Source organism: Leucoraja erinacea, chromosome 28 (assembly GCF_028641065.1).
Source record: "Leucoraja erinacea ecotype New England chromosome 28, Leri_hhj_1, whole genome shotgun sequence".
NCBI lineage: Eukaryota > Metazoa > Chordata > Chondrichthyes > Rajiformes > Rajidae > Leucoraja > Leucoraja erinaceus.
The window spans coordinates 14,345,611-14,468,806 of NC_073404.1; the positions used below are offsets into that span (position 1 = coordinate 14,345,611).

Genomic DNA, 123,196 nt, shown 5'->3' on the forward strand with positions numbered 1-123,196 from the left:
AGTGCTGCAGCAACTCGGTTGTTTCCACATTTCGTTCAATTCATCAAGATCATGGCGCATGTTCTATCATGGCTCAAATTTTCAGCTCGGTTTCCATTACTATTTACTACCTAGATAATCCAGTGGTTTTGAATCAACTGGTTGTGAGCCAATAATATGATAATTTGGACAATATTACAATAATAATATTGTTGGTTGATGGCGTCAATCAGAGATGCTTCCTCACACATCACAAGACAACATCTGTTCTTGACCATTCCCATTTCTCATCCACATGCACAGCAATGTTATCAGAAATCTAAGTTAATTTCCCCTTGCACCTGTTGACTATTAAAGTGTCAGATTGCATTTGATAAGGTCCCACAGGAGATTAGTGGGCAAAATTAGGGCACATGGTATTGGGGGTAGAGTGCTGACATGGATAAAGAAGTGGTTGGCAGACAGGAAACATAGAGTAGGGATTTAAGGGTCCCTTTCGGAATGGCAGGCAGTGACTAGTCGGGTATCGCAAGGCTCGGTGCAGGGACCGCAGCTATTTACAATATACATCAATGATTTGGATGAAGGGATTCAAAGTAACATTAGCAAATTTGCAGATGACACAAAATTGGGTGGCAGTGTGAACTATGAGGAAAATGCTATGAGAATGCACGGTGACTTGGACAGGTTGGGGGAGTGGGCAGATGCATGGCAGATTAAGTTTAACGCGGATAAATGTGAGGTTATCCGCTTTGGTAGCAAAAACAGAACACTATTTAAATTGCATCAAGTTGGGAAAAGGGGAAGTACAACGGGATCTGGGGGTCCTTGTTCATCAGTCTATGAAATTAAGCATTTAAGAAGGAACTGCAGATGCTGGAAAATCGAAGGTACACAAAAATGCTGGAGAAACTCAGCGGGAGCAGCAGCATCTATGGAGCGAAGGAAATAGGCAACGTTTCGGGCGGAAACACTTCTTCAGACTGAAAGTAAGCATGCAGGTACAGCAGGCAGTGAAGAAAGCGAATGGCATGTTGGACTTTATAACAAGAGGAATCGAATATTGGAGCAAAGAGGGTCTTCTGCATTTGTACAGAGCCTAATGAGACCACACCTGGAGTATTGTGTGCAGTTTTGGTCCCCTAATTTGCGGAAAGACATTCTTGCTATTGAGGGAGTGCAGCGTAGGTTTACAAGTTTAATTCCCGGGATGGCGGGACTGTCATATGCTGAGAGAATGGAGCAGCTGGGCTTGTATACTCTGGAGTTTAGAAGGATGAGAGGAATATCTCATTGAAACATATAAGATTGTTAAGGGTTTGGACACACTAGAGGCAGGAAACATGCTCCTGATGTTGGGGGAGTCCAGAACCAGGGGCCACAGTTTAAGAATGAGTAAGCCATTTAGAACGGAGACGAGGAAACACTTTTTCCTCACAGAGAGTGGCGAGTGTGGAATTCTCTGCCTCGGAGGGCGGTGGAGGCAGGTTCTCTGGATGCTTTCAAGAGCTAGATAGGGCTCTTAAAAAAAATCGGAATCAGGGGATAAGGGGATAAGGCAGGAATGGGGTACTGATTGTGGATGACAGCTGGGTCCATATACCTCTTAGGCATGATATCAGCAAGACGCGTCTCTCGTGTTCGAAGATCCATGAAGTTGAGGTGCATCCAAAATTGCTGCATGTCCTATTGAAAATTCCAATCAATTCTTTGCTTGCTAGCCTACATCATTCCTCAGTTAAAGCATCTTGAGACTTGGCCCATGACTAGTGGTGTACCTCAGGGGTCAGTGTTGGCCCCATTGTTGTTTGTCAGTTATATTAATGATTTGGATGAGAATGTACAAGGCCTGGTTAGTAAATTTGCAGATGATGCTAAAATAAGTGATATTGTAGACAGTAAATAGTCAAGAATAATAACAGGATATTGATCAGCTGAGAAGTGTGCAGAAGAACAGCAAATGCAGTTTGATTCAAATGATGAGGTTGCTTTTTGGGAAGTCAAACCAAAGTAGGACATTCTCAATGAACGCTGGCCTTCATCAGTCAGGGGATTGAGTATAGAAGTTAGGACATTGTATCAGAGAGTAAAACACAAAGTGCTAGAGTAACCCAGCGGGCCAGGTAGCCTCCCTGGAGGACATGGATAGTCAATATTGAGTCGGGACACATCTCCAAACTCAAAATAAAATTAATACCCGTTTCTACACTTCCTCCCTCACATCCATCATGGACCCTATCAGCCCTTCTCAGCGAGAGTGATTGATATCCACCTCCTCTAACCTCAAAAAAACATGCAACACTATGTTACACCTAAACACAATGTCAGTGATGCTCCACTTGGAGGACTGCATTGGTGGTTGGCTCCATTCACAGCACAGCGAACATCCAAGGCACAAATTTAAGGTGTGTTGTGAAAAAGACTGCCTACATAAGGAGAAATAAACCTTGGCCAATGTGAGGCTTGGAATTGACATTTTTCAGATAGCAGATGAAATAACATGTATAACAATATTGGTTGATTGGGGAAAATGTGTGGGCTCTGGGGAAATGCTGCAGGAATGGAAGTATCTGGATAACTTTTGAAAGTTATGATGGCCCAAATGAATACTAACAGTACTTTTCCCCCCATTCTTGTTGGGTTCATGTGATTGGAGCAGAATTAGGCCATTAAGCCATTCTCCTGCCTTCTCTCCATAACCCCTGACACTGTTCTAATCAAGAATCTCTGCCTTAAATATATCCATTGACTTGGCCTGCAGTCTTCAGTGGTAATGAATTCCACAGATTCAAGATCCGCTGACTAAAGAAATATCTCCTCATCTTCCTAAAGAATGTCCTTAAATTCTGAGGCTATGACCTGTGGTCCTAGACTCTCCCATTAGTGGAAACATCCTCTCCACATCCACTCTTTCTAGTCCTTTCACTATACAGTAATTTTCAATGAGGTCCACCCTCATCCTTCTAAATTCCAGCGGGTAGAGGCCCAGTGCTGTCAAATGCTCATCATATGTTAACTCACTCATTCCTGGGATCATTCTCATACATCTTCTCTGGACCCTCTCCAAGGCCAGCACATCCTTCCTCACATATGTTATTCTGACTCGGAGGATAACATTCATATTGATTTTAAAGCATAGATCATTATTCAACAGTTTATTCATTATTTGATTAGTTTGTCAAGGAGCTTCCTGTTGGTCAATGGTAAGGGGAAGATCATTTTTAATTTGACCTCAGGTCCAGGAATGCTCTCACATTCTGGTCCGCATCATGCCTCAGTGGAGATACCAAAGAGCATCACTATTGCATCAAGAGTTCTTTCCCAAACCAGCTGTCCTTTGGGCAACTCGAGTTTTTTAGTTTTAGAGATACAGCGTGGTAACAGGGCCTTCAGCCCACCAAGTCCACGCCAATAATCAATTACCCGTACAAGTATTCATATGCTACACATTAGGGGTAATTTTAGAGAAGCCAATTAACCTACAAACCTGCACTTATTTGGTACGCGGGAGTAAACCGGAGCACCCGCAGAAATCCCATGCAATCACAGGGAGATGGTACAAATTAGTGGACATTGACAGGTAGATCAAAGATATTGACCACCCCACCATCAGAGATCTGTTGGAAGTGCTACCTCACCACAGCAGGTATCATTCATGAAGGGCCCATACCAACCTAGCCACACTCTCACATCAGTGTTATCATTGGGAATGTGGTGCAGGAGCCAGAGAATCATTAGCACCATTTTTCTACACACACTCTATAACGTTAGTTTAATTTAGTTTAGTTTAGTTTAGATACAGTGTGGAAACAGGCCCTTCAGCCCACTGGGTCCACGCCGACCAGCGATCCCCGCACATTAACACCATCCTACACACACTAGGGACAATTTACACTTTAAACAAGCCAATTAACCAACCGGGCGAGGAACCGGAAGATCTCAGAGAAAACCCATGCAGGTCACGGGGAAAACGTACAAACTCCGTACAGACAGCACTTAGTCGGGATCGCACCCGGGTCTCCGGTGCTGCAAGCGCTGTAAGGCAGCAACTCCACCGCTGTACCACCGTGCTGCCTAACTACTGACAAATCGTCTGAAGAAAGTTCCCAACATGAAACATTGATTGAGCATTTCCCTCCATGGATGCTGCCTGGCCTGCTGAGTTCTTTCCGCAGTTTTTGCGTCTTAAATTCCAGATTCCCTTAAAATCCAAACATTTCACAAATAAACTTGGTTTCTAATCCTCCAGAGCCATCTTGAAGAAATTTCTAATTTCAGTCCTGAGATTACCCGTTTGACACTGACTTGTGATTCAGACGCATCAGAAGAAACATCTCTATACCTACCGTGTCAAGCCTGTGAAATGTTTACGCAGATCACCTATTCTTCTAATCTCAAAATTAGTCATCTTAAATTCCACCCCTCCCAGGTTCAACCTGGAAAGCTTCACTGCACGCACTCTAACAACTATTTCAGTCATACAGCGTGGAAACGGGCCATCCGGCCCAACTTGCTCACATGTCCCGTCTGCACTAGTCCCACCTGCCTGTGTTTGGCCCATATCCCTCTAAATCTGTGCAATCCATGTATCCACATTCTTAAACATTCCGATAGTAGCTCTTTGCTGAAAGTACTTCCTATGCTTTCCATGCAAAAAACAAACAGCAGCTGGAAATTAAAAAACAGAAACATTTTCAATCCTAATAACCGTTGAGAAATCAATGAAGTCCTCAAACCCAAATGTACCAAAGTAGACACAAACCAAAACTAATTTATCTAAATTCACAAACAAGATAATCTGATATACCACATAAAAAATATTTATTCAGACACAAACGTTTGTGCAGTGTACAAAAATTGCATCTCAATTTACTACTTGAAAAATCTCAGTCATTTGCTTGCATAGTTTGGGTTGTAAGCTTCTTTTTTTATAAAGTGGAGGGGGGGGGGGGGGGGTGGGGCGACATTTTAGCTCCATGGGAAAGTAAAATAGAACATGTAAATCTACTGTTGGACATGATCCACATATTACTGACACTATTTTTTTGCAAGGCATTTTATAGGACTGAGGCCAAATATTTACATCAAGTTTCATCCATCCAAAATGTGAATTCACTTTCAATAAATCAACTTAAAAGCAGTGAGGTACAAAAATAAATAGGAGAGTACACAAATTGGCAGACTCATTTGCAAGAGCTTCTGAAACATTTTAAACATTTAAAGGCCTTTCCTTAGATGACTGTATAAAAAAACAATCCAGATTGGACAACTTATCAGGTGAAATATTATCCTCCTTTGCTAAAGTTCAAGCCTGCGATGCAAGCCTGGATTTATGGCCACTGCACTCATGCCGAGACAGATTGAAGCAACGACAGTATGAGCAGAAGGCCCTTTCTGAACATCACTGGCAGTGGCAGAGAACATTCATTGATCACTCCAGGCCAAACAACTTACACAGATAGTGACGTAGCTCCAGTTCAATGCTGACCTCCAGTGCTGTCTGAGTGGAGCTTGTACATTCTCTGTGACCGAGTGAGTTTCCGCCCACATCATAAAGGCTGGGAGATTAATTGGCAAATTGTCCATGATTTGTGGTACGAGCATCAGGTTGGAGTTAATGGACATAAGAGAGAATAAATTACAGGGAAATAAGTGGGGGAATGAATTTGCTATGAGAGTCAGCAGAGCCTTGAGTGGCTGAACAGCCTCCGAAGCTCAGAGACAAAAAAGTAAACAAATTCAAAACACAACATATCCGAGAAAGGTTTGGTTTTAGCCACCCGTAATAGCAGATATCCAAACAGTGGATATAGTTGATCATTAGTCATTTAAAACATACAGGCATGAGAATGGCCCGTTTACATTTAATCAAATTAAGGTTTACACATCAGATCTGGTATTTATGGAAAGGTTGCAGCTACAGATTTAGAAAAGAAAAGCATGTTAATAATTTGATATTATCAAAATCTAGAAAACAAGGAACCAGTTCAATAATCCTTTGTGTTGGGAGATTAAACCAATAATTCTAATCTGAATGCTACATATACTGCAAACATAAAAACCGGGTGAAATTAATTTAAACGTACAAAATGCCATCGAAACTCAGAGCTGGAGTAAGATTGGCAGAGTCTGAAATGTTGCCATGTTACTTCACTTTGCTCTAAGAGAATGCTTATTGTTTCTCATCCTACACCACCTTTACATACAGTTCATCCCAAAGAATAAACCGTGGCAGAGAACAAAATAGTACTTAAAAATTTACATGAGTTCGTATGTCATTAATTTTCTTCACCATTTCAGTAATATGTTCACTCCTGAAATAGAAAACAAAGACAATATTAGAATGATTTAAAGAACATAGAATAGTATAGCGCAGGAACTCGCCGTTCAGCCCATACGAACATAATGCCAAATTAAACTACACTCTTCAGCCTGCATATGATCCATATCCCTCCATTGCTTCATATTCATGTACCTATCTCAAACCCTCATAAACTATCAAATCTACTTCCACCACCATCCCTGGCAGCGTGTTTCAGACACCGACCACTGCGTAAAATAAATTGCCTTATACATTTCCTTTAAACGTTGACTCTCTGACCTTAAGACTATGCCTACTAAAGTTTGACATTTCCCTCTGGGCAAAAAACTCTGACTGTCTATCTTATTTATCCCTCTCAATTGTGTAAACTTCAATAAGGTCTCTTCTCAACCTCCGACACTACAGAGAAAAACAATCCAAGATTGTAAAACCTTTTATAGTTAATACCCTTTAATCTAGGCAGCATTCTGGTAAATATCTTTTGCACGCTCTCCATAACTTCCACATCATTCCAGTGATGGGGCAACCAGAACTGCACACAATACTTCAAATGTGTCTAATCAAAGTTTTCTAAAGCTGCAACATGACTTCCGAACACTTTTACTTATGACTGATGAAGACAAGCATACCATAACACTTCTTTACCACTATCTACTTGTGTTGCCACTCTCAGAAAGATACACCCCATGATTCTCTACACCAATACTGTTGAGGGTTAAAGGAGTTTCTATTACAAGCAGCCCTCCCTGTTTCACCTTGAAATTTGATCATGACTGATGAATATCTTATCCACCGACCTCAATTCCAGATTATATAATACCCTTGCCCCAAGATCACAAGTTTCTATGTCAGGACAATGTGTCATTTGGAAGTCTTGTTGCACATCCTCATATCAATGTTTTTAATTAAACTAATAGATCACAAAACATGGACAGTATCTGTGGAGGGAATAGACAGACAAAGGTTTGAGCAGGGACCCTTCTTCTGACAGATGTCTGAAGAGGGGTTCCAATCTGAAATGGCATCAGTTCTTCCAGCACAGTGTTTAGCTCAAGTTTTCAGCATAAAACCCCAGTGTTACTTACTGCTCCTTAAGCACTGAATGGATGCATTTCTTCTGAGACACACTGAGAGTGATGCTCTTTTTCCGTGCACTTTCCTCCGGCTGTATTTCCTTCCGTTGATATTCAGTCTTCATTTGCACCTGAGGAGGAAAATATTAAGGTTCAATTAAATGGGGTGAAATCCTAAACATGCTATTTTACACAAAAGAGACTGCAGCGTCACTTGCATCGTGGGGTTTAACATTTCTTCCAACCGTGCCACCTCAATCATCGTGGCACTGATCTAATCTGCAGTCGAGATCAATTCTACAAGTAGTGCCTGATCTACCAAACACAAGGAAAGTATCACACGTAGTGGAGACTAGGGATAAAAGTTGAACATTTGGAAAATGGTTTGCAAAATACATGGAAAAAGATTTCCCCTCCTAGATCAATGACTGCACTGAAACAAGTGAAGATAAATTATAATGGAAGATGAAAGGTGATTGTAATGGGATAAATGAACAAAAAATGTTGGCACATCAGTGGTGCTCATCGGAGAGCACAATTATCTAAACTTACAAATGAAAATACTTTTCGATGCTGGAAATCTGAAAAGGTGGAAAATCACACATCTCGACAACTGAAACCATTGAACTCAGTAATGAGTCTGAAAGGGTGCACTGTGCCTCGATGGAAAGCAAGGCCCATGCTTACGCCAAGCTACACTGAGTGTAGGAGAGGAGGACAGAGATCAGATTTGGAGTGGAACCGAGGAGACCACAAGAAGCATTCAGTCAAACTGAGCTTGCAACCCCACCCATTGTAAAGCAGACCACAGTAGACACTGAATAGAACATGCCATGATGGTACAAGTAAACTATACATTCACAAGAAAAGTATTTAGATATCTGCACTGTGTAAAAGACAGATGCTGCATCTCATTCAATTAAAAAAGAGGGTGCGACAGCATGGGGAGTGGGACTGGTGGTGATGGAAGATGAACCAGTGTCCCTGGGGAAAACATACCTTTCAAAGCAGGGAAGGGGGATATATTTTTAGTGATGGCTCCTTATAATCGATGATGGAATTGGCTTAGCATTATCCATTGATAATTGTAGAAGCGAGATGGTCTTGACCCAGTCGACAATACCAATCCTCCTATGGTTCTGGGAGAATAAGGAAGAAGGGAAAGCCTTCCTATACCATGCAGTGGGGAAGGATTCCGTCAACCATGTTGAAGGGAATCTTCAATTGAGGAAAGACATGCAGATGGCCTGGTATGGGTGGCAACATCACTACAAAGGGGAGAGGGAAACTAGGGAATGGAGTTGAGGGGGGAATCATTTGTCATGGCAGTTAAAGGATTAAGTAAATTTTGACTGGAAGCTTCATGCCCAAAGTAGATTATAGAGAAGTCAAGGAATGAAGTGAAAGGGTCGAGGCAGAAGAATTGAAGGCAAGAGGCATGAATATGAGCAAAGTTGTGGAAATGTTCTACTTCGGAGCAAGATTAAGAAAGATGCAGCACAAAAACATGTTGGTCAGCCTACCAAATCAGTACCGACCATCAATGCAGGCTCGAAGGGCCGAATGGCCTACTCCTGCACCTAATTTCTATTACTCAAAGAATAATCCTACATGGACCCTATTGGTTTAAAAAATCCAACATTCTCTCACTCACCTACAAATTAAGTTTACAACAGCACATCTTTGTAATGTGGGAGGAAACCAGAGTACCCGGAGAAGACCCACAAGGTCACAGGGAGAATGTGACACAGGCAGACCCAATGTCAAGATTTAATCTAGATTCGCCCCTGCTAGTTATGCTACTGTGCTGCTGCAAGCCACAAGTGGACATACACAACAGAAAGCCCAAACTACTGGAGGAACATAGAAGTCAGGCAACAACTGGATCTCACATTCACCATTTCTAACAAACGGAATACAAGGCTTCACATGCAGAGCGCTGTTGCAGGGACGTGAAACATTGACTATCACTTTGTCTCAACCGATGCTGCCTAACCCGCTGAGTACAAGTAGTTTGAACAAAAAAAAATGCTGGACGAACTCAGCAGGTCAGACAGCATCTGTGGAGGGAATGGACAAAGTTTTGGTTGGGACCCTTCTTCAGCCTTTGAATAGGGGCCCTGATCCAAAATGTTCTCTGTCCATTCCCTCTTCAGATGCTGCCTTACCAGCTGTGTTCTTCCAACACTATATTTTACTCAAGCTTCCAGCAATTGCAGTCTCTATTGTCTCTTCAAATAGACAATATTTTTTTTTCCACATTACAGCACCTGTAGTCTCTTGTTTCTGGCAAGTACACCAAAGTTTTCTAACTTAAAGGAAAAAATGCCGAGTCAAACAGTCATCTTTTGCACAAAACCTCTGAAGCACGGACCACAAGTTGCTTTTCAGACCAATGCCAGAGCTCAGTGATGCTGCTTTGGAACCACTGTGAATGGAGCTAACTTTGTAATGTGCACTTTATTAAAAAAATATCAGATCAATAAGAAATATTTTCAGAAAAAGCATTTAGAAATTACCATTAAATGATAGATGGCAGAAAATTATTCTTGCCTGTGTAATGGTGCTTTCCAAGTCACCGAGCTGGTCATTGAGAACAACAAGTTCTTTCTTCATATCTCTCTCACTATCAGACAGCACGGGAAGATGTGAATTAAAACTGTGCAAAACTTTCTTCACCCTGTAAAGTGGAAAATATTAAAAATAATCTTTTTGCAAAAAGACTAAACAGGTCTACTCAATTTGTGATTTTCACGAAAGTGCAGTTCAAATGAGGTTCTATTCTTGACATACCTTTTCATCACTATTTCTTGGTTGTATTTTACCCCCTCATATTTGCCAGCCAGTTCTTCTGCCATTTCCTGCAGAAGTTTTCTGTTGAAGAGAGTTAACAGTGGTCAGGACCTCCACAGCTTGACAACCATTTTCAAAAAGATGTTCTACTTCATGAAAAATTGTTGATCATGATCTCAGTCAAATCAAACTATCTGTCATGTTAAATTCAATCAATATTTTAAACAAATATCTCAATATATTGATATCCATCCTGGCACACAATGGGCTTCTCAGACTTTTAACGCTTTGGCACAGCTATATTATCAAACTGGATATTATGATTCATGTCAAGGAGATCAAGACATCCTGCTCAGATCCCTCAATTAGCCCACTACTTATAACCAAGCCTTACAGTTAAAAAAATGTCTGTGACTTAAACAAACGAGGCAGCAGGATACTATTCACTGCCCCTCATATTGAGTGGTATATAAATGCGTTCAGTTTTGTGTCACATACTTACCTCTCATTGATGCACTGTTCAAGATCAAACTTCTGCTTATTCTTCTGACTGGTTAAAAGCTTCACCCTGGAATACATAAATATGCATGGTAGCCTCACTCACAAATTGCATCAGTCTAGTTCGTAATTTGAACACTCAGAAATGAAGGAGGCTGCAGAAAATGGACTTTTGCCCAGTCTTTCACATGTACTGACTTCATCATCAAAGGGATCTACTGGAGGCACGGCCTCAAAAATGCAACTAATATCAAGAACCTACACCAGTCTGGCAATGCCCTCATCTCACTACTATCATTAGGAAGATTGGGTATAAGCCTGAAAACAGTGGCCTCCAGGTTTGATTACAGTTTCTTTCCAGCAACTATCTGTTTGTACGGAGTTTGTACATTCTCCCCGTGACCTGCATGGATTTTCTCCAAGATCTATAGTTTCCTCCCACACTACAAAAGACGTACAGGTTTGTAGGTTCATTGGCTTGGTAAATGTAAAGATCGTCCCCAGTGGGTGCAGGACAGTGTTAAAATGCGAGGATCGCTGGTCAGCGTGGACCCGGTGGGCTGTAAGGCCTTTTTTTGTGCTGTATCTCTAAAGTAAAATATCAGGCTCTTGAACACTCAACAATACTAACCACAACCCTACCCAGCTTCTCTGATCTGCTATGGACTTTGGTTTGGTTGCACAAAGTAATTTATTTTTGCTGTGTTACGCTCTGGCTACCCAGTGTTACTGATTATCAATTTATTTTATTAATGATTATTGTAGGTCTATTTGTGTGAGATTGCATTAATGAGAATGAAAGCTGCCATATGCATGCCAATAAACACTCTTGCATTGACAAAATTGAGGACAATGGATTATTAGAGCACGGAAAGTATTTGATTCATAGAATTCCCTGTAGATCAGTAGCCTTTTGGCCACCTCCATCAATTCACAATAAGAGTACTTGTCGGGGCGGGGTGGATGGTCTGGAGTCAGGTGAAAGAATATCTGGATCAGTGGCAGAAACAGTTGAGTCAGCATTCATAAAACTGAAGGAAGAAAATTAGCACCAGAGAGGAAGAGCCACTGTCCCCAAAATAAAAAGCGTCGAGGAGAAGTAATTTATTTATATTACAAGTTGCTATAAACAAACTGGAAGATTACCTCCGTGCTATCTCTTCTCTTGCAAGAGCCTGTTTGAGGATGTACTCTTCTCTGAACACCTGGGTGGCTCGACTCAAGAGCTGCAAACACTCCTGTGGTGGCGGAGCTCCCTCTGCATCTGAAGCTCTGATTTAAAGAATGAGAATGTGTTAACTGTGTAGCCCGTAGAATTCAATGAACTAAATTCTGTATCCAGGTCATTCAATGCCTAGTCATACAACTGAATCGTAAACAAGATGTATTAGCATAGTAAAATCATGTATAATTCAGCCAAAACAGTGTACCAGGTGTACCACGCCAGTAGGATTACTAACTAGTGCAGGTAAGAAATCAATAAGTAGCACACCAGAAGCATTCAATGTCTCTGACAGTCAACAGGAACACTGTCCTCCGTACCAGATCCAACGTTCGACATCATGTTTGCAAATCACATTTAGAATGGCAGCACCAGGAGGTGGTGACAACATTCCTGATGGGGAACTAATAATTCAGCAACATGCCCCCTGCAGCTGGACTATGTGGTACTAATCTATATCAAATAATTCATAAATTACAAATTTCAATTTGTTTTTAACAAATCTTGCATTATAAAGTTAGTGTGGATGTTGTTGGATTGCCATATAAGCCCAATGAGTTCAACAATGTGGAAATAAATATGCTGTTTTTATCCTTTACACAGATAGGTTTATGCATCTCCAAAACAGAGGAATGAGATTGAATCCAAGCTGCCTTTTGAAGTGGGTTAGATTACCAATTCCTAAAGAGCACAAGAGTCAACAAATGCTACTCAGGCCAGTATGATTCAAGAACTAAAGTATTGAGTCCAAGTGCCCAATTTCAATACAGTATAACTTTCATCAAAATGCTCAACAAATTTGGATTTAATGGGAGAAAGGAATAATTGGGCGTTGCAATTTTGTGCTTCAAATTGAAAAGACCTCGGACACTTATGCTGACACTGATGAAGTGCCACAGAAAAATAAAATCACCAAGCAAGCCAACCATGCCATTTACACTTGACTGTTATATGTGGGAAGGTGGTTTAATGGACAAACAGATCAACCAACTTATTATTGACCTAAAACTAAACTTGCAAATATTATTTTCTTAAAATATTCAGTGCTACAATGTACCTCTACACATCAATTTATAAAGGAAGTGGAACAAAACATTTAAAGTCACTAAATTTCTTCAGATGGAAGGAATTTAATTCAGACAATGAATGCATTTTAACAGAAGCATGGGCACAGTTAAATATTAAAATGGCACCTCAGAAGGAGTGGATTTGTTGTATTGCGACGCAAAATGTTTGCAATGTGTTGTTCAAAGGAACTGCTTGTGAAATTTCGCAGTGGCGATACAATGGAGCTGGTGTCTGGGTTGGAACACAGTAGTGGCGGTGAAACTGGCCGTGTGGTGGTTCTGAAAATAATTGATAAGCATGTTACACAACAATCAAATCAGGAAGTATTCAGCAGCTGCAAGCATTCAGATGCACATCATGCACCAAAGATATCAAAAAAAGTTTTTTAACTCACTGATATTTTCTATTTTTCATCTTCACTGCACCCACTTAGGAAAGGAAGTAAGTGTAAGTAACCATAATTATATTAGCTTCAAAACATTCATGGAAAAAGGCTGGACTGGGCCTTGAATTGTGGGAAGCCTAATTTCAATGGCATCAAACTGAAACTTTCAAACGTTGATTGGGGATAGGCTGTTTGCAGGTAAAGGGCATCTGACAAGTGAGTGGCTTTTGGCAATGAAATGAAAGAGTTCAGGGCCTGCATGTTTCTGCTAGAGGGTCCTGTCAGGCAAAAAGGAAATGCGAGCCTGACATAGAGAGCTGGGATTAAGCAAACACCATGAAGAGTAGAAGTGATACATTTTGGAAAGTTAAACCGGTCCAGGACATATACAGTTAATGGCAAAGCCACAGGGAATGATGTTGAAGAGTGGCCTTGGGGTACATGTACATTGTTTCTTGAAAATGGGAATAGGCAGACCAGATGGTGAGGAAGGTGTATGACTTGCATGAGTTTGCTTGTTGAGGCACTGAGCACAACAGTTGGGATATCACCTTTGTTGTAGAAACCATTGGTTAGACTGCACTTGGAGTAATGTAGTTGGAGTTTCCGTCGTTCTAGAAACACTACAGGAAAAATGCAATTAAGCAAGAAAGATGCAGAAATGATCACAATGGTGTTGCCAGGACAGGAGAGCTTGAGGTACAAGGAGAGATTGAATAAACGGTTTGTTCTGGAGCAAAGGAGACTGGGGTAACACAATCTTCTTTGATGTATTGTACCCCAAGTTCTACAATTTATCAGGAGCCGATATTAAACCTCAGACATTCCCAGTCCAAGGTTGGTATCATTTTGAGTTTAACCATGCAATTCCAAAACTAATCACTGCTCTTCATTGCCTCAACTGGGAGTGGCAATTTCCATTCCTTGTCCTATGTACGAGTAGGTTACTGAAGAGGAAATTCACCCAATCCTGTTACAAGAGAAACTTGCAAACTAAAACGAATACTTACAGTAATTGTCTTATGATGCACTCGTATGAATCCGTAATGCAAATCATTGCTGCTCCTAGCGATAGGTCAGAAATTATCCAGAATCCTTTAATTGGTGCAGGCTGGCTGTATAAATAGTAGAAACAGAAAAATAGTGAAACCAATGCCTTTAACAGTCTGTTCAAGAAGGAACTGCAGATGCTGGAAAATCAAAGGTACACAAAAATGTGCAAGAAACTCAGCGGGTGCAGCAGCATTTATGGAGCGAAGGAAATAGGTAACGTTTTGGCCCGAAACGTTACCTATTTCCTTCGCTCCATAGATGCTGCTGCACCCGCCTTTAACAGTCTAGTGTGGTATCTTTGGGTAGCTCAAGAAACTCCAGTGTAAACATGTGTCCAACCCCATATTCATTCTGTATATTTAATGTAATGTCAAATAAAGTAGAATAAAGCTTAAAATAGAAAATAAAGCAGTAACGGTCAAAAAATAGTATTGTTTCATGAAAAATTCAAAAGATTGACTTGTCAGTTCATTGTGCAAATCCCTTAAATGGCCTCCCTCTGTGAACCAGCAGCCTCGCGGTGAACTAGTTTAGTTCCCTGTATACATGTTATGTCTTTATTTATTTAGCCCCGTTTCATCCGTATTTTCCAGTTTTGCTTCTTCGAGGTAAGAAAATACTGCTTAACTGGGTGTATTTATGGTTCATTTGTTCAAAACTACGACGATTTTGTTGCTTTTATTACTTTATGTTTCAGAGCGCATAATTGTTAGACCAGTGTCTGAAACTAACTGTTATGTTCTTGGTTTTAGTATGGCAAAGAGCAGAGAGACACAAAGCGGCCAGTGAAATTTCTACTGTAGGTAAAACCCAAGAAAGATAGCTTAAAACTATGCAAAAGTAACACAAACCCATTCACGTTTTATCCACGTTTTTAGTGGTAAGGAATAGAAAGCAGCAATACCTGAACGGCAGTGGTTTGGTACAGAGAATATGTTCCACTATGCATCTCTGCTCTGCTGCCAACTCCTGGAGGCAATGTTTATCTTGTTCTTCTATTGGAATAAAGGCAAAACTCGAAATATCTTCATCGAAATAGCAGTTGTACATATACATTAAAATATCAATTGCAGGAAAATTGTTACAGTAAAACTCTGTTAATTGGAACATTAGTAACCAGAGGGACATCTTTATGAACTAATTATTCTAATTAATACTCCAACGTAATTTAAAATCACTATTTAAAAATTTCCAGCAGGGCCTGCATGTTCAGAGGGATTGCGGGACTGCCACCATGTACAGAACAAAGATTTTTCAACAATTCAACAGCAAATTGTAAGAGTTATACTCTTTGTGCAAAATTATAATTGGTCCAATCAGCAAGCATATCTTGATAAAAATCATACCCTTTTTATCACCTGAAACACAAAGATAACAACCCAAATGAATTCTTCTAATTTCTAGCAAGTCAGGGTGTGGTATTTGGTACTTTTTGAACACTAACTACATCATTTGACCCAATTAAAGCCCATTATTTACCATGGTTTTTACGTCAATTATGATGGTCAAGAATGCAAAGCCCAATGGGGTCAAAGGAAAATTGGTAAACTGGATTAAAATTAAGCTCAGCAGGGGAAAAAGCCAATGGGAGCTTGGGGTGTGTGGTGAAAGCAGTAGGGTTTTATGGGATTCAATACTTGATCCTTTGCCTCTTTATCCACCAGAAAGCTGATGTAAAAGAAAACAGGGACCATGTAACCACAAAGTGTTGGAATAAATCAGCAGGTCAGGCAGTACCTGTGAAGGGAATGGATAGGCTATGTTTCAAGTCACACCTGGAAAGGCTGCTGGGCTACCTGGATGGAGGTGAGGAGGTGGTGGTGTAGGGAGAGGTATAACATCGCTTGCAAATGCAGGGGAAAGTACCTGAGGAGGGGGCAGGTGGGCGGAAATGGAGAAGTGAATCAAGTAGCTGGAGGGAGTGGTTGCTGCAGAAAGGGGTGGGGATGGGAGAATTACACTGATGTGGGGTCTCTATCTAGCCAAGGTGAGCGAACAAGAAAAGCGAAGTAGCAGAAAATAAGGGTGCTCATTAAAATCCTGCTTCAGTAAATTTACTATGTTGCAACAATACATTCATCCTTCAGCAAAACTGGTGTATCAGAGGAGTCCAGTCTTACTCCCACAACACACAGAAAATTCTAGATTTAAAAAAAATAAACCGCCAAGAGAGAGCCACACTTGCAAGGCCACCTTTTGAAATGATGGACTTACCGGTGAGGAGAAATTGTTCCAGTTGGTTGACCCATGTTAGCCCAATGCTGTGTACACCAGCAATATGTGTGCAATGATAACGCGTCAGACACAATGGATCTGGAATGAGAATGTTATATGAATGAAAGGCAGCTAATCAGAGGTTACACTGAAAAAAAGTGTCACAAATCTAAGTCATGTACATATACTAGTACAAAGGGAAATAGAGTTTACCTTTGTGTAAAGTGATTGGACAGGAGAAGTCGGATTGTAGTTGCTCATCGTCATCTCCTGTGGCCAGCTTCAGGACCAATTCTAATTCTACGCATTCGAATACATAGAGTGAAGGAACAGGCTCGCACCTCAGGTCCCACGATTCATTACTCTTGAGGCAACATGAAGAAAATGACCCTTTATTTTCCAAAGTTTATAGTATTCTACCATTCACAAGATTCAATTAATTCTTCACAAAAAACAGTTCCTGGATCAGATCAGCCAACATACGATACAACATTTCAGAAATTGAAGTCAAAGTTGATAAATGTACATCAACTTTTCAACCTAGAATCGCCCACTCAGCCCACATGGTTATGTCTGAATGTTTGACGGGTCTCCTCTTGTCCCCATCTTACCCGATGCCCATACCCTTTAATTCCTTGCCTTATGGGCCTCTGATACCAATTAAATGCATCTATTCAACTGTACCCTGAGCAGGCTGTTTAATATTCTAACTAACTCAAAAAATTCCCTGAATTTCCAACAGTATTTATACACAATCATTTTACAAATTTGGTCACTCTCTCAACATTATAATAAATATGAAGAAAATAGTTTTATCTGCTAGACCCCATTCAGTCCAGCTTCAGCCTTGTTTTCTCAAATGATTGTAACCTGGCCATTCTCCTATCACCTTGGTTAATGCTTTTCATGCCTTTTTCATCCTTATAATATGGAGAGAAAAACTGCACATATTTGGTCGGGTTAGGTTTAGTATAACTGCTATTTTATCAAATGATGCATTTGGAAATAAACCAGTCTTCTGGCTTGAAGATAAATCATCTTGATAACTTAGTTAGTAATTCTATTGTTTTGCTTTCATCTGTATCCCTGATTTTTTTGCTTTCGACCATAAGCAAGCTTCTCAAATTGGAAGGATATCGATTACCAAAATCCACCCCCATATAATCCTATTGAAATTATTTTGTCACTCAAGTAACCATTCTGCAAGTTAGCCTTTTTAATTATTCCTTTGGCCAGTTATCTTATCAAGTTCCACAGCTGCTCCTGCTGTTTGTTGTATCTTTCTTATCACAAGACTATTTCTGCCATAAGAAAGAATTGTGAGACTAGTAGATAGACACAAATTGTTGGAGTAACTCAGCAGATCAGGCAGCATCTCAGCAGGACTGGAGAGAAGGAATGGGTGTTTTGGGTCAAGACCCTTCTTCAGACGTGTGTCTCGTGTGACAAGTAGGTTGTTTTCAATTGGTAATGCCCTTTAATCTACAATTTGAGAGGGAGAAGGGAAAATCAGAAGTGTCAGTATTACAATTGAGCAAAGGCGATTATGGAGGCATCAGGGACGAGCTGGCAAAAGTTGACTGGAAAGAGACCCTAGCATGGATGACAGTGGAACAACAATGGCAGGTATTTCTGGGAATAGTACAGAAGGTGCAGGATCAGTTCATTCCAAAGAGGAAGAAGGATTCCAAGGGGAGTAAGAGGTGACCATGGCTGACAAGGGAAGTCAAGGGAAATGTAAAGATAAAAGAGAAGTATAACATAGCAAAGATGAGCGGGCAGCCAGAGGATTGGGAAACTTTTAAAGAACAACAGAAGATAACTAAGGCGGCAATACAGGCAGAAAAGATGAGGTAGCTAGCCAAAAATATAAAAGAGGATAGTAAAAGCTACTTTAGGTATGTGAAGAGCAAAAATTAGTTAAGACAAATGTGCGTCCCTTGAAGACAGAAACAGGTGAATTTATTATGGGGAACAAGGAAATGGCAGACAAGTTAAACAGATACTTTGGATCCGTCTTCACTAAAGAAGACACAAACAATCTCCCAGATGTACTAGTGGCCAGAGACCTAGGGTGACGGAGGAACTGAAGTAAATTCATATTAGGCAGAAAATGGTGTTGGGTAGTCTGATGGGATTGAAGGCTGATAAATCCCCAGGGCCCGATGGTGTGCATCCCAGGGTACTTAAGGAGGTGGCTCTAGAAATTGTGGACGCTTTGGTGATCATTTTCCAATGTTCTATAGATTCAGAATCAGTTCCTGTGGATTGGAGGGTAGCTACTGTTATCCCACTTTTTAAGAAAGGAAGGAGAGAGAAACTGGGAATTATAGACCAGTTAGCCTTACATTGGTGTCCAAATTTAAGGAAGGACATTGCTATTGAGGGAGTGCAGCGTACGTTCACGAGTTTAATTCCTGGGATGGAGGGACTGTCATATTTTGAAAGAATGGAACGACTGGGCTTGTATACACTGGAATTTAGAAGGATGAGAATGGATCTTATACAAGATTATTAAGGGATTGAACACGCTAGAGGCAATAAACATGTCCCTGATGTTGGGGGAGTCCAGAACCAGGGGCCACAGTTTAAGAATAACGGGTAGGCCATTTAGAACGGAGATGAGGAAAAACATTTTTCATCCAGAGATGCGAATTTGTGGAATGCCTCAGAAGACCGTGGAGGCCAATTCTCTGGATGCTTTCAAGAGAGAGTTAGATAGAGCTTTTAAAGATAGCATTCAAGGTATATGGAGAGAAGGCAGGAACAGGGTACTGATTGTGGATGATCAGCCATGATCACAGTGAATGGTGGTTCTGGCTCAAAGGGCCGAATGGCGTACTCCTGCACCTATTGTCTATCAATGAACTAGAAAACTGAAACTAATCATAAATCCTAACTGCATATATCCTGATCTTACCATCTGATACTCTTCTTCATCCCCCTCAAGAACCACACAGTGATACAGCATCCCAGATTGAGTAGCAATGACCAGAACGTTTGGAACACAGTGCAAGCAGAGTATCGCGCAGGCATCATATCCATAATTATCCTCAGCAGCTGGATGCATAGGCAACGGACCCAGCAACCTCCCAACAAGTCCAGTACTGGAAGAGAATATTGGAATAAATGCGATATTAAGCTGAATTATAGGCATCTTCATTTTCTCCCGGGGGTGTAATACATACTTAAATTGAGAATTAAATTTGGGAATTTCATTAAAGGGCAACATACTTATCTTTGACACAGCATTTATTGTTGTGAGCTACGCAACATTATTCTTAAAAGATCACAAAGATTGATCTGAATGGAATGAAATTTGCACAATGGTTACCTGTTGTGAGTAAGGCTGCAGTATATTAAGTACGTCTCGCCATTTTCATAAAGGATATAGAGTGGATGGACCAAGACCTCTTTTGAACGATGCCTAGGAGCAGTCATCAAAGGACCAAAATCGAATGCAACTGCGATCTCACCCAATGATGCTGCATATGACCTGCTGTAAAACAATTAGAAAACAAAGCACAAGAGACAGTTAATAACCAACAAGCAGAAAATAGGAAGAGTATTCAGACATGAACGTCTTTATCAATGTGGAAATTCTAGTCTCGAAATAGTGTCAGATAACTGTGAGGGAATAGAATAACTATGACCAATTTAACAAAAAAGTGCTCAAAAGGCCAAATGAAAATTCAATGATGGTATCACAGCCTAGCAATTGAAATCACCAGAGATCAGAAACTTTTTCTAAATAGAAACTGGGACTACAGTCACGGGTCAGATGCTCATCTTTTGACTCGTGAGCCTTCAGCATCTACAGGGCATAAAATCAGAGTGGGTATGGATGAGTACAACTCCAACAATCCAGAAATTTAACAATGCCTAAAAATCAGCAGATTGGTAACTCTATTCTGCACAATAATTTTTTTAAATTTCCTTAACAACTTACCAAGAGAATATGAAAGCAAGTACATGGTAATAGTAAGTTCAATTCAAAGTTAGTTGCCATCTTTCTGAAAATATACTGATAAACCTACATTATCACTGAACCCCCGAATGATTTTCTGCGGTCACACACCTAGTTTTGTGGTGTTGAATACTAAGCAGAGTTTTTTGAGGCATGCTCTGAAACTCTGCAAGCTTGCCTTCATGAAAGTAAAAGAATGGCATAAATATTTGCTATTACAACTCGATGAACTCTGTCTCCTTTGGGCCAATGTTGTGGCTCCAATGGCTCAACTCGAGTTCAATAGAACGTGGTCAGGCCAATCTTTAATTTTATTCCGAAGCAGGTCACAAATGTAGTTGCCCAAGAAAGTAGATTGTGTCTGAAGGTAATGGTAATCAGGATGAGTAATAAATTCTGATCCAGCATATTGCACAGAAAGAAAACAAAATATATTAAAAAAAATCTATGCAAATATATTTACCTTGTAGATGGTACAATACTTTCCTCTTCACTCTGACTAAGGCAGAATATCTGAACAGGAGTCTGAGGTTGCTTTAAGTCATAAAACCTATGAGGAAATGATGATAGCTGATCATAGTGGAATATTAATTCAGCACATGCTCTCTTAATAATTGCTTGGACAATGATATAATTAATATTAAAACATTGTTGGAAATACTCAATGGGTCAGTCGAGAGAAAATTTGAACAGGTCATCTCCCTGAAGCATTATCATTGTTCCGCTCTTCAGGGATGCTACTCTAACATTCCTAACATTCTAACATTCGGTGTACATTTTGGACCACCGGGTGGCGCACGTAATGGCCGCCTCGACAACAGCCTGTCGGGTCCCTTCTCTGTTTTTATTATTTTAAGTATGCCTTAAATGTATGTTTCAATGTTTCTTGGTTAGTTTATGTGGGGGGGGGTAAACTTTTTTCAGTTACCTTGACGGAGATGCGATTTTCTCTGTTTCGCATCTCCACCCCTCCTGCGGCCTAACAACTTGGATTGGTGCGACCTTTCCTGGAGACCGGCCCGGAGCTTTAAGCTGCGCGGCGCGGCGCGGACGTCCCATCTCAGAACGGGCGATCCTTTGCCGAGGGTCGCCAGTAGAAGAGCTCCGACCGCGGGGCCTGAAGACTTTAACATCGTGAAGCCCGCGGTCTCCGGTAAGAAGTGGCCGACTCGGGAGCACCATGCCGCGGACTGTTCCAAATCGTCCCAACGCCGGAGTTTTGATCATTCCGACGAGGGCCAGGACATCGGGCAGTCGGCAACGGCAATTGCAGAGTGTTCAAGGCCCCGACCGCAGTAAACAAAGAGGAAGATGACTGAACTTTATTGCATTCCATCACAGTGAGGAATGTTGATTTCACCGTGGTGGATGGTTATGTTACATTTTATTTTATGTATGTATTGTGTTCTTTTCACTTAGTATGGCTGTATGGTAACCCAAATTTCAATGTACCTTAGTTGGTTAAGTGTCAATAAATGCAAACTTGAAATTTCTGATTTATAACATCTGCATTTTATCTGCTTTACAAGGACATTATGTTGAGCAATATTCCTGTTTACAATCTATCAACAATAAATTATGATACAGAGCAATCCTTCCCACTGCTGTCTCAACGATATGCTTTTCATCCTCCCAAGCCTCCAGATCATATCCACATCAAATATCCATATCCATTAAAAAATTGGTGCAGCCCCAAATGGCCACAAGGAAATATAAATAAGAGTATCTTATCGTGACAGACAACTCCTAGTCTACACTGTTAAGGAGTCAAGAATTATTTTGAAATTTCAAACTGGTCAAATGGAAGGGGAAACATAGCAGAACACTGTCATCGTGAAAATTGAATTGTTAAAAAACACAATTCTTAAAGGCTCAATAGCCAACTTACTTAGACTGTGAATCAACAAATCATTAGTCCAGCTATAAAGCATTAACATTTGCCAATATTATTTTCAGCTCAATTAGTTTATCTGGCAATATAATGGCATTACCTCACAGAATTATCTGAAGTTAATACGACAACATGAGGCTCCTCAGTTTCACTGGGGTACCAAGCAGCATGTCTTGGTGTCAGTGAAGTTGAACTTGTGAAGAATCTTTCAGCTATAGGCACCGTCCTGTGAATCCAAAAAAAATAGCTTAGCACCCACAGCGTTTTATTTTGGATAAACCATGATTAAACATAATTAAAAATGTGCATTTTAGTGTGCCCTCATCAGCACAGTGAACACAACTCACTGCCTCAGGTTTACTAGAATCCATTACAAACAGTTATGAATTTCTTATTTCCAACACTTGTAGGTTTCAATAAATATATCGAAGTCTATTTTGCTTCACAGATCTGTGTTTTGACATTCTATTTCTCAATAAACTGTTGAAACATTGCTGTGTAAAAGGTTTAATTTAAATATTTTCCATATGGTAACTTACTGCTATAACAACAATAAAATCACATTTTATGTGACACATTTTCACTTTCAAAAATCACAAAAACTACTCACAAACAATTGATTTCGGACTTTCCACCCTCAAACTCAGATCTTTTGCCCCAACGCTGTGGCAGCTCCAACACCATCATACCTTTATTTCCAATAAGTAGCACATGATGTCGTGTTGGACTGAGCAAAACTTCATTCACTTCAAACAAGGGTGGATTTATACATAATAGTGTCTGTAGAAGAACAAAGTTAACAATTGAATACCATTTATATTAAATCCTATAGTGAGATGCAAGGAGCTACAGTCAAGAATGGAGCTTTCATGTAGAATCAGGTACCAGTTAGAAATTAGAATCAACCCCAGACACACTCCTTTTGAACCATTTGTTCCTCGCATCACCCTTTAATAGTATGGTTTTGCCGGCTTAGCAAATGTAAAGTCTCATTTATCACCATTTATGTAAAGAAATAATGTAAAAGAGACAAGTTTCGAAGATTTTCCCCTTCTTCCTCACTCTCCCGGCACACTCTCGTCTCCTCCCTCTATCGCCTCAACCGATCCTCCTTCTCCCCTCATTCTATACCACCCTGCCCGATCTCTCCCTCCCCCTCCTCTCCTCATTCTCTCCCCTTGACCGATACCCTCGCCCTCCTCCTCTCGCTCTCCCCCTCCATCTATCTCCACCCGAGCCCCTCTACCATCATCAACTCCCGCTCGACCCTTTTCCCTCACTACCTGATACGGGACCATGCCGGTGTTCAGGTGCTTGAGGTTGGTGGTATAAAAGACGCTCTTCGTCCCATCCCAGAAGAAAATGTCGCTGTCCAGACAGAAGAGGAGATTCTTGGCCGGTTCATTGACTCGCCGGTCGCCCTTCCTCAGCTCACCCAGCAGCGGGTGTTTGAGCAGCTCACCCCACCAGCGCTCACACACATCCGCCATCTTGCCAGCCCGCCGTCCGGCGATGACGTCACTATGACAGCAGCAGCCGCTGCCATGAGCATGCGCACGGCGCGCCTACTCAACCTGTGACCGTCGTGCGCATGTGCGTCGCCGTCGTCGTTTTGGAGACCGTCGCTAGCGGCGGGAGGATGGAGTTGCCGTCCGGGCACAGAGCTCTGTACAAAGGCGGCGCCGCTGCCCCGTGGAAGGAGACTTACAGGAAGGTGAGCGCACTACACGGTGGGTTGTCGAACGCTCTCGCCCTCCACCTCCGTGAATGGGCCGTGAAGGCGGCATCATTTATACAGTGGGACGGCAGCGCCCTGGGTGAGGGCCAAGTCCACCCGTCTGAAGAAGGGTCTCGACCCGAAGAGCCACCCATTCCCTCTCTCCGGAGATGCTGTCTGTCCCGCTGAGTTACTCCAGCATATTGTGTCTGTCTTCGGTTTAAATCAGCATCTGTAGTTCTTTCCTACGGATTCTGAGTGTTGCCCTCCGGAGAGGGGAGTGATTCCCCGCAGCTCCTTGATTGCCGCTTCTCCAAACTCAGTCACCCGCCAATTCCATGTTTGACGTTCCCTGGTTTCTAAGTACATGTCCGTCCTGGTCTCATTTAAAGTATAAAAGTGATTTGGATTGAATTTAATCCACACAATGCTTTCTGGGAGGTCAAATTATGGCGGGACATGCAAAGTGTAAACAGTGACCATAGGAATGTTGACGTGCAGAGCGATCTTGGGCCAAAGTTCTCTGAAAGCGGTGACACATGAGAAAAATATAGTAAAGGAGGCACAATTAATTGTAGACGCTGGAATCTTGAGCGAAACACAAAACGCTGGATTAACTTAACGGGTCCAGGTAGCATCTCTGGAGGGAATGGATAGGCTACATATTGGGTCGGGACCCTTCTTCAGATAATATGAAGTGTCCCGTATTGTCACCTACCCATTCCCCCCCAGATAGGCTTCCTGACCCGTTGAGTTACTCCAACACTTTGTGTTCTGCTTTATATAATGCCTTCATAGGCAGAGGCATTAAGTGTCAGCGTTGATGGGTCATGTTGCAGCTATTTAAAATGTTGGTTGAATCACATTCAGTGCTGTGTACAGTTCTGGTCGCCACATGGAAGGATGTGGGAGAAAAATAGAATGCAAAAAATATTTATTAAGATGCTGCTTAGAATTAAATGTTGTAGTTATAAGGAAACTGGATAAACTAGGCTTGCTCAAGCTACAGGGTCTGTGGTGTGATATATAATAACATTCTGAAAGGTGTAGATAAGATAGATAGTCAAAATATTTTTCCCCACATTCAAATTCAGGGACAGTTTCTTCTCGGCTGTTACCAGGCAACTGAATCATCCTACCACAACCAGATAACAGTATTGCACTACTATCTACCTCTTTAATAACCCTTGGACTATCCTTGATTGGACTTTGCTGATTTTACATTATTCCCTTATCATGTTCTATACACTGTAAATGGCTCGATTGTAATCATGTATTGTCCTTCTGCTGACTGGAGAGCGTGCAACAAAAACATTTCACTGTGCCTCGGCACATGTGACACTAATTAAAGTGAAGCTAGGTTTGGGTCTGGAACAGGAGGTGCACAGAATTAAGATGAGACAGAGAACCTGAGAGATGTGTTTTTCTCACAAGGTGGTGATAATCTGGAAAAAACAGTGAGAAGTAAATACAAGTAGGTTGTTTAAAAGGAGTTTTAAACGACAGGTAATTAGATAGGAAAGACCGAGAGGACTATGGGTCTTGTGCAGGGACATGTGATCATCATGGTCTGCATGGATGAAGTGGGACAAAGGACTGGTTTCTGTGCTGTACATTTCTAAAATTCTGTAAATGTAGTGAGGTTTGCAGTCGTTACCAAAATTTGGCAATATTGTTGAAATTGTAGGATGCCGCAGCATCAAAGCCGGACTACCAGACTGCTAAACAACTTCCTGCCACAGGCTGTGAGGCTGCTAAACAGTCATTCCACCTAATTCTGCTGCTTTGCACTGACAATTTAATAACTCTGGCACTGGCCACTCAAATCAGCTGCCCTGGACATTTTAATGACTATTTTTACTGTATTTTAATGTTGCTGTTTTACCTGCTTTTAATTATACTGTTTCATCAGGGACTGGATTGTTTTTACTGTTATTATGTGTGAAATGTTTAAGTTTTATGTGCAATGCTCCGGTATTGCCTGGGAAACGTCTCATTTTGCACTGTACAATTGTTGCTTTGCAAGATGACAATAAAGGTTGATGCAAGAAGATATCTGTGGACTGTAAAATGGGTGGCACAGACGTGCAACTGGAAGAGCTGCTGACTCCTAATAACATCCTGACCTCGGTAACTATCGGTGTGGAGTTTGCACATTCTCCACATGGATGAGAAAGTGGGATAACATAGAACCAGTGTGAACGGGTGATCGATGGTTGGCAAGGGCTAACAGGCCTATTTTCGGGCTGCATCTCATTTTTTAACTTGGCTGGTAATTGGATAGGAAAGATCTAGAGGGCTGTGGGTCTTGTGCAGGGAAATGTGATCAACGTGTGTAGCATTTGGCTAGGTGGTAGAAAATTGAATTTGTATTGGAGAAAGCCATGAAGTCATATAGAATGGAAACAGTAAATTTGACCTATCGTGACCATGCCAACTAGTGAGAAACCTTCTTCACATACTCTGTTTATAGACTTCTATAACATGGCGATTCAAGTGTTTGTCTGGACACTTAAATGCTTTCAGAGTGGCATTGCAATTGGGAAGGGTAAACAAGGAAAGGAAAAACACGATATCAGGATGTGTAGAGGTACAGATTACTCAAGGTTGCCATTTTGCTATGTCAGGTAGTTAAGTGAGAATTAACCCAGTTTATCCAATCTCCTTATAAACTACAGAATTATGAAAGTCGTATAAAATGCACGACTTTATCATCCAAGATGTAGAATTCAAGGCAGATAGACAGAGTTAGAAACACAGAAACAGTTCCAACATCCAATGTCCCAAGGAAGAAAATCCCAGCCTATCTGGTCTTTCCTTATAATTTGAGTCTCCAGTCCCAATAACACCCTTGTGATTTTTTTAATGCCCTTTTTCAGTTTAATTATATCTTTTCTACAGCAGGCGGACCAGAGCTCCACACAATAATTTAATCACAAACAACTTGTAACATAACACCTTGGCTTCTGTACTCAATGCCCTGACTGTTGAAGGCAAGCATGCCAAATGCCTTGTTCACTGCCCTGTTCACCTATGTTGCCACTTACAGGGAACTATGAACCTGTACTCTTAGGTCACCTTGCTTGACAACACTCTCCAGAGCTCTGCCATTTACTGGGCAAGTCCTGCCCTGGTTTAACTTACCAAAGTGCCCCACCTCATACTTGTCTAAGTTGAATTTCATCTGACATTCCTTGGACATGATTTATTAGATGTGTATAAACCAATAGTTAAACTGCAGTTAGAGTACCACCTCCAGTTTAAATTCCATTTGGAATATTTTAGAGGGCCAAGAAACCAAGAGGACTATGTATGCTTCTAATCGTGCAGTATGATTACATAGAAAACATGCACATGAGACTTGTGCTGGAAACTGGAGAATTTTGGTTTAAGGAGGAACTGACTGGGTTGGGAGTAATTTCTTTGAAGCATTGAGGGGGATGTGGGGTCAAGGAAAGAGCGTTCACAACGCGGCCCTGTTTCCACCAATCTTTCCACCACCACGCACAAGAAGCACAAGAAGCGACAAGACAGACACCATTGTATGCCGATGCCGAGAGGTGTGTTCAACTCTGGCTGAACAACTTCTAATCCTGTGTGTGGACTCGATAAGAAGAAGAAGGGGGATGCAAGTGAGCTGTGTAAAATTATGAAAGGTTAATGGGTGTTTTCTTTACCAGAGAGATCAGTAACTAAGGACCACGGGTTTAACGCGACTCACCCGTTGCAGCGGCCCCTACAGCCTGTCTGTCTTTTTTTTATTTTTTGTCTAGTTAAATGTAGTGTTGGTGTTTTTTTAACACTGGTTTTAAATGTGTAAATGTGGGAGGCGGGGGGGGGAAACTGTTGAAAATCTCTTCCCTGTCCGGGAGACCCGACCTTTTCCCTGGCGGGTCTCCGTTGTCGTTGGGGCCTAGCACCATGGAGCGGCCTCCAACCTGAACAACCCGAGTGCTCGGGAGACTGCGGAGCTGCGGACTACTCACCATCGTGGGGCTGGCCGGCCTCGGAGCATGGGGAGCGGTGGTGACTCGCTGCTGCGACTCGACTCCTGGGCTCGGAGGCTCCAGCAACGCAGCTGCAGGTCCGGTGGACCGGGACATCGGGAGCTCGCGGGTCCGGGTGGAGAGACCGCTGTCCAGAGCTCCCGCAACGCGACTTCTCCAGCCCGTGTCACGGGGTTGGAACGACCCGGAGCGGGGACGTACATCGCCCGGCACAGCTTCATGGCCGTGGGACATTACAGCGCCCGGCGGGGTCTCCAACACTGTGACTTTTAGACCGGGAGTGGGGCCGTAAATCGCCCGGCACGGCCTAAAATGGCCGTGGGACTTATCATCGCCCGCCTGGAGCTTGGACATCGGGAGAGAAATGGAGAACAGGGGAGAGAAAAGACTTTGCCTTCCATCACAGTGGGTTCACTGTGATGGATGTTTGTGTGAATTAAATTGTGTGTATGTCTGTAGGAAATTGTCTTTGTTCGTATGGCTGTGGAAACGGAATTTTGTTTGAGCCTCACTGAGGCTCAAATGACAATAAATTGTATTGTATTGGAGAAGCTTGTGTGGACCTGAGATCCTGAGAGCGATGCCGTCTGGAGCTATGCTCGTGATTGGGCCACCCATGGCGGTAAGGTCGAGGGGGAGGTCTCTGACAAAGCACATTCCAACCAAGACCTCAATAGTGGAACAGGCGGAGGACGATGGCCGACCTTAATGGAGCGCCACAAAGGCAAGGAAGGCGGATGAAAGCTGCAGCAAGAAAGGGTCTCCGGTCATCTTGGGCTCCATGCCACTGGATCCTGACCCAGATCTGTCGAGAACCGTGGGGTGGCTGTCTGTGCACCAGTCTCCCCATATTAAATAAAGTCACACATAGGTGTCCTCCAATAGCTGGAGACACCCATGGTCAGCCACGATCGAAGAGGGCCTAAGTAAGACTGGCAGAGAAGCGAAGACCAAATTCTACCTCCTGTACTGTAATCATACGAAAGTGTGGGGTGAGAACAAGACAATAAAAATTAATAGTTTTTGCAGCTAAACATAGGTTTCCCTCAGTCCAAGCCGCAACGTTCAAAAGTGACTACATTTTAAAACAGCAGTTAGGTAGTCCTTTTCATGACTGGTAAATGAGTAGACATGGTTAATTTTGCTTTTCAAATGTTATGATTTCAATCATATTCTATGGTTGTGTTGCAACATTGTCTTTATTTTAAAATGATGCACATTGATTGTATTTTTTTCCACTTTCTCCTTTACCAGAGATGTGTCGCGAGACTGAAGAACAGCCGAGCAAGGCTGTTAGATAGGTATAGGCATGTGGGAGATGATCCAGGCTGTAACCTCAGAGAGCCCTTTCTTGTGCAAGAAGTGATGGAAGAAGAATGGATGGCGTTGAAAGCATTGGATACACATTTACCATCATTGTGGAAGAAGGGGAGTTTGGCAGAGGTTTGTTAATTTAAAAATCTTCTAAAATGTTTAGATTATTTTTGGTTTTATTTAGTTGAGCAATGTGTTCCAAAATCTCATCCCCATATGTAGATAGATCTGATGAAAGGTCAAAAATTGTACTTTTCATTCCACACTTCGGAAGGTAGAATGGTACAGTTGGCACAGCTAATGCCACACAGCTCCAGAGACCTAGGTTCAATCCTGTCCTCGGGAGTTGTCTGTATGGGGTTTGCTCATTAACCATATTACATAAATAACTATTTTGCTCATAATCATTGCAATAAGGGGAAGAAATAGAACAGAACAAATTAATTGTATGTAAATTCTTGAACGGTGTACTTAGTAATTCTTGAACAGGGTCTTAGTCTTTTAGTAATCAGCAATCAACACAGTTTGTTCTAAGCTACACTACAGTGTCCAGGGGCAACACAGCTCTCCCATTACTGGTGCTCTACAAGCAGAAAGCTTCTTGTTTAAAAAAAGTTAGGGGCATATCTGAAAGATAGACACAAAAAGCTTTCTATCCTCTCCCCCTTTCATTCATTGTTCTGTATCTCTCCACATCACTATCTATATTTCTCGTTTTCCTGATCCCTAGCCAGTCTGAAGCAAAGAGCCCAAGATGACCGGAGATGAGCAAGCAAGATAGATCACTCGACAAAAAAGACGTAGTACGGTCATGGGCAGATTCATGGGTAATTATTGGCCCCATTTCCGTAACCGGCGTCCGTCTCCGCCCCAAAGTTCCCATAGGATACTAGTGCAGAGACGGAAGCCGGTTACGGAAACATCCTCGTAAAAATAAAAGTTATTTGGTAAAAATCTTCTCATTTTGAGAATTTAAATTTATTAACACCAACTGTTCCCCCGCACGGTTCACGGAAATGGATGGGGGAAAAAGGCCCACGTTCCGTTCCGTTGCGTACTAAACGTAGGCCCATTGCATTTAGCAGGAGTGATCTAGGAATGGATGACGTTTTCAGGAATAGATGACGTTTTCAGGAATAGATGACGTTTCAGGTCAAGACCCGAAAGGTTCAGTCTGAAGAAGGGTCTTGACCCGAAACGTCACCCATTCCTTGTCTCAGAAGTGTCACCCATTCCTTCTCTCCAGAGATGCAGAGATTCTTGATCTGAAACGTCACCCATTCCTTCTCTCCAGAGATGCTGTCCCGCTGAGTTACTCCAGGATTTTCTCTACCTTTGATTTAAACCAGTATCTGCAGTTGTTTCCTATATGATATGCTCAGCAAGTCAGGCAGCATCTGTAGAAAAATAAACTGATTTATGTTTTGGATTAAGGACACTTTGTCAGAATTTGAAACGAGCGAATATATCTTATTTTTAAATTGTAGGGAAGATGGTTTGGACATAGGGAGTACCTGGGATTGGTTGAGGCCAAAATGTCATAATCGAGTGCATTTTTTTTTTTTGGTTTTCCATTTATTAGGTAATGCGTTTCAAATTTGTGTAAATGATTAAGGTGGACCCAGGGTGCAGATGGGCCCATTTTTGTGTTGAGCAATTTCTGTTTTATTTCAGATTTCCTGCAGTTGTAGTTTCTAGCTTTGGCAATGTTCAATTATGAATACATTCAGGGCTATTTGAGTGGAGTGGCTCTCAATTAGAACACAAGAGCATAGACAAGTAAAGCACAGAAATAGATCTTTTGGCCCACTAAATTCACGCCAACCATACTCATGTATACTAAATCCACTATAATCCCATGTTTTTACTCTCTCTACATCTTCATCAACTCTCCCAGGTTTTACCATTCTCCTGTGCACTAGGAGAAATTTACAGTAGCCAATTAACCTATCATTTGGAAAGTGGAAGCAAACCTATGAAGTCACAAGGAGAATGTGCAAACTTTGCACAGAACTAAAGACAGACTTTTGGCGCTGCGATGCATTGGCTCCTTATTTTGTCCCCATTTATATTTATAGTTAGTTATATATAATTAATAGTAATATTTGGGGATTATTGGAATGCGGATGGAATCTGCTGAATTTTCTTTTTGATTTTACGGTGGCATTTAATAACTGATGTGTACAATAAATCTTACAAACCACCTCTAGTCCCATTTTATAAATATAATTATGGCATTAAATATTTGTTGCTGAAATGTAGACTTCTTAGCAACTTGAAATATGTTAAAGTCATATGTATCATGTATTCAAAATCTTGCTGTTCTTGCTAATTTAAGTCCAGTTGTAAACCTGTCACACTTTATTGCAATTTCCTGGAATGTGTATTAAATGTTATATATAATGTGTACATTATAGATTTTTGGAATTGTAAATACAGGTGCACAACCTTTTATCCGAAGATCCAAATAACGAAAACCTCCGAATAGCGACATTTTTTCAGTCCTTGAAAAAAGGTCCTTGAAAACGTTCACCGAGGGCGGCCCGCAGAGGTGACAGCGGAAGAAAGGGGAACTAAAGCCCCATTCATAAAAGAGAAGGTGAGGGTATATTGCGCGGGAGGGTTAATAATTGACAATCTGCTGCTGCCTGCCCGCTGAGGTTAAAAAGTTCCCACGGTAGACTCACGATACACAGTGTATCGTGAGTCTTGCGTGGGAACTTTTTTAACTCAGCGGGCAGCAGCAAATTGTTGCTCCCTTCAGTTTCACCCCACCTACACCCCTCTGCTTCCCGGCCATGTGTGTGACCCCTTCCCACCCCTCTCCAGCTCCCCGCGCATTGCACCGGTGCGGGGGCTTTGCACTGTCTTCACGTCGGAGCTAGCGCCAGTCACCAGAGACGTCAGGACCAACGGGACACCGACCCCCAGGCCCACTGCAAGTACGGAGATCCCAGAGACCCACAGCCAGCAGCAGCCCAGCCCTGTTCCAATTCCAGAGGAACACGCTCTCCGCTGTCCCCGTAGGGACAGAAGCTGATGGCTCGGGCTGTGACGTCTCCGGCCACCCCCCTGTACAGGAGCTGAGACTGGGACTGTGGGGTTGTTTGCAGTTGCAGAGGGAGGGGGCAAGGGCGGTACAGTTCCCAGTCTCAGCTCCATTCCAGGGGGGTGACCGGAGACGTCAGGACCAACGGGACACCGACTGCAAGCACGGAGATCCCATAGACTCACAGCCAGCAGCAACTCTAGCCCAGCCCCGCTCCAACTCCAGAGGAACCCGGGTTGCGGATGAGGGGGCGCAGCTCGGGCTGTGGGCGAACTGCCACTTGTCGCCGTAGCGGCCCATCGGGGAGCGGATTCCTCTGGAGTTGGAGGGACAGGGAGACACAGCGGCTTTTGAGATTGGTGGGCAATCACTTCCAAAGTTCTGCCCACACAGTCAGAATACCTCTCCTACACTTGTCTCCCGCACTAAGATCATCTCGCAGAGAAGGATCCCAGCCTAACCCTCCCTATTCTCTCCTATTCTGCAAGAAAAACCTACATTGAAGACTCAAACTCGCGATCGAGTAACTGCCGGGATCGAGGCGCAAACTCGCGACCTTACGGATACGAGCCGAGCACTCTACCACTGAGCCAGCCGTTAAAATCTACGCTAAAAATCTTCCATTCCGAAAACCGAAAAATTCTGAATTACGAAAAGTGTCTGGTCCCAAGGCTTTCGGATAAAAGGTTGTGCACCTGTACAATGCTTTATAATTCAGAACTTTTATGATGCATTATCAATTCAGACTATCATATTGGTAATTGCGCAATAATGATGGCATTATAGATAATTGTGCAATAATTTCATGAGCCTGTTACTATAAATCTTTTGGTATAACTTTTTAGAATCTTAATTTCATTTAATTATACGGTGTTTTATATCCTCCTGGGCAGTGCATTTTCTTGGTTCTTTGCATTAAGAAATGAACTGACTTCATGCCATCTTCTATATTATTTTTCTTGAATATTTTTATCTTTCTTGCTGGATTTGATCACCAGGTGCTGAATACACTGGAAAATATAAGTGAATTAGCAGAGCTTGAGGAAATTGAACAGGAACTCATCAGTGAAGGTAGATGTTAAGATTGTTTAATTGTAGTATGTACCGACAGCAGAACAATGAAATTCTTACTCGTAGAGGCACAACAGCCTTAAATGTAATACACAGACAATATATGATGAACACAAATTCAATTAATTAATAACCGCAATATGAGTGCAATAAACCAAAAGTCCTAGGTACAATCTTATAACATGGCTTTCCTTTTGTACGAGAAATTTAACGTATACACTATGATGGTGGTAAAATCCTTTTGAAAATCATTTGTTTTTTATCTGTGTTTGATTTATTGCATGATTAAATTTCATTCAACAAGTTGTGGTTGAAATCACTTGCACCGGTTTAACCCATATTAAATGAATAATAATAAACTTTTCAAATGAAGCTTGGTCAGAATTAAATTAATTTAGTATTAGTACTAAACTGTTTACTGAAGCAGTTGAGTTACCAAGGTAAAATATGCGTAAATTATGCTATTCCTTATTAAGCAAATTCGGCAGATGAGGCCAAATTGGACGTTAGAAAGTGCATCATTTTCACTCAACCAGTTTGTTTGTATCTTCGATCTTTTTATTTTGAATTTGTGGAGTTCTCTCATTGTTAAAGATCTGCAAGGGACTTGTTTGTACAAAATGACATTTATGATTCTAGTCATATTTTGTCCCCTTATAGAACAAGCCATCATAGAGGAGTATGAGGCCAGTTTGCAATTTGATGATGCATGCTTGAATGCCATTATTGAAGGATTTGACGATCCTAATAGACTTGTATGCCCTGTTTGTAACAGGTGAGTTTGTTCAAGATAGGCTGTGAATTGCCTTTCTGGGTGGATTCCTGTCGACACGAGAATGCAGATGCTGGAATCTGGAGCAAAAAGGGCCTTCTAGAGGATCCCGGCAAGTTGAATAGCATCTGTGGAAGGAAATGGCTAGGCAATGTTTTGAACCAAGAACCCTCGTCTGGGTTGAAAGAATAGAAGGGAGACGGCTAGTATAAAGAGGGAAGTGGAGACAGGGGGAGCAGCAGCTGGCAAGCAATGTATAGTTCAGGTAAGGAGGGGTGAATTGGAAGATGGAGACAGGTGCAGGACAGAAAGGTGGGTATGGTAACAGAGGCAGGGAGATAAGAGGAGACGACAAAGGACTGCAGTTAATAAAATCTAATGAGAAAGAAAGGTGAAACGTGAAACGTAATGGGGAACATGGGAGGCCTTCAGTTCTCGTGCTTTTATTAACCAACTCGTAATACACTAACAGATCCCTGGTGTGGAATAAGATACTAAAAGGGACACATTGTAATATGATGAGCCCAGATTTAATTAATTTTTTTAATATTCTGAATGGGTATGGATGAAGAGGGTCCCAACTCAATATGTCACCTATCAATGTTACCCAGGGTTGCTGCCTGACCTGCTGAGTTACTCTAGCACTTTATCTTTTTAGTGAATCAGCATCTGAAGCTCCTTTCTCTTTTGCTTCTTGGTCGACAAAAAAGTTGGACTGAAGGTCCTCTTTCTGTATTGTGACTGATCTTTCCTTGCTTCGGTATATGTAAAATTATTTATTGTAACTTTGTTTACTAGGTGTTTGTTTAAATTGTATGTTCTGGGGTGTTTATTGGAAGACGCAAAAGTTCTCGCAGCAACTTCGTACATTATTTAATTTGGGGGAAAAGGGCGCTGTAACACATTCCTTCAGCTAGTTCAAAATGGAGCCCTGGTTAGTGGAGTTTAGGACAGTCATTCATAAATAGAAAGTCAGTTTGATTTTGGAAATGTATCCCATCACACGTTTAGGGGAGGATGGATGAGCAAAAAGGTAGGTCATATTTTTACTGTATACAGGTGCACAACCTTTTATCCGAAAGCCTTGGGACCAGACACTTTTCGTAATTCAGAATTTGTCGGTCTTCGGAATGGAAATTTTTTTGCGTAGATTTTAATGGCTGGCTCAGTGGTAGAGTGTTCGGCTCATATCCGCAAGGTCGCGAGTTTGCGCCTTGATCCCGGCAGTTACTTGGTCGCGAGCTTGAGTCTTCAATGTGGTTTTTTTTTTGCAGAATAAATGTTTGTATGAAATGCAGTGTAGGAGAGGTGTACTGACTGTGTGGGCAGAACTTTGGAAGTGATTGCCCACCAGTCTAAAAAGCCGCTGTGTCTCCCTGTCCCTGGGATAGCAGGGGGCGATCAAACAGCACAATACCCCCCTCCCCCTCCAACTCCAGAGGAATCCGCTCCCCGATGGGCCGCTACGGCGACAAGTGGCAGTTTGCTCACAGCCCGAGCTGCGCCACCCCAAGAACACCTTGCACACCATCAGCTTCTGCCCCTACGTTTTCCTCTGGAGTTGGAGCGGGGCTGGGCTGGAGTTGCTGCTGGCTGTGGGTCTCTGAGATCTCCGTGCTTGCAGTGGGCCTGGGGGTCGCTGTCCCGTTGGTCCTGACGTCTCCGGCCACCCCCCTGGACTGGAGCTGAGACTGGGAACTGTACCGCCCTTTCCCCCTCCCTCTGCAACTGCAAACAACCCCACTCTCCTGCAAGGGCGGTACAGTTCCCGGAGGATAGCAGGTGGCCGGAGACGTCAGGACCAACAGGAACCCGCTCCCTGATGGGCCCCTACGACGCCCCGAGCTGCGCCCCGTCATCCGCAACCCATGTTCCTCTGTAGTTGGAGCGGGGCTGGGCTGGGCTGCTGTTGGCTGTGGGTCTCTGGGATCTCCGTGCTTGCGGTGGGCCGGGTGGTCGACGTCCAATTGGTCCTGACGTCTCCGGTGACTGCACTGACCTGCTGCCATCGCCGACTTGAAGACAGTACAAAGCCCCCGCGCCGGTGCAATGAGCGGGGAGCTGGAGAGGGGAGGGAAGGGGTCACACACATGGCCGGGGAGCAGAGGGGTGTAGGTGGGGTGAAACTGAAGGGAGCGACAATCTGCTGCTGCCTACACTGTGTATCGTGTCTACCGTGGGAACTTTTAACTCAGCGGGCAGGCAGCAGCATATTGTCAATTATTAACCCTCCCGCGCAATATACCCTCACCTCTTTTATGGATGGGGATTTAGTTCCCCTTTCTTCGAGGACCGACCGGAGGTTCTGCTGTCACCTCTGCGGGCCGCCCTCGGTGAACGTCCTGTCTCCCTGTCCCTGGAATAGTAGGGGGCGATCAAACAGCACAATACCCCCCTCCAACTTCAGAGGAATCCGCTCCCCGATGGGCCGCTATGGCGACAAGTGGCAGTTCGCCCACAGCCCGAGCTGCGCGACCCAAGAACAAGACGTTATTCTTGCACACCATCAGCTTCTGCCCATACGGGGAGCGTGTTCTTCTGGAGTTGGAACGGGGCTGGGCTGGAGTTGCTGATCTGGGATCTCCGTGCTTGCAGTGGGCCTGGGGGTCGGTGTTCCGTTGGTCCTGACGTCTCCGGTGACTGCACTATGCTGCTAGCATCGCGACGTGAAGACAGTACAAAGCCCCCGCGCAATGAGCGGGGATCTGAGAGGGGAGGGAAGGGGTCACACACATAGCCGGGAAGCAGAGGGGTGTAGGTGGGGTGAAACTGAAGGGAGCGACAATCTACTGCTGCCTGCACGCTGAGTTAAAAAGTTACCACGCAAGACTCACGATACACTGTGTATCGTGAGTCTACCGTGGGAACTTTTTAACGCAGCTGGCAGGTAGCAGCATATTGTCAATTATTAACCCTCCCGCGCAATATACCCTCATCTTCTCTATTATGAATGGGGATTTAGTTCCCCTTTCTTCGAGGACCGACCGGAGGTTCCGCTGTCACCTCTGCGGGCCGCCCTCGGTGAACGTTTTCAAGGACCTTCCTTCAAGGACCGAAAAAATGTCGCTATTCGGAGGTTTTCGTTATTTGGATCGTCGGATAAAAGGTTGTGCACCTGTACTAAGTAATCTAGCAGTACTCTACAATTTATTTCAGCATAAGACAGGAAGGAAATAAAATAACAATTCAACCAAAGCAATTTTTCTTTTGTAGGAACTATCTGAGTGTTAGCAGTGACTTTATAACTTGCTCGTGTGGAATGTGCATTAATACACAGGTAAGCATCTTGCCAAGACCAATCCAATTTTGGTTTCTTTCCTTCATGAGAATAATATCTAGATGAGCTTAATAGACTTGCATTTATTATGGGTCAATACACACAAGCTATTTATCCTCTATCTATGTATAACACTTTATATGTCCAGAAATTTGCTGCCTGTATTTCCTGAATGAACGCAAACATTCCAATACACATTGAAGAGATTTGAAGTACCGGTAATCAAGACGGAAATAAATGGAAACTTTTACACATGCAATAGCGCCCTGTTTAGTAAAGAAAACAATTGTAAAAACCTCAAATGGTGCAGATTGGTATCACGGTGTAAGTAATGATACATTGCTCAAACTTCCCTTTTGTTTATTGATTCAGGTTTTGACCCAAATCTTTGTCATATGCCTTTTCGCCTCTTGATTGCTGAATTCTTCAAATATTTTTTTTGTTCCCCCAACGTCTACACTGTCTTCATATCACTGCTCTACTATGAATTCTCTTCAAAGCATGCCAATGTAGATGACATTTAGATGAGATGCCTCATATTGTGTTTTGAATTGAATTCTGTCTAATTTGTGTACTAGTCATGTCTCTACTATTTATTTCATTCTGCTTACATGTTTTTCCTTTACTTGCTAAATTTTTGTAAGGTGTCCTTGAGACTCTTGAAAGGCACCCATAAATTAAAAATAAATGTATTATTATTTTACCCCATTCTATGATGAGGCTTTCTCTCTCTCACTGGTCTGCCTTTGATTGTTTCTGCTGTTCTTCTGCTGGATGTAGTCTCAACCCAAATTGCAGCAGGCAACTTTTGCCTCCATAGGTGATACTTGTTTGAGTGTTCTGTTTTGTCCCAAATGCCAGCACCTATATCCTCCTCCGTCTCCTGATTCCGATTGATGTGACTGGAACTCATTACCTTCGTCAATGGTGTGCCATGGTTCAAGAAAAGCAGTAAATCTTATCAAGAGGCAATTAAACCATCGTTGATTGTCCTTGAGATGTTGGCTTCTTGTTGCACATGGTCATTGCTTGGCATTCACGATACAAATTTTAATTACTTTTAAATCCAAACCCAGATATTAACCATGCCATGTAAACATGTGGACGTGGGTTGCTTCATTATCTATGTTTAAGCTCAAGGTAAATATGATCTGGTATTTATGGACAGAGGAACTTTGCTACTGTTAACCATGTTATGTGAACCCAGGATAAATTTAGTGCATTAAGGTGCTTCATGCTTTCATCTGATTGCTTACAGGGGATGACAGTACAGCAATTTCGAGCCTTTCTTGAACACAATGTCACTGAACATAGCAATCTATGTGTATGTTGTCCAATCTTCTCTGTAGTAAATGGTGCAGAAGCAGACGCCATGCTTTTAATGAGCTGTCAGGTGAGTGCGATGATTTTCTACATCATTAACATTTGTGTTCACATTTCTGCATTTGACACAGAATTGGGTGTTGCCCTATACTCTAAACATTATTGTGTCTGAAGAAGGGTCTCAACCCGAAATGTTGCCCATTCCTTCTCTCCATAGATGCTGCCTCATCCGCTGAGTTACTCCAGCAATTTGTGTCTACCTCTAACATTATTGAATTTATTAAAGGCCCTGCTGGTGCTATTTCATAGCCAGTTTCACCAGCTTGAGCATGTATCTTGTCAGTAATGTTGCACATTTTGGGTGCTTCTCTTCCCATTCATTCAAGTATTTCTTCTGTTTCTCGTTATTGTATTTCCCCTCAAAACAGATTCCAGAATTTTCTGAATTGCATGAGCCAGGTTCCATATCTCCCTCCTTTGTTGAATTGGCGGGTTTCCAATCCTTGGGGCCGCTCTAGAATTTAGATTGCAGCCAACACATTGAAAGAGCATGGAAACAGGCCATTTTGGTCCATTGAGTCCTTGCAGACCATCGAGCATCCATTGCTATCTCTGGAAACTCTCTTCCTTTAAAACCGTTGGGTGCAGTCTACCAGGTCCACAAAGCATTGCTCTGCATTTCAGCCTCCAGATGTTTTAAATTATTTATAAGATGGGGTGATGCTTGCAACATGCTGAATTTATTGTCTTCAGGAATGTAATCTAGCTTTTTAAACCTTCATATTTCATGTAGAAAGAAAGAAACTGCAGATGCTGGTTTACACAGTGCTGGAGTAGGTGAGGGAACAGAATATGGAAATATGACATCAGAATTGAAACCCAAGTTGCTGGACTGTGTGAATGGTTATCAAAATGGCAACTTTGTATTCCTGAATGCCCCTTCAAACCCAACATTATTGTAACCCTACATCAGTGTTAATGATTTATCTTTTAATAACAAATACGTTATGAATATCCTCAGTTCGCTTTTCTATAGTCTTGTGCTAGTTTGTGTGTTTTTTTCTTTCAGGCCTGTGATTACCTGTCCGTGATCCTCTAGGTATCTATAATTCGTCTGAGATCCTATCACAAAAATAATGAACGCCTCTTCTGGGAAATTGAAATCTATTCATTGAGAAGACTGTGCTTTGCCACACTGCACTTTAGTATTTGTTTTGCATTCTACATTTAATTTAATAAATATTTCTTTTTATTATATATTTGCTCCAGATGAGTCCTTTTTTTAATGCCCCGTTGATGTTCAATAAAATAAGAAATACTAAGACCTTAGCTTGCATTTCCAAGTTTGTAGGATGCAATTATATTATTTTTTTAATGTACTTGTGATAGGGCTGAAGCAATACTTCAGAAACAAAACTGGGATGAGATAAGAGTTGATGATCTGATGCTGAAGATTAACCATGTTGTTAAATTCCAACATTTGTTGCCTTAAATGACTTGAAACGTTGCCTATTTCCTTCGCTCCATAGATGCGGCCTCACCCGCTGAGTTTCTCCAGCATTTTTGTCTACTTTGAATATATTAAAACATATTTTACCCAAGGACAATCCAGACGTTCTGGGGCAATTCAGACAGCATCTCTGGAGAACATGGATCTGTGGCATTGTGGGTCAGGACCCGTCTTCAGGCCCATTGATTTGTGAACCTTTTTAATGAATGCAGCAGTTTTCTGAATATTCGGTCTCATTTGTATTCATGATCTTATAAATAAAACAAATTGCTGAGAGCTTATAGTGATCTATCAAATAATCAAAACAGTATTCACATTGAAGTTTCTTCAATGGCTATCAGATTCCATCTCCAATAATGCTTGAGAAATTGATCATTAGAGTGGTCCAAATTTTAACAGCCTTGACTGCTTAACTCTATGCTCAAGAATCTTGATCTGTTGTAAAGGGAGTGTGACAAACATTATTTGGTGAACTAGGTACTGAACCAGTTTGATTACACAGTATACACAATTTAGGGAATCCACTGTTTTCAGTGAATAATGCTGTGAGAAGGATAAAATCAATTAAAAAAAAAAAACAACTTTGATTACAGGTTAATGTCAGGTTTAATATTTCCATCTTGTGATTGTGCCATTAGTTTAATCTGTAGTTTGTCAAAGTGAAGTTTGTCAGCAAACACTTGGGGTCATTCACAGGTACTTTGTTGTGATGAGACTAGTTATGTACAAATGCTGCATTAATAATTAATGTGTCATGTTAAACTTAACACTGCCTTCCTTCATGTGGTACACACAAGATCCAAGAATACTAAAGAGCAAGACCGTTACCAGGCTGGGTGTCCTGGCATCATTACACAGCCACCTCCAAGATTTACTACCATGATTTCCTGTGGTACAACTAGTAATTCATTTCAATGTGAATAAAGCCCAGTTGAAATGACAGCAGTATGTTTATAATGTAAACATAATTTAAGACTAATGGACAGAAAACAAAGTGCTAGTGAAACTTAGGCCAGGCAGCATCTGTGGAGGAAAATGGACAGATGACATTTCAGATTGAGGGAATGGTAAGGCTTGTCAAAGGTGAACTGAAATGACAGTGAAAATGGTATATCCCCTTAACAAGTGCTCACTTTTGAGAGAACTTTCTCAATTCAAACACTAACTACTGTATTCTCAAACGGCCACCTCACTTTCCAAACTCCTCAAGTTCATTGTTCACAGACCAGGAGTATGCTGGAAAAAGGTAAGGGCTCTCCCTGCGTGTTATTAATGGGCTTGCAAAGATCTACCAAAACATTTAACCTGTTCTAATTTCAAAATCCATTCACATAAATTGTGCCAAAAAGTTCTTTTTTTGTGCAATAACTTTTGACAATAAAATTGTACAGGATTACATGCGATTCAATCTCCATTTAGATCATTTATTAATGTCTCACAGCAGCCTCCTTTTAAATAACATCAGATCTTTGTGGTACTTCTGACTAAACATGGTTCAGAATTCAGACTTAAAAAAAAAAACAAGTTGCCTCAAGTTTTGTCATTAGGGTCAAGACTAAACTTAGGTGATTTGTAGCCTTCTCCCAGCAGAAAACCTTCCTGTTCAAATATCACATAATACAATAATCATAATTATATTTGACTGCATCCTAAGAATCAAGTCTTTGTGACTCCAACTTTACCCCCACCTCAGTTTAAAATTATGGGGATCAATTTTTCTTTGAAGGGCTATTATTTTCCTTGTGGATTGACCAATGTTCATCGATTGACAGTAAAGTTAACATTGGCCTCATCCCTTTTCTATGTGCACTTAAGGCAGACTTAACTTTGTACATGTCAACATTGGGTAGACTAGATTCTTCCATTAGGGTAAGAAGGATGATCAAACGACTACTTGGTAGGAGTCTGCAGCTAAATTTAGAAACATCATTACAATCATTGGTCTCCATGCACCACATGGTTTGGTACAACTTTCCAAAGATATTTAGCTTGAGACAATAACACTGCTGTTGTGGTGTATTCTCAAATGGGCATATATTTAAGCTGCTTGCTGAATAAATTAGATGAATTTATGCAATAGATAAGACAAAATGCTGGAGTGACTGCCAAACCAACAGGACGAAGGAAGCCATTTTGGTACCCAGAAAATACTATGTGAAGCAGAGAATAAGATTTTACAAAGTGCATTTAGTTTCATGTACAGTTGAACATGTTCCTTTCCCTCCCCTTTCTCCCACACAGATCCGGAGAATTCACACTGACATGTTTATGCACGACATCATTTTTTTCCCAGAACCATCTTAATTTAGCTACAATATAAACAAGAAACAAATTGGTCAATGTGCTCACTTTTTGCGTAACACTTCCATAATCAGTGTACAATTTAGAGATATTTTCATTATTGTAGCATCACAATTTTTCACATAATAATGAAGCCAATCACAGAGCAGTTCAATACCAGAGAATACCTTTGTACAAAATCTATTGTAAAATAATTTAAAGCTGGCAAACATCCTGACCATCATAAAACAATCTGTCAAAAGCCAGAAGACAGGAACAATTCTTAGCACTTGATAAAACCATTCAAATTTTCAAGAAACTTGATATACTCCTGGTGTTCCAAAGCAGTGCTCAGCTCAACAAGTTCATCTGCAAAAGTATTATCAATCCCACGGTCAGTCAGGTAGTCCATCAAATGGTCATAGAGGGCCTGTGGAGCAAAGGGGACATTAGGGTCTAGGTAACATTCAGTACAGTCAATATCAAAGAATCAATACAATGTTTACTAGATTAATTTCTGGGAAGAGGGATGAGCAGAAAGGGCCTGCTCCAAAATTCTGAAGTGATTGTGTTCAAGCATAGTGCTTCCTCACATTGTAGACCAGAACCACGGAACGCAAGAGGAAAGCATGTATCGAAGCCACTTAGAACGGTACAGCACCGACACAAGCCCTTTGGCTCACAATGTCTGTGCCAAACATGATGCAAAGACCAACTCTTATCTGCCTGCACACAATCCATTCCATGCATAACCAAAAGTCTCTTAAATTCCATTAACACAGCTGCCTCCATCACCATCAGTGTGTTTCAGGCATCCACCACGCTCTGCGTAAAAATCTTGCCCCACCCAGCTCCTTTAATCGTCCCTTGTAAAGCTCTAGTGTTGATTTTATCATCATGGGAAATGGGCTATGTCTACCCTATCTAGGCCTTTGATAATTTTAATATACTTCTATCAGGTCTCCCTGCAACCTCTGGCAGAAACCATTCCAAGTCTGCCCAACCTCTCCCTGCAGCAATACCCTGCTAATCCAGGAATCATTCCGGTAAATGTCCTTTGCACCCTTTCCAAAGCCGCCTCCACATCCTTACTGTAAGGGCGACCAGAACTGCACGCAATACTCTTAATGCGGCCCAACCAAACGCCTATATTGCCCCATTGTGACTTTCCGAGTCTTATACTCCAACCATGTCCCAACCATGAAGGCAAGCATACCAAATGTCTTCTTTACCATTATGTATTGTCAATTTCAAATGAGTTATGGATTTGGGTTTGTAATTCTCCAATCAAGAGTCCAGAGGTTTTCAATAATTAATTTATTATTCCATTAATTAAGATTAACGTATCAATTAAGATGAATAGTTTGATATACAAAAATGCTTGAATGTATGTAGAACAGTGCTGGAGTAATTCAGTGGGTCAGGTATAAACTCTAAAGGACATAGGCAACGCAGCTTTTCAGGTTGGGACAAAGCCCGGCAAGTGATATGTGGAATACAACGTGTTGTTCCTCTAATTTGCATGTGGCCTCACTGATTAATAGATGTCGATCAACAAAGAATTTGGAGTTTGGGCAAGAATGTGTTAACATGAAGTATCAGCATAAAGAGTTAGATAGAGCTCTTAGGGCTAGTGGAATCAAGGGATATGGGGAGAAGGCAGGAACGGGGCACTGATTGTGGATGATCAGTCATGATCACATTGAATGGCGGTGCTGGCTCGAAGGGCCGAATGGTCTACTCCTGCTAATGGCTACGTACCCACGTATCAACATGCCTTTAACTGAATGTTTTGAGGAGACATAAGAATCTATCTAATCAGTTAAAAGCAAGTCTTGTATAGAGGCATCGTTATTTTGTGGCTGTGGATAAAAAGTCACACGTCACACAAACATCCACCGCTCTACTCATTTATTTACCTATCAGTCCACACAACAAGGGAATATCCAATCAATATCCAAATTATGAGATTGACCTTCAGTCATCATTGAGATGAAACAATATCTCAAATGTTATACTTTGACATGTTGGTAAGACCATGTTCAGCCACAAGTGCATACTGCAAACATGACAGCAGACGCTGTGCAGATCGCTACCTGAATAGTCGGTTAACCAGCAGGAGGGAGCCATTACTGTGGAACAAGCCAGAGAGGAACCCCAAGATTAGGTCGTAAAGCCACCAGGGCATTCAACATGATAAAATTTAAGGTGGACCAGATAAAATCTTTAATGGAAGTGTTATGTAGAAAGAAGAAAACTAAATAAAGTTTGCCTCAGAATTCTAGGTACACACTATGGGCATTAGCATTCCAGTGTTTTTTTCACTCACCCAGTCTAAGGAATCGGTGTTAAGGGTATAACTGGTCTCTTTCCAATCATCGTCTCCAGTGGGCTGAAAGCTGACTTCTCTGATGGCAAATATGTCGCTCTCATCTTCCTCTCCATGCCCAACCTGTTATTTTAAATACAAAATAATGGTTGCTATGTTATCATTAGCACAAGAAAAAAAGCTGTAGGCTGTGTGGCAGTGTTAATAGATTATATTCAAGAGTTTAAAATACATCCTAGTGGTAAAATAAATCCTGTTAAATATTAGGCTGACTTTGTGGGAATAGCAACAAATGCAGATTTGCCTCCAAGACAAGCCATTCTTCTGGAGGTCAAACTTCTATTCGTAGCCAATTTCCTGGAACTACTAACATCAAGGGAACATCATCACATCCTCCAGCTGCTCAATAGAGTACACCAATACCACTTTGAACCAACAAATGGAGAGTAAATACAGCCCTACTTATTCCTCAGATTCCCCACCTAATTATTGATCATTTCTGTAGTCTTACCATCTCTTACTTTACCCCAGCAATATTGCCCCGTTTTTGCTTTTAGTCTGATTTATCAATCTAGAAATCACATAAAACTGCAGATCCAGAATCAGAAACAAAAACACAAATGCTGAAAGAACTCAATCAGTCAAGAAGCATCAGTGGAAAGATGAGCTGGTCAACACCTCAGGTCAATGATACCTAATTTATACAGTAATGGGCCTGTCCATTACACGTTGAAAATTCAGCAATGACCAGAAAGACGCTACGACTCTTTGGAAACCTCACAACTATAGGAGACCTCTCACGACCATACAGGCTGTATGGTCGTGAGAGGTCTCTTGTGGCCGTGAGGTCTCCAAAGAGTCGTAGTGTCTTCTGGTTGCCGCTGAATTTTCAACATGTTGAAAATGTTGGCGATATATTGGGTGCCGGCAGTCACCTGTAAAGGTCTCGTAAGTGGGACGGGCCCTTAGCACTTCTGCCTTTACCATTCTGATTTAATCATTTCTACAGTTCCTTATACTCGTGCCTCCATCAAACCAAAAGAAAAATAATTGGATACGCCACATCTTTCCCTAAACAAAGGTATAACCAAGTACTATCCAGCAATTTATACATAGGGATGTTGGCACACTAACCTGCGCCTGTGCATTGGGAGGCAGTTTTAAAAGGAGAGATACAGTTGAGAGGAAGAGATACATGTTTTGGGTAATTTACATTTTCAAATAGGTTAAAATGAATCGCTTTTACGCAAAAAAATTAAGTTTAATTTCTAACAATCTTTGACCGCAAACATTCATGCTGTTTGACAGCGGCATCAGCCACGTAGTCAAAATCAGGCATGGTCCTGATCGGACATATAATGAACAAATTGATAGCCTAAGAGAAGGTAAAAATATATTTAACAGTATCTTTCATAAAAACCAAACCAAATTTATACTTGAAGGAAAACAATTACGGGGCCTGGGAGACAGACCCAAGGAACAAGGCTAATTGGACAGCTCCTCCACAAAGAGCTGAGACCAATAAGAGGAAGTGAATAACCACCTTCATGCACACAGATCCTATCCATATTCTCCATAGGATTGCACTCTCCCAACTCTATTCAGTCTGAAGGAGGGTCCGGACCCAAAACGTCACCTATCCATATTCTCCAGAGACGCTGCTTGACCTGCTGAGTTACTCCGGCACTTTGTCCATTTCTCTACTTTACTGAATAGTAGTGCATTCCACGAACAGTTTCCCCCACTTCCATCACATATTTGCTTCTGGAACCTATACCTAGCAGCCTTCCTCGTGTATGCCACCTCTCAGTGACCTCAGCCCAGGTGGCCAAAGGAACAGCCAGTTAATGGTGGAGAAAACATTTGATTCTGAGCTGTGCGTTGAATAAATCACACCGTTGATTAATAAATACCCAGATCTTCTGGAATATTGCAGTTAGTCTGTCAAGCATGCAATCATCCTAGTACAAATACACACCTCATCTTCAGGATAGTGGCAATCAAACACCAGGCTTTGTTTATTCGATAGCTTGGTCACTTCGACGACAAAGTTTGGAGTTGAGATAACTTCTGGCTGTAAAGATATTCAGTTGTTTATTAGAAAGGTGGTCACAATGGTATTTCAGATGCAATATTTAGCTATGCAAGCATGACAGTAGACACATCTACACAAGTGATCAACCTTCTTGTCCAGATTCCCAACCGACAGTTGAGAAATCTGAGCAGAGTGACAGTGTTCCACCACGCATACATGTTCCTTACTGGTATGAGTCTCCAGCCAATCCCTGCCTTTACCGATGATCCCAATTTACATTCATCAGCTTGCAAGTCACAATATGCTGCATGCAGTGGGCACTCAACACCCTGTTTCCGTCACAGATAGAGAGCTGGTAGATGTGGTGTATTTCGATTTTCTATAGTCTAGTCTGGTATGTAAAAACAGACTGCAAGATGGAAGCACCAATAAGGTTGAGAGTAATGTTAGTATGTATAGAGAATTGGTTAGCAGAACCAAGTACTGGAAAACATTACTTTAAATTTGGCAGGGTGCACGTAACAGTACCTTAGGGATCAGCACTGCAGCTTCAGCTATATACAATCTAGTAATTACTTAAGAGGGTGCATTGTATCTAAATGTGCAGATGATACAAAAATGGCAGTGACAATGAAGATATTGTACGAGGATATAAATGGATCAAGTGAATGCCAGTTGGAGTGTGGAAATTAGCTTATCAACTTTGCAGGAAGGATAAAGAGGCAGAGTATTTAGATGCGTGTGTGACTAATCAATGTTCTGTTCCAGGAGATTGTGTCTCCTCTACGAGTTGTCTAACATGGAGGCACAGCAAGACATTAGGAAAGCAAAAGGAAAGTCAGTCTTTACTGGAAAGGAGATGAAGTACAAAAGTAGTCTTCTTGCTCCAACTGTGCAGGGCTCTAGCGAATCCTTACTTGGGCCTCTGTAGGAACTTATTGTCCCTCTGGTTAAGAAAATAAAGAGAAGGTTGACTAGTTTTGTTTCATTTATTGAACTTTTTTTGTTTATGATGATATGTATAGAGTACTGTGTTCTATATAGACATGTTCTGCTGCTGCAAGAATTCCATTGTTCCCTTTTGGTACATCTGACAATTAAAAAGTAACCCCGACCAAATTGATTACCGATCTATCATGAAGAATGACCATGCAAAAAAAAATAAAAGGTCCTACACACTCAAATATGGGCATTAGAGAAGTATAGATTCTGAGGGAGTTTCAAAAGATAAATGCTGTGATGATGCTTTTACCGTATTGCAATTTTGCCTTTCCTGTTATGCACAAGGACTAAGATCATGCAAAATTTCCTTTAGGGTTTCAGTCACTTCGTTTACAATGCTGTATCATGTTCATGGCCGTTAGACATTTCTATTCTACATACATGATTGGTAGTCATTAAACCAAATGCAAAAGTGGACAAGACCAAAGATTGCTTGAATCAGGAAGTTATTAAATGATAGAGCATGCACAAGGAACCTCCTCATCCTTCTATTTCAACTCAACGACAAATGCTCCATCAGTCAGTTACCAAGATCAATAATTTCCATCTTTAAAATGTTCCTTACATCTTATCAAGGAAAATCAAGAACAATCTTTAATATTTTTCTAGTTTATTCTCAAACTGAAATCAACAGCTACCCTCTACCACACAAAATCCCACTTAATCATCACCTCACCTTCTATGTTGTACTAGACTAGTGTTCCTGCACTACCACCTCATAGGACCATTAGGTTGAGATAGACTTACAGTGCAAGGGATGGACAAGGAATCCTCACCTCATTCTCAGCATCCTTCTGTCCCTCCTGTGGCGCCTCTTCCATTGTTGGTGGAATACTGTTGTTAATATTAAAACTGACTGTGATCCTACAACAGGAAGATATGACAAGTAATTACCACCGGGAGTAAACAGACAACATCCATGGCACTCACCTGCAGCATGAAAGGGAACGTCAAACATTTGACTGCCTATTTCCCTCCAGAGGCTGCCTAACCGGTTGAGTTCCTCCAGTAGTTCATGCTTTGTTTGCCAATTCCAGCATCAGCAGTCTCTTGTGGCTCCAAGGAACAGTAGACTGTTCTTGGCATTGTTAATTCAAATGTCTGGGTGTTGGATTATTTGTCGAATTCAGGATAAGGCAAACAATGCGCAAAATAATCTTAATGCTGACACTACATTCACAGTCTGAAAAATAATCAATTTTTTTTGAATCCATGGTTTTCAACATAATGGGAATTCTATATATTTAAAGAAATTCTCAAATATCAGATCTTTCCATTTTCAAAAACTAATTTATTTAAAGTCAGAAAATTTACATTATTCTGTGCCATTCAGCTAGTTATGTGCACACCAATTAACAAAGAATGATCCTACACTGAAGGAGATACAAGCTTGTTGCCTGGCATGGAACCTTTTAGATAGGCTCCGGGTACAAGTAACTGCAGCTGCAGATCTTGGACAAAGTACGAGTAATTCAGCTGGTCAGGCACCATTTGTGGAAGGAATGGATAGACGACATTTCGGGTCAGGATCCTCAGATAAGCTTGGTATGTTTTTTTTAGAGCAGAAAGCTTGGAAGGGGGAACCTGTCTGGGTTGCACAAAATTGAAGGGTATAGATAGGGTAAATGGAAAGAAAATTCACCCAGAGTTTGGTTAATATCTGGAACGCACTACCTGAGTGGTGGAGGAACCAGGGACTCTCATTTAAGCAGTATTTGAACAAGTGCTTGAATCACCAAGGCATAGAAGGCTATGGGCCAAGTGCTGGAAATGAGTATGCTATGGCTGGCACAGATACAGCCCCTGTAGTCTTATGCTCTTATCCACACACATACACAATTGGCCAAAGGGCCCTCATCTGTGCTGTACGACTGTGGCCTCAAGAAGTATCCAGGCTAATTCCGCCTCCCATATCCGTCTTTTTTTAAATTTATTTATTTAAATTTAAATTGTGATCAGCAATTTTGCCTCCATTACCCTTTCAGATAATGAGTTCCAGATACCATCACCTTTTGGGTAAAACACTTTTCCTCAGAATGTTGACATTCTATCCAGGATTTGCTGTCTTTCATGCCAATTTACCTGGGCAACACCTGCTGCTTTAGCCCCTACCACTTCATTATTCCTTTATGCTCCCAGATTTCACGGTCCTCTGTAGCACATAATCCTGGTCACATTGTTCATTGCCCTTGCAATCTATGCTCTTGGCCACACAGACTGCATTGGTCTCATCTGTGACCAAAGGTTCTTGTGTCTCCTAAAAACTTGTACTAGCCATTCACTGGCAGTAACTATTGAGATCTATCAGCAGTATTCCAAGAACAGAGATTTTATCCAAGCCAATATTCCTGTCAACATCATTTAGAACACTTTTATGGTTACTGTGGTCTGAATATCCATACAGTGCATCACCAGACAATTTCCAAAGAGTTTCACTTGTTTTGAAACATTGATTCGGTAGCTTCACATTCTATCAATCCATTTAGAGACTACAACTGATAAAATGTGCTTAATGCTAAATAATGAACAAAACCATTTTAATTTAGTAACTTCATACTACATAGCATAACCCAACGTTCCCTTAATGGAAAGACTCAAACACTATTTCAGTCAGGTATAATTTTTATAATACTTTTTAAAAAGTCAAATGGATCCAAGGAGACAGGTAATTGGAAAAGGAAGGTACAGGGAAACCAATGCTAAATGAGTCAGTAGGGAACAGGCAAGCTTCATTTACCTTTCACCTTCAACTTTTCGTTCAAGTTTAGCTTCTGTTCCATTCAACCTGATCTCCCAGCCTCCAGACACTTTTGGTAGTGATGTACTCTTTTGAATTTTCTTTTCCTCTTTGATTTCGTCTCCGAGGAATTCTGCAAATGCTTGGTCACCTGCATATCAAATGAAGAAAATATTGATATGCCGATAGAAAGTTTACACTCTATTAGATATACAACCCACATCTCAGTGGGGGGAGGGGGTTAATTGGCTACTGTAACTAATAATGTAGGTGAATGGGGGGAAATGAAAGAAAGAGCAGGGGAGAGAAATGTAAATGGAGAGATGAGGGCAAATGACATGGGTCTGTGCTTACTTGGACTCGATAGACAAAAAGACCTGTCTAGTCATAAGGAAAGATGAATATTGGTATTGGTTTATTACTATCACCGAGATAGTTTTGCATGCTATCCAGTCATAGAGTCACAGTGTAGAAACAGGTCCTGTGGCCCAACTTGCCTAACCAATATGTCCCATCTACACTAGTCCCACCTGCCTGCGTTTGGCCCATATCCCTCTAGCCCTATCCTGTCCATGTACCTAAATTTTTATTTTAGTAGCGATAGTACCTGCCTCAGCTTCCTCCTCTGGCAGCTCATCCCATACACCCACCACTGTTTGTAAAAAAAAGTTACCTCTCAAGTTCCTATTAAATCTCTATCTCTGTCCCCCCCCCCCCCCCCCCCCGCCCCCCCCCCCCTCTTCCGCCAACCTTAAACCTATATCCTTTGATTCTCGATTTCCCTAATAAGGGCAAAATACCCTGTGTCTACCTGATCTAATCCTCTCACAATTTTGTACACCTCTATAAGATCACCCCTAAACCTTCTGCGCTCCAAGGAATAGAGTGCTAGTCTGCTCAACCTCTCCCTGTAACTCAGGCCCTTGAGTCCTGGCAACATCCTCGTAAATGTCCCAACACTGCCCAGCTTGACAACATCTTTCCCATAGCATGGTGACCAAAACTGAAAACAATACTCTAAATGTGACTTCGCCAACATCTTATATAACTGTATCATGTCCATCCCCACCCACCCCAACTTCGATACTCAATATTGAAGACTGAAGAAGACCAAAGTGCCAAAAGCTTTTTTGACCACATCTACCCGAGGCACCACTTTCAAGGAACTATGTGCCTGCACTCCTAGACCCATCTAGTCTACAACAGTCCCAGAGCCCTACCATCCACTGTGTAGGTCCTGCCCATGTTGGACATTCCGAAATGCAACGCCTCACATTCCATCAACCATTCCTCAGTCCACCTGCCCAACGGATCAAGATCCTGCTGCAATTACAAGCCATCTTCAACATCTACAACACTTTTGTGTATTCTGCAAATTTAGTCAAGTCGTAGCATACACGCGAGTACAACCAAACCATACATCAGGTAGTACAAATAGAAAAATAAACAAGTACATTTGGGTAGTGTCACATGAAAAGTAGAGGAACCCGTTAACCGGATTTAAGGAGTCAGAACCATCAGTGTTGGGTAATGAAGGTATAATTCTCGGGGACCCAAAACAAGGAAGCCGCTGGAAATGCTCCGTGTAGTCAGGTCGAGACAGGGCCATCGCCACAGGTCGAGGGGGCTTCCACCAGACCTGCCCACCCTTGAATATTTCATCACCCATTTTATCCGGATGACCAGCACCATCAGTGTTCTGCCCGGATCACCCGGACTGGGGCAGCTGAGGGAGGGCGGCCGGGCGGGGAGGTTGTGTCACAGAGACCCCTCACCTTCGGTGTGCAGCGCCCCGCAGCCGCAGGACACGCCGTCGAGGGGCCGGCCGGGGTTCAGCGGCCCGCGTCTCAGGCCGGAGCTGCACAGCAGCCACATGGAGCGGGCGAGGCCGCGGACCCCGGGGTTACCGCCGGCCTGTCGCAGGAGCAAGAGCTGCTGCGGGGGCAGAGCTGCCCGGGAACCGAGCCGGGAGGCTGAGCACAAAACCCGGGTGAAAACCTTCAGCATGGCGGCTCGACCTCTGCGCACACGCGGACGGGGACAGGAACCGGAAACGGAGTGGCCCTTCCCGCCAATCGTGGGGCTTGGGGCGTTAGACCAATCGTGGAGCGGTGGGAGGAGGCATTAGACCAATCATTGCGTTGCTATTGGACATTGGACCAATCAGAGGGTAGGGACCTTTGGACCAATCAGAGGATAAGGACCATTGGACCAATCAGTGGTATGGGGACATTGGACCAATCAGGGGGTAGGGGCCCTGGGACCAATCAGGGGTAGGGGACATTGGACCAATCAGGGGTAGGGGACATTGGACCAATCAATGCCTGGGTGGAGACGTGCTGGGCAAAGATACTAGAGCTAGGAGCCAAAGCCAGGATCCAATAGCTATAGGATCTTTGCTAGGAGTGCTCCTCTAATATCTTTGCTAGTATCTTTGCTCTCGACAGATCCAAAGATCCTCTGGTATCGTTGGACAGATCTGCCGCTGAGCGGGAGCCGAGAGGAAACGAAACCACTGGAGTGGAATATTTTTCGCTTAAGGAGCTCAGTAATTCGCACGGGTAATTGCAACAGTCGAAATCCAAAGGCGATCTATCCCCCCCCCCCCCCCCCCCCCCCCCTTTGATAATCGAAGGTAGGTGTTAATACAATTGCATTTTGAACCCAGATAAACAAAGAATGCTGGAGTAACTCAGCGGGACAAGTAACATCTGTAGAGAGAAGAGATTCGCTCCAGAAATGCTGCAGAGTCACTCCAGCATTTTGTGTCTATCTTCGGTGTAGTTCCTTCCTATGCGTTTCGATCCTATTTGGGGTTATGTCCACGCGTCGTGATGGGCCCGTTTGAAGAGCAGCGAATGTCCGCAGGAAACCGCTTTTCAAAGCTGGCGCCCCGACTCGCCTATTTCACTCTCTCCAGCGCTATTGCCTTTCCCCTTGTTTCATTCTGTCCTGGCCGCTATTGGAAGCGAGAGGCAGCGAGTGAGTGCAAGTGCTTTGAGAATGCTGGAAACTCTCAGCAGATTGTTGGGGCCGCTTGGCTGAGTGGCGGTGGGAAAGACAGGACAGTTTCAGATTGCTGGGAATTGCTTCTGCCTGGATAGACAATTCCTTCACTGTCGGGTGGGACTCCAGGCAGACACTTCCCTTTGGAGTTTTGCCTGGTGTTTTAATGGAGAAGAGCAATTCAATGAAGGTACAAAAAAGTTGCAGATGCTGGTTTATAAAATAAAAAGGCACAAATTGCTAGAGTAACTCAAAATTTTATTATTTTTAGTGTGGAGGTGCAAAATGGAAACGGGCCCTTCGGCCCACAAATCTGACCATCGATCATTTATTCACTAATTCGGTGTTACCTAATTTCTCATTCACTCCCTACACATTGGAGGCCAGTTTTAATCTAACTGCTTTTATTTATTTGATTGATTTCCATGTTCAAAGTTGGCGCCTTTTTCTTGGCAGAGATTGGGAGGAGGAAGTTAACTGAATAGCCCCACCCATCTGCATTTCACTCAACTTCATAACAGCAGATTAGCAAAGAAATCTGTTTTGATTAACACTTGATGTACGGCCTCTACACAAAACTGTAAGGAAGGGGGTCACAAACCGAAACGTTACTTATTCCTTTTCTTAGATGCTGCTTGACCTGCTGAATTACTCCAGCATTTTGTACCTATGTTTGGTGAAAACCAGCATCTGCAGTTCCTTCCTACTTCGCCTCCACAGATGCTGCTAGACCTGCTGATTTCCTCCTACTATTTGGAGATTCCAGCATCTGCAATCTCTTGTGTCTCCTCTGTATTTTTTTTTTCTTCTCGTCATTACATTGTTCAGAAGCCAATCCATAGGGAGGTTTCAAGGCAGTCGGGTCTCGACCAATGACCCGTGCTACACTACACCAAGTGGAGTACACGTGATGAACTGCAGATAAGCACTTACCATTGTTTCCAGCATAGCGGGCCCGTTAAAACCCGCCGAATTGTCAATTTTTGTGCTGTAAATAATTATGGAAATCGGGATAAGCGTGAGAGACATTTAGCCTACTTCAGAATTTCAAAAGTGAGGAGAAATTACGGTAGATAGAAGCGAGAGCTGAAGGGACAACAACAGCCAAAGTGCTTGGCAAATATTGGCCGTTTGCTCACTGCATTTCATCAACTAAGGCATTATTTGTGTTTTTTCTTGATTCCTTTGGCATCTAAAAAGTTTCAGGTGATAAATCTGGCTGTAAAATTTTTAAATCGCCCATGGTTCTCGTGGGTTTTTACATACAAAAAGAAAACGCATCTGAAGCAAAATTTACAGCCAGATTTATCACTTCTGAGACTTATTAGATACCAAAGGAATCAAGAAAAACCACAAATAATGCCATCTGTTGATGCAATGCAGTGAGCAAACGCGATAATTCAGCGTAAAAATTCAACATTTTGCCGTTTTTTAACAGGTAGGAAAGTACGCTCCTAGCGTACATTTCTAGCATTAATAACATATACCGGAAGTTACGGATGTCCTCCAGATCAAAGATCCAGATGGATTGAGCTGCTCCGTGCGTCAAGCCTTATGACCCAGTGACCTTACGTGCAACCCCCCTATACCTAACTAAAGCTCTGGTCTTGTGCTCTTCAGGTTTGAGCGGTTTTTCAATTTGTGCAAAAACAGAATGCGATAGCGCTACGATTTTCATCAGCTCACTCACCGTTCTCCCATGCTGTGATTGCAACAAGTTTCGTTCCGATCGGTGGTATGTTGTAAAAGTTAGCGAGGTTTAAAAAACGTGCATGCGCAGATCGATCTCCTCCTGCCATCAGAGCACTGGGGTGGGGGAGGGGAGGGGGAGGGTAAGGAGACCCAGTGGAGAGCAAAGATCCTGGTGGAGAGACTGGGGTGGGGAGGGAGAGAGGGGTCGCAGACTCTCATTATACACTGATACACCCCTCACTCTCCCTCCCTCTCTCCCACCCCTCCCTTTATCCTTCCACCCTTTTTTTTCCCTCCCCCTCTCTCTACCCCCTCCTTCCCTATTCACTGTAAAAACTGATACATTCCCTCCCCCGACTCTCTTCCCCCCTCTTTCCATCCCTCTCTCTGCCTCCCTCCCTTCCTCATTCCCTCCCTCTCTTCTCCCCGTCCCTCTCTCCCTTCTCCCCGTCCCTCTCTCCCTCCCTTCTTCCCTCTTTGTCGCTCCCTCCCTCCTGCTCTCTCCCTCCCACCCCTCATTTTATATGAAACCTTGAAACTTTTGAAATAGAGTTCAGAGGAAAATAAAAGCAGTGTGAAATTTCAGTTGCTAATGCCACTTTTTAAAATCCAGCAGATTTTCATTTGATTCTTTTCCCTATTTAAATTTGGCGCGTTTTTTCTTGGCTGATGTTGTGGGAAATGACGGAATAGCGCCATCTGTCAGCATTTACTAAATATAATATCTCAGAACAGCAGATTCTTGAAAGATCCATTTTACTTTTGTTAACTCATTTATGTTGTTTGGAAGCCAATTGGCATGAAATCAGAAGCAGACTTTTCATAAATCATCTTCGATGCGCCAATCAATTGTAATTATGGTGATGAAGAGAAACCATTATTTTGGATAATTTTGTGTGGAGTCGCAGGGTCTATTGTATTGTATTGTATTGTATATCTTTATTGTCATTTCCTGAGTATTCGCATACCCAGAGGAAACAAAAAAACGTTGCTCAACCAGTGTCCATTCAGTGTGCATGAAAAATAAATAGAAATAAAAAAAATACATGTATCATGAACAAATTTAACACTCTACTAAACATTCAACAGGCGTTCCGACCGGCAGCGGCACAACAGTGGCTCTGCTGCAGTGTGTCCAGGTTGGGGGTTTGTGCGCGATACTTGGCAGGGGGGCAAAGTCCATTTAGCAGTCTTATAGCCTGTGGGAAGAAGCTGAGGAGCATCCTGCTGGTTTTGCAGCTAATGCTCCTGTACCTCTTCCCAGATGGCAGGATGGAGAAAATGGGTCTGCAGAAGGAAACGGGTTTTGTGAGGTTCACGAGGTTAATTGCCGGGATGGCGAGACTGTCATATGTTGATAGAATGGAGCTGCTGGGCTTGTAAACTCTGGAATTTAAATGGATGAGAGGAGATCTTATTGAAACATATAAGATTATTCAGGGTTTGGTCACGCTAGAAGCAGGAAACATGTTCCCGATGTTGGGGGAGTCCAGAACCAGGGGCCACAGTTTAAGAATAAGAGGTAAGCCATTTAGAATGGAGATGAGGAAAAACCTTTTCACCCAGAGAGTTATGAATCTGTAGAATTCTCTGCCTCAGAAGGAAGTGGAGGCCAATTCTCTGGATACTTTCGAGAGAGAGTTGGATAGAGCTCTTAAATATAGCAGAGTCGGAGGATATGGGGAGAAGGCTGGAACGAGGTACTGATTGTGAATGGCAGTGCTGGCTCGAAGGGCCGAATGGCCTACTGCACCTATTGTCTATTGTGAATGAACAAAGGTTTGGCAGATGAAGTATAATTGTGCGGAAGTCTGAGATTAGACATTTTGGTGGGATGAATGATGAAACGCAAAATATTTTAAAAATAGAGAAAATGCTTAAGGCATCCTTGGCTCAGAAATATTACAGAAACTTTTTCAAGGCCACCAGCTCACTGTTTATTCAGCATTCTCCCCTCTGCGCTGTGCATAGGAATAGATACAATGAGTAATGTGTATGCAGCTGTTTCCTGTTGAGACATGGGGAAACAGGAATGGTGGAAACATTTAGTGTGAGCCGTCTCTGCAAGTTGACAAAGTGTTGGTATTGGTTTATATTTGTTTGCAAGTTATCCAGTCAAATTATACTATACGTGAGTACAATCAAGTACAATAGATTTTGTAAAGAGAAAATATCAGAGTGCAGAGTATAATGTTACATTGTTACAGTTACTGAGAAGGTACAGATAAAGAAAAGTGCAAGGTCCACAATGAAGTAGGTTGGGAGATCGAGACTGCTCCAATTTATGAAAGGACTGTTCAGTAGCCTGATAACAGCAGGGAAGAAGCTGTTCCTGAATAGAAACATAGAAATTAGGTGCAGGTGTAGGCCATTCGGCCCTTCGAGCCTGCACCGCCATTCAATATGATCATGGCTGATCATCCAACTCAGTATCACGTACCTGCCTTCTCTCCATACCCTCTGATCCCCTTGGCCACAAGGGCCACATCTAACTCCCTCTTAAATATAGCCAATGAACTGGCCTCAACTACCCTCTGTGCCAGAGAGTTCCAGAGATTCACCACTCTCTGTGTGAAAAAAGTTCTCCTCATCTTGGTTTTAAAGGATTTCCCCCTTATCCTTAAGCTGTGATCCCTTGTCCTGGACTTCCCCAACATCGGGAACAATCTTCCTGCATCTAGCCTGTCCAACCCCTTAAGAATTTTGTAAGTTTCTATAAGATCCCCTCTCAATCTCCTAAATTCTAGAGAGTATAAACCAAGTCTATCCAGTCTTTCTTCATAAGACAGTCCTGACATCCCAGGAATCTGGTGAACCTTCTCTGCACTCCCTCTATGGCAATAATGTCCTTCCTCAGATTTGGAGACCAAAACTGCACGCAATACTCCAGGTGTGGTCTCACCAAGACCCTGTACAACTGCAGTAGAACCTCCCTGCTCCTATAATCAAATCCTCTTGCTATGAAAGCCAACATACCATTCGCTTTCTTTACTGCCTGCTGCACCTGCATGCCTACCTTCAATGACTGGTGTACCATGACACCCAGGTCTCGCTGCATCTCCCCCTTTCCCAATCGGCCACCATTTAGATAATAGTCTGCTTTCCCGTTTTTGCCACCAAAATGGATAACCTCACATTTATCCACATTATACTGCATTTGCCAAACATTTGCCCACTCACCCAGCCTATCCAAGTCACCTTGCAGTCTCCTAGCATCCTCCTCACAGCTAACACTGCCCCCCAGCTTAGTGTCATCCGCAAACTTGGAGATATTGCCTTCAATTCCCTCATCCAGATCATTAATATATATTGTAAATAGCTGGGGTCCCAGTACTGAGCCTTGCGGTACCCCACTAGTCACTGCCTGCCATTGTGAAAAGGACCCGTTTACTCCTACTCTTTGCTTCCTGTTTGCCAGCCAGTTCTCTATCCACATCAATACTGAACCCCCAATGCCGTGTGCTTTAAGTTTGTATACTAATCTCTTATGTGGGACCTTGTCGAAAGCCTTCTGGAAGTCCAGATACACCACATCCACTGGTTCTCCCCTATCCACGCTACTAGTTACATCCTCGAAAAATTCTATAAGATTCGTCAGACATGATTTACCTTTCGTAAATCCATGCTGACTTTGTCCAATGATTTCACCACTTTCCAAATGTGCTGCTATTCCATCTTTAATAACTGACTCTAGCAGTTTCCCCACTACCGATGTTAGACTAACTGGTCTGTAATTCCCTGTTTTCTCTCTCCCTCCCTTCTTAAAAAGTAGGGTTACGTTTGCTACCCGCCAATCCTCTGGAACTACTCCAGAATCTAAAGTGTTTTGAAAGATTATTACTAATGCATCCACTATTTCTGGAACTACTTCCTTAAGTACTCAGGGATGCAGCCTATCTGGCCCTGGGGATTTATCGGCCTTTAATCCATTAAATTTACCCAACACCACTTCCCGACTAACCTGGATTTCACTCAATTCCTCCAACTCCTTTGACCCGCGGGCCCCTGCTATTTCCGGCAGATTATTTATGTCTTCCTTAGTTCCTTAGGAACCAAAGTAGTTATTCAATTGGTCCGCCATATCCTGGTTCCCCATAATCAACTTGCCTGTTTCTGACTGCAAGGGACCTACATTTGTTTTAACTAATCTCTTTCTTTTCACATATCTATAAAAACTTTTGCAGTCAGTTTTTATGTTCCCTGCCAGTTTTCTTTCATAATCCATTTTTCCTTTCCTAATTAAGCCCTTCGTCCTCCTCTGCTGGTCTCTGAATTTCTCCCAGTCCTCCGGTATGCTGCTTTTTCTGGCTAGTTTGTACGCATCATCCTTTGCTTTGATACTATCCCTGATTTCCCTTGTTATCCACGGATGCACTACCTTCCCTGATTTATTCTTTTGCCAAATTGGGATGAACAATTTTTGTAGTTCATCCATGCAGTCTTTAAATGTCTTCCATTGCATATCCACCGTCAACCCTTTTATAATTAATTGCCAGTCAATCTTGGCCAATTCACATCTCATACCCTCAAAGTTACCTTTCTTTAAGTTCAAAACCATTGTTTCTGAATTAACAATGCCACTCTCCATCCTAATGAAGAACTCAACCATATTATGGTCACTCTTGCCCAAGGGGCCACGCACAAGACTACTAACTAACCCTTCCTCATTACTCAATACCCAGTCTAAAATAGCTGGCTCTCTCGATTGTTCCTCTACATGTTGATGTTGGATGTTGGGATGTGCTATCAAGCTTGTGCATCTACAAAAGCTGCAAGAAGTATGAGTTATGTCATCACTCAAGAGTTTTAGGTTCTTTTAATAAGAAGAAAGTTTATCGATTGAGATCTGGTGATGCATTATCTGATCCAGCATGGAAGCTGATGCTCAGGTCGCTCGCATCAATATTTTCTTAATTACTTTCATTGCAGGTCTGAATCGGGTTGGAGCAATCAAGAGGAGTGGATTTGGAAAACGAAACATCTAACAGGGACAAAGTTTTACATCAGGAGCACATTATTTCTCATAAGTATTTGCGACAGTTGGAATTTAAATCCACTGCAATCTCTGTCATTGAGAGTTAATGATTACTCTCAATGACACAATGACATAATGACAGTTACTCTCAAGATAGACACAAAATTCTAGAGTAACTCAGCGGGTCAGGCAACGTCTCTGGAGAAAAGGAATAGGTGACGGAAACATTACCTATTCAGTTTCTCCAGAGATGTTGCCTGAGCCTCTGAGTTACTCCAGCATTTTATGTCTATCTTTGGTGTAAACCAGCATTGCAGTTCCTTCCTAGACAGTCTCAATTTGTTTTGTTTAAATATAGACTGTAGTATGTTCCTGTCCATTGCAACTGTTTAATCGGGATCCTATTCCCACATTCTCTTTCATTTAATTGGGGCCTCGCTCCCATGCCCCCCTTTTTAATTCACTGGTCCCCTCCGACTGAACCATCCTGCCACATCCAGAGAGCAGTCCTGAACTACCTTATCAGGGACCATTGGACTATGTTTGATGAGACTTTACTGGCTTTATGTTGCACTAAACTATATTCCCTTATGTTAGCAATGTTACAACATTTTGAGATTTTAAAAAATCAAGTCTGTAATTTATCCCTTCAGATAAAGCATAAAAAGAAGTTTAATTTGACACCTAATTCACTTTCATATCTTCACTATTAAAACAGTTATGGCCATTTTCATACTCGGAAATTGCATCTTGTTCCCTATTGCTTTTTCATTGACAACACAAAAGCTGTGATCGAGAACAGACAAATGCCCATAACTTTCTTAAAAATTAAGAGAACTGAAATAAAATTTCAGTTATTATGGATTGAAGCATTCTGAAACAAATATGAAACAATCTTACGTAGATGACTTGAAATTAAAGCATGTAATTAGTTAGTTACCTAATTCAGATTCAGATTCAGATTCAGAAAACTTTATTGTCTGTCGTAACAGAAAATCTTCTTTGACGTGGCTCAACAAACAGACAGGACAATGTACTGATAAACAGTCATACAACACTGATTTCTGCGAGCACACACAGTGTGTATCGATCTTAAAAGCAAATATAAGATTAAAAACTAAAAAATAGACAAGGTAAAAGTTGTGGATACGTGTAAAGTGACAATGCGTCAGGGTTAATTTGTCCATTGTTCATTGTTAATTGTAGTTAATTACAAAATTCAATTACTAGATCTAAACATCTATCCATTTCTTAAGAATAGATTAACATTTTTAAATAGCCGAAGTGTCCAAATAACATTCACATAATAATTCACAATATAACATAATTTTTAAATCTCATTGTCATGGGTTTATAAGCCAAATGGAAGGAATTTAATGTTTAATACCTGTAAATTAACGGCCATTTAAATCAGCTTGCGAGTGGGTTTTTCTGGAACGGGACCATTTGGAACGTTGCGGTTGCGGTGATTTAGTCCCCCATATCTGCAGCAAAAACACTGCCGGTTCGTTCGGGGAAAATAATCACCGTTTCGCAACTTAAAATATGAATTAAATGCATCTTAAGAAACACTTTTATACATAAAAATAAACTACTTTCTTTTACCTGTCCCCTACGTAAAATCCGGCCCCATTGTCGGCGTTGACGGCTTCAGAAGTTGATTTTAAAATCACTCCAGCGATTAACTTGTCGGGCGAATTTTTGTTAAAATCACACAGAACGGCTGTCGGAACGATTCTTTAGCAAACGCTTGCACTCCAACAAAATATAATCCAGGACCAAGTCGGAAAAAACCGGGTTTTACCCCCGTCCCTCCCTCAAACGCGCCAAAATCGCGCACACGGCCAGTGGCAGAATTGCAGCGCCGCTGAAGGTAAGTATTGTAACATACCTACTTATGTATCTGTAAACTGTATGGCTTGATTTTAATCATGCTTTGTCTTTCACTTGCTGGTCAGCACGCAACAAAGGCTTTTCACTACCTCCGCACACGTGGCCAGAAGCTAAACTGAAATTGAAACTTCTATTCCAATGCTTTTAAAATCCAAATACCATGATTCCTTTAAACTCAACTGTTTCATTATTTGTTATACCACTGTGTGATAGATACATCTTCTAGATGCGCTGGGACGCATCCTCAGTGATATGACCTGGGGTCATCAGGTCTCATAACATCAGACATCCTCGCCCAGGCGACTCAGCCAAGGTCGATCAAGCCCCGACTTGCGTCCCAGCAGCAACCGCCCACAGATCAGCCCTCTTAAACCAAAGCCAGTGGCTTTCTCTGCGGCTTCGCTTGCGGATGGAATGGCCCTCTTCTTTGCCAGCCCCGTACTGCCCAACTGGCTGAGGGCTTTGCAGAGTGAGCACCCTGCAAAGCCTCTACAGCCCACCTCTACGAGCTCATAGTATGTCTTCCAGCTGCTGTCCTGGCACATCGCCGCCAGTTCCTGGTACTTTGCGCATTTCCTTTCATTAGCCTCTTCAAGACGCTCTTCCCAGGGCACTGTCGGCTCCAGAATGATCAGCTGTTTTGTCACTTTGGAGGTGATGATCATGTCTGGCCGGAGTGATGTGCTGTGGAAATTTCAGCTGTTTGCCCAGATCGACGTGCAGCTGCCAGTCAGTGGCTGTGCAGAGGAGGCCCGTCCTTGTTTTTGGTTGTGGTCGAGGCTTCTCTCCAGCTTTGACAAAAGTAATTGATTTCTTTGGGGCGTGGTGGTTTTTGCTGTTACCGATGGCAGTGGCTATGCTCTCAGTAACCACCTTGAGCATCTGGACATGGTGCCACTGATAGCGACCTTTCCCAAGGGACTTTGGGCAGCTGCTGTGGAGATGTTTTAATGATCCTCTTCCAGAGCAAAGTGGGCAGGAAGGTGTCTCGCTATGCCCCAGATGTAGAGGTTTGCTGGGCTTGGTAGGGCATCGTAGACAGCTTGGACAAGGAACCGGACACGCTGGAAGTCTGTGTGCATGATGTGTGACCAGGTAATCCTACGCTGCGGTATGCTCTTCCACCTTGTCCACGCTCCCTGCTGCCTGAGCCCCACCGTCCTGCTCACAAGCTCTTCCTCCACACCTGCTCGGACCTCTTCCTGGATTAGATGGTGTCTCTCCCTGCCCCGGGCCTTGCCAACCGGTGTCTTAGGGAAGTATCACAACCCCGCTCTGCCAGTTGCCATGACTCCCACCAATGCCTTTTGCCTTACGCGTGATTCTGCCACCTCCACTGAATAATATCCAAAAAGGGTGAATTGAATGTGTGTTTGTATAATAGGAATAATGTCCGATAGTTTGGGAATTCTGACACCACCAGACTGCTGGTTTATCGGAACTTTACTGTATCATATTTGCAACCAGTACTTGAAACTAGTTGGCACCTCTTTAATCACAATGCAAAGTGCTTGCTAATTTGTGCCGAGACTAGTCAAAATATTGTACTGGACAAGAATCATCAATGACTAATAATGAGAGAAAGCACACACATTTAATGCATTGGTTTTGAGATCACGTAGCTCCATCAATTGCATGTTGTTTTTGCTGTTCATTGGCATTAACAGCAATAGTCCTATATGTCAAAGATAGACACAATGCTGGGGTAACTCAGCGGGTCATGCAGCATCACTGGAGAAAAAGAATAGGTGATGTTTTGGGCAAGACTTTGTCAGAGAAAGAAAAACTTCTTCAAAGTAGGCATACCTTGAGATTTCACAGTGGAACAGATAAAATGGAATAAAATGAACTGCGCTAAAATGAGCTGGCAGCATCTAAGTCCTATATGTTAGCTTCACTAGGTTGCTGCGTCATTTACCGATACAGCAGGTGCTTCTTTTGTCCTGCCCTTTGTACTGAGGACACGCTCCATTGTGACACTACAAACACGCAAGATGACTTGGGTGTAGAACAGATCCACCAGCTGACAATAGATGGTCCACGAGGCACAGCCGAAGCAGAAATGTAAACTACCACGATCTGTAACCTCATGTCTTGGCATATCGCTCACTCAACCAGTGCCATCAAATTGGAGATTAACCCTGATTTATCAAGGCATGCAGAGTGTGCTAAACACCAAGAAACAATATACAATAAGAAACTAATTGACATCACAATCTACAGGCCTGATTAAAAATCTGTGGTTATGTCAGATCTAGTAAATGGTGGTGGAAAATTAAACAATTACCGGAGAACATCCCCAGCCTCTGGGATGGAGTGGCCCAGATGGTGAGCAGTGAAGAGAAAACTGAGTGTTCATGACCCTGTTCACCCACGTGCTAAATAAATGCTTTGTCCTGAGATTCCCACTGTATGTTTCACACACATCGTGTGACATGGACACATATGGAATGAGACCTTTAACCACAATAGGACGTTGGATATTGCTGTTGAGTTTCCATCTGATTATTTCCTATGCTTTGTTTTATTCCAGGATGGCTCTTGAGAACATTCGACTGATGGAGACCCCGTATCCGGACCTGGTGCTGGATGCAGGCACTGTAGACTTTGGGGAAACGCATAGGAATAACATGAAAAATAACTCCTTGAAAAAGGCGCAGTGCAGAAAGATAGTTATATCAGTATGTGCGCTTTTAAATTCTGGTGGGGGAATCGTTCATGTGAAAGTGGGGAATAAGGATTACAACCAGAAAACGGATGCAATTGGATCAGATATAGAACAAAAAGTTTACGATTTGGTCACGGACCCGTCATTCGTTGAATTCACGCAGCAAGGTAGCACCATGATGATTTTTGTGCAGTCGTGGTCCAATAGCATTAATGAAGGAAGGAATTTGCCGCGGTTGTGTTCTATAGCAACTAAAGTTTACCGTAGGACAGGCACTCAGTGTATTCAATTAAGACCCCTTCAAGTGGAGGATTTATTTAGAAAACAATCCACTCCATCCCGAAGTAGTGATGAAGAAGATTCAGGTTCTAGTAATGGCCCAGCAGCAAAAAGGCCTTGTTCAATCCCTAACTATGGGAATACTGAGTCATCTTTTGATATGTTAGATCAAAAAGAATTTCAATATGGTGACGTTTTTCATTTCGGTGAGTCTGCACACATTGAATTTAAAGATTTTTCAGGGGAAAATACCTCAGAAAGGATAAAGAAAGCAATTCCATTAATAATGTCTTCCTTTGCAAATGCAAATGGTGGGTTTATATTGATAGGTGTCACTGATAAGAGGAAAGTTGTTGGATGTAGGCTTGAAGAACCTGATAGATTTATATCCGACATTATTGGAAAAAAACTCAAGATTGTGCATAATTGTTCCTCTCCAAGGGACAACATTGAATACAGACTTAATGTTGCCAGTGTTATTAAGGGATCAGAAGTGGTTGGCTCTTTGATAATGTTATATGTGAAGCAGTCCTGCTGTGTAGTGTTTGCTGACAATCCTGACAGCTGGACCGTAGACAATGACCACGTTAAGACAATGGAACCTACTAAATGGGCTGAGATGTTGTTGGCTAAAGATCCTGGTAAGTGCCTGTTGTCTAAAATCTTTTGAATTTCATCCCACAAAGTGGAAATATTCTACTGTAATAAGTTAAATTCTCTGGATTGCTGGTGAGATATGATTTTGAACATTTTATCTTTCCTGCAGAGATGAAAAAATCGGGTATGAATTTTAAGAATGAATTAAGTGTGACTGCATCACCACCAAGGTGTAAGCCTGTGTTTTCAGTTGGAGGTGATAACTCTTTGGACAAGATGGTACAAAAGTTCTATAAAGGTTTGAAGCAACAGTGACTTTTTTTAATTGTTTCAATTGTGCTTTATTGTCACGTGCAAAACACAGTGAAATTATTTTTGAGTCGCCAGTTTGGCACCATTTCCAAAGTCTTGTCCGCATGCTTGGTCTCTGTCTGGGTTGTTCAGCGAACCGATGTCTCTAACCTAGGCTGGCCACTTTTGTTACCCGGGGGCACCTCCTGCAGCCGACTTTGAAAGCGTGGAAGGTAAGTCCCCGGTCCCTCTCCGACTGGCCCTTGCTCCTCGTGATCGTTATCGCTGGCTCCCTCTTCTTCAGTTCTCTAATCTCTGAAGGATGAGCAGGGCCAGACTCAACAGCTTCCCCGCTACAGGCTGCGGCCGTTGGGTCTTTCTGTGGGGTCCCAGTTCTGCGGCGGACGAGCCAGGCGTGTTGCCAGGCTCTAGAAAATGCCATAGAGTCGAACAACATGGAAACAGACCACTCATCCCACCATGTCCACGCTGACCAGTGGGAACCATTCCATATTAATCACATCTTCCAGTACTTAACCTGCATGCCAAGGCTATGCAAGTGCTTGTCTAGACAGTTCTTAAATGTTCTCAGTGACCAGTTTCCACTGCTTTCTGAATCTTTTACTTGTCATTCTGATGAAGGAAGCCCCCCCTCTCTGATCCCCTCTCGAGCCCTTGCACCTTACTGGAAATCTACGTCTGAAGAAGGGTTTCGGCCCGAAACTTTGCCTATTTCCTTCGCTCCATAGATGCTGCTGCACCCGCTGAGTTTCTCCAGCTTTTTTGTGTACCTTCGATTCTCCAGCATCTGCAGTTCCTTCTTAAACACGGGAAATCTACTTCACTGAGTTTTATCTGCCTCTGAAAACATTTCCTGCTGTCTATCCCTACCTCTACGTCTCATAATTTTGTGTCGCTCTTCTGATTCTTCTTAAACTCCAGGGAAAACAGACCTCGCCTTTCCAGTCTCTTCTCATACTGAAATACTCTAGTCCAGGCAATTTCCTGGTGAAACTCCACTGCATCCTCTCTCACATCCTACCTATAGTGTAATAACATAACTGCACACACAGTATTTTATGCTGATGTCTGAACAGTATTTTATGGACCATAACCACCCTGCTCTTGTATTCAGTACCATGACTGATGAAGTCCAGTATCCCCTTATGTCCTTTAACCACGTCATTTACCGCAATGTTGCCAACAAGCATGATTGGACTTTTTCATCAAGGACCTTCTGTCCCTCAATATTCCCTGTACCTCAACCACTCATGGTGTATGTCCTAGCTTCATTTGTATTCCAAAAATACATCACCTCACAATTATCAGGATCAAACTCCACCTGCCCATTTCTCAGCCCAATTCGCAGACATCAATATCTTCTTCTGGCCCAAGACTACCCTGTCCACTATCAACAACTTCACACATTTTTTTAGTCATTTGCAAACTTATTGATCATGTCGCTACATTCACATCCAAATTATTTACATACATCACTGCTAGTCGCAGGTATTCAATCACAAAAACAACCCTATACATCACCCTCTGTCTTCTATTTCAAACCATTTGAGATCCAATTTACCAACTTGCCCTGGATCCAATGGGCACTAATCTTTTGGAACAGTCACCCATGCAGGGTTTTGTGGAATTCCTTACTGAAATCCATGTAAACCACATCTACTCAGCTTTATCTATCAACTAGGCTAAGTGGAACCCGTTGAGTCCCAGCATCACACGGGAGGGCAGGTCACCAACGCAATATTCCACCTCTCCACCAATTCCAATATTGCTCGCCAGTGAGGGGGCTGTCTGTATGGGTGGGCCGACGGCACTGGTTTCCAGAGGGCTAATATAGACATTGTGGGCCGAATGGATTCTTGGGCTGGCAGCCAACTGTTGCAACAATTTTAAAAGCCGAAGCTTTTCATTTTCATTTTGTGAAAACAAACTTGTTAAATAAAGGTGAGGCAAACAATTGGGCTGCAGCCACTTTACAGCTGCATCGAGGGGACTCATCGTGGAGTAGACGTGCGTTCAGTGTTATTCACAGCTCAGAGAGCCGTGACCCTCTCGATTCCTGGGTCTGGCAGAGACAGTGAGGCACGAGACTTTTATAGTCCCTCCCCCTCCCTCCAGCAGCATAGAGAATGGGGAATTTTTAAAAAACATTAATATCTCTCTGATTTTTCATCGATGGGAAAAGTACTCTGGTCCCGGAAGGCAGAGGGGGGCTCTGAGCGAGGTGGCCAAAAATGACGGCCGCAGGTGGCGGCGTTCTCTCGGAAATCGTACCACAGTGGGCCAAAAGTGGTCAAGATCAGACTTTTAGTAATATAGATACATGTTAGCTACTCAAAAATTAAATCAGATTGGTTAGACACGATCTGTCCTTGACAAGCCATGCTGGCTACCTCTGATCAGACCCTGCCTATCCAGGTGATCAATAATCCTGTAATTTAATGACAATCCATCTTCCCCATCCCTGATATTAGGCTCATGAGTCTATAGTTAACGGGCTTTTCTCTGACGCGCTTCTTGACGATAGGAACCACATTTGCCATCCTTCAGCCATGCTGTACCTCACCAAGACAATTTAAATAATCTCATCCAGAGTCTCAGCAATTTCTTGCTTGCTTCCCATTGCAGCTTGAGATGCAGCTCATCTAGTCATTTAAGCCTGCCAAGGCATCAAGTACCTCCCCTTTGTTTGTGGAGGCTTGCACTAGAATTTCTCCTTCACCATGTCTGAACCATCCAACTACAAAGTCTGCTCTGAACACCAACAAAAATAATTATATTTAATCCTCACCTAGATGTTCTGGCTTCCCAATGAATCCTATTCTTTCCTGGTTAGCTTTTTGCCGCTGACATTTGGTGAACCTGTTTGCCTTCCTAATTTTCTTAGTTTAGTTTAGACATGCAGAGATACAGTGCGGAAACAGGAAACGTACTAAAACTATCCTACACACACTTGAGATAATTTACACTTGTACCAAGCTAATTAACCTACAAACCTGTGCATATTTGGAGTGTGGGAGGAAACCGGAGCTCCCGGAGAAAATCCATGCAGGTCACGGAGAACGTACAAACAGACAGCATCCTTTGTCAGAATGGAACACGGGTATCTGGCACTCTAAGGCAGCAATCTAGATTTAGATTCAGATTTGTTTTAACCATGTCTGCCGCTGCCATTCCGTGACCCCAATATGCCTTCCTAATTTCCTTATTAATTTTCTCCCGACACTTTTTATATCCTCGATGCATTTCCCTGTGTTTACTTCTCTACATCTGCTGTATGCTTCCTTTTTTCTCTTTATCCACACCTGGCAATCCAGGGTTTCCTGTACCTGTTAGCCTTGCCTTTTATCCAGTAAGGTACATATTTTTCCTGAACTCTCGCCATTTCACTGAATGCTTGCCATTGTGCAGATGTAAACTTACCCGTAAGTGGATGCTCCCAGTGTTACCTTAACCCAGTAAGTTCCTACTGATAATGCAACTAAATAGGCGAGTGAAGGGACAGCATATCTCTTTAGTAATGAGATGTTACTTAAGGAGACTAAGAAAGAGAGGTTCAATTGAATAGGAACATGTCCAAACAGAAGATAGGCACAAAGTGCTGGAGTAACTCAGTGGGTCAGGCAACATCTGTGGAGAGAAGGAATGGGTCATGTTTCGGGTTGAGAACCTACTTCAGACTGCTGTCCATATGGATACTGAAAGATAAACAGAGAGGAAAAAATGGGATTACTTCATGAAAGAAAATACATTTAATATTTGACATTTTTCTCAATAGTATTTCACTAATGTGAAGGAATGATATCACACTAGTTTGTTCATTGTTGTGTCTAAGTTTTTTGGTCATTAATAAATATGTTATTAAAATGGAGTAACTTTCTTTGGCAGATTTACTGAGCACTCGTGAATGTTCAGGATAGTGATGAAACTTTGGAGGTTGGCAGTGAGCTGTCTTTTCCATGAAGCAAAACATGTGGCAATTTGCAAAGCTCAAGTTACCTCGACCAATTACTTAGTTAGAGCAAGTTCTAATGCTATTTAGTGTCTTCATCATCAGCTTAATAATGCTGTTTTCACTCTATAATTTTCAGATGACTGTAAATCCTTTTGTGGAATTAAAACATTTCCAGACACAGTCTATAAGGAACTATTTCGTGGTCATCCAGGTTTGGAACACCTGCTCCCTGGAATGAAACCTGGAGGAAGAAATGGGATTCTGATATTCTCCAGAAGCTGGGCTGTTGATATAAACTTACCAAAGCACAATGGTGTAATATGTGATGCCCTGCTCCTGGCCACGGGTGGTGCTCCACTGCTCTATACTATTGTCAAAGAAGAAGATGAGGCAATAACTGAGTATTCACGAAACACAGCCATGTGCATCAAACAAAAGCTGGTGAATGTGGGTGGATATGCAGGAAAACTCTGTGTCATTCCTAATATCCTTCACTATGTAGACCCTGAAATGGCTAAACATGGTAATGCAAGCAGTCAGCAGCAGACTGAGAATGTGTTACAAGTTTGGTACCCATCAAGTTATGAAGACTTAACAAAAGATGACGTCACAAAATTGCTGAAAGCAGTCACCATTGTCCTTCTACATTTCACGTCTGTCCTAAGTGATAGGATTGGCAGTGAATTTCTCAATCTACTATCATTCCAGCAATTTCAGATCCTTCATTCAAAACACGACATTGAGAACTGTAAAAAACTGTTTATACATGGTCTTCCTGGAACTGGCAAAACAGTTATGGCTGAACATCTCGTCAGAAGAATTATCAACACCTTCCACTGTACAAGAGATGAAGTTCTTTACATTTGTGAAAATAGTCCGTTGCAGATATTTATGAGGTAATATCTGCATTTCTACCATTGCAAGTAGCATTTATTTGCAGTATACAGTGGAGTTCTGGTCGCCCCATTAGCGAAAAGATGTGGAGGCTTGGAGTGGGTGCTAATCTGAGAAAAGCCACCCAATCTGAGGAAAGACATTCTTGGCATAGAGGTAGTACAGAGAAGGTTCACCAGACTGATTCCTGGGATGGCAGGACTTTCATATGAAGAAAGACTGGATAGACTTGACTTGTACTCGCTGGAATTTAGAAGATTGAGGGGGATCTTATAGAAACTTAAGGGGTTGGACAGGCTAGATGCAGGAAGATTATTCCCGATGTTGGGGAAGTCCAGAACAAGGGGGTCACAGTTTAAGGATAAGGGGGAAGTCGTTTAGGACCGAGATGAGAAAATCATTTTTTACACAGAGAGTAGTGAATCTGTGGAATTCTCTGCCACAGAAGGTAGTTGAGGCCAGTTCATTGGCTATATTTAAGAAGGAGTTAGATGTTGACCTTGTGGATAAAGGGATCAGGGGGGGTATGGAGAGAAGGCAGGTACAGGATACCGAGTTGGATGATCAGCCATGATCATATTGAATGGCGTTGCAGGCTCGAAGGGCTGAATGGCCTACTCCTGCAGCTATGTTTCTATGTGCAGAGGAGGTTTACCAGAATGCTGCCCGGATTAGAGTGTTTCAGCTATTGGCAAAGGTTGGATAGACTTGGATTGGTTTCTCAGGAAAGTCAGAGGTTGAGGGGAGACTTGATAGAAATATCTAAAATTATGAGCGGCATAGATACGGTAGACAGTGTGAACCTTTTCCCCAGGTGGAAATGCCCAACATTACAGGGCGCAGCTATAAGGTGAAAGATTAATGGAGATGTGCGGGGCAAGTATTTTTTACATTGAGAATGATTACGGACTGAACACATTGCCAGGAGTGGTGGTAGAGGCACATACAATGGTGGTGTGGTGTGTTTAAGATCCTTTTAGATAGGCACATGGAAGTGAAGGGAACAGAGCACTTTATATGGATCATGTGTAGGCAGATGAGATCTTGGCATCACGGTTGGCACAAGTATTGCAGGCTGAAGGGCCCATTGATGTTCTGTACTGTTCTGTCAGAGTTCTCTATAAAATAGACTATTGTCTTTGATAGCCATGGAGCTGTACAGCACTGGAACAGGCCCTTCAGTACATGTACATGTTGACCAAGTTACCATTCCAGCCTGGTCCCATTTGGCCCATCTATCTTTTATATTACTAAATCTCTGTTCTTGACCGCTTTTGGCCTTCTGTGCTGCGATTTCCGAGAGAACGCCGCTACCTACGGCCATCATTTTTGGCCACCTCGCTCAGAGCCCCCCTCCGCTGCATGTGTGCCGAGGATTTTTCCCGTCAATGAAAAATTACAGAGATATTAATGTTTTTACAAAATTCCCCATTCACTCTGCTGCCCCTGCTGGAGGGAGGGGGAGGGACTATAAAACCATGAAGTGGTGTGCCTCAATCAGTCTCTGCAAGTGATGTGCCTCGATCAGAGCTCTGAATAACACTGAACAAATGGATCCACAGCTGTGAGTACCCACAATGTGGTTTGAAAATGAAAATATGGTTTGTTTGAGGGGAAAAAAAGCACTGCCTGCAAATGGTTGTTTGGGTTGAAGTAAAAAGGCACCCTCTCTCTCTCCCTCTCCTCTCTCTCCCCCCCCTCCTCTCCTCTCTCCCCCCCTCCTCTCTCCCCCCCCCTCTCTCTCCTCTTCTCCCTCCTCTCTCTCTCTCTCCCCCTCCCTCTTCTCTCTCCCCCCTTCTCTCTCCCCCCCCCTCCTCCTCCCCCTCCCCCCCACCTCCCCCCCCCCCCTCCCTCCCACTCCCTCCTCCCCCCCCCCTCCCCCCCCCCTCCCCCTCTCCCCCTCTCTCTCTCCCCCTCCCCCCCCCCCCCTCTCCCTCCCCCTCTCTCTTTCTCCCCCCCTCCCCCTCTCCCCCCCTCCCCCCCCCCCTCTCTCCCCCTCCCCTCTCCCCCCCTCTCTCCCCCCCTCCCCCTCTCTCCTCCCCTCTCACCCTCCCCCCCTCTCTCCCCCCCCCCCCTCTCACCCCCCCCTCTCTCCTCTCCCCCCCCTTTCCCCCCCCTCACCCCCCTCCCTCTTCTCTCCACCCCCCATCCTCTCTTGCCCCTCTCTGTGTCTCTGTCTCTCTCTCTGTCTATGCCCCTTCTCTCTCTAGATGTGACTGCAAGTTGGGGGCTATGCGTCAGTAGATAGGGTCGTTATGGGGTAAAAGGAGCAAATTAATAATATTAATATGATATCAAGAGGGGTAATTAGCGTGAGTGCAGGGGGGGAAGGGGGGGATAGTTAGTGTGTGTGATGCTGCATGCCGCCTCCCCCCCCCCCCCCCCCACAACCGCACGTTGGGGGAACAGACCCAACGGGTCTGCACTTGGTGTAGTATATTACCAAAAGTCTGAACTTGACCGCTTTTGGCCCAGTGTGCTGCGATTTGCGTGAGAATGCCGCGACATATGGACCTTCCGACATATTCCCATCGGTGAAAAATCAGAGAGATATTAATGTTTTTTAAAAATTCGTCATTCTCTCTGCTGCCTCCACTGGCGGCAGGGGGGGAGGGACTATTAAACCCAGAAGTTCCTCACTCTCTGCCAGACCCAGGAAGCGAGAGGGTCACGGCTCTCTGAGCTGCGAATAACACTGAACACGTCTACCCCACAGTGAATCCCTCGATGCGACTGTAAAGTGGCTGTAGCCCAATTGTTTGCCTCACCTTTTTTTAAAGTTTGTGTTCACAAAATAAATTTTGGTTGGCGGGTGGCTGCAACCAAATTGTTTGCCTTGGCTTGGCTTTTAACATCATTGCAATAGTTGGCTACCAGCCCAAGAATCCATTCGTCCCACAATGTCTATACTAGCCCTCTGGAAACCAGTACCGTTCGGCCTGCAACACCCACACTAGCGCAACAGAAAGCCCCCCGCCCTCCCCACTGGCGAGCAATATTAGAATTGGTGGAGAGGTGGAATATTGCATTGGTGACCAGCCCTCCCGTGTGATGCTGGGACCCAATGGGTCCCACTTAGTCTAATAACTCCCTAAACTCTTCCTACCCATGTATCTGTCAAAATGTTTTTTTTAAGTTGGAAGTGTACCTGCTTCTAAAGAGTCCTCTGGCAGCCCATTCCAGATATAGACCACCCTCTGAGTAAAAAAGGTTGTCCCTAAGGTTCCTCTTAAATCTTTCTCCTCTCCTCTAGTTTTAGAATCCTATCCCCTGGGAAAAAGAGTGAGTGCTTCCTTTAACCACGCCCTTCATTACATTGTACACCTCAATATGTTCGCTCCTCAACCTCCTATGCTCCAAAGAGAAAGTCTCAACCTTCCCTGTAACTCAAGCCCAGGTAACATCTTGGTGAATCTCTTCTGTACTTTTTCCAACTTGAAGACATAGTTCTGATAGCTGGATGACTGGATCTACACACAACCCAAGTGTAGCTTCACCAATAACTTGTACACAACATCATTTTGTACTGCTATTTCTACTTTTGTACTCAATGACCTTCCCAATGGAGGCAAGCATGCCAAAGGCTTATTTCACCACCCTGTCCATTTAATTATCCACTTTCAGGGAACCATGTACTCCCAGGTTGTATGATATATGTCTTTTATCCATTTTGCCCTGAGTCTATTGTGAGAGTCATTCTTTAGATGTGTTTCTTGCAAAAACATTATATCTGAATTCAGTGATTTTAAACGAGCCAGTACTTTGCCTCAGTCCTTCCTCAACCCTCGGGCTCTTCCTCCTCCTTTTTCCTTTCTTCTCCCCGCCACCCCCCATCAGTCTGAAGAAGGGTTTTGGCCCGTAACGTTACCTATTTCCTTCGCTCCATAGATGCTGCTGCACCCGCTGTGTTTCTCCAGAATTTTTGTGTACCTTCGATTTTCCAGCATCTGCAGTTCCTTCTTAAACAGTACTTTGCCTCTTTTGACTGGGTTGTTTACTCCGCTAGTATTCGAACTTGTGAATTTCAAACCTTTTTTCGTGTCTGTCTCATTACTTACGTTTCTTTGCATAATGCCCCTTTCCCACTTAGGAAACTTGAACGGAAACCTCTGGAGACTTTGTGCCCCACCCAAGGTTTCCGTGCGGTTCCCGGAGATTTTTGTCAGTCTCCCTACCTGCTTCCACTACCTGCAACCTCCGGGAACCGCATGGAAACCTTGGGTGGGGCGCAAAGTCTCCAGAGGTTTCCGTTCAGGTTTCCTAAGTGGGACAGGGGCATTATTGTGTATCATGTGTATTGTCTTTATCTACAAGAGTTCGGTCTTCCTGAATAGATCTGTCCTTGACTGATTTTCTCAGTGTTTTCTGCATTAGAACTAGTAACATACCTAACAACAATAACAAAATATAATATCTCTAGCCATTACCAAAATAGTTATGGTGCGAGTTCCCTATGGGAACTATCAATTTAGATTTAATAATTCTCATCAGTCTGGTCTTTATCTTGGCCTCGTCTACCTTGTTATGTTCATAATCAACCTTGTAGGCTGAAATGGTTTTGTTTAATCCTTTACTTCTGGATGTCCAAATAAACTTTACGATGTAGTCCAACAGAACCTGACAACCAATTTGCACAGAACAAGGATCAGGAAGCAGTAATGCGATAACGATCAGTTAGTCCATTTGTGGCGGACAAATGTTGGCCAGGACTCCAGAGAGAACTCCCTTGTCCTTTCAGTTTGCCTCATGACACATGGGTCCTGGCTTCACATCTCATCCAAAAGATGTTGCAACTGCTGTGGAGTATCACTGGACATTGTTGTTCAGGTTTCTGGAGTTGAATCGACAAACTGAGATGAGACAAAGCCACAGCTGGCAAGCTTTCCATTGCAGTCCTGCTAGAACATCTGCACAAGTGTTAAACTATGTGTCCAGATACATAAAGACTTTCACCATTTATTGCTTCTGAAATTGTATTTATGACGCAGATCATGTTTTTTTATAAATATTGAATTTTTAATAATATTTTATTGCATTTTGATTTTAGCCGAAGATTGGATTGTATGTGTGTAACAAGGACAACGTTTATGAAAGATGAGTTTCCAAATGTGAAACATATCGTCGTTGATGAGGCGCAAAACTTCCGCAATGAAAATGGTGGCAGCTGGTATAATATGGCTCGGTCTCTCAGAACAAACAAAGAAACGCATCCTAATGGACCAGGAGTCTTCTGGATTTTCATAGATCATTTCCAAACTGCCCACATTTTTCCAACTGGATTACCCACAATTGATGATCAGGATCCGAAAGAGGAGTTGACTATAGTGGTTCGGAATGCAAAGAAAATACACAATGTTGTCCTTGAAAATGTCATTAAGACTTTAAAATCTAGGATAGAAGGATCTGGATTTCTGAAAAGGTTAGCTCAAAGTACCATATGCAATCACTCAATTGCTGGGGAGGCTGAAATAAATAATGAAATGACACAAATGGAGATTGTCAACCACATAGCAGAGCAAATACAATCGTACATTAAGGAAGGCTATGCACCTGAAGATATAGCCATCCTGTGTAGTAATAACAATGAATGTGAAAATTACCATAAGTTACTACATGTAAAGCTTGAACAACAAATTGTAAAAGCAGAGAATATACTGGAAAATGCTATTGTCCTAGATAGTTTGCGTCGATTTTCAGGCCTTGAGAGGACAATTGTATTTGCCATCAACCCTGTACCTCATTCATCACAGAGCGAACTAACTCCTAACATTGTGGTCTGTGTGGCGTCGCGAGCAAGGACAAAACTTCATATATTTTATAAAGTTCCCTTTTGGCTCAATGCAAAATAATTACATCTGAAGTTGCTTCAGACTCTGTGCATTTAAAGGGGTGGGATAATTATTGATGATACAACAATCCAATTCTTAACATTTAACATGGGGGTGGCAGTACAGGGTGGGTGTTGCTTCAAAGAGTGCAGTTTCTAACAGAATGCAAAAGTTTTGACTTTTTTTAAGAGATAAGCGCTGTTTTTGGTATTTTAATTAAGGCAGGAATAAATTAATAAACGGCTGCACTTGTACGGAGTGTAGATTAGGACAGTGCTAAGTCCCTGAATGAGAAGGCAGTGCTGTACTCTGGTATTTATAGTTTAAACCGGAAATCAAATGTTTCTTAGAGTTAATAGACAATTTATTTACGTTGTGGGGGAAGGCTGAAACCTACAGTTTCTGCAGCATGTGGTTATTCAGGACACCACAAGTCCTGGGGACAATATCTGCATAAAGGGCTTTCAGCTGCATGAACTTGACATTAGGATTCTGAAGCTTGAGAAATAGCTGAAGTTGCTGCAGGGTCAGGGATGCCGGGAGTTTTCTCTGTTGTATACTCCAGTAACTGGCTTTCTTGTAGCCTCCCAATTTGAAAGACAGGAAACTTGGGAATATTGAGGGTGCGTATTTTTCTTAATCCAGTGGTGAATGACAATTACTTGAAAGAGGTAGGCTGGAACATACAGTAGAACCGTTGATAGAGGACTTCCCGCAGAGATACAGAGATGGGTAGAAATGTAATGGCCCTGGAGGATAGCATCGTCAGGGGTTCAGAGCAGTTTTCTCTAACTATCTGTGTATTTCGTGCCTGACGGGGTGCCTCTTTTTCAAATATTTCTTGTCTAATCTGATTAAATTTCTTTGGAACATAGAACAGTTGAGCTCATGAACAATGTCTGTGGAAAATAATGCCAGTAGGTAAAAGAGAAAGTTGATGAAGAAGAATAGCCGATGCCATTTACATGGATTTTCAGGAGACACGAGAAAGTACATCCAAAGGCCAGACTGTGGTTTGGAATTAAAAGACCAGTAACTGCAAACACAGGAGATTTAGCTGAAGTCAGGAGGAGAGTAGGCAGGAGGTTGTTTATCAGACTGGAGGATGATAGGTGTTCCCAGGAGTTCCAGCCATAACCATTGCTTTTATATATCTGTATATAGCAATCATGTTTATGCAGCGAGCAGGTGTGATCTAGCGTTCACTGCCTGTTCGGCTGGTGAAAACTGAGCTAATCGAGTCTTTCTGAAGGGAATTAGATGGGGATGTGAATGAATGATATGCAGGATTATTGAGAAAGAGGGAGTGAATGGGACAGATAGGATTATTTTACAAAGAGCAGCAAAATCTGCACGACCTCTTGTGCCATTTAATTTCAAATGTAACAAATTTCATTATTAAGTAATTTTTGATGATGCCTCTCTCTGAGGAGCAAAGCTAATTAATGGGATTGTCCGCTGTGCTAAAACCATGTTTTCCATTGTGGGGTATATATCATTAGTAACCATTTTATCCAAAAATATATTGCTTCCTATTTTGATTTAAATGTTTTTGCTGCTTTTGGTCTATGCATAATGTTATGTGTCATCTTGCATAATGAACTTTCCAATCAAGCATTATATTCAAGGAATTGTTTATTTCATTGTACTCGTACATTAATTCTGAACGGTTGAATATGTTATTGGCTGCTTTATCTTTCCATGTTCAAATATGTTTGTATAAACCAAAGGCTTTCAATAAACTAACTGTTAATTATGGCTTGAGGTTGGTTCTCTCCGTGTCGTGATCCTCCTGAGGTGAATTAAGAGTGAAATACTGATGCTCGATTTGAGTATCAGCTGTGAGTATTCAACTCAATTGTTTATTAACAACAAATTAGGTATCAGAGGTCACCAAATCTATATCCCAGTTGAAATTTCATATTTACCTTGTGATCCCCTTGAAGGTCTCCGAATCCCGGTATCATCTTTACTCTTCTAATAGGCACATATATTGGAATCAGGCTAGGGAGCCACAGTGGTGCAGCGGTAGAGTTACTGCCTTACAGTGGTGGAGATGCGGGTTTGATCCTGACTACGGGTGCTGTCTGTGTGGAGTTTGTATGTTCTCCCCCGCAGTATTCTCTGGGTGCTCCGGTTTTCTCCCACATTCCAAAGACGTGCAGGTTTGTAGGTTAATTGGCTTCTGTAAATAGTCCCTAGTGTGTAGAATAGAACTAGTGTATGGGTGATTGCTGGTCGGCACTAACTTGGTGGGCCGAAGGGCCAGCTTCCACGCCGTATCCCACTAACCCAATAAGGGCATTCAATGTGATGGGCCTGACTAAGGGCACTGTGTAAACCAGCCCAAACTGAGGAACACAATATGTTAAATATGGATCGATCACAATCAGTAAACAGTCCCAAGTGATAGTGAACAGATTTTTAAGAGTTAATTCTCTTGGTATCAGCTAGAAAGTTATTCAAAAAAATTATGCATTGATTCAGGAGCTTCCCAACGTGAAATATTAATTGATGATAAAGAAGGCATGATTAATATAACTCTTACAAAATAGAATTCTGTGAGGTGTTTTTGGTATGTTCAGGCTGTAGGCAGAAGGTGCTGGGTACACACAGCCTATCGTAAACTCTAGACGATGCGAACAGATGGCCAATAATATACAGTTTAGTAAAATGGGCCCGGGGTGAAGAAATTCAGCAGTAGATTGTGGAGCAATACATTTTGTTGAGAACATTGAAGAAGGCAGAATAAATTAATGGGACCATTTTAAAGCAGAATCCAGGAGCAGGATTCTAGATTGTACACAAGTAAATGTTCGGATAGACTTGCATAGAGTGGATGTGGGAGAGTCTAGGTCATAGCCTTAGAATTAAAGGACGTTCCTTTCGGAAGATGAGGAGGAATTTCTTTAGTCAGAGGGCGGAGAATCTGTGGAATTCTTTGCCAAAGAAGGCAGTGGAGGCCGCTAATAGATAATTTTAAGGCATAGATAGATAGATTCTTGATTAGTATGGGTCTCGGGGATTATGGAGAGAAGGGAGGAGAATAGGGTTAGCAGGGAGAGATAGATCAGCCATGATTGAATGGCGTAGTTTTATGGGCCAAATGGCCTAAACCTGCTAATGATGAAGCCGAGTTTTAGTTAAAAATATAAGAAGATATTAAATTGGTTTCTGGGCTAGCTTACAGCTTATATTTAGTGTCAAATTAGGCTTTCCTCAGGTTGCGGGGTGTGTGAGATAACATTGTCTCCCAAGTGAAGGAGCTAGAGAGATATCTTTGAAGTGAGATGCCATAAACCAAATGACCAATGTTTATGGGGGAGGATGCAATAAAGCAGATGGCCTATGTTTATGAGGGACCAAGTGACAAAGAAGATATACAATGTTTTTAGTATATCTTGTACCATGTAAAAAAAAGGTTTGATGTGATGCATTCTGTGGAAACCTTTTCCAGTACTTCTGACCATGACTAATGTCTGTGGAATGTGATAAGGGGACAAAAAAACCTATTTAAAGCAATGTAATTCTGTTGTTCAGAGAAGGTGGCTGAGGACAGTCAAGTGTCTGTGTTGGTCACTTGACTGGAGTTCTCCCTCCCTTCCATCGGCCGATGTTAAGTAAAGTTTTGAACTGGTCTACCAAACAGTTTGTGTGGTGTCTGTTTATTAAGAAGCGAACCTGGTTTAGTAGTTAAAATAAGTAGCTTTTTCACTATCACTTGTGACCTTATGATTTAAAATGCTGGAGTAATTCAACGGGTCAGACAGCATCTCTGGAGGAAAGGAGTCTGATGAAGGGTCTCGACCCGAAACATCACCTGTTCCTTTTCTCCAAATATGCTGCTTGACCTGCTGAGTTACTCCAGCATTTTGTGTCTATCTTCAGTGTAAACCAGTATCTGCAGTTCCTTCTTACGTTGTAAATGTCCAGATATTACAGGGCAAACGAAGACTCTTAATTTGATGTTATATTTCCTCAGGATATAAAAGGAGGCCATTTCACAATCAGGCTAATTTAGCTCGATCCTAAACCCCAAATAATTTTTCCGTTACCCCGCACATTTGCATCAACATTTACCTTAATTCCAAGGGTAATTTACAGTGGCCAATAAAAGCTCCAAACCGCAATCTTTAGGGTGTGGGAGGGAACTGGAACACCCAGGGCCTTCCGTGAACGCTGGTGTTTTGATGATCGTTTGTTTGTAAAACTGTCAACATAGGCAGTCTTTGATTGTGCTAATTTGCATATTTATATATTTTTTTTTGAATAAAAATATATGTATAATTTTAAAAAAACACAAGGGCAAACCATGAGTCATAGCAAGAAAGTAAACTCCAGGTACACCCAAGGTCACGGTTCAATGGTACATTATTGTCACGTAAACACTGCATTGCACGTACGAGTTGCGATATTTTGGCACCGTTTACAAAAAAGTCCAAAGTCCGGTCCACATGCTGGAGGTACTAGAGTCCCCCCCCCCGATCCAGGTATGCTCCAGACTGGCTCTATCGCCCTCGACCGCTATGTTTTCCAGGTCGCCTGCTTCAGCCACCATTGAAGGCGCTGGAGGCAGTACTAGAATCTTTGGGCAGTACCCTACCAGCTCTCTCTCCTACCAGCTCACTCCTCTTATCCATCGTCACCAGCGGCGCCGTCTTCCTCAACTCTCTGCTCAACCTGGGTCACCGGAGCTGTGAGGCAACAACTCTACTAATTAAAATACAGTCACTATTGTAATATATATTAAATATATACTGTTCAATTTGCACGCAATTCTTCAGTGTAGTCATGTGATCTCATATCCACCTAATACTGAGGTGAGGACCTTGTTTAATGTCCTATTCAAAAGTTGACACCGCTGTTGTAGTGCTCGCTTAGTACTGGATGGCACTGAAAAGTCAGCCTGGATTTCCATGCCTATGTGTCAGGCACAAGATTTGAACTCACAACCTTATGACGCAGAGACAAGGATGCCACCAACTGAGTAGAGATAATTAGAATGATGGAAGGAATGAAAGACCTCAGTTGTAGATTTGGTAGAGGTTCTAACTCATGAAAGGCTTTAATGGCTAAATCAAAAGAACCAATTGGTGAAGGACCAGTTGGCAAGGGTTTAAGGTGGGTTTAAGGGCAAAGATCCTGAGTAACTTGGGAAGCCATTTGTATTCTCTGTATTGTGACCACAGCACTGTGTAGTGTGACCACAGGGTGGCACAGTGAGCAGCGGTAGAGTTGCTGTCTCACAATGCCAAAGACCTGGTTCGATCTGACTACGGGTGCTGTCTGTAGCAATGTTACAAAATTTTGAGATTTTAAAAATCAAGTCTGCAATTTATCCCATCAGATAAAGCATACAAAGAAGTTTAATTTGACACCTAATTCACTTTCATATCTTCAGTATTAAAAATGTTATGCCCATTTTCATACTCGGAAATTAGCATCTTGTTCCCTATTGCTTTTCCATTGACTTAACTCAAAAGCTGTGATCGAGAACATTTAAAAGCCCATAACTTTCTTAAAAATTAAGGGAACTGAATGAAATTTTCAGTTATTATAGATTGAAGCATTCTGAAACAAATATGAAACAATCTTACTTGGATGACCTGAAATTAAAGCGTATAATTAGTTAGTTACCTAATTGCAGCTAATTACAAAATTCAATTACTAGATCTAAACATCTATCAATTTCTTAAGAAAAGGTTACCATTTTTAAATAGCCTAAGTGTCCAAATAACATTCACACAAGAATTCACAATATAACACGATTTTAAAATCTCATTGTCATGAATTTATAGGCCAAATGGAAGAAATTTAGTATTTTATTCCCGTAAATTAATGGCCACTTTAATCATCTTCCCAGTGGGATTTTGTGGTACACGATCGTTTGGAACGTTGCAGTTGCAGTGAATTTAAACCCCATATCGGCAGGAAAAATACAGCCGGTTCGTGTGGGTCCTAAGTCACCTTTTCGCAACGTAAAATTTTGATTAAAGGCATCTTAAGAACACGTTTCTCTGTAAAATAAACGGCTGTCCTTTACCTGTCCCGTACGTGAAATCCGTCCCCGTTGTCGGTGTTGACGGCTTTAGAAGTTGATTTTTAAATTATTCCTGTTCTTAAAATATCCAGTGCAGTTTAAAAAAAACTTAATAAAACCGATGTCGGAGCGATTATTCTTCTGACAAAAATCGATTTGAACAGGCTGGGAAAAAATAGCATTTTAATCCCGCCCCTCTCAAAGGCGCCAAAGTCGAGCACACGGGTAGTGACAGAACTGCAGCGCCGCTGACGGTAAGTTTTGTAACATACCTACTGTCTGTATTGAGTTTGTGACCACGTAAGTTTTCCTCGTACTCCGGTTTTCACCTACACTCCAAAAGATGTGCAGGTTTGTAGGCTAATTGGCTTTGGTAAAACATTTTAAATGTCCATTGTGTGTAGGATAGTTAGTGCATGGGGATCGCTGGTCAGCGCGGACTCGGTGACCTGAAAGGCTTGTTTCTGCGCTGTATATCTGTATGTGTATCTATTCTGCATGGATTGGCTATGTATGCAAGTTGAGTACTAACATTACAAAGAGAATGTTATACAATCCCAGGTGTTATCAGTTAACTGAATCATCCTACCACAACTGGAGAGCAGTCCTAAACTACAGTCTACCTCATTGGTCACCCTCGGACTATCTTTGATCGGACTCTACTGGCTTTACCTTGCACTAAGCATTATCCCTTATCATCTATCTATACATTGTTAATTGAAATCATGTATTGTCTTTCTGCTGACTGATTAGCACGCAACAAAAGCTTTTCACTGTACCTCATTACACGTGACAATAAACTAAAGTGAACTGAAATGAACAGCCTTGGAGAGAAAGTTAACAACTCCACTGAGAAATTGCAAGGGTGAGGGTAATTAGGCCAATGAGCAGGCACAGGCAATCTTCTATGCTGTTTCTTTTTATGATTCTGAAGCTGTTTCCCAAACACATTGCTGAATAGGTTATTATTCAAAAGAACCACTCCCATGGTATCATTGGCAGGATATGCCACATGATATTGAAAACATTTTGAGGGATAAATTGGAAGATATAAAGATGGAAAATATCGGGAATTATCGCGTTTGCTCACTGCATTTCATCAAAAGTAAAGCATTATGTTTTATCTTTATTTATTTGTTATACAAAAAGTTTTAAAAGTGAAAAATCCATCATTAAAATTGCAAAATCTTCGATTATCAAAGGGGGAAAAATAGATCAGCTTTTAATTAGACAAAATCAGGACATTTTATTATTATTATCCAATTAATAGCTGACAATTATCCCATTCCTTAGCTTGCATCTGAGTAAAATTCATTTCAAAACGCATTTATGGTTTACGATTGTTTAAATGGTAAATGTAGCTTCAGAAGCATTTTCTTTTTGCATGTTAAAACCCACCTGAGAACCATGGAAGATTTTGCAATTTTAATGATGGATTTTTTAAACCTTTTTATATAACAAATGAATAAAGATAAAACATAATGCTTTACTTTTGATGAAATGCAGTGAGCAAACGCGATAATTCCCGATATTTTCTATCTTTATATCTCCACAGCCAATGTTTGCTAACCACTTCCGCTGTTTTTACCCCTTCAGCTCCCTCTTGTATTTACCTTTGTTTTTCTTGATCTTCTGGACTCTAATGTAAGATAATTGTGCCTCGCGGTCACCCCGACTGGCACAGTTATTTACAGCTCAAAAACGGGCCGTTTTCGCGGTTTTCAACAGGTTTGAAAGTGCGCGTTTTCAGCATCAATAACATGTACCCGAAGTGACGTTTGTACCCCAGTTGGATTTTGCGGTCACGTGGGTGAGGATCTATGATCCAGTGACCTTTCGTGAAATCACCCTATAGGGAGGTTGCATGGCAGTCGAGGTCACTACACGTGACCCGTATTGTTGCCATGCAACGCCTTCTGGAGTACACGCGGTGAACGTCAGGTAAGCACTTACTATGGTACACAAAAGTGCTGGAGAAACTCAGCGGGTGCAGCAGCATCTATGGAGCGATGGCCCGATCCAGCATCTATTGCCCCGATGACCTTACATAAGCACTTACTATGGCTGCCAGTACAGACAGACTTGTTCTGTCCCAGCATCCGGACTCCACGCTGACTGGTTCCACACTCGCGGACCCCGGGCCGTCAACCCCGCGGCCAGGGGTGGGGGAGGAGGTCGGGGTGCCTGTGCAGCGCCGTCAGTGACTCTGGGTGGGTGGAGGGACCAGACTGTCCCCAACTCTGCTTCTGCTGATGGGGATAATGCCGGGTTTTCGTCCCCGTGTGTCCGCTGCCCGGAGCCGCGGCCCCGCTCCACCCGGCCCCGTGTGCGGGCGCTGCCGACTCACAGCCCATAACAGTGCGGCCGTGGCTGGACATCGCTGACGCCGGGAGGAGAGTGGGGGCTGTCCTGAGATATGCGCTACTTCAGCTGCCTACACCTTGGTGCTCGGCTTCAGAGCAAAGATACGAGAGCATTTAGTTCACAGCGCTCAGTCACCCATCACAATTATTTACAGCGCAAAAATTGACCATTTCGGCAGTTTTTACCAGGTATGAAAGTGCGCATTTCGTGTGTTAACAGTGTATGCCGAAAGCTGCCATGTCCTCCAAAAGGATTGAGCTGCTCCGTGCGTCCCGATGACCTTACATGGTGGTGGGTGGGTCAGTAACATTCTCTACATTAGAATGGTGGGAGCATCTTCCCCTGAAGGATTACAGCAGTCAAGATGGTAGCCATTACCAAGAGGCGATATTTCACCCTGAAGACGGGTCCTGTCCTCCAGAGATGCTGCCCGACTCGTTGAGTTCCTCCAATATCTTGTGTTTCTTGGTCACCAATTGTGTTTCTTGTTGAAGATTCCAGCATCTGCAGCTCCTGTGTCTCTATTACTGTAGTTTGGAGTTTAGTTTAGAGATGCAGCGAGGAAACAGGCCCTTCAGCCCACTGAGTCTCTGCCAACCAACGATCACCCATATACTAGTTCCAGTCCACACTAGGGCCAAATATTTACAGAAGCGAATTAACCTACAAACCCGGGAGGACACGGGGCACCCAGAGGAAATCCATGTGGTCACAGAAAGCACATCCAAACTCCGTACAGACGGCACCCACGGTCAGGATTACAGTTGGGTCTCTGGCGCTGTGAGGCAGCAACTGTACTGATGACCGCTCCGTTTTATGATCTTTGCTCTAGTCTTTGATTTTGCTCGCCGGGTTGATTGCTTGCGTCGAAACAAGGCAGACCACTTGAAGGTTGCAATCTGACTGCAAGCCAAACCAAAGATCTGAAGAAGGGTTTCGGCCCGAAACGTTGCCTATTTCCTTCGCTCCATAGATGCTGCTGCACCCGCTGAGTTTCTCCAGCTTTTTTGTGTAACCAAAGATCTTAGAGCTTCGCTATAAAATCTTTGAGCCAAACCACTCCCATTCTTGGCGGGACAGATCTGCCGCTGAGCGGGAGCTGAGAAGAAACGAAATCACTGGAGTGGAATATTTTTCGCTTAAGGAGTTCAGTAATTCGCACGGGTAATCGCAACAGTCGAAATCCAAAGGCGATCTATTTTCCCCCCTTTGATAATCGAAGGTTAGTGTTAATACAATTGCATTTTGATCCCAGAGAAACACAGAATGCTGGAGTAACTCAGCGGGACAGGCAGCGTCTCTGGAGAAGAGATTCGCTCCAGAAATGCTGCAGTCACTCCAGCATTTTGTGTCTATCTTCGGTGCAGTTCCTTCCGATGCATTTTGATCCTATTTAGGGTTATGTCCACGCGCCGTGATGGGCCCGGTTCAGGATCAGCGAATCTCCGCGAGAAACCGCTTTTCAAAGCTGGCGCCCAGACTCGCCTATTTCACTCTCTCCAGCGCTATTGCCTTTCCCCTTGTTTCATTGCTCTGTCCTGGCCGCTCTTGTTTCAATTTCAGGCCGCAGGGAATTACTTGTGTAACTCAAGTGGTTTGAAAATATAGAATCATATTTTATTATTTTTAGTGTGGAGTTGCAAAATGGAAACAGGCCGTTCGGCCCACCAAGTCCAGTCTGACCATCGATCATTTATTCACACTAATTCTGTGTTACCTAATTTCTCATTCACTTCTCACATAATTTGGAGGCAACTCTTTTAGAGGCCAGTTTTAATCTAGCTGTTTTTATTGATATCCACGTTCAAAGTTGGCGCCTTTTTCTTGGCAGCGATAGTGGACGGACGCAGCTGGAAGTTAACGGAATAGCCCCACCTATCTGCATTCAATGAACTTCATAACAGCAGATTCGTAAAGTGATGTAGAGGGCTCAACCCGAAACTCGATGTAGGGCCTCTCCCGAAACTCCGAGGATGGGGATCTCAACCTGAAACGTTACTTATTTATTTTCTCAGATGCTGCCTGACCTGCTGAATTACTCCAGCATGTTGCACCTATGTTCGGTGTAAACCAGCATCTGCAGTTCCTTCCTACCCAATGTTTGCCACAGATGCTGCTAGACCTGCTGAGTTCCTCCTACAATTTGGAAATTCCAGCATCTGCAATCTCTTGTGTCTCATCTGTTTTTTTTTTTCTCAATTCATTACATTGCCAATTGTCTATGAAAAGCAGGAGCTGACTGGTTTCATATGTTGCTCCCAATCTGCACCAATTAGTTGTAACTCTATTGTAAATAAAATTGCAGTTCTTAGTAATATATAAGCTAGATAGGGCTCTTAAAGATAGCGGAATCTGGGGATATGGGGGGGAAGGCAGGAACTGGGTGCTGATTGGGGATGATCGGCCATGATCTCACATTGAATGGCGGTGCTGGCTCGAAGGGCCGAATGGCCTACTCCTGCAACTATTGTCTATGATTACAGTGAAAAGGATAAAGTATTATTTTGGATGCAAAGAACTGCAGATGTTGGTTTACAAAAAAAGGCAAAGTGCTGAAGCAACTTGGTGGGTTAGGCAGCATCTCTGGAGAACATGGATTCTTCGGGTCGGGACTCTTCTTCAGACTGAATTACTCCAGCACTTTGTATCCATTTTTATTTTAATAGTTGTGAGGACAATACAGAGGCTGCAGTGGGAAACAGATAGGTTATGTGTGCAGACAAATGATGGAGCATAATGTGGTGCATATATGTGGTAATGGTTGAGGACTTCAATTTTCTTGGTGTTCATATTACCAAAGATCTATCATGGACCAACTACATTAATGCGACACCAAAGAAGGCAGTCTAATCTCTTTACTTCCTGTGGACATGGATGAAATTCAGCATGTCTTCCATGACTACTGCATATTGTCTGGTTGCATCACAGCTTGGTTTGGACCAGCACTGCCGAGAACAAAGAAATTCGGACAGTTCTACATGTAGCCCAGTTCAACTGGCCAATGCCTCTGTCTACACCGTATGCTGCATTAGGAAGGAGCTAACATAATCAAAGATTTGTCCCATCCCGGTCATTCTTTCTTATCCCTGTTCCTGTCCAGCAGAAGGTACAGAAGTCGATCTATATCCAGCTGTAGCCCAAGACAGCTTTCTTCTTCATCTACAACACCTGTAATTTTCATGTCACCTGCAAGCTTATTAATCATTAGTTCAAGATACATTTATTGTCACATGCACACAATTGGTACAGTGAGAGTTGAATTACCATACAGCCATGCGAGTAAAAACAACACAATACACCACAGAATTTAACATGAACATCCCCCACAGCGGAATCAACGTTTCCCACTGTGAGGGAAGCAATAAAGTTCAGTCATCTTCCTCTTTGTTCACCCGTGGTCAGGGTCTTTGAGCCCCCCCGCAGTCGCTGCTATGGACGGCCCGATGTACCGGCCCTCTCGCCGGGATGATCGGAACTCCGGCGTTGGAACGGAAGAACACATTCAGCGGCTTGGAGTTTCCGAATCCAGATGCATCACATCAAACCCGCTTCTTACCAGAGACCGCAGCTTCCGAGTCTGCAGGCCGAGCTGGGCGGAGCTCCAACACTGGCGCCCCCCCCCCGGCAAGGGTCGCAGGACTCCACGGTGTTAAAGTCAGCGGCGCCCGAGGCTAGAAACTTCGCGGGCCCAACACCCTAGAACATCAACACAGGCGATCCCCAGCAAGGCATCATCCCGCTCCGCGATGGTAATTCAAGTCAAGTTTATTTGTCACATACACATACAAGATGTGCAGTGAAATGAAAGTGGCAATGCTCGCGGACTTTTGTGCAAAAGACAAACAAGCAAATAAACTATAAACACAATCATAACACACATATTTTTTTACATGATAAATAATTGAAGGAAAAACGTTCAGTAGAGTTAGTCCCTGGTGAGATAGGCGTTTACAGTCCGAATGGCCTCTGGGAAGAAACTCCTTCTCAACCTCTCCGTTCTCACCGCATGGCAACGGATGCGTTTGCCTGACCGTAGCAGCTGGAACAGTCCGTTGCAGGGGTGGAAGGGGTCTCTCATGATATTGTTGGCTCTGGAGTTGCACCTCCTGATGTATAGTTCCTGCAGGGGGGCAAGTGAAGTTCCCATAGTGCGTTCGGCCGAACGCACTACTCTCTGCAGAGCCTTCTTGTCCTTGGCAGAGCAATTCCCAAACCAGATGGTAATGTTCCCGGACAAGATGCTTTCCACCGCCGCTGCGTAGAAGCACTGGAGGATCCTCAATTGCCTGAGGTGGTAAAGGCGCTGCCTTGCCTTACTCACGAGTGCTGAGGCGTGTGATTGTCCATGTCATATCCTCGGAGATGTGGACTCCCAGATATTTAAAACAGTTCACCCTATCCACAGGATCCCCATTTATCCTCAATGGAGTGTACGTCCTCAGATGATGCTGCCTGAGCCGCTGAGTTACTCCAGCATTTTATGTCTATCTTCAGTGTAAACCAGCATTGCAGTTCCTTCCTAGACAGTCTCAATTTGTTTTGTTCAAATATAGACTATAGTATATTCCTGTCCATTGCAACTTGTTTAATTGTGATATTATTCCCACATCCTCTTTCATTTAATTGGTGCCTCGCTCCCAAGCCCCCCTTTTTAATTCACTATCCCACCCCACCCACCCATTCCGATCGAACCATCCTGCCGCAACCGTCTGTAAACTGTATGGCTTGATTTTAATTATGCATTGTCTTTCCGCTTGCTGGTCAGCACGCAACAAAGGCTTTCACTACCTCCGCACACGTGGCCAGAAGCTAAACTGAAACTGAAACTTCCATTCCAATGCTTTTAAAATCCAAATCCCATGATTCCTTTATGATGATGGTCCAATTCTATACTGCCATCATAGAGTCTGTCCTCACCTTCGCCATCATGGTCTGGTTTGGCTCAGCCACCAAGCACAATATCCGGAGGCTGCAGCGAATCATTCGATCAGCTGAGAAGGTTGTTGGCTGCAACCTTTCTTTCCCCCCCCCTCCCCCATTGACAAAGTACACTGCAACGGCCAGGAAGCGAACAGATAAGATCGTCTCTGACCCCTCTCATCCTGACCACAAACCCTTTAAAGCACTTCCCTCTGGAAGGCGACTCCGGACCGTCAAAGCCGCCACAGCCAGACGAGCAGTAGTTTTACTCAATGACCAAAAGTCTGTAGCCTCCTTTTGCTCTGGTAGTTTATTTAATTCACATGTTTAAGCTATAATGTTTTATTATTAATGTTTTATTCTTAATGGTTTACTGTATGTCATGTTACTTGCGAGCGGAGCACCAAGGCAAATTCCTTGTATGTGTGCATACTTGGCCAATAAATGTATTCATTATTATTCAAGTGCTAAATAAATGCTTTGTCCTGAGATTCCCACTGCAATGCATTAATTTCACACACATCGTGTGACATGGACACATATGAAGTGAGACCTTTAACCACAATAGGAAGTTGGATATTGCTGTTGCATTTCCATCTAATACATTTCCTATGTATTGTTTTATTCCAGGATGGCTCTTGAGAACATTCGACCGATGAAGACCTCGTATCCGGACCTGGTGCTGGATGCAGGCACTGCAGACTTTGGGGAAACGCACAGGAAAAAAATGAAAGACCATTCTTTGAAAAAGGAGCAGTGCAGAAACATAGTTATAGCAGCATGTGCTCTTTTAAATTCGGGTGGTGGAATCATTCATGTGAAAGTGGGGAATAAGGGTTACAACAAGATGACTGATGCAATTGGATTAGATATTGAACAAGGAATTTCCAATTTGGTAAAAAAACCGTCATTCCTAGAATTCATGTTGCAAGGGAGCACCATGTGGATTTTTGTGCAGTCTTGGACCAATAGCATTGATGAAGGAAGGAAGTTGCCACGATTGTGTTCTATAGCAAGCAATGTTTACTGTAGGACAGGCACTCAACGCATTGAATTAAGTCCCCTTGAAGTGGAGGATTTATTCAGAAATAAACCCACTCTATCCCAAAGTAGTGATGAAGAAGATTCAGATTCTAGTAATGGTCCAGCAGCAAAAAAGTCTTATTTAATCCCTAAATGTGGGAATTCTGATATGTTAAATCAAAAAGAATTTCAATATGGTGACGTTTTTAATTTCGGTGAGTCTGAACACATTGAATTTAAAGCTTTTTCAGGGAAAAAGACATCAGAGAGGATAAAAGAAGCCATTCCGGCATTAATGTCTTCCTTTGCAAATGCAAATGGGGGGTTTATATTTGTAGGTGTCACTGATTCGAGGGAAGTTGTTGGATGTAGTCTTGAAGAACCATATAGTTTTATCTCTAACATTATCAAAAGAAAACTAAAGATTGTGCATAATTGTTCCTCTCCAAGGGACATTGAATACACACTTAATGTTGCCAGTGTTATGAAGGGATCAGGAGTAGTTGGCTCTTTGATAATGTTATATGTGAAGCAGTCCTGCTGTGTAGTGTTTGCTGACAATCCTGACAGCTGGACCGTAGACGATGACCTCGTTAAGAGAATGGAATATACTAAATGGGCTGAGATGTTGTTGGTTAAAGATCCTGGTAAGTGCCTGTTGTCTAAAATCTTTTGAATTTCATCCCACAGAGTGGAAATATTCTACTGTAATAAGTTAAATTCTCTGGATTGCTGGTGAGATATAATTTTGAACATTTTATCTTTCCTGCAGAGATGGAAGAACTCTGTGTGAATTTTAAGAATGAATTAAGTGTGACTGCATCACCACCGAGTTGTAAGCCTGTGTTTTCAGTTGGAGGGGATGACTCTGTGGACAAGCTGGTACAAAAGTTCTATAAAGGTTTGAAGCAACAGTGACTTTCTTCCATTATTTCAATTGTGCTTTATTGTCACGTGCAAAACACAGTGAAATTATTTTTGAGTCGCCAGTTTGGGACCATTTCCAAAGTCTTGTCCGCATGCTTGGTCTCTGTCTGGGTTGTTCAGCGAACCGATGTCTCTAACCTAGGCTGGCCACTTTTGTTACCCGGGGGCACCTCCTGCAGCCGACTTTGAAAGCGTGGAAGGTAAGTCCCCTGGTCCCACTCCGACTGGCCCTTGCTCCTCGTGATCGTTATCGCTGGCTCCCTCTTCTTCAGTTCTCTAATCTCTGAAGGATGAGCAGGGCCAGACTCAACAGCTTCCCCGCTACAGGCTGCGGCCGTTGGGTCTTTCTGTGGGATCCCAGTTCTGCGGCGGACGAGCCAGGCGTGTTGCCGGGCTCTAGAAAATGCCATAGAGTCGAACAACATGGAAACAGACCACTCATCCCACCATGTCCACGCTGAACAGTGGGAACCATTCTATATTAATCACATCTTCCAGTACTTAACCTGCATGCCAAGGCTATGCAAGTGCTTGTCTAGACAGTTCTTAAATGTTCTCAGCGACCAGTTTCCACTGCTTTCTGAATCTTTTACTTGTCATTCTGATGAAGGAAGCCCCCCCTCTCAGATCCACTCTTGAGCTCTTGCCCCTTACTGGAAATCTACTTCACTGAGTTTTATCTGCCTCTGAAAACATTTCCTGCTGTCTATCCCTACCTCTACGTCTCATAATTTTGTGTCGCTCTTCTGATTCTTCTTAAACTCCAGGGAAAACAGACCTCGCCTTTCCAGTCTCTTCTCATACTGAAATACTCTAGTCCAGGCAATTACTTGGTGAAACTCCACTGCATCCTCTCTCACATCCTACCTATAGTGTAATGACATATCTGCACACACAGTATTTTATGCTGATGTCTGAACAGCATTTTATGAAGTTGGACCATAACCACCCTGCACTTGTATTCAGTACCATGACTGATGAAGTCCAGTATCCCCATATGCCCTTTAACCACATCATTTACCGCAATGTTGCCAACAAGGATGATTGGACTTTTTCATCAAGGAACTTCTGTCCCTCAATATTCCCTGTACCTCAACCACTCATGGTGTATGTCCTAGCCTCATTCGTATTCCAAAAATACATCACCTCACAATTATCAGGATCAAACTCCACCTGCCCATTTCTCAACTCAATTCACAGACATCAATATCTTCTTCTGGCCCAAGACTACCCTGTCCACTATCAACAAACTTCACAAAATTTTGAGTCATTTGCAAACTTATTGATTATGTCGCTACATTCACATCCAAATTATTTACATACATCACTGCTAGTCACAGGTATTCAATCACAAAAACAACCCTATACATCACCCTCTGTCTTCTATTCCAAACCATTTGGGATCCAATTTACCAACTTGCTCTGGATCCAATGGGCACTAATCCTTTGGAACAGTCGCCCTTGCAGGGTTTTGTGGAATTCCTTACTGAAGTCCATGTAAACCTCATCTACTCGGCTTTATCAATACATGTTAGCTACTCAAAAATTAAATCAGATTGGTTAGACAGGATATGTCCTTGACAAGCCATGCTGGCAACTCTGATCAGTCCCTGCCTATCCAGGTGATCAATAATCCTGTCATTTAGGATTTTCCATCTTCCCCACCCCTGATATTAGGCTCATGGGTCTATAGTTAACAGGCTTTTCCCTGATGCGCTTCTAAACAATAGGAACCACATTTGCCATCCTTCAGTCATGTCGTACCTCACAAAGACAATTTAAATAATCTAATCCAGAGTCCCAGCAAATTCTTGCTTGCTTCCCATTGCAGCTTGAGATGGTGCTCATCTAGTCATTTAAGCCTGCTTAGGCATCAAGTACCTCCTCTTTGTTTGTGGAGGCTTGCACTAGAATTTCTCCTTCCCAGTGTCTGTACCATCGAACTACAAAGTCTGCTCTGCGAACACCAACAAAAATAATTAATTTTAATCCTCATCTAGATGTTCTGGCTTCCCAATGGATCCCACTCTTTCCTGGTTATTTTTTGCCGCTGCCATTTGGTGAACCTGTTTGTCTCCCTAATTTTCTTAATTTAGTTTAGACATGCAGAGATACAGTACGGAAACAGGCCTTTCGGCCCACCGAGTCCGCACCGCCCCCGCACACTAAAACTTTCCTACACGCACTCGAGATAATTTACAATTTTACCAATCTAATTAACCTACAAACCTGTGCATCTTTGGAGTGTGGGAGGAAACCGGAGCTCCCGGAGAAAATCCATGCAGGAGAACATACAAATATCATACAGACAGCACCCGTTGTCAGAATGGAACCCGGGTCTCTGGCACTGTAAGGCAGCAATCTAGATTTAGATTCAGATTTGCTTTAACCATGTCTGCCGCTGCCATTCCGTGACCCCAATATGCCTTCCTAATTTCCTTATTAATTGTCTCCCGACACTTTTTATATCCTTGATGGATTTCCCTGTCTTTACTTCTCTACATCTGCTATATGCTTCCTTTTTTCTCTTTATCCACACCTGGCAATCCAGGGTTTCCTGTACCTGTTAGCCTTGCCTTTTATCCAGGAAGGTACATATTGGTCCTGAACTCTCGCTATTTCACTCAATGCTTGCCATTGTGCAGATGAAGACTTACTCGTAAGTGGATGCTCCCAGTGTTACCTTAACCCAGTAAGTTCCAACTGATAATGCAACTAAATAGGTGAGTGAAGGGACAGCATATCTCTTTAGTAATGAGATGTTACTTAATGAGACTAAGAAAAAAAAGTTCAATTGAATAGGAACATGTCCAAACAGAAGATAGACACAAAGTGCTGGAGTAACTCAGTGGGTCAGGCAACATCTGTGGAGAGAAGGAATGGGTCATGTTTCGGGTTGAGAACCTACTTCAGACTGCTGTCCATACGGATACTGAAAGGTAAACAAAGAGAGGAAAAAATTGAGTTACTTCATGAAAGAAAACACATTTAATATTTGACATTTTTATCAATTGTATTTCACTAGTGTGAAGGAATGCTATCACATTAGTTTGTTCATTTTTGGGTCTAAGATTTTTGGTTATTGATAAATATGTTATTACAATGGTACTTATACAATGAAGTAGCTTTGTCGGGCAGATTTACTGGGCACTCGTGAATGTTCAGGATGGTGATGAAACTTTGGGAGGTTGGCAGTGAGCTGTCTTTTCCATGTAGCAAAACGTGGCAATTTGCAAAGCTTAAGTTAGAGCAAGTTCTAATGCTATTTAGTATCTTCATCATCAGCTTAATAATGCAGTTTTCACTCTATAATTTTCAGATGACTATAAATCCGTTTGTGGAATCAAAACATTTCCAGAAACGGTCAGTAAGGACCTATTTCGTGGTCATCCAGGTTTGGAAGACCTGTTCCCTGGAAGGGAACCTGGAGGAAGAAAGGGGATTCTGATATTCTCCAGAAGCTGGGCTGTTGATATAAACTTACCAAAGCACAATGGTGTAATATGTGATGCCCTGCTCCTGGCCACGGGTGGCACTCCAATGCTCTATACTATTGTCAAAGAAGAAGATGAGGCAATAACTGAGTATTCACGAAACACAGCCATGTGCATCAAACAAAAGCTGGTGAATGTGGGTGGATATGCAGGAAAACTCTGTGTCATTCCTAACATCCTTCACTATATAGACCCTGAAATGGCTAAACATGGTAATGCAAGCTGTCAGCAGCAGACTGAGAATGTGTTACAAGTTCAGTACCCATCAAGTTATGAACACTTAACAAAAAATGACATCACAAAATTGCTTGAAGCAGTCATCATTGTCCTACTACATTTCACATCTGTCCTAAGTGATAAAATTGGCAGTGAATTTCTCAATCTACTATCATTCCAGCAATTTCAGATCCTTCATTCAAAACACGACATTGAGAACTGTAAAAAGCTGTTTATACATGGTCTTCCTGGAACTGGCAAAACAGTTATGGCTGAACATCTCGTCAGAAGAATTATCAACACCTTCCACTGTACAGGAGATGAAGTTCTTTACATTTGTGAAAATAGTCCATTGCAGATATTTATGAGGTAATATCTGCATTTCTACCATTGCAAGTTCTAGCATTTATTTGCAGTATACAGTGGAGTTCTGGTCGCCCCATTGGAGGCTTGGAGTGGGTGCTAATCTGAGAAAAAAACCACCCAATCTGAGGAAAGACATTCTTGGCATAGAGGTAGTACAGAGAAGGTTCACCAGACTGATTCCTGGGATGGCAGGACTTTCATATGAAGAAAGACTGGATAGATTCGACTTGTACTCGCTGGAATTTAGAAGACTGAGGGGGGATCTTATAGAAACTTAAGGGGTTGGACAGGCTAGATGCAGGAAGATTATTCCCGATGTTGGGGAAGTCCAGAACAAGGGGGTCACAGTTTAAGGATAAGGGGGAAGTCGTTTAGGACCGAGGTGAGAAAATCATGTTTTACACAGAGAGTAGTGAATCTGTGGAATTCTCTGCCACAGAAGGTAGTTGAGGCTATTTCATTGGCTATATTTAAGAAGGAGTTAGGTGTTGACCTTGTGGATAAAGGGATCAGGGGGTATGGAGAGAAGGCAGGTACAGGATACTGAGTTGGATGATCAGCCATGGTCATATTGAATGGCGTAGCAGGCTCGAAGGGCCGAATGGCCTACTCCTGCAGCTATATTTCTATGTGCAGAGGAAATTTACCAGAATGCTGCCCGGATTAGAGTGTTTCAGATATGGGCAAAGGTTGGATAGACTTGGATTGGTTTCTCGGGAATGTCAGAGGTTGAGGGGAGACTTGATAGAAATATGTAAAATTATGAGAGGCATAGATACGGTAGACAGTGTGAACCTTTTCCCCAGGTGGAAATGCCCAACATTACGGGGTGCAGCTACAGGTGCACAACCTTTTATCCGACGATCCAAATAACGAAAACCTCCGAATAGCGACATTTTTTCGGTCCTTGAAGAAAGGTCCTTGAAAACGTTCACCGAGGGCGGCCCGCAGAGGTGACAGCGGAACCTCCGGTCGGTCCTCGAAGAAAGGGGAACTAAATCCCCATTCATAAAAGAGGTGAGGGTATATTGCGCGGGAGGGTTAATAATTGACAATCTGCTGCTGCCTGCCCGCTGGGTTAAAAAGTTCCCACGGTAGACACGATACACAGTGTATCGTGAGTCTTGCGTGGGAACTTTTAAACTTAGCGTGCAGGCAGCAGCAGATTGTCGCTACCTTCAGTTTTACCCCACCTACACCCCTCTGCTTCCCGGCCATGTGTGTGACCCCTTCCCTCCCCAGCTCCCCGCTCATTGCACCGGCGCAGGGGCTTTGCACTGTCTTCACGTCGGCGATTCTAGCAGCGCAGTGCAGTCACCGGAGACGTCAGGACCAACGGGACACCGACCCCCAGGCCAACCGCAAGCACGGAGAACCCAGAGACCCACAGCCAGCAGCAGCCCAGCCCCGTTCCAACTCGAGAGGAAAACTGCAAACTGGCCGGAGACGTCAGGACCACCAGAAGCCGCTCCCCGATGGGCCGCTACGGCGACAAGTGGCAGTTCGCCCACAGCCCGAGCTACGCCGTCTCATCGGGACACCGACCCCCAGGCCCGGAGCACGGAGATCCCAGATCAGCAACTCCAGCCCAGCCCCGTTCCAACTTCAGAGGAACACGCAGTGTATGGGCAGAAGCTGATAGTGTGGAAGGTACTTCTTGTTCTTGGGGTCGCGTTGGAGGGGGAGTGGGATATTGTGCTGTTTGATCGCCCCCTACTATCCCAGGGACAGGGAGACAGGACGTTCACCGAGGGCGGCCCGCAGAGGTGACAGCGGAACCTCCGGTCGGTCCTCGAAGAAAGGGGAACTAAATCCCCATTCATAAAAGAGAAGGTGAGAGTATATTGCGCGGGAGGGAAGGGGTCACACACCGCAAGCACGGAGAACCGAGAGACCCACAGCCAGCAGCAGCCCAGCCCCGCTCCAACTTCTTCTGCCGGGATCAAGGCGCAAACTCGCGACCTTGCGGATATGAGCCGAGCACTCTACCACTGAGCCAGCCATTAAAATCTACGCAAAAAAATTTCCATTCCGAAGACCGACAAATTCTGAATTACGAAAGGTGTCTGGTCCCAAGGCTTTCGGATAAAAGGTTGTGCACCTGTATAAGGTGAAAGATTAATGGAGATGTGCGGGGCAAGTATTTTTTACATTGAGAATGATTACGGACTGAACACATTGCCAGGACTGGTGGTGGAGGCACATACAATGGTGGTGTTTAAGATCCTTTTAAATAGGCACATGGAAGTGCAGGGAACAGAGCACTTTATATGGATCATGTGTTGGCAGAGATCTTGGCATCACGGTTGGCACAAGTATTGCAGGCTGAAGGGCATATTGATGTGCTGTACTGTTCTGTCATAGTTCTCTATAAAATAGACCATTGTCTTTGATAGCCATGGAGCTATACAGCACTGGAACAGGCCCTTCAGTACATGTACATGTTGACCAAGTTACCACTCCAGCCTGGTCCCATTTGGCCCATCTGTCTATATTACTAAATCTCTGTTCTTGACCGCTTTTGGCCCACTGTGCTGCGATTTGCGTGAGAACACCGCGACATATGGCCGTCATTTTTGGCCACCTCGCTCAGAGCCCCCCTCAACCTTCCGTGACCGGAGGGTTTTTCCCATCGGTGAAAAATCAGAGAGATATTAATGTTTTTTAAAAATTCGCCATTCTCTCTGCTGCCTCCACTGGCGTCAGGGAGGGAGGGACTATTAAACCCAGAAGTGTAGTTCCTCACTCTCTGCCAGACCCAGGAAGCGAGAGGGTCACGGCTCTCTGAGCTGCGAATAACACTGAACACGTCTACCCCACAGTGAATCCCTCGATGCGACTGTAAAGTGGCTGTAGCCCAATTGTTTGCCTCGCCTTTTTTTAAAGTTTGTGTTCACAAAATGAATTTTGGTTGGCGGGTGGCTGCAACCAAATTGTTTGCCTTGGCTTGGCTTTTAACATCATTGCAATAGTTGGCTACCAGCCCAAGAATCCATTCGTCCCACAATGTCTATACTAGCCTTCTGGAAACCAGTACCGTTCGGCCTGCAACACCCACACTAGCGCAACAGAAAGCCCCCCGCCCCCCCCACTGGCGAGCAATATTGGAATTGGTGGAGAGATGGAATATTGCATTGGTGACCAGCCCTCCCGTGTGATGCTGGGACCCAATGGGTCCCACTTAGTCTAATAACTCCCTAAACTCTTCCTACCCATGTATCTGTCAAAATGTTTTTTTTAAGTTGGAAGTGTACCTGCTTCTAAAGAGTCCTCTGGCAGCCCATTCCAGATATAGACCACCTTCCGAGCAAAAAAGGATGTCCCTAAGGTTCCTCTTAAATCTTTCTCCTCTCCTCTAGTTTTAGAATCCTATCCCCTGGGAAAAAGAGTGAGTGCTTCCTTTATCCATGCCCTTCATTACATTGTACACCTCAATATGTTCGCTCCTCAACCTCCTATGCTCCAAAGAGAAAGTCTCAACCTTCCCTGTAACTCAAGCCCAGGTAACATCTTGGTGAATCTCTTCTGTACTTTTTCCAACTTGAAGACATAGTTCCGATAGCTGGATGACTGGATCTACACACAACCCAAGTGTAGCTTCACCAATAACTTGTACACAACATCATTTTGTACTGCTATTTCTACTTTTGTACTCAATGACCTTCCCAATGGAGGCAAGCATGCCAAAGGCTTTCTTCACCACACTGTCCATTTAATTCTCCACTTTCAGGGAACCATGTACTCCCAGGTTGTATGATATATGTCTTTTATCTATTTTGCCCTGAGTCTATTGTGAGAGTCATTCTTTAGATGTGTTTCTTGCAAAAACATTATATCTGAATTCAGTGATTTCAAACGAGCCAGTACTTTGCCTCAGTCCTTCCTCAGCCCTCGGGCTCTTCCTCCTCCTTTTTCCTTTCTTCTCCCCGCCACCCCCCATCAGTCTGAAGAAGGGTTTTGGCCCGTAACGTTACCTATTTCCTTCGCTCCATAGATGCTGCTTCACCCGCTGAGTTTCTCCAGCATTTTTGTGTACCTTCGATTTTCCAGCATCTGCAGTTCCTTCTTAAACAGTACTTTGCCTCTTTTGACTGGGTTGTTTACTCCGCTAGTATTCAAACTTGTGAATTTCAAACCTTTTTTCGTGTCAGTCTCATTACTTACGTTTCTTTGCATAATGCCCCTTTCCCACTTAGGAAACCTGAACGGAAACCTCTGGAGACTTTGTGCCCCACCCAAGGTTTCCGTGCGGTTCCCGGAGATTTTTGTCAGTCTCCCTACCTGCTTCCACTACCTGCAACCTCCGGGAACCGCAGTCTTTATCTACAAGAGTTCGGAATTCCTGAATAGATCTGTCCTTGACTGATTTTCTCAGTGTTTTCTGCATTAGAACTAGTAACATACCTAACAACAATAACAAAATATAATATCTCTAGCTATTACGAAAATAGTTATGGTGCGAGTTCCCTATGGGAACTATCAATTTAGATTTAATAATGCTCATCAGTCTGGTCTTTATCTTGGCCTCGTCTACCTTGTTATGTTCATAATCAACCTTGTAGGCTGAAATGTTTTTGTTTAATCCTTTACTTCTGGATGTCCAAATAAACTATACGATGTAGTCCAACAGAACCTGACAACCAATTTGCACAGAACAAGGATCAGGAAGCAGTAATGCGATAACGATCAGTTAGTCAATTTGTGGCGGACAAATGTTGGCCAGGACTCCAGAGAGAGCTCCCTTGTCCTTTGAGTTTGCCTCATGACACATGGGTCCTGGCTTCACATCTCATCCAAAAGATGTTGCAACTGCTGTGGAGTATCACTGGACATTGTTGTTCAGGTTTCTGGAGTTGAATCGACAAACTGAGATGAGACAAAGCCACAGTGGCAAGCTTTCCATTGCAGTCCTGCTAGAACATCTGCACAAGTGTTAAACTATGTGTCCAGATACATAAAGACTTTCACCATTTATTGCTTCTGAAATTGTATTTATGACGCAGATCATGTTTTTTAAATAATATTGAATTTTCAATAATATTTTATTGCATTTTGATTTTAGCCGAAGATTGAAATGTATGTGTGTAACAAGGACAACGTTTATGAAAGATGAGTTTCCAAATGTGAAACATATCGTCGTTGATGAGGCGCAAAACTTCCGTAATGAAGATGGTGGCAGCTGGTATAATAAGGCTCAGGCTCTCAGAACAAACAAAGAAACGCATCCTAATGGACCAGGAGTCTTCTGGATTTTCATGGATCATTTCCAAACTTCCCACATTTTTCCGACTGGATTACCAACAATTGATGATCAGGATCCGAAAGAGGAGTTGACTATAGTGGTTCGGAATGCAAAGAAAATACACAATGTTGTCCTTGAAAATGTCATTAAGACTTTAAAATCTTGGATAGAAGGATCTAGATTTCTGAAAAGGTTAGCTCAAAGTACCAAATGCAATCACTCAATTGCTGGGGAGGCTGAAATAAATAATGAAATGACACAAATGGAGATTGTCAACCACATAGCAGAGCAAATACAATCGTACATTAAGGAAGGCTATGCACCTGATGATATAGCCATCCTGTGCAGTAATAAAAATGAATGTGAAAATTACCATAAGTTACTACATGTAAAGCTTGAACAACAAATTGTAAAAGCAGAGAATATACTGGAAAATGCTATTGTCCTAGATAGTTTGCGTCGATTTTCAGGCCTTGAGAGGACAATTGTATTTGCCATCAACCCTGTACCTCATTCATCACAGAGCGAACTAACTCCTAACATTGTGGTCTGTGTGGCATCGCGAGCAAGGACAAAACTTCATATATTTTATGAAGTTCCCTTTTGGCTCAATGCAAAATAATTACATCTGAAGTTGCTTCAGACTCTGCATTTAAAGGGGTGGGATAATTATTGATGATACAACAAGCCAATTCTTAACATTTAACATGGGGGTGGCAGTACAGGGTGGGTGTTGCTTCAAAGAGTGCAGTTTCTAACAGAATGCAAAAGTTTTGACTTTTTTTAAGAGATAAGCGCTGTTTTTGGTATTTTAATTAAGGCAGGAATAAATTAATAAACGGCTGCACTTGTACGGAGTGTAATACAAATTACAAATACAAATTTCCAACACTCCGCCCAGCTAATCAATATCAAGCTGTAGCCTTAGACAATCCACCTCCAATGTTAGTCAAATTAGATTTTGCGTTACTGTTAGTTATTTTTAGAATAAAGGACAAAGTAGGAGAGAACTTTCAGATACCTGGTCAGAAGGCAGCTTTCTTGACAAACATTTAACACCAAAATAAAAATGGGGGGAGCAAGGACATGCCCAGTTACTACAGGTCCTTCGGTTAATCCTGATGGCAACAAAGTTCTTAGAAACTAGTCAAAGTTAAAATTAAACACCCAACAAATTTGTTAATGAAGAGACATCACTGATTGTTAAAGGCAAATATTTCTTGTCTAATCTGATAACATTTCTTTGGAACATAGAACAGTTGAGCTCATGAACAATGTCTGTGGAAAATAATGCCAGTAGGTAAAAGAGAAAGTTGATGAAGAAGAATAGCCGATGCCATTTACATGGATTTTCAGGAGACACGAGAAAGTACATCCAAAGGCCAGACTGGTTTGGAATTAAAAGACCAGTAACTGCAAACACAGGAGATTAGCTGAAGGCAGGAGGAGAGTAGGCAGGAGGTTGTTTATCAGACTGGAGGATGATAGGTGTTCCCAGGAGTTCCAGCCATAACCATTGCTTTTATATATCTGTATATAGCAATCATGTTTATGCAGCGAGCAGGTGTGATCTAGCGTTCACTGCCTGTTCGGCTGGTGAAAACGGAGCTAATCGAGTCTTTCTGAAGGGAATTAGATGGGGATGTGAATGAATGATATGCAGGATTATTGAGAAAGAGGGAGTGAATGGGACAGATAGGATTATTTTACAAAGAGCAGCAAAATCTGCACGACCTCTTGTGCCATTTAATTTCAAATGTAACAAATTTCATTATTAAGTAATTTTTGATGATGCCTCTCTCTGAGGAGCAAAGCTAATTAATGGGATTGTCTGCTGTGCTAAAACCATGTTTTCCATTGTGGGGTATATATCATTAGTAACCATTTTATCCAAAAATATATTGCTTCCTAATTTGATTTAAATGTTTTTGCTGCTTTTGGTCTATGCATAATGTTATGTGTCATCTTGCATAATGAACTTTCCAATCAAGCATTATATTCAAGGAATTGTGATTTCATTGTACTCGTACATTAATTCTGAACGGGTGAATATGTTATTGGCTGCTTTATCTTTCCATGTTCAAATATGTTTGTATAAACCAAAGGCTTTCAATAAACTAACTGTTAATTATGGCTTGAGGTTGGTTCTCTCCGTGCCGTGATCCTCCTGAGATGAACTAAGAGTGAAATATTGATGCTCGATTTGAGTATCAGCTGTGAGTATTCAAATCAATTGTTTATTAACAACAAATTAGGTATCAGAGGTCACCAAATCTAAATCCTAATCAGTTGAAATTTCATATTTACCTTGTGATTCCCTTGAAGATCTCCGAATCCCGGTATCATCTTTACTCTTCTTCTAATAGGCACACATTGGAATCAGCCTAGGGAGGCACAGTGGTGCAGCGGTAGAATTGCTGCCTTACAGCGGTGGAGACGCGGGTTTGATCCTGACTACGGGTGCTGTCTGTGTGGAGTTTGTATGTTCTCCCTGTGTCCGCAGTATTCTCTGGGTGCTCCGGTTTCCTCCCACATTCCAAAGACATGCTGGTTTGTAGGTTAATTGGCATTTCCCATCGTGAAATATTAATTGATGATAAAGAAGGCATGATTAATATAACTCTTACAAAATAGAATTCTGTGAGGTGTTTTTGGTATGTTCAGGCTGTAGGCAGAAGGTGCTGGGTACACACAGCCTATCGTAAACTCTAGATGATGCGAACAGATGGCCAATAATTACAGTTTAGTAAAATGGACCCGGGGAGAAGAAATTCAGCAGTAGATTGTGGAGCAATACATTTTGTTGAGAACAGTGAAGAAGGCAGAATAAATTAATGGGACCATTTTAAAGCAGAAACCAGGAGCAGGATTCTAGATTGTACACAAGTAAATATTCGGATAGACTTGCATAGAGTGGATGTTGGAGTATCTAGGACTAGAGGTCATAACCTCGGAATTAAAGGACGTTCATTTGGGAAGGAGTTGAGGAATTTCTTCAGTCAGAGGGTGGAGAATCTGTGGAATTCTTTGCCGAAGAAGGCAGTGGAGGCCACCAATAGATAATTTTAAGGCAGAGATAGATAGATTCTTGATTAGTATGGGTCTCAGGGATTATGGGGAGAAGGGAGGAGAATAGGGTTAGCAGGGAGAGATAGATCAGCCATGATTGAATGGCGTAGACGAAGGGCCGAATGGCCTAAACCTGCTATCACTTATGACCTTATAATTTAAAATGCTGGAGTAATTCAACGGGTCAGACAGCATCTCTGGAGAAAAGGAGTCTGATGAACGGTCTCCACCCGAAACATCACCTATTCCTTTTCTCCAGATATGCCGCCTGACCTTGTAAATGTTCGGATATTGCAGGACAAACGACGATTCTTGATGTTGTATTTCCTCAGGACGTAAAAGGAGACCATTTCACAATCAGGCTAATTTAGCTCGATACCTAACCCCCAACTGTTTTTTCCGTTACTCCGCACATTTGCATCAACGTTTAACTTCATTCCGGGGGTAATTTACAGTGGCCAATAAAAGCTCCAAACCGCAATCTTTAGGGTTCAAGAAGGAACTGCAGATGCTGAAAGATCGAAAGTACACAAAATGCTGGAGAAACTCAGCGGGTGCAGCAGCATCTATGGAGCGAAGGAAATAGGCAACGTTTCAGGCCGAAACCCTTCTTCAGACTCCAATTCCCTCCCATACCAATCTTTAGGGTGTGGGAGGGAATTGGAACACCCAGAGCAAACTATGAGTCATGGCAAGAAAGTGCAAACTCCAGGAACACCCAAGGTCACGGTTCAATGGTACATTATTGTCACGTAAACACTGCATTGCACGTACGAGTTGCGATATTTTGGCACCGTTTACAAATCATCGCGCAGAATCATGTCCCGTCCCCATTGCCTGTTGACCGACGTCTCCTCCAATCGGCGCCCTCGATCATCAGTCCCACCCCCACTGTCTCGTGAAAAGCAAAGATCCTAAAGATCTTTGGATCTTATAGCGGAACAAGATAGGCTACTCCTGCTAAATGCAATGGGCTGACGTGTAGTACGCTACGGAGGGGATCCTGGGCATTTTTCCCCGCCCATTTTAGTAACCGGAGCCTACCTGACCCGACCCGACCCGACCCGACTCGCAGTGTAATTGGGGCAAGTTTGTGTGTGTGATATAGGGTTAGATTCATAATTCTGTCAGTTCATACTTCTTGTCAAGAATAAAATTTGACTCTGGTAATTGTCTTTTTTTAATGTTTTTTAAATCATTTATTTTTAAATGGCTCACAAGCAGAGTTTGAGTTGATTTTGTAATAAACGGAACCGACCCGACTCGCAGGGTAATTGACATTGCGGGGGAAGTTTTTGTGCGTGATATAGGGTTAGATTAATAATTCTGTTAGTTCTTGTTAAAAAACAAAATGTTTATAAACACACATACATGAATGTGATATAAATGTATATAATCATATAACACACACAATTATATTTCTTCTGATCCAATGATGAACTTTATTTCAGACTAGACAAGGGACATTAAATAAGAAACATTGTAAACCTCCCCGCAACTTCACACACACTAGGCCTTATCCCCGGGCCCCACACTCCCTCTCCCTCTCCCCAGGCCCCACACTCCCTCTCCCTGGGCGCGCACTCCCTCTCCCCGCTGCGGAAACAAAGATCCGATCTTTGGCCGGAAGCAAGATGGCAGGGGCTGGTTGCTAAAATGAGTCATATAATCACCCATGAATCCGCCCATGAGCGTACTACACGTTCCTGCTATAAGATCTTTGGTCACCAGTGGCTCCGTCTTCCTCGACTCTCTGCTCAATCTGGGTCACCGGAGCTGCGAGGCAACAACTCTACTAATTAAAAGACAGTCACTATTTTAATATATATAAATGATATACTGGCCAATTTGCACGCAATTCTTCTTCTGTGTACCATGAAAGGCTTTAATGACTAAATCAAAACAACAAATTGGTGAAGGGCCAGTGGGCAAGGGGGTTTAAGGGCAAAGATCCTGAGTAACTTGGGAAGCCATTTGTATTCTCTGTATTGTGACCACAGCTGTGTGTAGTGTGACCACAGGGCGGCACTGTGGGCAGCGGTAGAGTTGCTGCCTCACAACGCCCTGGTTCAATCTGACTACGAGTGCTGTCTGTATTGAGTACGTTTGTACGTTTTTCATGTGACCACGTGGGTTTTCCTCGGTTTCCTCCTACACTCCAAAAGACATGCAGATTTGTAGGCTTTGGTAAAAATTGTAAAATGTCCATTATATGTAGGATTGTGTTAGTGCATGGGGGTCGCTGGTCGGCGCGGACTCGTTGGCCCGAAAGGCTTGTTTCCGCGCTGTATATCTGCATGTGTATCTCTGCAGTGTATGGATTGGCTATGTATGCAGGTTGCGTACTAACATGAGAATGTTATACAATCCCAGGTGTTATCAGGCAACTGAATCATACTACCACTCTAGGGAGCAGTCCTAAACTACGCTCTACCTCATTGGTGACCCTCGGACTATCTTTGATCAGACTCTACTGGCTTTACCTTGCACTAAGCGTTATCCCCTTATCATCTATCTATACATTGTCAATTGAAATCATGTATTGTCTTTCTGCTGACTGATTAGCACGCAACAAAAGCTTTTCACTGCACATCGGTACACGTGACAATAAACTAAACTGAACTGAAATGAACAGCCTTGGAGAGAAAGTTAACAACTCCACTGAGATATTGCAAGGGTGAGGGTAATTAAGCCAATGAGCAGGCACGGGAAATCTTCTATGCTGTTTCTTTTTATGATTCTGAAGCTGTTTCCCAAACACGTTGCTGAATAAGTTATCATTCAAAAGAACCATTCCCATGGTGTCATTGGCAGGATATGCCACATGATATTGAAAACATTTTGAGGGATAAATTGGAAAGCTTCCAAATACTGGGAATATAATAGATATCAACCTCTGCACGTTAAGTGTTCTGGAGCAACACTCCAGGTTCTGGTCCTTGCTGTCTCCTCCCCTTCCTCAGCCCCCCTGCTGTCTCCTCCCATCCCCCAGCCTTCTGGCTACTCCTCCTTTTCCCTTTCTTGTCCCCACCCCCCCCCCGCCCCCGATCAGTCTGAAGAAGGGTTTCGGCCCGAAACGTTGCCTATTTCCTTCGCTCCATAGATGCTGCTGCACCCGCTGAGTTTCTCCAGCTACCCCAGGTTCTGGTTTGTACTGTGGTCAGGGTTAATGGCATAGTATGCTGACTACAGTCTCTGGCACTATTCAATGCATCATGTAGCCACTCGTGTAGCTACATTCTCTGTCTATAAGCTCTCACAACAGAAACATTCATCTGGCTAGAAATTTGATTGAGCCCAGATCTTTGTACTAAATCTGCTTTGCAGTTAGCCCACATGTATTTGTACGTGTTTAATAATCTGAACCTTTGGAGCCATGTTTTAGTTTTTATTTAGTTTTAGAGATACAGCATGGAAACAGGCCTTTCTGCATTGACCAGCGATCACCCATACACTAGTTCTATCCAACACACTGGGAACAATTTACAGAAGCTAGTTAACCTACAAACATGCACGTCTTTGGGATGTGGGAGAAAACCGGAACCAGAGAACTCCCACACTGTCCCAGGGAGTATGTGTGAATGCTGTACAGACGGCACCCGTAGTTAGGATTGAACCCAGGTCTCTGCCGCTGTGAGACATGTAAGATGTGGTCAATTCAGACTGAGCTTGTGTTCATACTCGCAGCCTCAACCAATTTACACATACAAACCTATTGTACTGTGGCAGTCTTTGCTTCAGTTGCACCCAAACATTCTCACTTCTCGGCAACTTGCATGCATGAACATTGCACTCTTACCATCACAGCTGTTTGAAAACAACAGTTCCCTATGTTTAAGGAGAAACTGCAGATGCCGGAAAATCGAAGGTACACAAAAATGCTGGAGAAACTCAGCGGGTGCAGCAGCATCTATGGAGCGAATGTTTGGATCTTCCGGCGGATGAAATATAGTTGAGGTCTGTTGCAGGTACGGGTGAGTTCCCTATGTTTTCCAGACTAAAGTTATTAACATCAAGCAGCTGGTGCAACATCCTGAAGGTGACCCAACAGCTCAACAGGCTGGAGAAGAGGGTCTACCTCATTTTATAGATACTGTGGCAACTGGGGTTCTATCCCTGCCTGGTATATATCAGACATGCAAGTATCTAATGGTCCATTATCATTGCCTTCTGCCTTCAAGGCAAGCTACTGTATGTAACCTGAAGGCAGTCAACAAAGCAGAGGAAGTTGAGGCCCAAGGCAGACTTCAGCAGGAATGGGTTGGACTGAAGGAAAAGGAACAGTATGGTTGGTTCTCAACTGCCTCCACTGTTCAGGGGCAATTACGGGTGGATACGTTAGCTGGCAGGTCCAAGAAAAAGTTAAGAATGCAACTGACATGTTGGACTTTATTGTGAAGAGGTTAGAGTTTAAGAATATGGAGGATTTGTTGCAGCTGTACAGGGTGTTGGTGCGGCCTCGCCTGGAATATTGTGCACAGTTTTGGCCTCCAAACTAAAACAAAAAGGACATGGTAGCATCTGAGAAGGGACGCTGGTTTTTTAAAAAAAAAGACAAAATGTTGGAGTACCTCAGTGGCAGTATAATAATAATAATAATAATAATATCTTTTATTGTCATTGCACATCAGTGCAACAAGATTTAGTATGCAGCTTCCAACCGATGGAAAAGAAAAGTAAAATAAATAAATAAACTGTGCGACGTGACCATCTGAGGGAGACAGTCCAGGGTGGGTGGGGGGCACTCAGCAGGGCTGGTTCAGAGCCGCTATAGCTCTGGGAATGAAGCTGTTTCAGAGCCTGGAGGTTCGGGCTTAGAAGGCCTTGTAACGTCTGCCGGAGGGAAGTAGTTCGAACAGTCCGTTACAAGGGTGTGAGGAGTCTTTATGGATGCTGATGGCCTTCCTGAGGCACCGTGTGTGGTAGATGCCCTCCAAGGCTGGTAGCTGTGTCCCAATGATCCTCTGCGCTCTGTGGACGACGCGCTGAAGAGCTTTCCTCTCCGCCTCCGTGCAGCTGAGATACCACACAGAGATGCCATACTTTAATATGCTCTCTGTGGTGCAGCGGTAGAACGTTGTCAGCAGCTGTTGGGGCAGACCAGTCTTTTTTAATGTCCTCAGGAAGAACAGTCGTTGGAGTATCTCTGGAGGATGTGAATAGGCGACCTTTCAGGTCTGGGCCATTCTTTGGACTGATTTAGTGATGACTACAATCAGTCTGGAGAAGAGTCCCAACCTGAAAGGTCATCTATTCACGTCCTCCAGAGATAACCATATAACAATTACAGCACGGAAACAGGCCATCTCGACCCTTCTAGTCCGTGCCGACCCTGTGTTACTGCAGCATTTTATGTATTTTTACAGTAGCGTTGGAGGCTGCTTAAAGGAGATTCATTGGGCTAATGTTATCAGATCACTGAATGGTTCTAACATAGCTAGGGTGTAGTTCTGTTCTTCCAACCTACATAATTGCAGACCTCGCACTTTTTCTCTGCAACTGCAATGCCATAATGCTGTAATACTATATTCTGCACTCTGGTACTTACCTCTTTACACTACCTGTTGTACATGTATATGGCATGATTGTACACATGTATGGTATGATTAGACTGAATGGCACGCAAACAAAACCTTCTCACATTTAAAAATCGGGGTCACCCATATGTTGGTCAGGCGTGAGGCCATTTCACAGAGTGCTTGGAACCCCCGTCTTCAAGGGAGCTTGAAACAAGATCCTTTTAAAAAGAATAACTGATAAAAACAAGGGTGAGTGGGTACATGGGATTTTCAGATTAATGGAATACGCTATTAAACATGAAACGGGGGGGAATATATATATCCCCCGTATCATATATCATATATATATAGGTGTGGTGATATAAATCAGTTAAAAGACAGAAAAGAGAGAACAAATAAATACGTATTATTGGGAGGTGGTGACAAATCAGTTCAGTTTAGTTTATTGTCACGTGTACCGAGGTACAGTGAAAAGCTTTTGTTGCGCGCTAACCAGCCAGCGGAAAGACAATACGTGATTACAATCGAGTGATTCGCAGTGTACAGATACATGATAGGTGACAGGTACAATGATGTGCTACAGCGATGAATGTGGGTTCCTCAGATGTTCCTAATCTCTATCGATGATCTGGATGAAGGAACCAAGTGCAACATATGCAGCTAGGTGGCAGTGTGGGGCTGTGAGGAGGATTTGTGAATGGACCAGGATGTGGAAAATGGAATATAATGTGCAAAATGTATGATGTCAACCACGTTGATGGAACAAATGGAAAAGCAGAGCGTTTTTTTAAATGGAGAGAGATTAAAAGACATCAGCGTCAACCTGGTTGTCGTACAAAAACACAGAACATTAATGTATAAATATAGCAGGCAAATAGTGATTAAAAAAACAAAGTGCTAGAGGAACTCAGAGGATCAAGCAGCCTTCCCTGGAGAACATGAATAGGTGGTTTTGGGCCAGGACCCTACTTCAGACTAGTGGGGGTGGGGAGAGAAAGCTGGAAGAGAAGTGGGGGGTGGGGACAAAAAGCCTGGTAAGACTTTGATTTCTCAATTATTAATTTCTCTAACCTCAACTGAGGTGGATACTGAGTTGGATGATCAGCCATGATCATATTGAATGGCGGTGAACGGCCGAATGGCCTACTGCACCTAATTTCTATGTTTCTATGTTTCTATGTTTCAAGTAACCCTTGCATCCCCTCTCTCTCTGTCCCTCCCCCACCATAGTCATCATACTAGTATCACTGTGGTCCTGTTGAGTCCCACTGTCCCTGTAATTCATTATCTCTACCCATACAGCCAACAATGGACCATTGTGGGCTCCACCTTTCCTTGATCATCATTGCTTTTTGCATATCTTTCATACATTTGTTCTATGTGCCTTCTGTATGTCCTGTTTCCCTTTCCCCTGACTGAAGAAGGGTCTAGACCCAAAAAATCACCTTGAAAATAGTCGGATGGGGCTAATGTTCAGGGATCGCTTGTCGGCACGGACTCATTGCCGGACAAAGGGCCTGTTTCCTTGCTGTATCTTTAAACTAAACTAAAAGTGTTTGGCAAAATGGTCGCCGAGTCTATTAGTGGTGTTAACCTTTATTGCAGGTAGATTTGAGTACAAGAGTGGAGCTACTTTGTTCTAATTATATAAGGCCCTTGTGAGACCATATCTGGTATTTTATTCCAACCTAAATGTATATGTACAATGTGATAGAGTGATTAAGTTGGTTCATGAGGAGAGATCAGGCAGACTGGGTCTCTACTATCTTGAGTAAGGGAATCGAGAAACAGAGGACATGGGTATAAGGGGAGGCAGAAGCATTTAATTAAGACCTGAGGGGTGACTTTTTCCACACAAAGAGTGGTGGTGTATGGGATGAGCTGCCGGAGGAGGAGTTGAGGAAGGTACAATGCAATGTTTAAGAAACATTTAGACAGGTACATGGATAGGACAGGTTTAGAGGGATATGGGCCAGACACAGGCAGGTGTAGATGAGAGATTTTGGCTGGTGTGGGCAAGTTGGGCCGAAGGGCCTGTTTCCGTGCTTTATGAATCTGGAGGCACGAAAAGACCAGGATCAATGAGGGCCAGACCCAAGTTATCTCAGGCAGGGCCGTGCCTGGTAAGCCCATTATTGGCTGGGGAAAGAGTGATCTAAAGAGGGAAACAATGTAGGGAACTGTGGAACTGGTAAAAAGAACTATGAAGGAGGAAGGGGGCAATGAGGAGGGGGGGGGGGGGGGGTGGGGGGGGGGGGGTGGGGGGAGTGTATTGGCCAGTTTGAGATCAAGGAGAAGATGTCTACTGGGTCTCTGAAAAAGCATTAAGGTGGATAAATGCCCAGGGCCTGATGGGATCCATCCCATGTTATTGAGAGCAGACAGAGAAGAGATTGCAGGGGCCTTGACAAAGATTGTTGTATTATTTCCAGTCACAGGCGAGGTCCTGGATAAGGGGAAGTGTTGCCAACATAGTTCCTTCATTAAAGAAGGGAAGTAGACATAATCGGGGATATTAATGGCCAGTGAATCTCACATCAGTGGTAGGGAAGCTTCAGGAGAGGATTCTTTGGAATAGGATGTATCTGTAATTGAATGAGAATGGGTTAATAGAGATAGTCTGGAGAGGTTTGTTCATGGTAGGTCATATCTTATGAACTGGATTATGTTAATTAAAGTGATCAATGAGGGCAGTGGATGTTATTGGCATTGATTTTAGTAAGTAAGTAAGTAAGTAAGTAAAGTCTCTCATGGCTAATCCAGAAGATTAAAATGCATCGGATCCACAGTGAATTAGAAGTTTGGATTCAGAACTGTCTTACCACTAGAATACAGAGTAGTGATGGAAGGGTGTATATTCTGGCTGAAGGTCTGTGACCAGTGAAGTTCTGGGATCTGTGCTGGGATCTCAGTTGCTTATCTATCTATACATAACTAAAACTCTGATCTTGTTATCTTCCGGTTTGCGCGATCTTTCAGTTTGCGCAAAAATGGTACAAGATAGCGCTACGATTCTTCGCCACCTTACTCGCCATTCTCATGTGCTGCGGGTGCAACAAGTTTTGTTCCGATCGATTGTATATTTTAAAAGTTATTAAGGTTTAAAAATCTTAAAATCTCCTCTCCAGTCAGTCACCGCCGGGACGGTGATGCCCCTTCCTGCACCATCGCTGCACTGATTGGCCGCGTCTGCTGTCAGTCCTGGCACCCGCCCGCCTCTGCTGGTGTGTGGACGTAGCTGCTGGTGCTCTGGGGCCGTGCCGAGGATTCGAGGCCTGGGTGTTGAGCCTGGCTCTGAGGGCGCCGATGGCTGATGCTCCTCCAGGGCATGCAAGAAGGGAGAGATCCTGAGGAGGTGAGGAGGGAGTGGGAGGATTGAGGGAGAGGATGGGGTAGGGAGGGGAGAGGAGGGAGGGAGGATGTGAGGGTAGGGTAAATAAGAGGGAGGGAGAGGTGATGGGAAGGAAGAGGGTGAAGAGCAGGGAGAGGGACTGCTGGGGGATAGAATAGAATAGAATAGAATAGAATGCAATGTATTGTCATTCAAACCTAGGTTTGAACGAAATATCATTTCTACAGTTTAACATTACAACACAATCCAAGACCCACACATAACACAGTTTACATAAACATCCATCACAGTGAGTCTCCAACATCTCCGCACTGTGATGGAAGGTAAAGTCTTTATCTCTTCCCTTTGTTCCTTCTCCCGTGGTCCAGCAGTCCAACTGCAGTGTCAAGGCAAACTGGGGCTCTGATGTTAAAGCCACCGGTGGGCGATGGTAAGTCCTGAGGCCGTTTAAGCCATGCCGGGCGATGTTAGGCCCCGGCTCCATGTCCTTAAACCCGCGATTCCAGCGGGAGAAGTCGCCGTTGCGGAGCTCGGAAAAGCGGTCTCCCACCAGGGACTTGGAGCTCCCGATGTTCCCGTCCACCGGGTCTGCGGCCGGTGCCTCCGAACTCCAAAAGTCGGGTCACAGCCGCAGCTCTTCCACAGCTCTTCCCGCTCCGAAGTTGGCCAGCTCCGCGATGTCAGTTTCGCAGGCTCTGCAACTGGAGCCCTCAGGTTAGTCCCGGCCGGAGGTCGGCGCCGGCTCCACGATGTTAGGCCCAACGACATCCGAGACCCGACAGGGAATGGTCGGGTTCCCGCACAGGGAAGAGATTTAAACGGTTTCCCCACAGCCCCTCCACCACCCCCCACATATACACAGCTAAAAATAATAATAAAAACTAACTCAAGACATACATTTATCAAGACAAAAATAAAAAAAGACAGATGACTGTAGTCGAGCCGCTGCCATTAGGCACCGCCACTAACTTCCCTGGGGGAAAATGAGCTGCGCCTGTGCTGTTGGGGGCTATGGGTGAGTGGTGGAATATTGCGTTGGGGGAATGGGTTGCGTGGGGGAACGGGTGAGTGGTGGAATATTGCGTTGGGGAGCTGACTGCACTTAGTCTAGTGTTATATAAAAATGACATGGACGTAAATGTAAATGGGTTGGTTGGTAAGTTTGCAAGCAACACCAAAATTGGTGGAATTGTGGACAGTGAGGAAAGCTGACAGTGGGATATGGATCAGTTATAGATATGGGCAGAGAAATGGCAGATGTTTAATCTAAACAAATGTGGGGTGTTGCACTTTGGGAGGTCGAACATAAGGGGAAAGTATACAGTTAATGGCGATTGCATAATATTGCAGATTTATAAAACTTTAGTTAGGCCGCATCGAAGTATTGTGTGCAGTTCTGGTCATCCCATCACCAAAAGAATGTTGAGGCTTTGGGGAAGGCACAGAAAAGGTTTACAAGAATGCTGTCTGTATTAAAGAGTATTAATTATAAAAGGTTGGACAAACTTGCATTGTTTTCTCTGGAGTGTCAGAGTTGAGGGGACACCTGATACAAGTATATACTATTCTGAGTGGCAAAGATAAGGTAAACAGACGGAACCTTTTCCCCAGGGAAAAGATGACAGGACTTTGCTTTAAGGTCAGTGGGAGAAAGGTTAAAGATGTGCAGAGCAGGTATTTAATTTGCTTCCAGAACAGAGCAGGTTTTTTACATGGAGTTGTGGGTGCCTGGAATGCACTGCCAGGGACGAGAGTGAAAGCAGATACAATAGTGGCGTCCAAGAGGCTTTTAGTTAGGCACGTGGATATGCAGGGAATGGAGGGATATGGAGAGGATTAATTCGGCATCATGTTTAGCTCAGACGTTGTGGGCAGTTTGTACGTTAGTATAATGTGCGTGTCTGCTAAATTCAAGATTTTCAATGTACCTGTACCTCACCAAACAAACTTGATAAACCTGATTTGAATAGGAACTGGTTACGTGCAGTAAGTTCTATGCACCTTTACCTTCTGTAGAGCTGTCCCAAGACCTTTGTATAAACTCATTGCTCCTGTTCTGGAAGCAAATACAACAGCTTTGGTATTAAGAGAGGGTTACAGTTTTGTCTGTTCATATTAAATGAACAATGTTGATACTAACTTAAACCCAAGCTTACATCATTCCTCACACCCTTATCTCCTGTGCACTATCACAGAATAACAGGATGGCACGGCGGCCCAACGGTAGAGTTGCTGCCTTACAGCGCTGCCGGCGCCAGAGACCCGGGTTTGATCCTGGCTACGGGTGCTTGTCTGTGTAGAGCTTGTACGTTCTCATTGTGACCTGCGTGGGTTTTCTCTGAGAACTTTGGTTTCCTCCCACACTCCAAAGACGTACAGGTTTGAAGGTTAATTGGCTTGGTATAAATGTAAATTGTCCCTAGTGTAGGATAATGTTAATATGCAGTTTCTCTTAAAAAAAACCTCAAACTGTACATACAATATAATGTTGCAGTATATTAAACTCAATGTACAGGTCACCTTGAACAACTCTTGTCAAAGAAACAGCAGAGAAATAGGCCCTTCTGCCCATTGAGTCCATGCCAAACACCAGACACCTATTTACACTAATACTACATAAATTCAATTTTTTATCAACCCTAAACTCTCATCTATTTCCCCAGATGTTTCCATTCAGCCACACACTAGCGGTCATTTACAGCAGCCAACTAGCCCACCAATTTGCACTGGCTGTGGGTAGAAACCAGACCACCCAGAAGAAACCCTTGCAGTCACAAGGAGAACATGCAAACTCCACACAAGCAGCATCCGAGATCAGGATTGAACCTATCCCAGGATATCACAGTTCTTCAGATTCCAATACCTTCTTCAGAATGGCAGGAGTGAAAGGAAAGTGTGGCCAGGTGTGGGTCCTTGCTGATGTTGGCTGTCTTTATGAGGCAGCACCTCCTATAGATCCCTTTCATGGTGGGGATGTCAGTAACATTCTCTACATTAGAATGATGGGAACATCTTCCCCTGAAGGATAACAGCAGTCAAGAATGTAGCCATTACCAAGAGGTAATATTTCACCCTGAAGAGGGGTCCTATCCTCCAGAGATGCTGCCCGACTCGTTGAGTTCCTCCAATACCTTGTGTTTCTCGGTCATCAATTGTGTTTCTTGTTGAAGATTCCAGCATCTGCAGCTCCTGTGTCTCTATTATTGTAGTTTAGAGTTTAGTTTAGAGATGCAGCGAGGAAACAGGCCCTTCAGCCCACTGAGTCTCTGCCAACCAACGATCACCCATATACTAGTTCCAGTCCACACTGGGGACAAATATTTACAGAAGCGAATTAACCTACAAACCTGGGAGGAAACCGGGGCACCCAGAGGAAATCCATGTGGGCACAGAAAGTACGTCCAAACTCCGTACAGACGGAACCCAAGGTCAGGATTGCACCCGGGTCTCTGGCGCTGTGAGGCAGCAACTGTACTGCTGTGCCACTGTGCCACTGTGCCACTGTACTAATGACCAAACCCAGCTATGGCCATGGATCACATGAGGCAGCCGCCGCAGTTCTTCCTTCACACAGTTTCCTCTCTTTGCCAGAAAGGCCCCAGGGGAATGTGCAAGGAGACCAGATTGCATTTACAAAGCAAGAGCCTGAGGCAATGATACGACTGACACGTAACTGTAATTAGCACAGCATTAACGAGCAGAACAAGTCTAAGTCACATAATCAGTGTTAAGGCGACAAGAAGCTTCTTCCTTCCCACAGTGACCCAGCACTCTGCAAGTGATTACTGGGACTGAATGCATGGGAAGCACAGGTAGGTGTTGCTTGTAACACCAGCCCTGATTTTCAACTTCTAGACATTATCCACAAGGGATTAATTTATTTGTTTGAAACTACAGGCATCGTCCATGTCAAGATGAATAAACCAACAATTTCAATTCAATTCAACTTTAATGTCATTGCACAAATACAAGTATGAGTACAACGAAATGCAGTTTTGCGTCAGTCCGTAGTAGTTGTGCATAAAGAAATAAAAATAAAAATAGAAAGAGAGAAGATACAGATTCATCAAAAAATACAGAGTAATTAAACAATGGGGACGGAGGGACCGGAGAAATCTATCGGCGGGACTCCGAGTTCAGCAATGTGATTGTATTGTTGTAGAAACTACATTTGAAAATATAATGAAGATAAACCCTCCTGTATGTCCACTGATCTGAATGCACCTGTAAACTGGGGTTAGTAGATAATTCGAGACACCAGAGATTGCGGGAGTGGGAATCTTGAGCAAAAAAACAAACTGCAAATAAAATATAGAAATGCAGAACAATTTAGCAGAGGAACGAAGACTGAAGAGCGGTCTCGACCTGAAACGTCACCAATTCCTTCTCTCCAGAGATGCTGCCTATCCCGCTGAGTTACTCCAGCATTTTGTGTCAATCTTCGGTTTAAACCAGCATCTGCAGTTCCTTCCTACACATGATGCTAAGTTAATCTGATCTGCTTGTACATGATAGTATAGCACAGGTACGGCCCAGCAACCCACGATGTTTGTGGCAAACATGATGACCAGTTCATCTGATCTGCCTGTAAATGATCCATATCTTGCTATTCCCTGCACTGCCATGTGCCTGTCTAAAAGCCTCTTCAACACAACTATCGTATCTGCCTTCCTCCTCCCTCGCACTCCACTTACTGAGGATTCCTGTCCTCAAATCCACAACAAGAGGCAGTAGCTGTGTTTCTAAATTCAATTTGTAGGATTTGGGTGCGATTGGAATGTCAGTGTTTGTTTTGGTTGTCCCGTAGAGTTATAGTGATGCAGCACGGAAAATGACCCAACTCATCCATGTCGACAGAGTTGCCCCTTATAAACTAGTCCCATTTGCCCGCATTTGGCCCATATCCCTCTAAACCTTTCCTATCCATGTAAATGTCCAAATGTCTTTCACATGCTGTTACTGTACTAACTTCATTTGGCTTCTCTAGCATCTTGTTCCATATACCCATCATCCTCTGAGTGACAAAGTTGCCCCTCGGGTGCCTGTTAAATCTTGCCCCTCCCATCTTAAACATATGTCCTCTGATTCTTGATTCTCCAATCCCGGGTAAATGGCTCACTGCATTCACCCGAGCCATTCCCCTCAATATTTTATACATGATTTAGATGGCCCAAGAAAGCGTATTTCAACCTTTCTCTTTGCCATGGCTTAAGTGACTTGCTTCAGGATGTAGTTGGGAATGGGATAACTGGTCTTCATCGTAGCTGACCTTCATGACCTGGGAAAGAGAGAAAATAGTTCTTACCGCTGAAGGCCTAGGAAGACGTTCAGGACAGACCGGGCAATGATGGAAGACTTCCCTCCTGAGGAGAGTTGGTGAAGGAGTCAAGGCCTAATGCTACTGTGACAGCCTCACGGCCTCTCTCACTGCGACCACTTATCATTCCAAATCTTTAAAACTGATTTCTGCCTCAATAAGATTTGTACTCTGGATTATTTGTCGCACAATGCGATGGCTGCACTTCCCAACGTGCTGGATTTTGCCCAATTCCAAAGGCAATATGCAACTTTTACAATTCACGGCCACCCAGAGGCATTTTGTAGGCAGGTGTTCCCACACCACATTAAGTGGGAATTGAGAGAGGGGGACAAAGAAGACTGTAGGTGTTTGAATCTTGAGCAAAAAAATTAAAACATCAATTTTTAGCTGGGCCCTTTCTGCAATTTTTCTTCGCAGTTATTACAGTGTTTTGATTAGAAACATTGACTCCATTTTTTTTCAATATTTGCCTCATCACCTGCCTTTTTTTCCCCCCGCACTGTTTTTATTACATAATCACAGTTACAATGTACACTGTAAATCAAAACTGCTTGTGCAGTTTGCAGACCTCAGTCGTTAAGTTACAACATTGTAAACCATATACACGACGCCCTTGAGACTCCGCAGCAACCAGCGCTCAAGGAGACCTTCAATATTTCCGTGGACACCGGGTGTGCCCTCTCCAGGGCCACACGGGCATGGATATTGGACTGGAAGAGGGACAGGCAGTCGACTTGGGCAAAACCCTCGACTGCCTGCTGCCTGGACCATCGTGGTCAGGTCCTGCATGACCTGCTGAATGTTTCCAGCATTTTTCTGTACCTATACCTGTCTATTTTATTTAGCTGTGAAGCTCTTGGAGACATCCTACGCGCAAAAGGAACTCAAGTCACATTTTGGACATGGACTGGTTGTCTATCCATAGCTGCATATTTACTGATTGTAAGGTGACTAATAGACTACACTGCAAATGTACATTGTTCAATTGCATCATCTTTTGCTTTCTTAATCCGCCCAGAATAATTATGGTACAAATTATTGCATAGTTTGAATTGGTAGTGCTTTTGATGGGAAGATAGTGCTGAACTGAGCACATTCAGATCCAGATTAGTTTATTGTCATATCCACCAGTGCAGTGAAATTTCTTGTTCACATGAAGCTCACAGAGTAAAGAGTATAATTCAATAATGTCACAATGCCGACAAATTATTTGGGTGGTGCAGTGGCACATCTGGCGGAGATGCAGCCTCACAGCACCAAAGACTCAGGTTCGATCCTGATCTCGAGTGCTCTCTGCAGAGTCTTCTTCTTGCGTATGGGGTGCATGTTCTGTTTGATCTTCTGTTTGTGCACGCCAGGTTGGAAGTGGAATAACAGGACTAAACAGGTGATCGATGGTCGGCGGGAACTTGATGGGCCACAGGGCTTGTTTCCATGCTTGTACCTTACAAGCAGACAATCAATTTGTATCTGAACTGATAACAATAATAACATTAGTGGAGATTTACTGCATGATATTCATCTCCATCTCTTTCTGTATTGCAGTCTCAGCATGCAGAGAAATCTGCAGGTGTTGGAGATAAGAAAACGCTTCCCTCTGGATATCTCCACCAGGGATATTGAGATGTATTTATAGACGTACTGGGATGGGCACTTGAAGGCCATGGTGTGGGTCAAAGTGCTGAAAATGGGAAGGGTTAGAGAAGTATTTGATGACAGCGATGTTTTCCAGGTTTATAAGAGGGGCATATACACACTGAACTTTTTTTATTATATTCTTCACAGAGTACTATGTTTATATGTTCTGTTGTGCTGCTGCAAGTAAGGGTTTCATTGTTTAGTTTAGAGATACAGCTTGGAAACAGGCCCTTTGTCCTACCGAGTCCACGCTGACCAGCAATCATAGCTGGTCATACACACACTAGGGACAATTTTTTTACACATACATCAAGCCAATTAACCTACATACTGTACCTGTACGTCTTTGGAGCATGGGAGGAAACCGAAGATCTCAGAGAAACCCTACGAGGTCATGGGGAGAACCTACAAACTCCGTACAGAGAGCACCCATAGTCGGGATCGAACCTGGGTCTCCGGCGCTGCTAGCGCTGTAAGGCTGCAACTTTATCTCTGCACCACCGTGCCGCCCTATCTGTTCTATCTGGGATATATGACAATAAAACACTCTTGACTCTTGAATAAAATTCTATCATCGGACAATCAAACCTTTTACATTCAACATTACTGAAGCCGTGAGACTGAATTAAAACCTTTCTGTCGGCAGAAAATCTAACATCAGAGCTGATTAAAAATCAAATGTCGCAGGGAATACCGAGTTTCTTATGCACCCTAAGCTTGTGATTCAACCCTGGTTGTTTCTGGGTTAAATTGGAAGATAAAAATTAATTCCCTGACCCCTGAGAAAAATTGTTGGTCAAACATCCATTGCCCCTCGCACAGGCCTCACAAATGATCTTTAGAGTCACAAATTGGCAAGATATTGCAGCTCCTGAAACCAAGGTTTACGTGATGCAATTATTCACAGGCAAACTTGTCTACAAAAAGGTAATGCTTCTCTTGGGCACATAATACTCTGGCATGAATCCATAAGACACTTTTCTTGGCATCTGGCCATGACAGATTGATTAACAAGGCACAGAGGGAATAGTGAGATTTATTCACCCTTTGACAGTTTGAGCTTTTTAATTTTCTGGATTTAGTGCAGAGAATCTAGATGTTAAATTATACTGTCTTCTTTCAATATTGCAATTAATATCACTGCATAGGAACTGCCTCATGTAGCCCTGTATTACTGAGAGTATAGTCTGAGAGTCATAGACAAAGAGTGTGAAAACAGGCCCTTCAGCCCAACCTGCCTGCACCAACCAGTCCCACCTGCCAGCATCTACACTAGTCCCACCTGTCTGCATTAGGCCCATATCCCTCTAATCCAGTTCTATCCATGTACCTATCTAAATGTTTCTCAAACGTTGCGATATTTCCTGCCTCAACTACCTCCTCCAGCATTCCAGACACCCTTCACCTTCAGGAATAGCTACTTCCCCACAGCCATCAGTCTATTAAACTTGGCTCGGACAAAACTCTGTACAGTAATAGCACATTATCTGTTTATTTGCACTTTATCAGTTTATTTATTCATGTGTGTATATATTTATGTAATGGTATATGGACACACTGATCTGTTCTGTAGTCATGCCTACTATGTTCTGTTGTGCTGGAGCAAAGCAAGAATTTAATTGTCCTATCAGGGACACATGACAATAAACTCTCTTGAATCTTGAATCCTCTGTTTGAAAAATCTACCCTATTTAAATCATTCCCCATGGCCTTAAACCTATACCCTCTGGTTCTTGATTTCCCAACTCTGGGCAAGAGACTCTGTGCATCTACTCGATCTATTCCTCTCATGTAGGAGTAGCAGGATTGTTTCCTGGTGAAATGGTACCCACTGTGAAGTTGGTTCAGGTGCTCACAGTCACAATCCTTAGCAGGTCCCAGACAGCAGATACACATCAAGTCATTTTTACTTTCCACACAATGCCCATTTCCACCTGCCCCAAACAATATCAGAGCTTCACACTGACAGTTCCGTTTAGGTAGACACAAAATGCTGGAGTACCTCAGCGGGTGAGGCAGCATCCCTGGAGAGAAAGAATGGGCGACGTTTCGGGTCGAGACCCTTCTTCAGACTGGTCTCGACCCAAAACGTCCCACATTCCTTCTCTCCAGAGATGCTGCCTCACCCACTGAGTTACTCCAGCAAATTTTGTGTCTACCTTCGATTTAAACTAACATCTGCAGTTCTTTCTTAGACAGTTTAGTTTAGTTTAGTCAGTAGATACAGCGAGGAAACAGGCCCTTCGGCCCAACAAGTCCGCACTGGCCAAAGATCCCCACACACTAACACTAGGGACAATTTACACAAAGCAAGCCAATTAACCTACAAACCTGTACGTCATGCTGGGATCTTGCATGAGCTTGTTGTTACGTAAAGGTTTACTCTGTTGACATTAGGAGCTCTGACTGAGCATCTCAAGATCACACTGTGGGACACCTTCCAAAGTCCACAGAGTGTGCAAAGACTGACAGGGAGCATTTCCCCCACCACTTATCTGCCAGATGTTTTATACACCAGAGAGTGGTTGCCACATCCTATTCTGACTCCATATGTAGGAAGGAACTATAGATGCTATTTTAAATCAAAGATAGACACAAAGAGCTGGAGTAACACAGGGGGTCAGACAGTATCTCTGGAGCGAAGGAATCAGCCCATCACCTGCATAAATGGGAGATGACAGACAGTCCTGATTGCGACTGAGGACATCCAGACCACACCACC

General features: G+C 43.0%; 5 protein-coding genes across 8 annotated transcripts; 3 read left to right on the plus strand and 2 right to left on the minus strand.

Annotated features, from left to right (window-relative positions):
- Nucleotides 1–4,783: 4,783 nt before the first annotated feature.
- Nucleotides 4,784–23,993, minus strand: nup88 (nucleoporin 88). Its single transcript, XM_055657822.1, has 17 exons — nucleotides 23,749–23,993; nucleotides 23,076–23,245; nucleotides 22,566–22,691; nucleotides 21,038–21,124; nucleotides 19,942–20,106; nucleotides 19,528–19,714; nucleotides 16,821–16,971; nucleotides 16,608–16,706; nucleotides 15,298–15,388; nucleotides 14,351–14,455; nucleotides 13,081–13,233; nucleotides 11,812–11,937; nucleotides 10,670–10,735; nucleotides 10,168–10,248; nucleotides 9,928–10,054; nucleotides 7,387–7,505; nucleotides 4,784–6,293 (listed from the first exon to the last, which is right to left on the minus strand). Exons 1-17 carry the CDS (start codon nucleotides 23,953–23,955, stop codon nucleotides 6,230–6,232), a joined length of 2,124 nt encoding a protein of 707 aa, XP_055513797.1. The 5' UTR covers nucleotides 23,956–23,993; the 3' UTR covers nucleotides 4,784–6,229.
- A 28-nt stretch (nucleotides 23,994–24,021) lies between these two features.
- Nucleotides 24,022–40,252, plus strand: rpain (RPA interacting protein). The gene is made up of 7 exons (XM_055657824.1): nucleotides 24,022–24,179; nucleotides 29,444–29,632; nucleotides 33,551–33,623; nucleotides 34,284–34,398; nucleotides 37,609–37,672; nucleotides 38,931–39,065; nucleotides 40,065–40,252. The coding sequence occupies exons 1-7, from the start codon at nucleotides 24,057–24,059 to the stop codon at nucleotides 40,092–40,094; spliced, it is 729 nt and encodes a 242-aa protein (XP_055513799.1). The 5' UTR covers nucleotides 24,022–24,056; the 3' UTR covers nucleotides 40,095–40,252.
- Nucleotides 40,253–41,908: 1,656 nt separating this feature from the next.
- c1qbp (complement component 1, q subcomponent binding protein) lies at nucleotides 41,909–52,950 on the minus strand. Its single transcript, XM_055657823.1, has 6 exons — nucleotides 52,664–52,950; nucleotides 50,889–51,039; nucleotides 48,928–49,015; nucleotides 47,093–47,188; nucleotides 45,115–45,237; nucleotides 41,909–43,215 (listed from the first exon to the last, which is right to left on the minus strand). Exons 1-6 carry the CDS (start codon nucleotides 52,893–52,895, stop codon nucleotides 43,069–43,071), a joined length of 837 nt encoding a protein of 278 aa, XP_055513798.1. The 5' UTR covers nucleotides 52,896–52,950; the 3' UTR covers nucleotides 41,909–43,068.
- A 321-nt stretch (nucleotides 52,951–53,271) lies between these two features.
- Nucleotides 53,272–79,726, plus strand: LOC129710670 (schlafen family member 13-like). Of its 3 annotated transcripts, none has more exons than XM_055657825.1 (6): nucleotides 53,272–53,449; nucleotides 60,516–62,434; nucleotides 64,988–66,042; nucleotides 66,168–66,296; nucleotides 70,399–71,158; nucleotides 76,204–79,726. In XM_055657825.1, the coding sequence occupies exons 3-6, from the start codon at nucleotides 64,989–64,991 to the stop codon at nucleotides 77,003–77,005; spliced, it is 2,745 nt and encodes a 914-aa protein (XP_055513800.1). In that variant the 5' UTR covers nucleotides 53,272–53,449; nucleotides 60,516–62,434; nucleotide 64,988; the 3' UTR covers nucleotides 77,006–79,726. The 3 variants fall into 3 exon arrangements, with proteins under 3 accessions (XP_055513800.1, XP_055513802.1, XP_055513801.1); XM_055657827.1 differs by having other exon boundaries at nucleotides 62,280–62,434; XM_055657826.1 differs by lacking the exon at nucleotides 53,272–53,449 and having other exon boundaries at nucleotides 59,652–60,613; nucleotides 62,280–62,434.
- Nucleotides 79,727–85,295: 5,569 nt separating this feature from the next.
- On the plus strand, nucleotides 85,296–104,629 carry LOC129710671 (schlafen family member 13-like). 2 transcript variants are annotated; one of them, XM_055657828.1, is made up of 5 exons: nucleotides 85,296–86,610; nucleotides 90,939–91,978; nucleotides 92,104–92,232; nucleotides 95,578–96,337; nucleotides 101,397–104,629. In XM_055657828.1, exons 2-5 carry the CDS (start codon nucleotides 90,940–90,942, stop codon nucleotides 102,196–102,198), a joined length of 2,730 nt encoding a protein of 909 aa, XP_055513803.1. In that variant the 5' UTR covers nucleotides 85,296–86,610; nucleotide 90,939; the 3' UTR covers nucleotides 102,199–104,629. The 2 variants fall into 2 exon arrangements, with proteins under 2 accessions (XP_055513803.1, XP_055513804.1); XM_055657829.1 differs by lacking the exon at nucleotides 85,296–86,610 and having other exon boundaries at nucleotides 90,603–91,978.
- The last annotated feature ends 18,567 nt before the right edge of the window (nucleotides 104,630–123,196 follow it).

Bases quoted from the DNA above. Each gene is read 5' to 3' on its own strand.
- nup88 (XM_055657822.1), bottom strand. From the start codon at position 23,955: ATGGCGGATGTGTGTGAGCGCTGGTGGGGTGAGCTGCTCAAACACCCG. The intron at 23,246-23,748 runs GTAGTGAGGGAA...GTTCTTCTACAG, and splicing joins CCGGCATGGTCCCGTATCAG to ACACTATTATGTATAAATCC. The intron at 22,692-23,075 runs GTGAGTAGTTTT...TTGGATTCACAG, and splicing joins AAGTCCGAAATCAATTGTTT to GACGGTGCCTATAGCTGAAA.
- rpain (XM_055657824.1), top strand. From the start codon at position 24,057: ATGTGCGTCGCCGTCGTCGTTTTGGAGACCGTCGCTAGCGGCGGGAGG. The intron at 33,624-34,283 runs GTAGATGTTAAG...GTCCCCTTATAG, and splicing joins ACAGGAACTCATCAGTGAAG to AACAAGCCATCATAGAGGAG. The intron at 37,673-38,930 runs GTAAGCATCTTG...GATTGCTTACAG, and splicing joins GAATGTGCATTAATACACAG to GGGATGACAGTACAGCAATT.
- c1qbp (XM_055657823.1), bottom strand. From the start codon at position 52,895: ATGCTGAAGGTTTTCACCCGGGTTTTGTGCTCAGCCTCCCGGCTCGGT. The intron at 49,016-50,888 runs GTAAATGAAGCT...TTCCTGTTGTAG, and splicing joins CGAAAAGTTGAAGGTGAAAG to GATCACAGTCAGTTTTAATA. The intron at 45,238-47,092 runs GTGTGTATTTGT...TTAAAATAACAG, and splicing joins GCCACTATCCTGAAGATGAG to GTTGGGCATGGAGAGGAAGA.
- LOC129710670 (XM_055657825.1), top strand. From the start codon at position 64,989: ATGGCTCTTGAGAACATTCGACTGATGGAGACCCCGTATCCGGACCTG. The intron at 66,297-70,398 runs GTTTGAAGCAAC...TATAATTTTCAG, and splicing joins GGTACAAAAGTTCTATAAAG to ATGACTGTAAATCCTTTTGT. The intron at 71,159-76,203 runs GTAATATCTGCA...TTTTGATTTTAG, and splicing joins CCGTTGCAGATATTTATGAG to CCGAAGATTGGATTGTATGT.
- LOC129710671 (XM_055657828.1), top strand. From the start codon at position 90,940: ATGGCTCTTGAGAACATTCGACCGATGAAGACCTCGTATCCGGACCTG. The intron at 91,979-92,103 runs GTAAGTGCCTGT...TCTTTCCTGCAG, and splicing joins GTTGTTGGTTAAAGATCCTG to AGATGGAAGAACTCTGTGTG. The intron at 96,338-101,396 runs GTAATATCTGCA...TTTTGATTTTAG, and splicing joins CCATTGCAGATATTTATGAG to CCGAAGATTGAAATGTATGT.